Source organism: Prionailurus viverrinus, chromosome A2 (genome assembly GCF_022837055.1).
Source record: "Prionailurus viverrinus isolate Anna chromosome A2, UM_Priviv_1.0, whole genome shotgun sequence".
Lineage (NCBI taxonomy): Eukaryota > Metazoa > Chordata > Mammalia > Carnivora > Felidae > Prionailurus > Prionailurus viverrinus.
The window spans coordinates 4,041,565-4,185,743 of NC_062562.1; the positions used below are offsets into that span (position 1 = coordinate 4,041,565).

At 43.6% G+C, this 144,179-nt stretch overlaps 2 protein-coding genes across 8 annotated transcripts in view; both read left to right on the forward strand.

The window, feature by feature from the left end:
- Window positions 1-1,369: 1,369 nt before the first annotated feature.
- Window positions 1,370-87,840, forward strand: ADGRE1 (adhesion G protein-coupled receptor E1). Of its 7 annotated transcripts, XM_047850616.1 has the most exons (28): window positions 1,370-1,448; window positions 3,626-3,679; window positions 15,364-15,510; window positions 17,734-17,889; window positions 17,998-18,117; window positions 19,774-19,920; window positions 22,166-22,315; window positions 37,763-37,918; window positions 39,810-39,956; window positions 42,251-42,400; window positions 57,845-58,000; window positions 58,111-58,230; window positions 60,125-60,271; window positions 64,727-64,867; window positions 64,953-65,090; window positions 66,704-66,792; window positions 68,401-68,484; window positions 71,932-72,109; window positions 72,926-73,045; window positions 74,258-74,469; window positions 75,203-75,373; window positions 76,850-77,044; window positions 78,290-78,525; window positions 81,537-81,603; window positions 83,180-83,271; window positions 85,573-85,741; window positions 85,851-85,955; window positions 87,482-87,840. In XM_047850616.1, exons 1-28 carry the CDS (start codon window positions 1,418-1,420, stop codon window positions 87,485-87,487), a joined length of 3,684 nt encoding a protein of 1,227 aa, XP_047706572.1. In that variant the 5' UTR covers window positions 1,370-1,417; the 3' UTR covers window positions 87,488-87,840. The 7 variants fall into 7 exon arrangements, 6 of the variants coding, with proteins under 6 accessions (XP_047706572.1, XP_047706573.1, XP_047706575.1 ...); XM_047850617.1 differs by lacking the exon at window positions 58,111-58,230; XM_047850619.1 differs by lacking the exon at window positions 42,251-42,400.
- Window positions 87,841-100,346: 12,506 nt separating this feature from the next.
- LOC125161263 (adhesion G protein-coupled receptor E4-like) overlaps window positions 100,347-144,179 on the forward strand; it is a 44,291-nt gene continuing 458 nt past the window's right edge. The window contains exons 1-17 of the mRNA XM_047851002.1: window positions 100,347-100,384; window positions 104,143-104,235; window positions 107,588-107,638; window positions 110,035-110,154; window positions 114,815-114,964; window positions 117,869-117,909; window positions 118,523-118,658; window positions 119,259-119,366; window positions 122,362-122,546; window positions 123,135-123,302; window positions 125,653-125,847; window positions 135,093-135,328; window positions 137,265-137,331; window positions 138,383-138,474; window positions 139,646-139,826; window positions 141,742-141,837; window positions 143,950-144,179. The exon at window positions 143,950-144,179 is cut by the window's right edge and continues 458 nt beyond it. Coding sequence (XP_047706958.1) covers window positions 104,205-104,235; window positions 107,588-107,638; window positions 110,035-110,154; window positions 114,815-114,964; window positions 117,869-117,909; window positions 118,523-118,658; window positions 119,259-119,366; window positions 122,362-122,546; window positions 123,135-123,302; window positions 125,653-125,847; window positions 135,093-135,328; window positions 137,265-137,331; window positions 138,383-138,474; window positions 139,646-139,826; window positions 141,742-141,837; window positions 143,950-144,057 — 1,965 coding nt within the window. The 5' untranslated portion in view covers window positions 100,347-100,384; window positions 104,143-104,204 and the 3' untranslated portion in view covers window positions 144,058-144,179. The remainder of the gene's footprint in view (window positions 100,385-104,142; window positions 104,236-107,587; window positions 107,639-110,034; window positions 110,155-114,814; window positions 114,965-117,868; window positions 117,910-118,522; window positions 118,659-119,258; window positions 119,367-122,361; window positions 122,547-123,134; window positions 123,303-125,652; window positions 125,848-135,092; window positions 135,329-137,264; window positions 137,332-138,382; window positions 138,475-139,645; window positions 139,827-141,741; window positions 141,838-143,949) is intronic.

The window sequence follows — 144,179 nt, forward strand, 5'->3', positions numbered from 1 at the left end:
GTTGTTTTCCTCTTGCTTGGTGGCATTTGCTGTGTTTCTGTGCTGCTCCTAAGTGCAGCCTCGCTGGGCAGGGCCCCCTGATGCGCACACAGGGGGCCACTGATGTATCTTCTTCAGTGACCATAACTCCAAGGTAGGTATTTTGCTGTGCGTGGAGCAAAAGGGAGAATGCAGAAGCACGTGGGCGGCTTTTCTTCCCAGGAACTTGGGGTTGGCTTTTGTGCCTCATTTTTAGCCTGTGGTAGGTGCTTTGGGTGCCTACCCACACCCATGACCCTGAGCCCCTCAGGGCACACAAGGCTCACATTTGTCAGTCCACAGGGTTGCACTCGGGTTATGCCCATTCTGTGTTTGGAGGCCAGGCCCAAGGTGTTGTGGGTAGACACCAGCCTCAATCTGTGCCTGGCAGTAGCCAGTGGATAAATACCCCAGCTCCCTTGCCTCTCGGTTGGGGTAACTGAAGACTGCTCTGGGCTGCCTTTCAGAGGTCCTTGGGGAATCAAGCTCAGTTTCTCACTGTGCAACTTGCCAGAATGCACGGCCACTGGGGACCCTTTCCTGTCCCCATCTCCCAGCTCCCCTCCCCAGCTGGCGTTTCCTGGGGTCACCTCCCTGATAAACTACTTTCACTAGAATCCCAGTCTCAGCATCTGCTTCTGGGGACCCTGGCTGAGGCATTGTTAGCCCTCTGTGTGTGTGAGCTCGTGCACGCAGGTGTGTTAGGGCTGCGAATGGGGTGGGGGTGCTGCTGTGCTGGGGTAAAACGTAGGAGAGCTAGAGGCATATGGAGTTGTTCGAGAGCTAGGGCTTGGAGCCAGAGGATCCTGGATTCAAATCTTGACTCTAAGTAACCTTGGACAAGTCGCAATGCCTCTCCATGCCTCACTTTCCTTTTTAATTTTAATTTTTGTTGATGTTGTCAAATGGATGGGGCGTCAGAATCTCTGCTCGATGATGTGGATGTGAGGATGAAAGTGAATTTCGCTGGCGATGTGTCTAGAGTGGCACCTGGTCCACGATGCCCGTGATGGCTGTCTGCGTGGGGCCTGCTGGGAAGAGATCTTTGAGTCTGGGCTTCGCTTCCCTGTGGACAGGTGGTGGTGGCTCACTTATAGGTGCAGTGGAAGAAGGCTGAGAGGTAGGCGCTGGTGGGGAAGGAAAAGCAAGAGTTGGGGGGAAGGAGAGAGAACACGGCAACACACCAGCTAGTACAACTTCTCTTCACTGTGGCGGAAAGAAAATTAAGGGGGTTGCCACACTGTCCTCATCTAGCAGCAATTCAGCAAAAAGGGCTGTCTTGCTCTGGCAGCGTTGAGCAATTCTGGCTCCACCCCTCCTCTCTCCCCATAGCCTCTGTTACTGAAAACACAGAGAACGAAGGCAAGGTTCCCTTCTTTAATGACAGAAACACGGGACCATGTGGAGCTTCAGCTTGCTCCTCTTCTGGGGTGAGTGTGGGGCTGAATGGTGGTGGGAGGGCTGGGGGAAGGCTGCGTTGGAAATAGAACCAGGGGAAAGGGAAGGCCATGGGGCATCCATCAGAGACCCCAATTCTAGGCTGAACACTATCAGCACCTTCTTTGTAGGAAAAAAAATCACTCAGCGTAGGAAATTCCCTCTCTCCAGGTAGACTTTCTTTATAGTCATTCATTTGGCATGTATTTCTTGCGGTCGTGAGTCTGATATCATAGTAGGAAGGGCAGGCAGAAAAGAAGCTACTTACAGTAACAGCAACCACCCACCTAGCAGCGTTGTAAGCTCATCAAATGTCTTCACCAAACTCCTCCAATATTGGGTCCCCAATAGCCCCATTTTACAAAGGAGGAAACTGAGGTAAAAGAGGTTACATGACTTTCCCAGGACTACTTAGCCAATAAGTACTACACTTTATCCCTTATCACTATGCTATGCTGTCCCAAATAATAACTACACAAAAGCATTTCAGGCAGTGATAGTGCTATGCAAGAAGAGAGTGACTGGGGGTTATGTTGAAGGGGGAAGTCAGGGAAGGCCTCTCGGAGGGGGTGATTTTTGTGCTGAGCCCTGAGACATGAGGTGGAGCCTTCCTGTCTCTTATTTCCCTTTCTTCAGGCGTCAGTTTGTATTGGTCTTGTTTATTGTCTCTGTTGTGTTTGTTTGTTTGTTTTCCTGTCTTTCAAGTGTTGGTCACTGGTTCAAATCTATGAATGCGGGACAGTGTTTTGAACAACAGGTGTGGGCTTCCTCAGCTGGGGTCCAGTGCATCTATTTGCGGAAGAGAAAACTCAGGCCCAAAGAGACTAAACAACTTTTCTAAGGCCATGCAGTCAGTAACCAGTGAAGCCAGATTGTTAAGCCCATTTTAACTCCAGAGTTTGCATGCTGAAAAATGATGCTCTGTTGCCTCTAAAATAATTAACAAGCAAGAGAATTTCGGCTGGTGATAACGAATGGGAAAGTTGGGATTTGGGGGCTGTGGGACCTGTTGACTGACAGGCTTCATTAGAAGAAGCAGGTAACTTGTGGGCCCCAAATGCAGGAATGCCAAGTTGTTGCTTTGGCCTGTCGGCCCTTGTATTAGCTCTGGTGCCTGTTATTCGGCACTGAAGTTAATCAGCAAAAGTGGTGATGACGTCATTGGTGGTGGGGTTAGTGGTAGTAGGTTGAGAGAGTGATGGTCGTGGGGGTTGTAATATTGGAAAAGAGCTAAGTGCTGGGGGGCTGCACTGCCTTTTAGCTAATTTTTTTAAGTTTATTTATTTTTGAGAGAGAGAGAGCACAGGGGAGGGGCAGAGAGAGAGAGAGAGAGAATCCTAAGCAGGCTCTACACTGTCAGCACAGAGCCCGACACAGGGCTCAAACTCACAAACCTTGAGATCATGACCTGAGCTGAAATCGAGAGTCGGACGTTCAACTGACTGAGCTATCCAGGTGCCTCCAGGTAATTTTTAAAAAACTAACCACCTGACCACCCATGCCATTTTAATGCTACAGATATACTGTACATATATTTATGTATTATATGTATCATTTCTACATATGTCTTATGCCAAAAAGTAAGATTTTTTTCCCCATCTCTCCCCAAGAACCAAGTTTTGCCTACTTGGTGGGGGGTGGGGGGGGAAGAGATGTCATTTTTTTTGTTTGAGAATACATATCTTAGTGTATGTTTTTGAAAATCAGCTGGAACTTTCCTTGTCATTGATAAGAAAATTAAGGGGTGCCTGGGTGGCTCAGTCAGTTGAGCATCTGACTTTGGTTCAGGTCATGATCTCACGGTTTGTGAGTTCAAGCCCCACATCGGGCTCTGTGCTGACAGCTCAGAGCCTGGAGCCTGCCTCAGATTATGTGTCTTCCTCTCTCTCCGTCCCTCCCCCGCTTGTGCTCTGTCTCTCTCTGTCTCTCAAAAATAAATAAATGTAAAATTTTCTTAAAAAAGAAAAGAAAATTAAGACGATACAAACAAAATAAAAACCATAAAGTGCAAAAAAGCAGGAATTGCTTCTGTGAACGTTATATGAAATATTGTATGTTTGTCACGCAGGTGGATCTCTCATCTAGGCTCATCAAACCTGTAGTACTTTTTCAGGTTGAGCCTACATTGTTTCTTGATGGTTCATGGTATTCTTCTTTTCTTTGTTTATAGGGTGTTGTGGTTTATACAGCTCACGTATTCTCTCAACAAGATCCGCGACAATTGGTGAGTTGGTCAAAGAGAATCCATATGCTCAATGTGTGGGAGGGTGTTTTCTGGGGAAGAGACCCTTCTGTCGCAGGAGTTTGAGCTGCAGCTAACACTTGCTGGGAGCTACTTAGTGGCGGAGAAACAGGTAAATAATACCCAGGTCTCCTGGATCCTGCTCTAGGCTCTTACCTATGTGGCCTTGCATTCACTGTGTGACTTCAGATAACACACAAAACCTCTCTGATTGTCATGTTCCTCAGCTGTGAAATACAGATAGCAAGGGTTCCCGTCTACAGGGATATTGTGAAGCTTAAATCAAAAGTGAAGCTTAAATCACTTTTAAGCTTTAAATTAAGTGAAGCTTAGTTAACCACCTGGTACGTGTGACAAGAGCTTCATAAATGGTGGTGTGGTGGGAATGCATTTTTTAAATAATTTTTTTGAATGTTTATTTATTTTTGAGAGAGAAAGAGAGACAGAGCATGAGCGAGGGAGGGGCAGAGAGAGAGGGAGACACAGAATCTGGAGCAGGCTCCGGGCTCCAAGCTGTCAGCACAGAGCCTGATGTGGGGCTTGAACCCATGAACCGCGAGATCATGACCTGAACCGAAGTCAGACGCTCAACAGACTGAGCCACCCGGGCACCTTGAGAATGCATTTTTAAAATGTGTTAAGTCTCCCCTTCTTCCACCTAAGCTCCTGCTGGATGCAGAGGACAAATATCGCCAGGTCGTAGCGTCCTCAGTGTCTCAGTTTCCTGGCTCCGCCTTATTTGGGAGACTCAGTCTATGCTGTACAAATAGCTAATCTTGCAAATGTCCTACCCTTCTCTTGGTCCTCCCAACATGGCGGCTGGGCGTTGGTATAGGGGCAACTTGCAGGACCTTGTGGCTGTCAAGGGTGGACTCCGGACGGGGTGTTTTGTCTACTGGTAGAGCATGGCCCCATCTTGCTTGCCTAGTAGCCCTCTCAACAGCTTTGCATTCCCCAGGGGTCCGTGCAAGAGCTTCTGCCTTCTGTGTTCAGGCTACAGGACCCAAGATTTTCCTTAGAACAACCTACCACCTACTTCCCTCTGCAGCTTCTAATCTTTGGCTCTCATGCCTTGTTGGATGTGACAGCCGCAGAAAGCAAGCTTCTCTTCTAGACTGGGAAACTCCACCCAGCTCTTGTTGGGAGAAGTCAGCCCCTAGCCTCGATAGTCCTAAATCCACCCATTCCTATGTAGAATCTTCTGAGGTGAGGTGGCAAGAGGAGAAGGGCTCCTGGTGGGTCCTTCTCATCTCCTCTCTTTATGAGTTTCCCGTAGTTTTTTTCTCTTCCCTTGTGATAGGTATCTGCCTTACACCGCGGCTTAATGAAAGCGCTACCTTCAAGCCCTCCAAACCCGACTGCTGCCAAATATTTTTATTGAGTTATGATCGACATATAGCAATCTGTGCGAGCTTAAGGTGCACATGTGTTGACTTGATAACCACATATATTGAGAAGTGATTACCGCCATAGTATCCAGTAACATCTTTGCACCTCACATGATTACCATTCCTTTTTGTGTGAAGGTATTTAAGATGTACTCATAGCAGCTAACCAAGCATGGTTGGTATTGTTTTGTTTTTTTTGTTTTTTGGTTTTTTTTAGTTTATTTATTTTTGAGACAGAGAGAGACAGAGCATGAACAGGGGAGGGGCAGAGAGAGAGGGAGACACAGAATCGGAAGCAGGCTCCAGGCTCTGAGCCGTCAGCCCAGAGCCCGACGCAGGGCTCGAACCCACGGACCGTGAGATCATGCATGACCTGAGCTGAAGTCGGACGCTTAACCGACCAAGCCACCCAGGCACCCCGGTATTGTTTTGTTTTTAAATGCTCATTTATTTTTGGGAGAGCGTGGACACATGTGTGTGAGCAGGGGAGGGGCAGAGAGAGAGGATCCAAGGTGGGCTCTGTGCTGTCAGCAGAGAGATGGAGACGGGGCTCCGACTCAGACTCACGAACCGACATCTGAGCTGAAGCTGGACACTTGCTTAACTGACAGAATCACCCAGGTGCCCCTGTAATACAGTATTGTTACCTAGAGTCACCAGACTACATAGTAGATTCCCAAACTCATTCGTCTTATACGGTTTTCTTCCAAGACTATCGTCTTGTGGGGAACCCAAACATCCAGTTTGGTAATTAAAATGAACATTACAGTTTTGCTTTCATTGTGTGTCTGCTGCTAAGACACCTTAACTTTTTCCTGAACAAGATGAAATCCTGTGGCAGAATGTGTTGGGGGAGTGGGTTCACATCCGTGTAAGTGGAAATATATTTCCAAAAGGGTCACATTAATTAAAAAAAAATCATCATTGGGGCGCCTGGGTGGCTCAGTTGGTTGGGCATCCGACTTCGGCTCAGATCATGATCTCGCGGTCTATGAGTTCGAGCCCCGCGTTGGGCTCTGTGCTGACAGCTCAGAGCCTGGAGCCTGTTTCAGATTCTGTGTCTCCCTCTCTCTCTGCCCCTCCCCCATTCATGCTCTGTCTCTCTCTGTCTCAAAAATAAATAAAGGTAAAAAAAAAATTAAAAAAAATTATCATTATTATTGATTCCAGAAAGCCCTTGGCTAGTGAGGAAGTCATTGTATTAATCTCCACAGCTTGGGGACCTAGCCCAGGCCCGATACAGTGCAGGCAAGTTGGGTAGATAAATAAAAGAATGAATGTGTGCCCCGCATAGAGAATGTGAGAGATGTTATAGTCGAGGCATGTACAAGGAATTTGTAAGTGGGAATTCAAAAGGCTTAATATTTGAGAAAACTAGGCACTATTGGGATTAAAAATGCATAAACACAGGGATGTTAACTTTGCGATAGTTCGTCAGAGCACACACTTATGATATTTGTGCTTTTCTCCTATCATACTTGATAAAACATTATAAAAATGCATATACACTTTGGGGTGCCTGGGTGGCTCAGTTGGTTAAACGTCTGACTTTGGCTCAGGTCATGATCTCACGGTTTGGGAGTTCGAGCTCCACATCGGGCTCCGTGCTGGCAGCTCAGAGCCTGGAGCCTACTTCAGATTCTGTGTCTTCCTCTCTCTCTGCCCCTCACTCACTCACATTCTCTCTCTCTTTCTCTCTGTCTCAAAAATAAACATTAAAAAACTTCAAATGCATATACACTTTGACACAGCAATTCCTAATCCAGAAATTTATTCCAAAGAGATATTCATACAATGTACAGAGATACCTCACCATAGACTCTGGGATGTGCACTTACGCTATTCTGGTAACAACTTGGAATAAACAATGTTTACACAAGGGGACTAGTTGGATAAAATGTTGTGTTTGTTACAGTAACCCTAGCTACTGTAACAAACCCAAAACTGTCCGTGGCTTAATACAAAGAAATTTAATTTTTGTTTGTTTAAGAATCCAATATGGGGCACCTGGGTGGCTCAGTGGGTTAAGCCTCCGACTCTGGCTCAGGTCATGATCTCGTGGTTTGTGGGTTCAAGCCCCGCATCAGGCTCTGTGCTGACAGCTCAGAGCCTGGAGTCTGCTTTGGATTCTGTGTCTCCCTCTCTCTGCCCCTCCCCTACTCATGCTCTGTCTCTCTCTCCTTCAAAAATAAGTAAACATAAATTTTTTTTTTAAAAGAATCCAGTGCAAATATTTCTGGTCCATGGGTGGCTTTCCTCCAAGCTGTAATTCAGAGACCCAGACTCCTTCTGCCTTGTAGCTCAGCCACGCTGAGGTCTTAGAGTCTTTTGCAGACTGTGGAAGGAGTGAAAAGGAACAACGGAAATGCACACCCACTTTATAAAAACCCAGCTCTGGCAATGTTGCATACTATATTTGTTCACGGTCATATGACGATGCCTGGACACGAGGTGAGCTGGGAAATGTAGTTGGTGGTTGGGCCACTGTCACTGCAGTGACAGTTCCGTACCTTGGAAAGGAGAGTGTGGAGCATCTGGTTGATGTTTAGCCACCAAGCCACCTGTGGCACAGTTACAGCCCATGGACACAGTGCAAAATACACAGCTGTTCAAAAGCATGAGTCGGGTCTGTATGGACTGACTTGGAAAGCTGCCCCCAACATATTCTTCTCCCAATTTTTATTACAGAAACATTTAAAGCTTCAAAGGTAGGCAGGGGAGGTAGTGAAACAAACCCCCACATACCCACCACCCAGCTCCCATACGTGACAAATCTTGCTTCTCTTGGTTTGAAAGACCTACCCTAAGTGAAAAAGCAAGTAATAATACAACAGCATTGTCCCCATGAACCGTGAGATGATCAAGACCTGAGCCGAGGTTGGATGCTTAACTGACTGAGCCACCCAGGCGCCCCAAGGTTTTCCTTTGCAAGCAATTATTGCCTTCTTAGAAAAAAGATGTAAACAAAACAAAAATGTACCAAAATTAGGGTTGCCGTCTCTTTTGGCCAGTGTCTGTAGAAGCAGAGCCTGATGAGAGGATTCTTGTGTGAGTGATTTCTTGAGGGAGGGCTGTCTGGAGACACTTGCAGGGCAGCCAGGGAAGCAGGACAGAGCAGAGACAGAGCCACACGGAAGGTGTTTTGGGAGTGCCTCAGCCACAGCCTGCTCCCACAGGCAGCCCTGCAGGGTGAAGTGCACCCCAGAGGGTCACCTGCTCGGAGGCACAGGGGAGGCTTGCTGTCACACTCCAGCATCTGTCTGCCGGTCATTGCCTCCGAGCCAGTGAAACAGCTGGGGGATAGGTATGCCCACCCAGTAACGCAGATGGGGGGGGGTTCCAAGAGGGGCCACTGTCCTACCCCCTCCTGACCTGGCAAGATAGGAAGAAGTCACGCGCTGATGTAGGTGAATGCCCGGGAAGAGACTGGGTTTTCCCCTTCACGTACCTACTGCTGCTTTCGTAACTTGCCTCTGAATCACTGTCATTCACAGAAATACAGACACTGGCTGGCTCACGGCCACTTTCAAAGGGAGCCGATGGCCTCTCGTTCCTCTGCCTGCAGGCTGGGTGGCAGGGTACGCGTGTTGTAAGAGACTCCCCCAGACGGAAGGCAATTAGACCTTGGGCAAGCACCGCCAGGTCTCAGTTTTGTCATCTGATGAATGGGTGTGGCGACGACCCTCACCCAATGTAATGGGATGGTTGTGAGGGTTCAGCTCCATGCGCGATCGTTAAGAGGTGGGCTCTGGGGTCACGTTTCCTGGGATCGAGTCTTGGTTCCGGCACTCGGGTATCGCAGTAAATCCCCTGAGACTTCAGTTTCCATGAAAACGGGGCTGGAGGGGGGGGGCGGTGAATACGACTGGGTTTCGATGAGTGTTAATTGATACCTGGAACATAGCAGGTGCTCAACTATGTCAGCCCTCCCTCTTCTCAGGGAAACACGAATTATCTGGTTCTGACTGGCTGGGCCAAAGCTGGTACAGTGAGCAGAGGCACAGTCAGGGCAACGACCAGGATCCCTGGACACACTGTCAAACTTCTTTCATTCTATTTGTTCTGCTTATTTGCCTTCTGTGACCCAGGGGAGGCTACACAAATTCTCTTGGGCATCAGTGTGCACATCTGTAGAATGGAGTCCTAATGTTTACCTTCAAGTAGGATGACCAACTGTCCTGGCTTGCCTCAGACCAGGAGGGGGGTGCCTGGGACTCTGGGCTTTGAGTGCTAACACCAGGAAAGTTCCCCCACCTGGAAGGAGCAGAAAGTGCACGGGAGGGGCCTGGTGCTCGGGAGGCACCAAGGAAACGGAAGCTCTAGTTATATTTTTGGAAGTCTTTTTGCCGCTTGGAGTCTCATTTCACGCTCGGGTCGATTAAGTGATCGTCTGTGAAGTCGTTGTGTTCATGACTGAGGAGCACGTATCTGTCTCAGGTGGATTTTTGGAGGGGCCTCTTCTCTGGTCTCCTGGCTTCTTGGCTTTGCAGAGGCCAGCAGAGGACCCGAGTCAGCTCCTGCCCTCCTCTGCCCACAGCCCTCCAAGGCTCCCACCTCCATGGAATAAAAGCCCAAGTCCTCCCTGAGGCCCCCAAGTCACTATAGGACCTGCCTCGTTCCCACCCTGCCCTGCCCTCGTCCCTCACTCCCCCTCACTCACTCCCCTCCAGCCATACACACCTCCTTACTGTTCCTCCAATACCCCAGGCCCAGTCCTGCCCCAGGACCTTTGCATGAGCTGTGCCCTCTGTTTGGGATGTTCTTGCCCTACATAAACACATGGTTCCCTCCCTCCCTTCTCTATTTTCAGCTCATGTGTCATCTTCTCAGTGACTACCCTAGTTTTGACATCGTATCCCTTGCCCTCACCTCTCCAGATGATCAGCTCAGTGGCAGGTGAGGAATTTTGTGCGTCTTGTCCCACACAAGGGCTCAATACATAGTGCCTAGAATAGTGGCCTGACATACAGCAGGTGGTTTGCATTTGTCAGAGTTGTCCAGAGAAGCAGAAACAATACGATGGATGCAGACAAGTAAAGATCCATTATAAGGAATTGGTTCACGCGACTAGGGAGGCTGGCAAGTCCCACAACCTTCGGGGTGATGTGCACAAGTCCCGAGCCCGGAGAGCATTTGGGAAGCTGAGCAAAGGTGAGCACGGCTGACGGGACAAGGCAGGAGATGAGCTGGGGAGGCTGCCAGGTGCCCAGTCACTTGGGCTGTGGTTCTGGTTTAGGGTGGGTTTGAGTTGTGAGCAATTGAGCCAGAGGAAGAGGCTAATGGGAAGTTCAGATGAGAGACCGCAAGTGATAATGCGCCGGAAGTCTGCAAAGGACAATGCTGCCTCTACAGATGAAAGAGGAAGCTGTTAGTAAGAAAAGAGATACAATTGAGGGGCCGTGCAGGGAAGGGACGTAAACAAGGCACGTTGTAGGAAGTGAAGAGCCTGACTGAACCATCCCTCGAAGTTGGGGGGGCCCTTTATAAAGCGTTTCCCCACCCTACAGATCAACCGGTGTTGGCATTACCTTCCACTCCTCTCTTTCACATCCTGCATCCAACGCGCTGGCAAGTCCTGCTGACGTCACCTCTGAGCAAACCCCAAATCTCATGCTGCCTCTGCTCTCAGCCGGGTGGCACCCACCATCCTCGCTCACCTGGACGGGCGCGGTGACTCCTCCCTGGTCATCCTGCCTCTGCCCCTCTACCGTTCATCTTCCGACCAGAGGATCCTGTTAAAACCTCAGTCCTGCCGTGTGCTGTCTGTGCTCAGACTCCGCCATGGCTCCCGTCGCTCTCTGATAGAAAGCTGGGGCGTGACAGTCGTCTAGCCGATCTTAGCCGACCTGGCCATGTCCACGCCTCCCCTTTCCCCCTGTGCACTCTGCTCCGACCACATGACCTCCCTGTAATTCCACAAAATCACCAGCTGTGGTCCTGCCCCTGGGTCCTTCATGCATTTGTGGTTTCCTCTGCCCTAAGCACCTTCGTACGTATCTTACTCACCTCCCCCTGGCCTTTGTTCCAGTGTTACTTTCTCAGTGAGGTCTTCGTTGTTGAGCACCGACTGTGTGCCAGGCGCTGTTGTAGGCACTCAGCAGTGAATGAGACAGACATAAATCCCTGCCCTTCCAGGAGCTCAAAGTCCATCAGGGAAATGGATTTAAAAGAACCAATTACAAAGGTTTTTTTTACAGAATGGTCGTAGAAATTGCCTGAACGTTGATTCCATTTCCAGCCAGATCTACCTCTTCTTGGGTGGCAGCAGTGAAAATCACTCACTTCAGGTTTTGACAGGCCCAGGGATGCCAGTCACCAGCGGTGTGTCCTTGAACAAGTTACTTAACCTCACTGAGACTCAGTTTTCCACATCTGTATAATGGGAATTGTACTAGTTTCGTATGGCGGCTATAACAAATTACCACAAACTTTACCTTACAGATCTGGAGGTCAGAAGTCCAAAATTGGTCCCAGTTGGCTAACATCAAGGTGTGAGCAGGGATGAGTTCCATTCTGGGGGTTCTAGAGCAGACTGTGTCTTTTTGCCTTTTCCAGCTTCTAGAGGCCACTTGGATTCCTTGGCTTGGGTCCCTCTTCCTCCATCTTCAAAGCTGGCAGTGACTGGCCAAGTCTTTCTCATATTGTGTCACTTTGCCTCTCTTGGCTTCATCTTTCCGTTTTAAGGACCTTTGTGATTACATTGACCCCATCTGGATAATCCAGTTTCCTCTTCATCTCAGGATCAGCTAATTCCATTGGAATCCTTAGTTCTCTCTTGCCACATAGCATAGGTTCTGGGGATTAAGACGTGGTCATCTCTGAGGGCGCCTGTGTGACCAACTGTGTGAGTTGGTTGGATGTCCAACTTCAGCTTAGGTCATGATGTCACGGTTCATTAGTTTGAGCCCCACATCAGGCTCTCTGCTGTCAGTGTCGAGCCCACTTCAGATCCTCTGTCTCCCTCTCTCTATACCCTTCCTCTGCTCTCACTCTCTCTCTCAAAAATAGTAAATAAATGTTAAGGTCAGGCGTAGGGCAGGGTAAAGATATGAGTCAGAAGCTAAAAAATTTTAGCAGTCAAAGGCTTTATTTGGGAACTAAGGTCTTGGGCGAGGTTCTGTGACTCAGGGAGAGAGAGAGAGGAGTCAGGGAAGTCGCGCCCGGGTGTGGTGGGGTAGGGTTTTTAAGCTGCAGCAGTTCTGGGTTTAGGTCCCGGTGGGCCTTTTTCACACCAGGTTGTGCTGCCACTCGGTGACTGGTTGACCTTCAATTCATTCTGGCGCGCTGCTCGAGGCTTTCTGTTGGTAATTTTCCACTGACAAGATGGCCGTGCCCTCCACTGTGATTCCAGGGACATCCTGACAATAACCATTTAAAAAAAGGATGTGGTCAGGGCACATGCACCCCAATATTGATAGCAGCACTATCAATAATAGTCAAATTATGGAAAGAGCCCAAATGTCCATTGACAGATGAATGGATAAAGTAGGTGTGGTATATATACGCAATGGAGTATTACTCGGCAATCAAAAAGAATAAAATCTTGCCATTTGCAACTATATGGATGGAACTAGAGGGTATTATGCTAAGCAAAATTAGTCAGAGAAAGACAAATATCATAGGACTTCACTCATGAGGACTTAAAGATACAAAACAGATGAACATAAGGGAAGGGAAGCAAGAATAACATAAAAACAGGGAGGGGGCCAAAACATAAGAGACTTAAATATGGAGAACAAACAGAGGGTTGCTGGAGGGGTTGTGGGAGGGGATATGGGTTAAATAGGTAAAGGGCATTAAGGAATCTACTCCTGAAATCATTGTTGCACTAGATGCTAACTAACTTGGATGTACATTAAAAAAAATTAAATTAAATTAAATTTTAAAAAAGGGATGTGGTCATCTTTAGAGGGGCCATTATTCTGCTGACCACAGGAATGACACTATCGAATAAGTTTCTTCACAATCTCCTAGAAGCCTGCCTCCACCTCTGGCTTGTTGTTCTGGAGCTCACAGTGTGGTGGGGGACATGACTACTAGAAAACTAACCATACAAATAAGCAACTATAATTATGCCGTGTGTCATAAAGAAGCACGAGAAGCTATGTGGGAGCACAGAGCACAGTGGAGGCTTTTTTGGGGGAAATGACACTTAAGCAAGACATGAAGAATGAGTAGGAGCTGGCCAGGCAAAGCAGAGGCAAAGGGCATAGGATGTGTAAAGGCCCTGTGGTGGGAAGTCTAGAAATGGAGAGTAACACGAGATGTGGTTTAAAGATGTGGTTGGGTGTGGTCACTGGGGCTCTGTGGGTCCTGTTTAAGTGATTTGGATTTTAATTCTGAGTGCAACAGGGAGCACTGTAGGCAGAGGTGGGGGTAGACAATCAAATCTGCATTCAGAGGTGACTACTATGTGGAGAAGAGATTGCAGGGGACAACAGAGGACAAAGGGACGTAGAAGCCGGAGGAGGATCTGTACCGAGAACAGCTGTGGCGATGGAGAAAAGTGGGTACATATGAAATGCTATTTGGATAGAGAACCAACAGGGCTTGGGGACCCACTGAAAGTGAGGGTGAGGGCTAAACAGGTAAACTGAGATACAGAGAGGTGCAATCACTTGTCCCAGAGCTGGACTGGCTAGGATGTAGTTTTGACTGCTTCCATAGTAACCAAACAACAACTTAGACATTTATTTCTTAGAAGTTCATTCTTCTTGTAGATCTCTAACTTATAGATGGGACGGAGTGACCAGGCTGCCTGGTCTAGGAGATCATTCCACCTTGTTGCCTCTCCATTCCTTGGCGTGGTGGTTTCCCAAGCCATCATCCTCAGGGTTAAGGGCAGATCAGCCCACTCTGCCCATGTTCCTGCCCAAGAGGAAGGGGACAGCCTGCTTATTCTTTTTTTTTTTTATGTTTATTTTCGAGAGAGAGACAAAGAAGCAGAGCACAAGCAGGGGAGGGGCAGAGAGAGGGAGACACAGAATCTGAAGCAGGCTCCAGGCTCTGAGCTGTTAGCACAGAGCTTTAAGATCATGATCTGAGCTGAAGTTGGACCCTCAACCGACTGAGCCACCAAGGCGCCCTGACGTGTTTATTCTTCTCAAGAACATGGCCAAATGATGCACATATCACTTCCACGCACATGCCCATGGGCAGAACTGAGTCACATGAGCGGCAGGAGACCCTGGGAATGCAATCTTTAACAGGATGGTTGTGTTACTAAAAGCTCTGGGACGACAGCTGCCATTCTCCACTTGGAGGTTCACTGCTGGAGCTTTACCCAGGTCTTCTGTGCTCCAAAGCCTGAAATTTTGACTCTCAAACACTTCTGTCTAGAGCCCTGATGCTCCTGGTGCTGCTGGTCCAAGGACCAGCAGCATCAGCATCATTCAGGGGCTTGTGAAAAGTACAGACTCTCGGGCTCCTTCCTAGACCTGCAGAATCAGCATCTTCTTTTTCCAGTTCCAGGATGCAGGTGAGGCAGCTGCTCTTGGTCCAAGGACCACACCTGGAGTAGCCAAGTGTCAACATCGGTGCTTCTCACACTCTCACATGCACCCAGATGGCCCAGGGGTCTTGCTAAAATGCAGGTTCTGGTTCATCAGTTTTGGGGCAGGGGCCCGAGATGCTGCGTTTCCATCAAACTCCCAGGCAGTGTTGATGCTCCTGGCCCGGGAGCTGCACTTGGAACAGGAGGAGTCTAGGGTCTACAAGGTCCTTGACATGCTGAGCAGTTTCTCAGGACTGCTGTAACAGGTTACCACAAACCAGGGGGCTCAAAACAACAGAAATCTATTGTCTCACCATTCTGGGGGCCAGAAGTCTGAATCAAGGTGTCCATGGAGCCATGCTTTCTCTGAAGGCTGTAAGGGAGAGTTTGTTCTGTGCCTCTTTCCCAGCTTCTGGGATGGCTGGCAATCCTTGGTATTGCTTAGTTTGAAGGCAGATCACTCCAGTGTCTGCCTCTGTTGCCACGTCGTGTTTTCCCTGAGCCTGTCTGTGCCTCTCTTCTCCTCTTCTTGTAAGTACACCAATCCTATCAGATTACAGACCACCCAACTCCAAGAGGATCTCACGCTCTCTTGGGTCTTAATTACATTTTCAGAGACCCTATCTCCAAATCAGGTCACATTCTCAGGGACCAGGATTTAGGGCTTCAGCACATTTTTTGGGGTACATGTCAGCCCACAACAGTCCCCTTCACCCTTTCATGCTGGCTGTCCCTGATGACCGCCCCAGGGCTCTAACCCACACCCTTCCTTCTGTGCTGCCCAGGTGTGAATGAATGTGAAGATACCACCGTGTGCCCAGCTTATGCAACCTGCACCAACACTTTGGACAGCTACTACTGCACTTGCAAAGGAGGCTTTCTGTCGAGCAATGGACTGACGCGGTTCCGGGGCCCAGAAGTAACATGCAAAGGTGAGCACCCCTCCTTAAAACCCTCCGCCATTTTGCAGGATAGTCAGGTGGAAGCTGGCTGGGCAGTGGATGTAGGCACTTTTTCTGTGTCCCAAACGTTATTTCCCCCCTCTCTCCCGCCCTGCCCCTTTTTGTCTTTCTTTTTCTATGACGATGAGGATTCCTGCTCACTAAAAATCCCAACCGTTTGAAACGAGCATAAGGATGAAAATAAAAGTAAACATCGTGCCATTTGTCAATATCCAGAAATTACCACTGATTTCATTTTGGGAAAGCTTTTGCTTGTCTCTCCATGAAGGAAACAAGAACTTTTAACATTCGCTGAGCACCAGGCCCCCAATGAAGGGATTTATATGCATTTTTACATTAAATTGAGTGTAGGCATCCTGATGATCTCCACTGTACAGATGAGGACACTGAGGCTTGGAGTGCTGGAATGACCTGTTCACGGCTGTGTGGTTGGACTGGTCTCCAAACCCAGTCTTTACAACTCTCACAGCAGTTGCTGAACCAAGTCAACTCTTTGCCGCACTCTAGTCGTGCCGTGTTGGGGAAACGTATTTACCCTCTCTAGGCCTCAATGTTTCCATCTGCAGAACGAGCGTATAAGAGTACCTACCTCCAAGGATAGTTGGGAAAATTAAGTGCAATGAAGTACGTATGTGTTAGGCACATGTATGCTCCCAAGAGCTGCTACTTACATATGTAATGTAAATTGAAATAATCCCCAGAGTGAGTGACATTCTTTGTCTGTATTTCTTGTGTTTAATCCCAATTCTCCCCTTGACAGTCAAGATCTGATTGTACCTCTGCCTAAGACCAGGGATCATTGAACTTTTTAATGCAAAGGGTGAAATAGTAAATATTTTGGAGGTTGCAAGCTGTGTGATCTCTGTCATGACTACTCAATACTCCAGTTGTAGTGTGAAAGCAGCCAAAGATGATACACAAATGAATGAATGTGTTTGTTGCAATAAAACTTTATTTATACCAACACGTGGTGGGCTGGATTTGGCCCATGAGCTCCAGTTCACTGGGTGCTGAATAAGGTTATTCATTTCTATTGTTATGGTATCAGGGAGCCCTCAAATCCTTCTTTATCTTTGAATTACAGCTAATGGGTCACTTGGCAAGCTACAGTAGTCCTGATAGACTCCGGGTTTTCATTTTGGGTTGAAATCAATATTCCCCATCTAGAGAATAATGGATACTACAGCAAGGATTTCATCCCCTTTAGGCCTTTGTCTCCAGTTTGGTGCCTAAGACATTGTGAGTATTCAATAGATATTTGTTGAATGAAGGAGCATATTACCTTATTCTTTATGTCAACTCCAGTTTTCATCATCAGTTATCAGTTGTTTCTAATGTTTTACTACCTCAAAGAAAGGTGGAGTGGACATTCCTGTGATCTGATCTTGATGTCCAGGAGCAGCTCCAGATTTCTGTCTAGAAGTACAGTTTTCTGGGAGGAGCTGTAAGAGACGTGCCTTGAGGTTGTGTTTGCATGACAAGTACATAGCAAGTGTTTAGGCGACGTGACCAGGGCTGGAGGAGACTTGAGCTGGGCCTCCCCATGGCACCACGACAACTCAATTTTATGGGTCCCTCAACTCCTTTGCAAGTAATTCTTCATTATCTAGTCCTGGGGAGATACTTCACTACATCAAACTTAGACATCAAAACTGAATGTCTCAAAAACAATGACAGTCATTTATTTTGTTCATAAAAGTATCTGCCATTTGAGTTGAGTTCAGTGAGTATGGCTGGTCTCTGTTCCGTGCAGTCTCAGCTGAGTTGGCTTAAGTGGGGGCTAGAGGATCCACTTTAAAGGCAGCATACACACAGGGCTGGCATCTGCTGCTGGCCGTGGGCTGGCTGCTCCACCAGGGCTGTGGGCTGGAGGTCTTGGTTCTTCCCCAGGTCAGCTGCTTTTTCATGGCTGGTTGGGCTTCCTCACATATGGCAGCTAAGCGCCAAGAATGAGCATCTCAAGAGAACAGGGAGGGGGTGCATGGTATCTTTAAGAACTAGTACCACTCCCAGAGTCCCAGCAGGCTCAGATTCTAGAGAAGGGAACATAGGTACCACTGCTTGCTGGAAGGAGTACAAATTGATAAAATGAAGGGTATATAGCATGGAAGACATTGTTTCCACCATCTTTGAAAATACAATCGGCTACACAAGATGAAGCAAATTAGTGACTCCAACTCTTTCTGTGTCCAGATGTAGATGAATGTTCTCAAAGCCCCCAACCATGTGGTGCCAACTCAGTCTGCAAAAACCTGCAGGGGAGATACAAGTGCAGCTGCTTGCCTGGATTCTCTTCTCCCACTGGAAATGACTGGACCTCGGGAAAGCCAGGTCATTTCTCATGCACAGGTAATGTTCTCAGGCATGGGTCTTGGGTGGACAGCGACCACTAGTGGGCAGTGTCTCTCACCTGAGCCACAGTCTTTGGTCTGCTCACTCTCCTCCACTGCTCCTCAGACATCAATGAATGCCTCTCCAATGGGGTCTGCCCAGAGCATGCTGAGTGTATCAACTCCTTGGGAAGCTACAATTGCAGCTGCCAGGTTGGATTCATCTCTCACAACTCGATCTGTGAAGGTATAGAGGACCTGCTTTTCTTTATGTAGCTACTCAATTAATTAACAACCACCTCACTTGATGATCCTGTGAGATTAGAGACTATATTCTTCACTTTGAGGGTGAGAAAATTTAGGCTCAGACCATTGAAGTAACTTCCCCCAAAAGACACAGCTATTAAGTAGAAGAGCCAGGATTGGAACTCCAGTCAAGGGTCTACTCTGAGTGCAACAGTGGGTCAGACAATACTTGAGAGCAATGGCATTTGGGGGGGGGGGGTGCTGTGTCCCATGAGCAATAACTTTCAAGGGGGATGCTGGAAATGCCTGGAAACATTTTTGATTGTCACAACTGGTGGTGGTGACGGGCTCCTCTTGTCTAGTGAGGAGAAGCCACAGATGCTGCTAAACACCTTACAATGCACAGAACAGCTTCCCTACAACCAAAATAATGTGGCCCCGGATGTCTTTAGTTCTGAGACAGAGAAACTGTGTGATAGGGTGAGCTCAGACTCAAACTTCAGAACTATTTCCTATAATGTATTTCGTTCAAGACCTCAGGGTTACCCTCAACCCCTACCCCATGCCTTACATACTAAATCAGTCACCATAGCTTGGGGAATTTACCTGCTAAGTATGTCTTGAATCTCTCCATTCTTCCTCATGCTTGGTTCGGGCTTCATCATTAGTTTAGCAGCGTCCTCCCTGGGCTTGTCCTTCCTCCATTCTTGTCCCCTCGAATCCATCCTTCCAAACTGCAGCCAGAATTTCCTCACAAGAAGCAAGGGCTCCATCTCCCTGCATCTGGTTCAGAACTATTGTTCTCCATGCTCGTTTGTAGGGAAGGTGACTCCATCAAGCTAGGCATGGAGTGATCCAGCCCTTATCACATCCCCTGGGCTTGGAGTCGGAGATATTTGAGGTCCTGTCTGATTTTTCTGATACATTTGTAGCAGTAGCTATTGCTGAAAAACAGATCACCCTGAAAGTCAGTGGCTAGAGACAAGCACCATATACGTGGTTTGTGTTCTGTGCATTGGAAGTTTAGGTTGGGCTCTGCTGGCCACTTGCTTGCATCTGTACTGGGCTTGTTCATGTGTCTGTGGTCAGCTGTGAGCCAGCTTGCTCATCTTGGCTGGGCTGCCTCACGTGTTGGGGCTCCTGTGGGATGATCCATCTCTCTTCCACCTTGTCTCTCATTCTTCATTAGGTGAGTCTAGGGCTTGTTCATGTGGCAGAAGCAAGGGGCTAAAAGAATGAGCAGAAGCAAATAAGTCTCTAGAAATCTAAGACTTGGAACTGGCACGACATCATTTCTGCTGTGTTCTTTTGGCCAGTGAAAGTCATAGGCCAGATTCAAGCTGGATTCGAGGTGTGGGGAAACAAGCTCCCATCATAGAGGAGGAGTGGCAAAGTCACACTGCACCGCGCCATCTGCACCCCATGGTGTGGGTGCAGGGAGGAGTAAAGGAGCACAGCCATTCTATGTTCATCTGTCTTGGAGCTATTCACCACCCTCCACTTACATATTTTGGGTCAGAATTTATTCCCGTGGCCAAGCCTAAGTGTAAGGGAGATGAGGAGTAAGGGGAGAACATGCACAGTGAATCTCTGTTTGCAGTCTCCTATTCTCATTTCTTCATCTGCTTTGTCTTGGGTTCTCATCTCCACTGACCAGACGTGGATGAATGTGCCGACCCCGCAACTTGCCCGGAGCACGCAACTTGTCACAACAGTCCTGGAAGCTACTCTTGTGTCTGCAACCTAGGATTTGCATCCAGCAGTGGAAACAGGAGCTTGCAGGGCCCAGGAGACACATGTGAAGGTCGGTGGGAAGGGTTTGTTGGGGAACCAGGTCCAAGTCTGCATGCAAAGACAGCAGTGGTGGGTGAGGGGTCAGGATGAGTCTGGGCTGAGCTCAAGGACCTCATCTGCTAAGCTGATGCCAAAAATTGCTCATCCATGCACTCATGCACTCATTCAAGAAATACTTCCTGAGCACCTACTATATGCCAGGCACTCTTCTAGAGCTGGTGGATACAGCACCAAATAACATAGGCAAAACGATTTGCTCTCCTAGAACTCATCATCTAGGGTTAAGGGAGATAGGTAGCAAAATAAACGCATGGCCATATGTGTGCCAGGAGTATCTGAAAGAAATAAAGATAAATAAGGCAGGAAAGGTGCATAGGCAGCACTGGGAGTAGGGGGTCAACTTTTAATAGAGTGAGTGTAAGGAAAAGCCACACTGAAAAGTTGATACTTGAGAAAAGATGTGAAGGATATGAGGAAGTGAGATATTGGGTATCTGGGGAAGGGTGTTCCAGGAGGAGGGAACCGCAGATACAAAGGTCTGGAGGCAGGATCCCAGCCAAGGTGCTAAGCTCTTCCGGACATGTACTCATTGTCTGCCCAACAACCTGATGGTATTAGTGGTGTTTTATGCCCATTTCATAGATGAGGAACCTGAGCCTCCATCGTGGTAAAACAACTCTTCCACAGTCAAATAGCTAGGAAGTAGGGGAGTCAGGATCTGAACTGGCCATCATTGACTTGAGTCCACATTTCCAGACTCTGACTCAAGACCACCTGGGAAGCTGTCATCTAAGAAGTCCAGAACCAGACTGAACCTGATTTTAAAACCTGGTGTGCCTTTCACAGGCTGTGTGACTCTGCACAATTGTGATGCCTCAGTTTCCTCATCAGAAAAATGGAAGCAATGTTAGTGTGCACCTCACAGGGCTGCCGTGAGCATTCCTCGAGCAGGTGCATGTAAGGGATGTTCCTCACTGTCTGTCACAAAAATCTCAACATATTAGCAGTTAATTGTTTATTTTAGCTAACAAGTACTTACCTCATACTTGTTATTCTCCAGACTCTGCTCTGAGTGCTTCACAGATGACACCTTATTCAATGCTCAAACAACCCTAGGGGGAAGTAGTATTATTATCCCTGTCTGACAGATGAGGGCACTGAGACACACAGAGGTGAACTATCTTGCCCAGTGCATTGTCAGCTCAGGGCCACCAGAACAAAACACTGCAGAGAGGGTGGTTTCAACATTGAGATCTATTTTCCCTCCATTGTGGAGGCTGGAAGTCTGAGACCACAGCTGGGTTCTGGAGAGGGCTGTCCTCCTTGCTTCCAGATGACTGCCTTCATTCTGGGTCCCCAGGGACAGTGAGCTCTGGTGTCTCTTTCTTTGTTTTAAGGGTACCAGGCCCATTTATATATGTTTATTTATTTATTTTTGAGAGAGAGAGAGAGAGAGAGAGAGAGAGAGAGAATGAATCCCAAGTATGCTCCGCACTGCGTATACAGAGCTGGATGCAGGGCTCGAACTCACCAGCTGTGAGATCATGACCTGAACAGAAACCTAGAGTTGTATGCTCAATTGACTGAGCCACCTAGGTGCTCCAGGGCACTAATCCCATCTTAAGACCTCATCAACCTAATCATCTTGTGAATGCCTTTTGTCCAGATACCATCTCACCGAGTTTGGGGATGTAATGTATCAATCTGTGTCAGGTATTTCAGTCCACAGCACCCAGTAACACACAGTCTATAGGGACAGAGCCAAGCTTTGAGTCCAGGCTGTCCATGCTTTGCACCCCTCCACTTGGATGCCTCTCAGTCATTATTATTATTACTGATAACATAGTATTTCTTAAGGGGAGGAATTGAGATTTATCAAGGAACGGGGTCCAGGGAGTTCAAGGCTGAGGGAGCAAACAGTGAGCCTTCCTGGACCTACAGGTAATCAGTGAATCTGGATCAGGAATTACTAAGGGATTAGCAAGGAAAGATGAGGTAGGTGAGCTTAGGTGGGTCCAAACTCTCAGAGTCTCATGTGTTCTAAAGAGGAGTTTGGGTTTTATCCCGAAGTGTGGAGAGCCTCATCAAAAGATTTGTGTGGGTCACATCCTGGCTCTTTGCACTTCCTTTCAGCAGTGTTTAAGAGGATGCGAGCAGAGCTAGGGAGACCCGCTGGCTTCAGTCAGGATGGGGTTGTGCACTGCCATGGCCTCAGCATCCTTTATCCTTTTGACTCAGCCTAGTTTTCTGCTTAGATGTGGACGAATGTGCCAGGAACTCAACTCTTTGTGGCCTCAGCTCAGTGTGTACCAACACCCCGGGGGAATACCACTGCTCCTGCCTGCCTGGGTTCTTTTCACCTGTTGATTGGACCCCTGAGAAACCAGAGGATTTCAGATGTACAGGTAATGCTCCCAGCCATGCTGAGGACTTTTAATGGATGTCAACGTACCCTGAAGAGAGTGGCTTACAAACAACCCTTTCTGCTTGCTCATGATCCTGTGGGTTGACTGCATGGTTTTTGAAGGTGGGGGTGGGCACTAAGGTGGCACGAGGTCTAAAATGGCCTCACTTATATGGCTTGTAGTTGGTGCTTGGCTCTGGGTGGGAGCTCAGATAGGTCCTTCAGTTTTCCTCATGGGCCTGTCCACACCAAAATTTTGAATGGTTACTACTGCACTTGCAATCGAGGCTTTCTGGCCAACAATGGACCGATGCAGTTCAGGAACCCAGGAGTGACATGAAAAGTTGAGTACGCACCCCTCAAAACCCTCCACCATTTTGTAGGATAATTAGGTGGAAGCTGGCTGGGCAGTGGATGTAGGTACTTTTTTTTGTCCCAAACGCTATTTTCTCTCTCTCTCCTTCCCTGCCCTCTTTTCATTCTTTTTCCATAGTGACAATGATTCCTGTTCACTGAAAATCCTAACCATTTGGAGGTGACATTAAGATGAAAATAGAAGTGAAAATCAATATCCAGAGATAAACCACTGATTTCATTTTGGGAAATCTTTTGGTTGTCTCTCCATGAAGGAAACAAGAACTTTTAACATTCGCTGAGCACCAGGCCCCCAATGAAGGGAAATATGTGCATTTTCACATTAAATTGAGTGTAGGCATCCTGATGATCTCCACTGTACAGATGAGGACACTGAGGCTTGGAGTGCTGGAATGACCTGTTCACGGCTGTGTGGTTGGACTGGTCTCCAAACCCAGTCTTTCCAACTCTCACAGCAGTTTCTGAACCAAGTCAGGTCTTTGCCACACTCTAGTTGTGCCATGTTGGGGAAACGTATTTACCCTCTCTAGGCCTCAATGTTTCCATCTGCAGAATGAGCGTATAAGAGTACTGACCTCCAAGGATAGCTGGGAAAATTAAGTGCAATGAAGTACGTAGTGTGCTAGGCACATGTATGCTCCCAAGAGCTACTACTTACATATGTAACGTAAATTGAAATAATCCCCAGAATGAATGACATTCTGTGTCTCTATTTCTTGTGTTTAATTCCAATTCTCCCCTTAACAGTCAAGATCTGGTTGTGCCTCTGCCTAAGACCAGGGGTCATTGAACTTTTTAATGCAAAGGGCGAAATAGTAAATATTTTGGAGGTTGCAAGCTGTGTGATCTCTGTCATGACTACTCAATACTCCAGTTGTAGTGTGAAAGCAGCCAAAGATGATACACAAATGAATGAATGTGTTTGTTGCAATAAAACTTTATTTATACCAACACGTGGTGGGCTGGATTCGGCCCATGAGCTCTGGTTCACTGGGTTCTGAATAAGGTTATTCATTTCTATTGTTATGGTATCCAGGGAGCCACTAATTTGCTTCATCTTGTGTAGCAGATTGTATTTTCAAAGATGGTGGAAACAATGTCTTCCATGCTATATACCCTTCATTTTATGAATTTGTACTCCTTCCAGCAAGCAGTGGTACCTATGTTCCCTTCTCTAGAATCTGAGCCTGCTGGGACTCTGGGAGTGGTACTAGGTCATAAAGATACCATGCACCCCCTCCCTGTTCTCTTGAGATGCTCATTCTTGGCGCTTAGCTGCCATATGTGAGGAAGGCCAACCAGCCATGAAAAAGCAGCTGACCTGGGGAAGAACCAAGACCTCCAGCCCACAGCCCTGGTGGAGCAGCCAGCCCACGGCCAGCAGCAGATGCCAGCCCTGTGCGTATGCTGCCTTTAAAGTGGATCCTCTAGCCCCCACTTAAGCCAACTCAGCTGAGACTGCACGGAACAGAGACCAGCCATACTCACTGAACTCAACTCAAATGGCAGATACTTTTATGAACAAAATAAATGACTGTCATTGTTTTTGAGACATTCAGGTTTGATGTCTAAGTTTGATGTAGTGAAGTATCTCCCCAGGACTAGATAATGAAGAATTACTTGCAAAGGAGTTGAGGGACCCATAAAATTGAGTTGTCGTGGTGCCATGGGGAGGCCCAGCTCAAGTCTCCTCCAGCCCTGGTCACGTCGCCTAAACACTTGCTATGTACTTGTCATGTAAACACAACATCAAGGCACGTCTCTTACAGCTCCTCCCAGAAAACTGTATTTCTAGACAGAAATCTGGAGCTGCTCCTGGACATCAAGATCAGATCACAGGAATGTTCACCCCACCTTTTTTTGAGGTAGTAAAACATTAGAAACAACTGATAACTGATGATGAAAACTGGAGTTGACATAAAGAATAAGGTAATATGCTCCTTCATTCAACAAATATCTATTGAATACTCACAATGTCTTAGGCACCAAACTGGAGACAAAGGCATAAAGGGGATGAAATCCTTGCTGTAGTATCCATTATTCTCTAGATGGGGAATATTGATTTCAACCCAAAATGAAAACCCGGGGTCTATCAGGACTACTGTAGCTTGCCAAGTGACCCATTAGCTGTAATTCAAAGATAAAGAAGGATTTGAGGGCTCCCTGATACCATAACAATAGAAATGAATAACCTTATTCAGCACCCAGTGAACTGGAGCTCATGGGCCAAATCCAGCCCACCACGTGTTGGTATAAATAAAGTTTTATTGCAACAAACACATTCATTCATTTGTGTATCATCTTTGGCTGCTTTCACACTACAACTGGAGTATTGAGTAGTCATGACAGAGATCACACAGCTTGCAACCTCCAAAATATTTACTATTCGGAGTGTTTCTGCTTCCATACAAATTTTAGAATAGCTTGTTCTAGCTCTGTGAAGAATACTCATGCTATTTTGACAGGGACTGCATTGCATGTGTAGATTGCTTTGGATAGCATCAACATTTTAATAATATCTGTTCTTCCTATCCTTGGGCATGGAATGCTTTTCCATTTCTTTGTGTCTTCTTCATTTTCTTTCATATGCTGTCTATACTCTTCAACGTACAGATCTTTTAGCTATTTGGTTACGTTTATTCCTAGGTATCTTATGATTTTTGGTGCAATTGCAAATGGGATTGATTCATTGATTTCTCTTTCTGCTGCTTCATTATCAGTGTATTGAAATGCTAATGATTTCTGTATGCTGATCTCAACTTCTGTGAATTTGCTGAGTTCCTGTATCAGCTGTAGCAGTTTTTTGGTGGTGTCTTTTGGGTTTTCTACATAGAGTATCATGTCATGTGTGAAGAATGAAAGTTTGACCTCCTCCTTGCCAATTTGTATCCTTTTGATTTCTTTGTACTGTCTGATTACTGAGGCTAGGATTTCCAGTGCTATGTTTAACAACAATGGTGAGAGTGGACATCCCTGTCATATTCCTGACCTTAGGCAGAAAGCTCTCAGTTTTTCCCCATTGAAAATGAGGGAAATGAGCCGTGGGTCATTTGTATATACCCTTTAGGGTGTTGAGGTATGTTCCTTCTATCCTGACTTTCTGGAGGGTTTTTATCAGAAAAGGATGCTGTATTTTCTCAAATGCTTTGTCTGCATCTCTTGAGAGGATCCTGTGGCTCTTATCCTTTCTTTTATTAACGTGATGTATCAAGTTGAATGATTTTCAGATATTCAACCAGCCCTGCAGCCCAGGGTAAGTCCTACTTTATCGCAGTGTATAATTCTTTTAATGTATTGTTGGATTTGATCTGCCAGTATCTTGTTGAGAATGTTTACATCCATGTTCATCAGGGGAACTGGTCTGTAATTCTCTTTTTCAGTGGGTCTCTACCTGGTTTGGGAATCAAGGAAATGCTGGCCTCCTAGAATGAGTTTGGACGTTTTCTTCCATTTCTATTTTTTTGAATAGCTTCAAAAGAATAGATTTGACTCTTCTTTACATGTTTGATAGAATCCTCCTGGGAAGCCATCTGGCCCTGGAACCTTGTTTATTGGGGGATTTTTGACTACTGATTCAGTTTCTTTACTGACTATGGGTCTGTTCAAATTTTCTGTTTCCTCCTGTTTCAGTTTTGGTAGTTTATATGTTTCTAGGAATTTATCCATTTCTTCTAGGTTGCCCAATGTGTTGGCATACACTATCTCATAATATTCTCTTATTATGGTTTGTATTTCGGTGGTGTTGGTTGTGGTCTCTCTTCTTTCATTTGTGATTTTATTATTTGGGTCCTTTCCTTTTTCTTTTTGATGAGTCTGGCTAGGGGTTTATCAGTTTTGTTAACTGTTTCAAAAAACCAGCTCCTAGTTTCATTAATCTGTTCTACTGGCTTTTTCAATTTCAACATAATTGATTTCTGCTCTAATCTTCATTATTTTCCTTCTTCTGCTGGTTTTGGGCTTTATTTACTGTTCTTTTTCTAGCCCCCTTAGGTGTGAGATTAGGTTGTGTATTTGAGACCTTTCTTCCTTTTTTGGAAGGCCTGGATTGCTATATACTTCTGTCTTATGACAACCTTTACTGCATCCCGGACTTTTTAGACTGTTGTGTTTTCATTTGCACTGGCTTCCATATACTTTTTAATTTCTTTTTTAATTTCTTGGTTAACCCATTCATTCTTTAATAGGATGTTCTTTAACCTCCAAGTATTTGTAGTTTTTCCACATTTTTTCTTATGGTTGATTTCAGGTTTCATAGCATTGTGGTCTGAAACTACACATGGTATGATCTCGATCTTTTCATACTTGTAGATGGCTGACTTGTGGTCCATTCTGGAGAATGTACCATGTACACTTGAGAAGAATGTATATTCTACCTTTAGGATAAAATGTGCTAAATACGTCTGTTAAGTCCATCTGGTCCAGCGTGTCATTCAAAGCCATTGTTTCCTTGCTAATTTTCTGCTTAGATGATGTGTCCATTGCCATAAGTGGGGTGTTAAAGTCCCCAACTATTATGGTATTATTATCAATGAGTTTCTTTATATGTGTGATTAATTGATTTACGTGTCTGGCTGCTGTCAAGTTGGGGGCATAAATATTCACAATTGTTAGATCTTATTGGTAGATAGACCCCTTCATTGTGATATAATGCCCTTCTTCATCTCTTGTTACAGTCTTTATTTTAAAATCTAGTTTGTATGATGTAAGTATGGCTACTCCAGCTTTCTTTTGACATCTATCGGCTTGATAGATGGTTACCCATCCCCTCACTTTCTTTTTTTTTTTTTTTTTAATTTTTTTTTTCAACGTTTATTTATTTTTGGGACAGAGAGAGACAGAGCATGAACGGGGGAGGGGCAGAGAGAGAGGGAGACACAGAATCGGAAACAGGCTCCAGGCTCTGAGCCATCAGCCCAGAGCCCGACGCGGGGCTCGAACTCACGGACCGCGAGATCGTGACCTGGCTGAAGTCGGACGCTTAACCGACTGCGCCACCCAGGCGCCCCCATCCCCTCACTTTCAATCTGCACGTGCTCTTGGGTCTAAAATGAATCTCTTGTAGGCAGCATATAGGTGGATGTTGTTTTTCTTATCCATTCTGATACTGTCTTTTCATTGGAGCATTTAGACCATTACGTTCAGAGCGATTATTGAAAGATATGAATTTAGTGCCACTGTGTTGCCTACGGTTGGTGTTTCGGGTGATACTCTCTTTCTAGTCTTTGTTACTTTTGGTCTTTTTGTTTTGTTTTTCTCCCCTCAGAGAGTACCTCTTAAAATTTCTTGCAGGGCTGGCTCAGTGGTCACAAACGCTTTTAGTTTATGGTTGTCTGGGAAAGTCTTTATCTCTCCTTCTATTCTGAATGACAGCCTTGCTGGATAAAGAATTCTTAGCTGCATATTTTTCCCACATTGAATATATCCTGCCACTGCTTTCTGGCCTGCCAAATTGTTGTGAACAGATCTGCTGTGAACCTCATCTGTCTTCCCCTGTAGGTTAAGGACTTTTGTACTCTTGCTAGTTCCATGATTCTTTCCTTGTCTGTGTGTTTTGTGAATTTGACTGTGACATGACTTAGTGATGGTTGGGTTTTGTTGAATCTAATGGGAGTTCTCTGTGCTTCTTGGACTTCGATGGTTGTGTCCTTCCCCAAGTTAGGGAAGTTTTAAGCTATAATTTGCTCACATAAACCTTCTGCCCCTTTTCCTCTTTCTTCATCTTCTGGGACTCCTTGTTACAAATGTTATTCCTCTTTAGTAAGTTGCTGAGTTTTCTAAGTCTTGAATTGCAATCTTTTGCCTTTGTTTCCCTTTCTTTTTTTCTTTTATTATTTTTATTTTTAAAATTTGCATCCAAGTTAGTAGCATATAGTGCCACAATGATTTCAGGACTAGATTTCTTAATGCCTGTACATTGTGTCCATCCTCCCTCCTAAAACCCCTCCAGTAACCCACTGTTTGTTCTCCATATTTAAGAGTCTCTTACGTTTGGTCTCCCTCTCTGTTTTTATATTATTTTTGCTTCCCTTCCCTTATGTTCATCTGTTTTGTATCTTAAAGTCCTCATATGAATGAAGTCATATGATATTTGTGTTTTTCTGACTAATTTCGCTTAGCATAATACCCTCTAGTTCCATCCACATAGTTGCAAATGGCAAGATTTCATTCTTTTTGATTGTCGAGAAATACTCCATTGTGTGTGTGTATATGTGTGTGTGTGTGTGTGTGTGTGTGTGTATATATTATATATATATATATATATATATATATATATATATATATATATACCACATCTTCTTTATCCATTCATCCATTGATGGACACTTGGGCTCTTTCCACTCTTTGGCTATTATTCATAGTGCTGCTATCAACATTGGGGTGAATGTGCCCCTACGAAACAGCATACCTGTATCCCTTGGATAAATACCTAGGAGTGCGATTTCTGGGCCATAGGGTAGTTCTATTTTTAATTGTTTTCCAGAGTGGCTGCACCAGTTTGCATTCCCACCAGCAGTTTAAAAGAGATCCTCTCTCTCTGCATCCTTGCCAACACCTGTTGTTGCCAGAGTTGTTAATGTTAGCCATTCTGGCAGGTGTGAGGTGGTATCTCATTGTGGTTTTGTTTTGTATTTCCTTGATGATGAGTGATGTTGAGCATGTTTTCATGTGTCAGTTGGCCATCTGGATGTGTTCTCTGGAGAAGTGTCTATTCATGTGTTTTGCCCATTTCTTCACTGGATTATTTGTTTTTGGGGATGTTGAGTTTGATCAGTTCTCTATAGATTTTGGATACTAACCCTTTATCTGATATGTCATTTGCAAATATCTTCTCCCATTCCGTCGGTTGCCTTTTAGTTTTGCTGATTGTTTCCTTCACTGCACAGAAGTTTTTTTATTTTGATGAGGTCCCAATAGCTCATTTTTGCTTTTGTTTCCCTTGCCTCCAGAGTTGTGTTGAGTAAGAAATTGCTGTGGCCGAGGTCAAAGAGGTTTTTGCCTGCTTTCTCCTCGAGGTTTTTTCTCCTCAAGGATTTTGATGGCTTCTTGTCTTACATTTAGGTCTTTCATCCATTTTGAGTTTATTTTTGTGCATGGTGTAAAAAAGTGGTCCAGGTTCATTCTTCTGCATGTCGCTGTCCAGTTTTCCCAGCACCACTTACTGAAGAGATGTCTTTATTCCATTGGATATTCTTTCCTGCTTTGTCAAAGGTTAGTTAGCCATACGTTTGTGGGTCCATTTTTGGGTTCTCTATTCTGTTCCATTGATCTGAGTGTCTGTTTTTGTGCCAGTACCATACCGTGTTGATGATTAAAGCTTTGTGATACAGCTTGAAGTCCAGGATTGTGATGCCTCCTGCTTTGGTTTTCTTTTTCAGCATTGCTTTAGCTATTCGGGGTCCTTTCTGGTTCCATACAAATTTTAGGATTGTTTTTCCTAGCTCTGTGAAGAATGCTGGTGTTATTTTGATAGGGATTGCATCGAATACGTAGATTGCTTTGGGCAGTAATGATTTTTAACAATATTTGTTCTTCCAATCCAGGAGCATGGAATATTTTCCCTTTTTTTTCTGTCTTCTTTAATTTCTTTCATACATTTTCTATAGTTCAGTGTATATATTTTTCACCTCTTGGTTACATTTATTCCTAGATATTTTATGGGTTTGGGTGCAATCGTAAATGGAATCGATTCCTTGATTTCTCTTTGTGTTGCCTCATTGTTGGTAAATAGGAATGCCACCGATTTCTGTGCATCGGTTTTATGTCCTGCAACTTTGCTGAATTCATGGATCAGATCTAGGAGTTTTTTGGTGGAATTTTTGGGTTTTCCATATAGAGCATCATATCATATGCAAAGAGTGAAAGTTTCACCTCCTCCTGGCTGATTTGGATGCCTTTTATTTCTTCGTGTTGTCTGATTACTGAGGCTAAGACTTCCAATACTATGTTGAATAACAGTGGCGAGAGTGGACATCCCTGTGTTTTTCCTGACCTTAGGGGGTAAGCTCTCAGTTTTTCACCATTAAGGATACTAGCATTGGGTCTTTTGTATATGGCTTTTATGATCTGGAGGTATGGTCCTTCTATCCCTACTTTCTTGAGGGTTCTTATCAAGAAAGCATGCTGTATTTTGTCAAATGCTTTCTCTGCATCTATTGAGAGGATCATATGGCTCTTGTTCTTTCTTTTATCGATGTGATGAATCACATTGATTGTTTTGTGGATATTGAACGAGCCCTGCATCCCAGGTATGAATCCCACTTGGTCGTGGTGAATAATTTTTTTAATGTGTTGTTGGATCTGGTTGGCTAATATCTTGTTGAGGATTTTTGCATCCATGTTCACCAGGAAAATTAGTCAATAGTTCTCCTTTTTTGTGGGGTCTTTGTCTGGTTTTGGAATCAAGGTAATGCTGGCTTCAGAGAAAGAGTTTCGAAATTTTCCTTTAATTTCTATTTTTTGGAACAGCTTCAAGAGAATAGGTGTTAACTCTTCCTTAAATGTTTGGTAGAATTCCCCCGGAAAGCCTTCTGACCCTGGACTCTTGTTTTGGGGGGAGATTTTTGTATTACTAATTTGATTTCTTTGCTGGTTATGGGTCTGTTCAAATTTTCTATTTCTTCCTGTTTCAGTTTTGGTGATTTATATGTTTCTAGTAATTTGTCCATCTCTTCCAGCTTACCCATTTTTGGCATATAATTGCTCATAATATTCTCTTATTATTGCTTGCATTTCTGCTGCATTGGTTGTGATCTGTCTTTTTTCCTTCTTGATTTTATTTATTTGGGTCCTTTTTCTTTTTGATCAAAGTGGCTAGTGGTTTGTCAATTTTGTTAATTCTTTCAAAGAACCAGTTTCTGGTTTCATTGATCTGTTCTACCGTTTTTTATTTTTTTGTTTTGGCTCCAATAGCATTGTTTTCTGCTCTAACCTTTATTATTTCCCATTTACTACTGCGTTTTGGTGTTATTTGTTGTTGTTTTTCCAGCTCTTTAAGGTGTAAGTTTAGGTTGTATGCCTGAGACCCTTCTTCCCTCTTTAGAAAGGCCTGGATTGCTATATCCTTTCCTCCTATGACCGCCTTTGCTGCGTCCCAGAGGTTTGGGGCTGTGGTGTTATCATTTTCATTGGCTTCCATGAACTTTTAATTTCCTCTTTAACTTCTTGGTTAGCCCATTCGCTCTTTAGTAGGATGTTCTTTAGCCTCCAAATATTTGTTACCTTTCCAAATTTTCTTGTGTTTGATTTCAAGTTTCATAGCGTTGTGGTCTGAAAATATGCATGGTACCATGTCAATCATTTTGTACTTGTTGAGGGCTGATTTGTGTCCCAGTATGTGATCTGTTCTAGAGAACATTCCATGTGCACTGGAGAAGAATGTATATTCCGCTTCTTTAGGATGAATGTTCCGAATATATCTGTTACGTCCATCTGGTCCAGTGTGTCATTAAAAGTCATTGTTTCCTTGTTGATTTTCTGATTAGATGATCTGTCCATTGTTGTCAGTGGGGTGTTTAGTTCCCCTACTATTATGGTATTATTATCAATGAGTTTCTTTATGTTTCTTTATGTTTGAGTTTAATTGATTTATATATTTGGGTTTTTCACATTTGGAACATAAATGTTTACAATTGTTATGTATTCTTGGTGGGTAGAACCCTTAATTATGATGTAATGCCCTTCTTCATCTCTTGTTCAGCCTTTATTTTAAAATCTAAATTCTCTGATATATGTATAGCTACTCTGGCTTTCTTTTGGCGACCATTAGCATGATAGATGGCTCTCCATCCCTTACTTTCAATCTGACGGTGTCTTTAGGTCTAAAGTGTGTCTCTTGTAAATAGCATATCTATATGGATCTTGTTTTTTTATCCATTCTGTTACCCGTTGTCTTTTGATTGGAGCATTTAGTCCATTGACATTTAGACTGATTCCTGAAAGATATTAATTTATTGCTATTATGTTTCTTGTAGAGGTAGAGTGTTTGGTGGTGTTCTCTGGTCCTTTCTACTCATTGTTGCTTTTGGTTCTGTTTATTCATTCATTCATTCATTCATTCATTCATTGATATTATTTTTTCTACCTTTTCTCCCCTCAGAGAGTCGCCCTTCAAATTTTGTGCAGGGCTAGTTTAGTGATCATGAACTCCTTTAATTTTTGTTTGTCTGGGAAACTTTTTACCTCTCCTTCTATTTGAATGCCAGCCTTCCTGGATAAAGAATTCTTGCCTGCATATTTCTCTGATTCAGCACACTGAATATATCCTGCCACTGCCTTCTGGCCTGCCAAGTTTCTGTGGATAGGTCTACTGCAAACCTGATCTGTCTTCCCTTGTAGGTTAAGGACTTTTTGTCCCTTGCTCCTTTCATGATTCTTTCCTTGCCTGAGTGTTTTGTGAATTTGACTATGATATGCCTTGTTGATGGTTGGTTTTTGTTGAATCTAATTGGAGTCCTCTGTGCTTCCTGAATTTTGATGTCTGTGTCTTTCCCAGGTTAGGAAAGTTGTCTTCTATGATTTGTTCACAAACTCTTCTACCCAAGTTTCTCTCTCTTCACATTCTGGGACCCCTATGATTCTGATGTTGTTCCTTTTTAGTGAGTCACTGATTTCTCTAATTCTTAAATTGTACCCTTTTGCCTTAGTCTCTCTCTCTTTTTTTCTGCTTCATTGTTCTCCATAAGTTTCTCCTCTATATTGCTGGTTTGGTGCTCTGCTTCGTCCATCCTTGTTGCTGTGGCACGCATGGAGATTGCAGCTCAGTTATAGCATTTTTTAATTATTCCTGACTAGATTTACTTCTTTTATCTCCGCAGAAAGGAATTCTAATCTATTTTCGACTCCAGCTAGTATTATTATCGTGATTCTAAATTCTTGTTCTGACATCTTGCTTGTATCTGCGTTGGTTAAGTCCCTGGCTGTCATTTCTTCCTGCTCTTTCTGTTGGGGTGAATTCCTTCATTGTCATTTTGAAGATAGAAAAGAAATTAATGAGGTAAACAAAATTTAAAATTAAGAAAATTAAATTAAAACAAATTAAAAACAACACACACACATACATAAAAATCAAATAAATGATGCAAGATCTAGGTGTGTTTTGGTCTGGGTATTGAAAGGGCCTTGATAGATCAGAGAGAAAAAAGGGATAAAGAAAAAAAGGGAAACGTTTGAAAATTTGAGAAAATGAAAACAATGAAATAGAATGAAATGAAATGATGAAAGTAAAATAGAATTTGAAAAATTTATACAAAACTAACAAATAGAGTAGACAACATTAAAGAAAAATATTTTTAATAAAATTGAAAATAAAAAGAAATGTTTTCTCTTCCTATATTCAAGAAAAAGACAAAAAGAAAAGAAAATTGAATAGATGGACCAGCAAACAGACTGTAATACGATTGAAATTACATCGTTTTCCCCTAGAAGTCAAACTATGAAGCACTTTATAGTTTGTAAACTAAGCAGGTGGAGAGACTTGTGGTTCCTGAAGAGTGAGGTTGACCCAGTTGGGTGGGGCTTGGTGTAATGGATCTGTTCTCCACTAGGTGGCGCTGCTTAGCTTACTGGTGTGGATTGTTGTGGCGCTTGTAGGTGTGTATGCGCACGCACAGCAGGGGTGAAAATGGCATAACCCAGGTACCCAGTCTCTAGTATCAGAACTCTTTTCTCCCCAGTCAGCAATCATGCCTTTGTCTCTGGCTTCCATCTGCTCCTTGCTTTTACATTGTCTGTGACCAAGCCATCAGGCTGCAGGTGGCACCTCCCTCCTGAGTTTTACCTCAGATGCAGCTGTTTTTTCCTGACCCCTTACTTCTGATGGACTGTGGCCTAGTCCTGCTCAGACTTTCTGTGGGAGGTACTCATTGAGCAATGGCCTGGTGCTGGCCACAGCCAGGAACGTTCTCGGGACCATGCTGCTGCTGATGCCCAGAGACTGACTGGGTGCCAACCTGCCCCAGAAAATGTTCACGTGACCACATACCAGCAGCCATTCAGGGATTATGGAAAATCACAGCACACATCCAGCACCAGGCTTCACCCTTATAGACCTTGTTCTAGCACCAGGAATGTGGTTGTTCTCTGGGGTCTGCTGGGGTGGCCACACGGACTCTACCAAATATTCTCCCAGCAGGGGAACCCCCTCTCCTTGTGTGGCATGGGGACTTCACTCTGCTTCTGAGGATTTGCCCATCCCACCAGAGTACCGAGGTATTGAGCCGCAGAGTTTCACACTATGCCCCTGCTGTTTATAGAATCTCAATGGGATTTAAACCCTCTCCTTTCTCCTTTCTGCCTTTTTTGTTCAGTCCCTGTGGTTGTTTCCCCTTTTCCAGTTTCTCTCCAGTTATTTTGAGGGGGGGTGGTTCTGTTCCCATACTATCCACGCGTCTCTGTCCTCTCTCTGCAAGAAAAAACGGCACCCTACTCTCCAAGGCTTCTCTCTCCCCCAGTTCACCCCTCCGAGCCATGTACCTGTTAAGTTGTGTGGTCCAGGTTGTGCAGGTTGTTGTGTTAATCCTCAAGTAAGATTTCTAGGTGTGCAGGATGGTTTAGTGATGATCTGGCTGTATTTCATGGATGTGAGACACAAAAAATTCCATGGTGTCCCACCATCTTGGATCCTCCTCTGATTCCCTCTTTTTTGTGCTTCATGAGTTTCCATAATTTTATCTTCTGTATCCATGATTCACTGTTCTGCTTCATCCATCCTCACCATTATAGCATCCATTTGAAATTGCATCTCAGTTATAGCATTTTTCATTTTGAACTAACAAGATATAAGTTATTTCATCTGTGCAGAAAGGGATTCTCTGGTGTCTTCTATGCTTTCTTCAACCCTAGCTATTATTCTTATAATCGTGGTTTTAAATTCTAACTCAGATTTCTTGCTTATGTCTGTATTGATTAAATCCTTGCGTGTCCTTCCTTCTACCTTTTGGGGCGAATTCCTCCATCTTGTCATTTTGGAGGAAGAAACAAAGTAATAAAATAAAGAATAAAAATTTGAAAATTAAAAACAAAAGAAAAAATCAAATCAAGGAAGCTAGATTCTAAGTGTGTTTTGATCTGCTTGTTGAGAGAATCTTGATAGAAAAGGAAAAAAAGTTAAAATTTTGTTTAAATTTAAATAATAAAATAGAATAAAGTAGAATAGAATAGAATAAAAAAATTTGCTCTTTCTGTATTCAAGAAAGACAACGTAAAGAATGATAAAAGAAAATAACATATGGTAAAACGGAAGCAGAGACAAAAACAGATAAACAAGGAAACAAAATGAAACCCAAGTGAAGCTAGATCAGGTTTCCCTCAGAACTAAAACTTTGAAGCACACCATAGTGTGTAGAGTAAGTGGGTGGAAAGGATTTGTACTGGCCTTCTAGGGGATATGCCTGGAGGGCGCAGGTGGGTAATGGTTTGTGTAACAGTTCCATTTTTCACTTGGTGGCACTGCTTGGCTCACTGGACTGAATCAGTGTGAGTGTGCTAGAGGTGAAAATGGCTTCACCCTGCTCTCTTGTCTCTGGCGTGGGAATTTTGCACCATCACAGATGTGTGATCAAGCACAACTTCCTTTGTTGCAGGCCTCTGTCCACTCCCCACCTCTACCCTCTACATGCCCAGGCTGTCTGCCTGCCAGGTGACACCTCCCTCCTTATCTCCAATGGGTCTGTTTTTCAAAACCCCACAACTCAGAGACCCCAGGTTGGTCCTGTGCTGATTTTATGGGGGAGGGTCTTGCAGAGCAGTGGCCAGGTATCAACTTGTCCCAGAAAATGTGTGCATGATAGCGAAGTGACAGAGGCTCAGAGTTTATGGTAAATCACAACACACAACTGGCGCCAGGTTTTGCTGCAATCAGCTGTTATCTTTGGCCCAATATCAGGAAACATGGCAGCTCTCTGGGACCCGCTGGGACGTTTGCCCATGGGAGGCTGATTGCCACTATGATACCCACTCCAACCAGGGAAACTGCTTCTCCCCATGTGGCACACAGGTCCCTCAGACCATGATGCCTTCTCTCAGGGATGGACTTTGCTTCCTCCCTGGAGCACCACCAGGCACTGAGCACTGAAACATCAGTTTCTGCACTAGACTGTTTATAGAAAACTGGAAGTACTGCAACCCTCTGCCTTTTTCCCATCAATGGTTTTGAGGAACAGATTTCTTATCCAGTCCACTGTGAGTGGTTTCATTCTTTCTCACATTCTCTCCAGCTACTTTCAGGGGGAGTACTTTTCTTGCATGACTCTAATGTGCAAAACTCCCTTTTCTTTTTCTTTCTCTATCCTCTGTCTATAAAATCATCTCCCTACCCTCCGCACAACCTTGGCTTTTCTCACCCCCAAGGCAGCTCTCCACACCATATTCCTTTCAGGTTCTCTTGCTCAAATTGTGCAGATTTTCGTGTTAATCGTCAGATCAATTTCCTAGGTGTTCAAATGGTTTGATGCTGAACTAGCTGTGTTTCAGGGACAAGACAGGCTCAGGGTCCCCATACTACTGCACCATCTGAACTCCACTCTTGAGAGAGAGAATCCCAAGCAGACTCCACACCCAGAAAGCGCCCAAGGTGGGGCTTGATCTCACAAATGTGAGATCATGACCAGAGCTGAAGTTAAAAGTCGACACTTAACTGACTGAGCCAACAAGGCACCCCTAGAGATCCACATGAAAGAGAGCATACACACAATGCTGGCAAGCTGCTGTTGGCCATGGGCTGATTGCTGCACCAGGGATTCAGCCTGGAGGTGTTGGTTCTTCTCCATGTGAACTGCTTTTACATGGCTGGTTGGGCTTCCTCACATATGGCAGCTAAGTTCCAAGAATGTGCATCTCGAGAGACTACGGAAGGGGTGCGAAGTATCTTTATGACATAGTGCCACCACTCTCAGAGTCCCAGCATGCTCAGATTCACGAGAAGGGAATGTAGACAGCACTGCTTGCTGGAAGGAGCACAAGTTCACGTAAAATGCAGGTCATATGGCATGGAAGACGTTGTTTCCACCATCTTTGAAAATACAATCTGCTACACAAGATGAAGCAAATTAGTGACTCCAACTCTTTCTGTGTCCAGATGTAGATGAATGTTCTCAAAGCCCCCAACCATGTGGTGCCAACTCAGCCTGCAAAAACCTGCAGGGGAGATACAAGTGCAGCTGCTTGCCTGGATTCTCTTCTCCCACTGGAAATGACTGGACCCCGGGAAAGCCGGGTCATTTCTCATGCACAGGTAATGCTCTCAGGCATGGGTCTTGGGTGGACAGTGACCACTAGTGGACAGTGTCTCTCACCTGAGCCACACAGTCTTTGGTCTGCTCACTCTCCTCAACTGCTCCTCAGACATCGATGAATGCCTCTCCAATGAGGTCTGCCCAGAGCATTCTGAGTGTATCAACTCCTTGGGAAGCTACAATTACAGCTGCCAGGTTGGATTCATCTCTCACAACTCGATCTGTGAAAGTATAGAGGACCTGATTTTCTTTATGTAGCTACTCAATTAATTAACAACCACCTCACTTGATGATCCTGTGAGATTAGAGACTATATTCTTCATTTTGAGGGTGAGAAAATTTAGGCTCAGACCATTGAAGTGACTTCCTCCAAAAGACTCAACTATTAAGTAGAAGAGCCAGGATTGGAACTCCAGTCAAGGGTCTACTCTGAGTGCAGCAGTGGGTCAGACAATACTTGAGAGCAATACTTGGCATGGGGGGGGGGGTGGTGCTGTGTCCCATGAGCAATAACTTTCAAGGGGGATGCTGGAAATGCCTGGAAACATTTTTGATGGTCACAACTGGTGGTGGTGATGGGCTCCTCTTGTCTAGTAAGGAGAAGCCACAGATGCTGCTAAACACCTTACAATGCACAGAACAGCTTCCCTACAACCAAAAATAATCTGGCCCCGGATGTCTTTAGTTCTGAGACAGAGAAACTGCGTGATAGGGTGAGCTCAGACTCAAACTTCAGAACTATTTCCTATAATGTATTTGGTTCAAGACCTCAGGGTTACCCTCAACCCCTACCCCATGCCTTACATACTAAATCAGTCACCTTAGCTTGGGGAATTTACCTGCTAAATATGTCTTGAATCTCTCCGTTCTTCCTCATGCTTGGTTCGGGCTTCATCATTAGTTTAGCAGCGTCCTCCCTGGGCTTGTCCTTCCTCCATTCTTGTCCCCTCGAATCCATCCTTCCAAACTGCAGCCAGAATTTCCTCACAAAAAGCAAGGGCTCCATCTCCCTGCATCTGGTTCAGAACTATTGTTCTCCATGCTCGTTTGTAGGGAAGGTGACTCCATCAAGCAAGGCATGGAGTGATCCAGCCCTTATCACATCCCCTGGGCTTGGAGTTGGAGATATTTGAGGTCCTGTCTGATTTTTCTGATACATTTGTAGCAGTACCTATTGCTGAAAAACAGATCACCTGAAAGTCAGTGGCTAGAGACAAGCACCATATACGTGGTTTGTGTTCTGTACATTGGAAGTTTAGGTTGGGCTCTGCTGGCCACTTGCTTGCATCTGTACTGGGCTTGTTCATGTGTCTGTGGTCAGCTGTGAGCCAGCTTGCTCATCTTGGCTGGGCTGCCTCACGTGTCGGGGGCTCCTGTGGGATGATCCATCTCTCTTCCACCTTGTCTCTCATTCTTCATTAGGTGAGTCTAGGGCTTGTTCATGTGGCAGAAGCAAGGGGCTAAAAGAATGAGCAGAAGCAAATAAGTCTCTAGAAATCTAAGACTTGGAACTGGCACGACATCATTTCTGCTGTGTTCTTTTGGCCAGTGAAAGTCATAGGCCAGATTCAAGCTGGATTCGAGGTGTGGGGAAACAAGCTCCCATCATAGAGGAGGAGTGGCAAAGTCACACTGCACCGCGCCATCTGCACCCCATGGTGTGGGTGCAGGGAGGAGTAAAGGAGCACAGCCATTCTATGTTCATCTGTCTTGGAGCTATTCACCACCCTCCACTTACATATTTTGGGTCAGAATTTATTCTCGTGGCCAAGCCTAAGTGTAAGGGAGATGAGGAGTAAGGGGAGAACATGCACAGTGAATCTCTGTTTGCAGTCTCCTATTCTCATTTCTTCATCTGCTTTGTCTTGGGTTCTCATCTCCACTGACCAGACGTGGATGAATGTGCCGACCCCGCAACTTGCCCGGAGCACGCAACTTGTCACAACAGTCCTGGAAGCTACTCTTGTGTCTGCAACCTAGGATTTGCATCCAGCAGTGGAAACAGGAGCTTGCAGGGCCCAGGAGACACATGTGAAGGTCGGTGGGAAGGGTTTGTTGGGGAACCAGGTCCAAGTCTGCATGCAAAGACAGCAGTGGTGGGTGAGGGGTCAGGATGAGTCTGGGCTGAGCTCAAGGACCTCATCTGCTAAGCTGATGCCAAAAATTGCTCATCCATGCACTCATGCAAGAAATACTTCCTGAGCACCTACTATATGCCAGGCACTCTTCTAGAGCTGGTGGATACAGTACCAAATAACATAGGCAAAATGATTTGTTCTCCTACAACTCATCATCTAGGGTTAAGGGAGATAGGTAGCAAAATAAACGCATGGCCATATGTGTGCCAGGAGTATCTGAAAGAAATAAAGATAAATAAGGCAGGAAAGGTGCATAGGCAGCACTGGGAGTAGGGGGTCAACTTTTAATAGAGTGAGTGTAAGGAAAAGCCACACTGAAAAGTTGATACTTGAGAAAAGATGTGAAGGATATGAGGAAGTGAGATATTGGGTATCTGGGGAAGGGTGTTCCAGGGGGAGGGAACCGCAGATACAAAGGTCTGGAGGCAGGATCCCAGCCAAGGTGCTAAGCTCTTCCGGACATGTACTCATTGTCTGCCCAACAACCTGATGGTATTAGTGGTGTTTTATGCCCATTTCATAGATGAGGAACCTGAGTCTCCATCGTGGTAAAACAACTCTTCCACAGTCAAATAGCTAGGAAGTAGGGGAGTCAGGATCTGAACTGGCCATCATTGACTTGAGTCCACATTTCCAGACTCTGACTCAAGACCACCTGGGAAGCTGTCATCTAAGAAGTCCAGAACCAGACAACCTGATTTTAAAACCTGGTGTGCCTTTCACAGGCTGTGTGACTCTGCACAATTGTGATGCCTCAGTTTCCTCATCAGAAAAATGGAAGCAATGTTAGTGTGCAGCTGACAGGGCTGCCGTGAGCATTCCTCGAGCAGGTGCATGTAAGGGATGTTCCTCACTGTCTGTCACAAAAATCTCAACATATTAGCAGTTAATTGTTTATTTTAGCTAACAAGAACTTACCTCATACTTGTTATTCTCCAGACTCTGCTCTAAGTCCTTCACAGATGACACCTTATTCAATGCTCAAACAACCCTATGGGGGAAGTAGTATTATTATCCCTGTCTGACAGATGAGAGCACTGAGACACACAGAGGTGAACTATCTTGCCCAGTGCATTGTCAGCTCAGGGCCACCAGAACAAAACACTGCAGAGAGGGTGGTTTCAACATTGAGATCTATTTTCCCTCCGTTGTGGAGGCTGGAAGTCTGAGACCACAGCTGGGTTCTGGAGAGGGCTGTCCTCCTTGCTTCCAGATGACTGCCTTCATTCTGGGTCCCCAGGGACAGTGAGCTCTGGTGTCTCTTTCTTTGTTTTAAGGGTACCAGACCCATTTATATATGTTTATTTATTTATTTTTGAGAGAGAGAGAGATAGAGAGAGAGAGAGAGAGAGAGTCCATGCAGAAGATGGAGAGAGATAGGGAGAGAGAGAGAAAGAGAGTGGGAGAGAGAGAATCCCAAGGAGGCTCCGCACTGTGTATACAGAGCTGGATGCAGGGCTCGAACTCACCAGCTGTGAGATCATGACCCGAACAGAAACCTAGAGTTGTATGCTCAATTGACTGAGCCACCCAGATGCTCCAGGGCACTAATCCCATCTTAAGACCTCATCAACTTAATCATCTTGTGAACGCCTTTTGTCCAGATACGGTCTCACCATGTGGGGGAAGTAACGTATCAATCTGGGGGCACATATTTCAGTCCACAGCACCCAGTAACACACAGTCTATAGGGACAGAGCCAAGCTTTGAGTCCAGGCTGTCCATGCTTTGCACCCCTCCACTTGGATGCCTCTCAGTCATTATTATTATTACTGATAACATAGTATTTCTTAAGGGGAGGAATTGAGATTTATCAAGGAACGGGGTCCAGGGAGTTCAAGGCTGAGGGAGCAAACAGTGAGCCTTCCTGGACCTACAGGTAATCAGTGAATCTGGATCAGGAATTACTAAGGGATTAGCAAGGAAAGATGAGGTAGGTGAGCTTAGGTGGGTCCAAACTCTCAGAGTCTCATGTGTTCTAAAGAGGAGTTTGGGTTTTATCCCGAAGTGTGGAGAGCCTCATCAAAAGATTTGTGTGGGTCACATCCTGGCTCTTTGCACTTCCTTTCAGCAGTGTTTAAGAGGATGCGAGCAGAGCCAGGGAGACCTGCTGGCTTCAGTCAGGATGGGGTTGTGCACTGCCATGGCCTCAGCATCCTTTATCCTTTTGACTCAGCCTAGTTTTCTGCTTAGATGTGGACGAATGTGCCAGGAACTCAACTCTTTGTGGCCTCAGCTCAGTGTGTACCAATACCCCGGGGGAATACCACTGCTCCTGCCTGCCTGGGTTCTTTTCACCTGTTGATTGGACCCCTGAGAAACCAGAGGATTTCAGATGTACAGGTAATGCTCCCAGCCATGCTGAGGACTTTTAATGGATGTCAACGTACCCTGAAGAGAGTGGCTTACAAACAACCCTTTCTGCTTGCTCACGATCCTGTGGGTTGACTGCATGGTTTTTGAAGGTGGGGGTGGGCACTAAGGTGGCACGAGGTCTAAAATGGCCTCACTTATATGGCTTGTAGTTGGTGCTTGGCTCTGGGTGGGAGCTCAGATAGGTCCTTCAGTTTTCCTCATGGGCCTGTCCACACCAAAATTTTGAATGGTTACTACTGCACTTGCAATCGAGGCTTTCTGGCCAACAATGGACCGATGCAGTTCAGGAACCCAGGAGTGACATGAAAAGTTGAGTACGCACCCCTCAAAACCCTCCGCCATTTTGTAGGATAATCAGGTGGAAGCTGGCTGGGCAGTGGATGTAGGTACTTTTTTTGGTCCAAAACGCTATTTTCTCTCTCTCTCCTACCCTGCCCTCTTTTCATTCTTTTTCCATAGTGACAATGATTCCTGTTCACTGAAAATCCTAACCATTTGGAGGTGACATTAAGATGAAAATAGAAGTGAAAATCAATATCCAGAGATAAACCACTGATTTCATTTTGGGAAATCTTTTGCTTGTCTCTCCATGAAGGAAACAAGAACTTTTAACATTCGCTGAGCACCAGGCCCCAATGAAGGGATTTATGTGCATTTTCACATTAAATTGAGTGTAGGCATCCTGATCATCTCCACTGTACAGATGAGGACACTGAGGCTTGGAGTGCTGGAATGACCTGTTCACGGCTGTGTGGTTGGACTGGTCTCCAAACCCAGTCTTTCCAACTCTCACAGCAGTTTCTGAACCAAGTCAGGTCTTTGCCACACTCTAGTTGTGCCATGTTGGGGAAACGTATTTACCCTCTCTAGGCCTCAATGTTTCCATCTGCAGAATGAGCGTATAAGAGTACTGAGCTCCAAGGATAGCTGGGAAAATTAAGTGCAATGAAGTACGTAGTGTACTAGGCACATGTATGCTCCCAAGAGCTACTACTTACATATGTAATGTAAATTGAAATAATCCCCAGAATGAGTGACATTCTGTGTCTCTATTTCTTGTGTTTAATTCCAATTCTCCCCTTAACAGTCAAGATCTGGTTGTGCCTCTGCCTAAGACCAGGGATCATTGAACTTTTTAATGCAAAGGGCGAAATAGTAAATATTTTGGAGGTTGCAAGCTGTGTGATCTCTGTCATGACTACTCAATACTCCAGTTGTAGTGTGAAAGCAGCCAAAGATGATACACAAATGAATGAATGTGTTTGTTGCAATAAAACTTTATTTATACCAACACGTGGTGGGCTGGATTTGGCCCATGAGCTCTGGTTCACTGGGTTCTGAATAAGGTTATTCATTTCTATTGTTATGGTATCCAGGGAGCCACTAATTTGCTTCATCTTGTGTAGCAGATTGTATTTTCAAAGATGGTGGAAACAATGTCTTCCATGCTATATACCCTTCATTTTATGAATTTGTACTCCTTCCAGCAAGCAGTGGTACCTATGTTCCCTTCTCTAGAATCTGAGCCTGCTGGGACTCTGGGAGTGGTACTAGGTCATAAAGATACCATGCACCCCCTCCCTGTTCTCTTGAGATGCTCATTCTTGGCGCTTAGCTGCCATATGTGAGGAAGCCCAACCAGCCATGAAAAAGCAGCTGACCTGGGGAAGAACCAAGACCTCCAGCCCACAGCCCTGGTGGAGCAGCCAGCCCACGGCCAGCAGCAGATGCCAGCCTTGTGCGTATGCTGCCTTTAAAGTGGATCCTCTAGCCCCCACTTAAGCCAACTCAGCTGAGACTGCACGGAACAGAGGCCAGCCATACTCACTGAACTCAACTCAAATGGCAGATACTTTTATGAACAAAATAAATGACTGTCATTGTTTTTGAGACATTCAGTTTTGATGTCTAAGTTTGATGTAGTGAAGTATCTCCCCAGGACTAGATAATGAAGAATTACTTGCAAAAGAGTTGAGGGACCCATAAAATTGAGTTGTCGTGGTGCCATGGGGAGGCCCAGCTCAAGTCTCCTCCAGCCCTGGTCACGTCGCCTAAACACTTGCTATGTACTTGTCATGTAAACACAACATCAAGGCACGTCTCTTACAGCTCCTCCCAGAAAACTGTATTTCTAGACAGAAATCTGGAGCTGCTCCTGGACATCAAGATCAGATCACAGGAATGTTCACCCCACCTTTTTTTGAGGTAGTAAAACATTAGAAACAACTGATAACTGATGATGAAAACTGGAGTTGACATAAAGAATAAGGTAATATGCTCCTTCATTCAACAAATATCTATTGAATACTCACAATGTCTTAGGCACCAAACTGGAGACAAAGGCATAAAGGGGATGAAATGCTTTCTGTAGTATCCATTATTCTCTAGATGGGGAATATTGATTTCAACCCAAAATGAAAACCCGGGGTCTATCAGGACTACTGTAGCTTGCCAAGTGACCCATTAGCTGTAATTCAAAGATAAAGAAGGATTTGAGGGCTCCCTGATACCATAACAATAGAAATGAATAACCTTATTCAGCACCCAATGAACTAGAGCTCATGGGCCAAATCCAGCCCACCACGTGTTGGTATAAAGTTTTATTGCAACAAACACATTCATTCATTTGTGTATCATCTTTGGCTGCTTTCACACTACAACTGGAGTATTGAGTAGTCATGACAGAGATCACACAGCTTGCAACCTCCAAAATATTTACTATTTGGAGTCGTTTCTGCTTCCATACAAATTTTAGAATAGCTTGTTCTAGCTCTGTGAAGAATACTCATGCTATTTTGACAGGGATTGCATTGCATGTGTAGATTGCTTTGGATAGCATCAACATTTTAATAATATCTGTTCTTCCTATCCTTGGGCATGGAATGCTTTTCCATTTCTTTGTGTCTTCTTCATTTTCTTTCATATGCTGTCTATACTCTTCAACGTACAGATCTTTTAGCTATTTGGTTACGTTTATTCCAAAACCTCTTATGATTTTTGGTGCAATTGCAAATGGGATTGATTCATTGATTTCTCTTTCTGCTGCTTCATTATCAGTGTATTGAAATGCTAATGATTTCTGTATGCTGATCTCAACTTCTGTGAATTTGCTGAGTTCCTGTATCAGCTGTAGCAGTTTTTTGGTGGTGTCTTTTGGGTTTTCCACATAGAGTATCATGTCATGTGTGAAGAATGAAAGTTTGACCTCCTCCTTGCCAATTTGTATCCTTTTGATTTCTTTGTACTGTCTGATTGCTGAGGCTAGGATTTCCAGTGCTATGTTTAACAACAATGGTGAGAGTGGACATCCCTGTCATATTCCTGACCTTAGGCAGAAAGCTCTCAGTTTTTCCCCATTGAAAATGAGGGAAATGAGCCGTGGGTCATTTGTATATACCCTTTAGGGTGTTGAGGTATGTTCCTTCTATCCTGACTTTCTGGAGGGTTTTTATCAGAAAAGGATGCTGTATTTTCTCAAATGCTTTGTCTGCATCTCTTGAGAGGATCCTGTGGCTCTTATCCTTTCTTTTATTAACGTGATGTATCAAGTTGAATGATTTTCAGATATTCAACCAGCCCTGCAGCCCAGGGTAAGTCCTACTTTATCGCAGTGTATAATTCTTTTAATGTATTGTTGGATTTGATCTGCCAGTATCTTGTTGAGAATGTTTACATCCATGTTCATCAGGGGAACTGGTCTGTAATTCTCTTTTTCAGTGGGTCTCTACCTGGTTTGGGAATCAAGGAAATGCTGGCCTCCTAGAATGAGTTTGGACGTTTTCTTCCATTTCTATTTTTTTGAATAGCTTCAAAAGAATAGATTTGACTCTTCTTTACATGTTTGATAGAATCCTCCTGGGAAGCCATCTGGCCCTGGAACCTTGTTTATTGGGGGATTTTTGACTACTGATTCAGTTTCTTTACTGACTATGGGTCTGTTCAAATTTTCTGTTTCCTCCTGTTTCAGTTTTGGTAGTTTATATGTTTCTAGGAATTTATCCATTTCTTCTAGGTTGCCCAATGTGTTGGCATACACTATCTCATAATATTCTCTTATTATGGTTTGTATTTCGGTGGTGTTGGTTGTGGTCTCTCTTCTTTCATTTGTGATTTTATTATTTGGGTCCTTTCCTTTTTCTTTTTGATGAGTCTGGCTAGGGGTTTATCAGTTTTGTTAACTGTTTCAAAAAACCAGCTCCTAGTTTCATTAATCTGTTCTACTGGCTTTTTCAATTTCAACATAATTGATTTCTGCTCTAATCTTCATTATTTTCCTTCTTCTGCTGGTTTTGGGCTTTATTTACTGTTCTTTTTCTAGCCCCCTTAGGTGTGAGATTAGGTTGTGTATTTGAGACCTTTCTTCCTTTTTTGGAAGGCCTGGATTGCTATATACTTCTGTCTTATGACAACCTTTACTGCATCCCGGACTTTTTAGACTGTTGTGTTTTCATTTGCACTGGCTTCCATATACTTTTTAATTTCTTTTTTAATTTCTTGGTTAACCCATTCATTCTTTAATAGGATGTTCTTTAACCTCCAAGTATTTGTAGTTTTTCCACATTTTTTCTTATGGTTGATTTCAGGTTTCATAGCATTGTGGTCTGAAACTACACATGGTATGATCTCGATCTTTTCATACTTGTAGATGGCTGACTTGTGGTCCATTCTGGAGAATGTACCATGTACACTTGAGAAGAATGTATATTCTACCTTTAGGATAAAATGTGCTAAATACGTCTGTTAAGTCCATCTGGTCCAGCGTGTCATTCAAAGCCATTGTTTCCTTGCTAATTTTCTGCTTAGATGATGTGTCCATTGCCATAAGTGGGGTGTTAAAGTCCCCAACTATTATGGTATTATTATCAATGAGTTTCTTTATATGTGTGATTAATTGATTTACGTGTCTGGCTGCTGTCAAGTTGGGGGCATAAATATTCACAATTGTTAGATCTTATTGGTAGATAGACCCCTTCATTGTGATATAATGCCCTTCTTCATCTCTTGTTACAGTCTTTATTTTAAAATCTAGTTTGTATGATGTAAGTATGGCTACTCCAGCTTTCTTTTGACATCTATCGGCTTGATAGATGGTTACCCATCCCCTCACTTTCTTTTTTTTTTTTTTTTTTTAAATTTTTTTTTTCAACGTTTATTTATTTTTGGGACAGAGAGAGACAGAGCATGAACGGGGGAGGGGCAGAGAGAGAGGGAGACACAGAATCGGAAACAGGCTCCAGGCTCTGAGCCATCAGCCCAGAGCCCGACGCGGGGCTCGAACTCACGGACCGCGAGATCGTGACCTGGCTGAAGTCGGACGCTTAACCGACTGCGCCACCCAGGCGCCCCCATCCCCTCACTTTCAATCTGCACGTGCTCTTGGGTCTAAAATGAATCTCTTGTAGGCAGCATATAGGTGGATGTTGTTTTTCTTATCCATTCTGATACTGTCTTTTCATTGGAGCATTTAGACCATTACGTTCAGAGCGATTATTGAAAGATATGAATTTAGTGCCACTGTGTTGCCTACGGTTGGTGTTTCGGGTGATACTCTCTTTCTAGTCTTTGTTACTTTTGGTCTTTTTGTTTTGTTTTTCTCCCCTCAGAGAGTACCTCTTAAAATTTCTTGCAGGGCTGGCTCAGTGGTCACAAACGCTTTTAGTTTATGGTTGTCTGGGAAAGTCTTTATCTCTCCTTCTATTCTGAATGACAGCCTTGCTGGATAAAGAATTCTTAGCTGCATATTTTTCCCACATTGAATATATCCTGCCACTGCTTTCTGGCCTGCCAAATTGTTGTGAACAGATCTGCTGTGAACCTCATCTGTCTTCCCCTGTAGGTTAAGGACTTTTGTACTCTTGCTAGTTCCATGATTCTTTCCTTGTCTGTGTGTTTTGTGAATTTGACTGTGACATGACTTAGTGATGGTTGGGTTTTGTTGAATCTAATGGGAGTTCTCTGTGCTTCTTGGACTTCGATGGTTGTGTCCTTCCCCAAGTTAGGGAAGTTTTAAGCTATAATTTGCTCACATAAACCTTCTGCCCCTTTTCCTCTTTCTTCATCTTCTGGGACTCCTTGTTACAAATGTTATTCCTCTTTAGTAAGTTGCTGAGTTTTCTAAGTCTTGAATTGCAATCTTTTGCCTTTGTTTCCCTTTCTTTTTTTCTTTTATTATTTTTATTTTTAAAATTTGCATCCAAGTTAGTAGCATATAGTGCCACAATGATTTCAGGACTAGATTTCTTAATGCCTGTACATTGTGTCCATCCTCCCTCCTAAAACCCCTCCAGTAACCCACTGTTTGTTCTCCATATTTAAGAGTCTCTTACGTTTGGTCTCCCTCTCTGTTTTTATATTATTTTTGCTTCCCTTCCCTTATGTTCATCTGTTTTGTATCTTAAAGTCCTCATATGAATGAAGTCATATGATATTTGTGTTTTTCTGACTAATTTCGCTTAGCATAATACCCTCTAGTTCCATCCACATAGTTGCAAATGGCAAGATTTCATTCTTTTTGATTGTCGAGAAATACTCCATTGTGTGTGTGTATATGTGTGTGTGTGTGTGTGTGTGTGTATATTATATATATATATATATATATATATATATATATATATATATATATACCACATCTTCTTTATCCATTCATCCATTGATGGACACTTGGGCTCTTTCCACTCTTTGGCTATTATTCATAGTGCTGCTATCAACATTGGGGTGAATGTGCCCCTACGAAACAGCATACCTGTATCCCTTGGATAAATACCTAGGAGTGCGATTTCTGGGCCATAGGGTAGTTCTATTTTTAATTGTTTTCCAGAGTGGCTGCACCAGTTTGCATTCCCACCAGCAGTTTAAAAGAGATCCTCTCTCTCTGCATCCTTGCCAACACCTGTTGTTGCCAGAGTTGTTAATGTTAGCCATTCTGGCAGGTGTGAGGTGGTATCTCATTGTGGTTTTGTTTTGTATTTCCTTGATGATGAGTGATGTTGAGCATGTTTTCATGTGTCGGTTGGCCATCTGGATGTGTTCTCTGGAGAAGTGTCTATTCATGTGTTTTGCCCATTTCTTCACTGGATTATTTGTTTTTGGGGATGTTGAGTTTGATCAGTTCTCTATAGATTTTGGATACTAACCCTTTATCTGATATGTCATTTGCAAATATCTTCTCCCATTCCGTCGGTTGCCTTTTAGTTTTGCTGATTGTTTCCTTCACTGCACAGAAGTTTTTTTATTTTGATGAGGTCCCAATAGCTCATTTTTGCTTTTGTTTCCCTTGCCTCCAGAGTTGTGTTGAGTAAGAAATTGCTGTGGCCGAGGTCAAAGAGGTTTTTGCCTGCTTTCTCCTCGAGGTTTTTTCTCCTCAAGGATTTTGATGGCTTCTTGTCTTACATTTAGGTCTTTCATCCATTTTGAGTTTATTTTTGTGCATGGTGTAAAAAAGTGGTCCAGGTTCATTCTTCTGCATGTCGCTGTCCAGTTTTCCCAGCACCACTTACTGAAGAGATGTCTTTATTCCATTGGATATTCTTTCCTGCTTTGTCAAAGGTTAGTTAGCCATACGTTTGTGGGTCCATTTTTGGGTTCTCTATTCTGTTCCATTGATCTGAGTGTCTGTTTTTGTGCCAGTACCATACCGTGTTGATGATTAAAGCTTTGTGATACAGCTTGAAGTCCGGGATTGTGATGCCTCCTGCTTTGGTTTTCTTTTTCAGCATTGCTTTAGCTATTCGGGGTCCTTTCTGGTTCCATACAAATTTTAGGATTGTTTTTCCTAGCTCTGTGAAGAATGCTGGTGTTATTTTGATAGGGATTGCATGGAATACGTAGATTGCTTTGGGCAGTAATGATTTTTAACAATATTTGTTCTTCCAATCCAGGAGCATGGAATATTTTCCCTTTTTTTTTCTGTCTTCTTTAATTTCTTTCATACATTTTCTATAGTTCAGTGTATATATTTTTCACCTCTTGGTTACATTTATTCCTAGATATTTTATGGGTTTGGGTGCAATCGTAAATGGAATCGATTCCTTGATTTCTCTTTGTGTTGCCTCATTGTTGGTAAATAGGAATGCCACCGATTTCTGTGCATCGGTTTTATGTCCTGCAACTTTGCTGAATTCATGGATCAGATCTAGGAGTTTTTTGGTGGAATTTTTGGGTTTTCCATATAGAGCATCATATCATATGCAAAGAGTGAAAGTTTCACCTCCTCCTGGCTGATTTGGATGCCTTTTATTTCTTCGTGTTGTCTGATTACTGAGGCTAAGACTTCCAATACTATGTTGAATAACAGTGGCGAGAGTGGACATCCCTGTGTTTTTCCTGACCTTAGGGGGTAAGCTCTCAGTTTTTCACCATTAAGGATACTAGCATTGGGTCTTTTGTATATGGCTTTTATGATCTGGAGGTATGGTCCTTCTATCCCTACTTTCTTGAGGGTTCTTTCAAGAAAGCATGCTGTATTTTGTCAAATGCTTTCTCTGCATCTATTGAGAGGATCATATGGCTCTTGTTCTTTCTTTTATCGATGTGATGAATCACATTGATTGTTTTGTGGATATTGAACGAGCCCTGCATCCCAGGTATGAATCCCACTTGGTCGTGGTGAATAATTTTTTTAATGTGTTGTTGGATCTGGTTGGCTAATATCTTGTTGAGGATTTTTGCATCCATGTTCACCAGGAAAATTAGTCAATAGTTCTCCTTTTTTGTGGGGTCTTTGTCTGGTTTTGGAATCAAGGTAATGCTGGCTTCAGAGAAAGAGTTTCGAAATTTTCCTTTAATTTCTATTTTTTGGAACAGCTTCAAGAGAATAGGTGTTAACTCTTCCTTAAATGTTTGGTAGAATTCCCCCGGAAAGCCTTCTGACCCTGGACTCTTGTTTTGGGGGGAGATTTTTGTATTACTAATTTGATTTCTTTGCTGGTTATGGGTCTGTTCAAATTTTCTATTTCTTCCTGTTTCAGTTTTGGTGATTTATATGTTTCTAGTAATTTGTCCATCTCTTCCAGCTTACCCATTTTTGGCATATAATTGCTCATAATATTCTCTTATTATTGCTTGCATTTCTGCTGCATTGGTTGTGATCTGTCTTTTTTCCTTCTTGATTTTATTTATTTGGGTCCTTTTTCTTTTTGATCAAAGTGGCTAGTGGTTTGTCAATTTTGTTAATTCTTTCAAAGAACCAGTTTCTGGTTTCATTGATCTGTTCTACCGTTTTTTATTTTTTTGTTTTGGCTCCAATAGCATTGTTTTCTGCTCTAACCTTTATTATTTCCCATTTACTACTGCGTTTTGGTGTTATTTGTTGTTGTTTTTCCAGCTCTTTAAGGTGTAGGTTTAGGTTGTATGCCTGAGACCCTTCTTCCCTCTTTAGAAAGGCCTGGATTGCTATATCCTTTCCTCCTATGACCGCCTTTGCTGCGTCCCAGAGGTTTGGGGCTGTGGTGTTATCATTTTCATTGGCTTCCATGAACTTTTAATTTCCTCTTTAACTTCTTGGTTAGCCCATTCGCTCTTTAGTAGGATGTTCTTTAGCCTCCAAATATTTGTTACCTTTCCAAATTTTCTTGTGTTTGATTTCAAGTTTCATAGCGTTGTGGTCTGAAAATATGCATGGTACCATGTCAATCATTTTGTACTTGTTGAGGGCTGATTTGTGTCCCAGTATGTGATCTGTTCTAGAGAACATTCCATGTGCACTGGAGAAGAATGTATATTCCGCTTCTTTAGGATGAATGTTCCGAATATATCTGTTACGTCCATCTGGTCCAGTGTGTCATTCAAAGTCATTGTTTCCTTGTTGATTTTCTGATTAGACGATCTGTCCATTGTTGTCAGTGGGGTGTTTAGTTCCCCTACTATTATGGTATTATTATCAATGAGTTTCTTTATGTTTCTTTATGTTTGAGTTTAATTGATTTATATATTTGGGTTTTTCACATTTGGAACATAAATGTTTACAATTGTTATGTATTCTTGGTGGGTAGAACCCTTAATTATGATGTAATGCCCTTCTTCATCTCTTGTTCAGCCTTTATTTTAAAATCTAAATTCTCTGATATATGTATAGCTACTCTGGCTTTCTTTTGGCGACCATTAGCATGATAGATGGCTCTCCATCCCTTACTTTCAATCTGACGGTGTCTTTAGGTCTAAAGTGTGTCTCTTGTAAATAGCATATCTATATGGATCTTGTTTTTTTATCCATTCTGTTACCCGTTGTCTTTTGATTGGAGCATTTAGTCCATTGACATTTAGACTGATTCCTGAAAGATATTAATTTATTGCTATTATGTTTCTTGTAGAGGTAGAGTGTTTGGTGGTGTTCTCTGGTCCTTTCTACTCATTGTTGCTTTTGGTTCTGTTTATTCATTCATTCATTCATTCATTCATTCATTCATTGATATTATTTTTTCTACCTTTTCTCCCCTCAGAGAGTCGCCCTTCAAATTTTGTGCAGGGCTAGTTTAGTGATCATGAACTCCTTTAATTTTTGTTTGTCTGGGAAACTTTTTACCTCTCCTTCTATTTGAATGCCAGCCTTCCTGGATAAAGAATTCTTGCCTGCATATTTCTCTGATTCAGCACACTGAATATATCCTGCCACTGCCTTCTGGCCTGCCAAGTTTCTGTGGATAGGTCTACTGCAAACCTGAACTGTCTTCCCTTGTAGGTTAAGGACTTTTTGTCCCTTGCTCCTTTCATGATTCTTTCCTTGCCTGAGTGTTTTGTGAATTTGACTATGATATGCCTTGTTGATGGTTGGTTTTTGTTGAATCTAATTGGAGTCCTCTGTGCTTCCTGAATTTTGATGTCTGTGTCTTTCCCAGGTTAGGAAAGTTGTCTTCTATGATTTGTTCACAAACTCTTCTACCCAAGTTTCTCTCTCTTCATCTTCTGGGACCCCTATGATTCTGATGTTGTTCCTTTTTAGTGAGTCACTGATTTCTCTAATTCTTAAATTGTACCCTTTTGCCTTAGTCTCTCTCTCTTTTTTCCTGCTTCATTGTTCTCCATAAGTTTCTCCTCTATATTGCTGGTTTACTGCTCTGCTTCATCCATCCTTGCTGCCGTGGCACGCATTGGAGATTGCAGCTCAGTTATAGCATTTTTTAATTATTCCTGACTAGATTTACTTCTTTTATCTCCACAGAAAGGAATTCTAATCTATTTTCGACTCCAGCTAGTATTATTATCGTGATTCTAAATTCTTGTTCTGACATCTTGCTTGTATCTGCGTTGGTTAAGTCCCTGGCTGTCATTTCTTCCTGCTCTTTCTGTTGGGGTGAATTCCTTCATTGTCATTTTGAAGATAGAAAGAAATTAATGAGGTAAACCAAACTTAAAATTAAAAAAATTAACTTAAAACAAATTAAAAACAACACACACGCATACATAAAAATCAAATAAATGTTGTAAGATCTAGGTGTCTTTTGGTCTGGGTATTGAAAGGGGCTTGATAGATCAGAGAGAAAAAAGGGAAAAAGAAAGGGAAACGTTTGAAAATTTGAGAAAATTAAAAGAATGAAATATAATAAAATGAAATGATGAAAGTAAAATAGAATTTGAAAAATTTATGCAAAACTAACAAATAGAGTAGACAAAATTAAAGAAAAATATTTTTAATAAAATTGAAAATAAAAAGAAATGTTTTCTCTTCCTATATTCAAGAAAAGGACAAAAAGAAAAGGAAATTGAATAGATGGACCAGCAAACAGACTGTAATACGATTGAAATTACATCGTTTTCCCCTAGAAGTCAAACTATCAAGCGCTTTATAGTTTGTAAACTAAGCAGGTGGAGAGACTTGTGGTTCCTAAAGAGTGAGGTTCACCCAGTTGGGTGGGGATTGGTGTAATGGCCTGTTCTCCACTAGGTGGCGCTGCTTAGCTCCCGTTGTGGATTGTTGTGGCGCTTGTAGGTGTGTATGCGCATGCACAGCAGGGGTGAAAATGGCATCACCCAGGTACCCAGTCTCTAGTATCAGAACTCTTTTCTCCCCAGTCAGCAATCGTGCACTCTTCCTTTGTCTCTGGCTTCCATCTGCCCCTTGCTTTTACACTGTCTGTGACCAAGCCATCAGGCTGCAGGTGGCACCTCGCTCCTGAGTTTTACCTCAGATGCAGCTGTTTTTTCCTGACCCCTTACTTCTGATGGACTGTGGCCTTGTCCTGCTCAGACTTTGTGTGGGAGGAACTCATTGAGCACTGGCCGGGTGCCGGCCACACCCAGGAACGTTCTCGGGACCATGCTGCTGCTGATGCCCAGAGACTCTGACTGGGTGCCAACCTGCCCCAGAAAATGATCACGTGATTGTGTACCAGCAGCTGTTCAGGGATTATGGAAAATCACAGCACACATCTGGCACCAGGCTTTACTCTTAACGACCTTGTTCTAGCACCAGGAATGTGGTTGTTCTCTGGGGTCTACTGGGGTGCCCACACGGACTCTACCAAATATTCTCCCAGCAGGGGAACCCCCTCTCCTTGTGTGGCATGGGGACTTCACTCTGCTCCTGAGGATTTGCCCATCCCACCAGAGTACCGAGGTATTGAGCCACAGAGTTTCACACCATGCCCCTGTTGTTTATAGAGTCTCAATGAGATTTAAACCCTGTCCTTTCTCCTTTCTGCCTTTTTTGTTCAGTCCCTGCGGCTGTTTCCCCTTTCCCAGTCTCTCTCCAGTTATTTCTTTTGGGGGGGGGGGTTGTTTTCCCATGCTATCCACGCATCTCTGTCCTCTCTTTGCAAGCAAAAATGGAGCCCTACCCTCCAAGGCTTCTCTCTCCCCCAGTTTACCCCTCCGAGCCATGTACCTGTTGAGTTGTGTGGTCCAGGTTGTGCAGATTGTTGTGTTAATCCTCAAGTAAGATTTCTAGGTGTGCAGGATGGTTTGGTGATGATCTGGCTGTATTTCCTGGATGTGAGACACAAAAAAACTTCCATGCTGTTCTACCATCTTGGATCCTCCTCTGTTTCCCTCTTTTTTTGTGCTTCATGAGTTTCCATAATTTTATCTTCTGTATCCATGATTCGCTGTTCTGCTTCATCCATCCTCACCATCATAGCATCCATTTGAAATTGCATCTCAGTTATAGCACTTTTCATTTTGAACTGACTAGATATTAGTTATTTTATCTCTGCAGAAAGGGATTCTCTGGTGTCTTCTATGCTTTCTTCTACCCTAGCTAAATCGTGATTTTAAATTCTAACTCAGATTTCTTACTTATGTCTGTGTTGATTAAATCCCTGCGTGTCCTTTCTTCTATCTTTTGGGGTGAATTCCTCCATCTTGTCATTTTGGAGGAAGAAACAAAGTAATAAAATAAAGAATAAAAATTTGAAAATTAAAAACAAAAGAAAAAATCAAATCAAGGAAGCTAGATTCTAAGTGTGTTTTGATCTGCTTGTTGAGAGAATCTTGATAGAAAAGGAAAAAAAAAAGTTAAAATTTTGTTTAAATTTAAATAATAAAATAGAATAAAGTAGAATAGAATAGAATAAAAAAATTTGCTCTTTCTGTATTCAAGAAAGACAACATAAAGAATGATAAAAGAAAATAACATTACGTAAAACAGAAGCAGACACCAAAACAGATAAACAAGGAAACAAAATGAAACCCAAGTGAAGCTAGATCAGGTTTCCCTCAGAACTGAAACTTTGAAGCACACCGTACTGTGTAGAGTAAGTGGGTGGAAAGGATTTGTACTGGCCTTCTAGGGGATATGCCTGGAGGGCGCAGATGGGTAATGGTTCGTGTAACAGTTCCATTTTTCACTTGGTACACTGCCTGGCTCACTGGACTGAATCAGTGTGAGTGTGCTAGAGGTGAAAATGGCTTCACCCTGCTCTCTTGTCTCTGACGTGGGAATTTTGCACCATCACAGATGTGTGATCAAGCACAACTTCCTTTGTCTCAGGCCTCTGTCCACTCCCCACCTCTACCCTGTACATGCCCAGGCTGTCTGCCTGCCAGGTGACACCTCCCTCCTTATCTCCAATGGGTCTGTTTTTCAAAACCCCACAACTCAGAGACCCCAGGTCTGGGAGCTGTGCTGATTTTATGGGGGAGGGTCTTGCAGAGCAATGGCCAGGTATCAACTTGTCCCAGAAAATGTGTGCATGATAGCGAAGTGACAGAGGCTCAGAGTTTATGGTAAATCACAACACACAACTGGTGCCAGGTTTTGCTGCAATCAGCTGTTATCTTTGGCCCAATATCAGGAAACATGGCAGCTCTCTGGGACCCGCTGAGACGTTTGCCCATGGGAGGCTGATTGCCACTATGATACCCACTCCAACCAGGGAAACTGCTTCTCCCCATATGGCACACGTCCCTCAGATCATGATGCCTTCTCTCAGGGATGGACTTTGCTTCCTCCCTGGAGCACCACCAGGCACTGAGCACTGAAACATCAGTTTCTGCACTAGACTGTTTATAGAAAACTGGAAGTACTGCAACCCTCTGCCTTTTTCCCATCAATGGTTTTGAGGAACAGATTTCTTATCCAGTCCACTGTGAGTGGTTTCATTCTTTCTCACATTCTCTCCAGCTACTTTCAGGGGGAGTACTTTTCTTGCATTACTCTAATGTGCGAAACTCCCTTTTCTTTTTCTTTCTCTATCCTCTGTCTATAAAATCATCTCCCTACCCTCCGCACAACCTTGGCTTTTATCACCCCCTAAGGCAGCACTCCACACCATATTCCTTTCAGGTTCTCTTACTCAAATTGTGCAGATTTTCGTGTTAATCGTCAGATCAATTTCCTAGGTGTTCAAATGGTTTGATGCTGAGCTAGCTGTGTTTCAGGGACAAGACAGGCTCAGGGTCCCCATACTACTGCACCATCTGAACTCCACTCTTGAGAGAGAGAATCCCAAGCAGACTCCACACCCAGAAAGCACCCAAGGTGGGGCTTGGCTCTCACAAATGTGAGATCATGACCAGAGCTGAAGTTAAATGCAGTCACTTAACTGACTGAGCCAACAAGGCACCCCTAGAGATCCACATGAAAGAGAGCCTACACACAATGCTGGCAAGCTGCTGTTGGCCATGGGCTGATTGCTGCACCAGGGATTCAGCCTGGAGGTGTTGGTTCTTCTCCATGTGAACTGCTTTTTCATGGCTGCTTGGGCTTCCTCACATATGGCAGCTAAGCCCCAAGAATGAGCATCTCAAGAGAACAGGGAGGGGGTGCATGGTATCTTTATGACCTAGTACCACTCCCAGAGTCCCAGCAGGCTCAGGTTCTAGAGAAGGGAACATAGGTACCACTGTTTGCTGGAAGGAGTACAAATTCATAAAATGAAGGGTATATAGCATGGAAGACGTTGTTTCCACCATCTTTGAAAATACAATCTGCTACACAAGATGAAGCAAATTAGTGACTCCAACTCTTTCTGTGTCCAGATGTAGATGAATGTTCTCAAAGCCCCCAACCATGTGGTGCCAACTCAGTCTGCAAAAACCTGCAGGGCAGATACAAGTGCAGCTGCTTGCCTGGATTCTCTTCTCCCACTGGAAATGACTGGACCCCGGGAAAGCCGGGTCATTTCTCATGCACAGGTAATGCTCTCAGGCATGGGTCTTGGGTGGACAGTGACCACTAGTGGACGGTGTCTCTCACCTGAGCCACACAGTCTTTGGTCTGCTCACTCTCCTCAACTGCTCCTCAGACATCGATGAATGCCTCTCCAATGAGGTCTGCCCAGAGCATTCTGAGTGTATCAACTCCTTGGGAAGCTACAATTGCAGCTGCCAGGTTGGATTCATCTCTCACAACTCGATCTGTGAAGGTATAGAGGACCTGCTTTTCTTTATGTAGCTACTCAATTAATTAACAACCACCTCACTTGATGATCCTGTGAGATTAGAGACTATATTCTTCATTTTGAGGCTGAGAAGATTTAGGCTCAGACCATTGAAGTGACTTCCCCCAAAAGACATAGCTATTAAGTAGAAGAGCCAGGATTGGAACTCCAGTCAAGGGTCTACTCTGAGTGCAGCAGTGGGTCAGACAATACTTGAGAGCAATGGCATTGGGGGGGGGGGTGCTGTGTCCCATGAGCAATAACTTTCAAGGGGGGTGCTGGCAATGCCTGGAAACATTTTTGATGGTCACAACTGGTGGTGGTGACGGGCTTCTCTTGTCTAGTGAGGAGAAGCCACAGATGCTGCTAAACACCTTACAATGCACAGAACAGCTTCCCTACAACCAAAAATAATCTGGCCCCGGATGTCTTTAGTTCTGAGACAGAGAAACTGTGTGATAGGGTGAGCTCAGACTCAAACTTCAGAACTATTTCCTATAATGTATTTGGTTCAAGACCTCAGGGTTACCCTCAACCCCTACCCCATGCCTTACATACTAAATCAGTCACCATAGCTTGGGGAATTTACCTGCTAAATATGTCTTGAATCTCTCCATTCTTCCTCATGCTTGGTTCGGGCTTCATCATTAGTTTAGCAGCGTCCTCCCTGGGCTTGTCCTTCCTCCATTCTTGTCCCCTCGAATCCATCCTTCCAAACTGCAGCCAGAATTTCCTCACAAGAAGCGAGGGCTCCATCTCCCTGCATCTGGTTCAGAACTATTGTTCTCCATGCTCGTTTGTAGGGAAGGTGACTCCATCAAGCAAGGCATGGAGTGATCCAGCCCTTATCACATCCCCTGGGCTTGGAGTCGGAGATATTTGAGGTCCTCTCTGATTTTTCTGATACATTTGTAGCAGTAGCTATTGCTGAAAAACAGATTACCCTGAAAGTCAGTGGCTAGAGACAAGCACCATATACGTGGTTTGTGTTCTGTGCATTGGAAATTTAGGTTGGGGGGAACCTGGGTGGCTCAGGCGGTTAAGTGTCCGACTTCGGCTCAGGTCATGATCTCACAGTCCGTGAGTTCAAGCCCCGGGATGGGCTCTGTGCTGACAGCTCAGAGCCTGGAGCCCATTTCAAATTCTGTGTCTCCCTCTCTCTCTGCCCGTCCCCTGTTCATACTCTGTCTCTCTCTGTCTCAAAAATAAATATACGTTAAAAAAAATTTAAAAAAAAAGGAAATATAAGTTGGGCTCTGCTGGCCACTTGCTTGCGTCTGTACTGGGCTTGTTCGTGTGTCTGTGGTCAGCTGTGAGTCAGCTTGCTCATCTGGTCTGGGCTGCCTCACGTGTCGGGGGCTCCTGTGGGATGATCCATCTCTCTTCCACCTTGTCTCTCCTTCTTCATTAGGTGAGTCTAGGGCTTGTTCATGTGGCAGAAGCAAGGGGCTAAAAGAATGAGCAGAAGCAAATAAGTCTCTAGAAATCTAAGACTTGGAACTGGCATGACATCATTTCTGCTGTGTTCTTTTGACCAGTGAAAGTCATAGGCCAGATTCAAGCTGGATTCGAGGTGTGGGGAAACAAGCTCCCATCATAGAGGAGGAGTGGCAAAGTCACACTGCACTGCACCATCTGCATCCCATGGTGTGGGTGCAGGGAGGAGTAAAGGAGCACAGCCATTCTATGTTCATCTGTCTTGGAGCTATTCACCACCCTCCACTTACATATTTTGGGTCAGAATTTATTCTCGTGGCCAAGCCTAAGTGTAAGGGAGATGAGGAGTAAGGGGAGAACATGCACAGTGAATCTCTGTTTGCAGTCTCCTATTCTCATTTCTTCATCTGCTTTGTCTTGGGTTCTCATCTCCACTGACCAGACGTGGATGAATGTGCCGACCCTGCAACTTGCCCGGAGCACGCAACTTGTCACAACAGTCCTGGAAGCTACTCTTGTGTCTGCAACCTAGGATTTGAATCCAGCAGTGGAAACAGGAGCTTGCAGGGCCCAGGAGACACATGTGAAGGTTGGTGGGAAGGGTTTGTTGGGGAACCAGGTCCAAGTCTGCATGCAAAGACAACAGTAGTGGGTGAGGGGTCAGGATGAGTCTGGGCTGAGCTCAAGGACCTCATCTGCTAAGCTGATGCCAAAAATTGCTCATCCATGCACTCATGCACTCATTCAACAAATACTTCCTGAGCACCTACTATACGCCAGGCACTCTTCTAGAGCTGGTGGATACAGCACCAAATAACATAGGCAAAACGATTTGTTCTCCTAGAACTCATCATCTAGGGTTAAGGGAGATAGATAGGAAAATAAACGCATGGCCATATGTGTGCCAGGAGTATCTGAAAGAAATAAAGATAAATAAGGCAGGAAAGGTGCATAGGCAGCACTGGGAGTAGGGGGTCAACTTTTAATAGAGTGAGTGTAAGGAAAAGCCACACTGAAAAGTTGATACTTGAGAAAAGATGTGAAGGATATGAGGAAGTGAGATATTGGGTATCTGGGGAAGGGTGTTCCAGGAGGAGGGAACCGCAGATACAAAGGTCTGGAGGCAGGATCCCAGCCAAGGTGCTAAGCTCTTCCGGACATGTACTCATTGTCTGCCCAACAACCTGATGGTATTAGTGGTGTTTTATGCCCATTTCATAGATGAGGAACCTGAGCCTCCATCGTGGTAAAACAACTCTTCCACAGTCAAATAGCTAGGAAGTAGGGGAGTCAGGATCTGAACTGGCCATCATTGACTTGAGTCCACATTTCCAGACTCTGACTCAAGACCACCTGGGAAGCTGTCATCTAAGAAGTCCAGAACCAGACTGAACCTCATTTTAAATCCTGGTGTGCCTTTCACAGGCTGTGTGACTCTGCACAATTGTGATGCCTCAGTTTCCTCATCAGAAAAATGAAAGCAATGTTAGTGTGCAGCTCACAGGGCTGCCGTGAGCATTTCTCGAGCAGGTGCATGTAAGGGATGTTCCTCAGTGTCTGTCACAAAAATCTCAACATATTAGCAGTTGTTTATTTTAGCTAACAAGTACTTACCTCATACTTGTTATTCTCCAGACTCTGCTCTGAGTGCTTCACAGATGACACCTTATTCAATGCTCAAACAACCCTAGGGGGAAGTACTATTATTATCCCTGTCTGACAGATGAGGGCACTGAGACACACAGAGGTGAACTATCTTGCCCAATGCATTGTCAGCTCAGGACCACCAGAACAAAACACTGCAGACAGGGTGGTCAACATTGAGATCTATTTTCCCTCCATTGTGGAGGCTGGAGGTCTGAGACCACAGCTGGGTTCTGGAGAGGGCTGTCCTCCTTGCTTCCAGATGACTGCCTTCATTCTGGGTCCCCAGGGACAGTGAGCTCTGGTGTCTCTTTCTTTGTTTTAAGGGTACCAGGCCCATTTATATATGTTTATTTATTTTTGAGAGAGAGAGATCGAGAGTGCATGCAGAAGACGTAGAGAGATAGGGAGAGAGAGAGGAAGAGAGTGGGAGAGAGAGAATCCCAAGCAGGCTCCGCACTGACTATACAGAGCCGGATGCAGGGCTCGAACTCACCAGCTGTGAGATCATGACCTGAACAGAAATAAAGAGTTGTATGTTCAATTGACTGAGCCACCCAGATGCTCCAGGCCACGAATCCCATCTTAGACCTCATCAACTTAATCATCTTGTGAACGCCTTTTGTCCAGATACGGTCTCACCATGTGGGGGATGTAACGTATCAATCTGGGGGCACATATTTCAGTCCACAGCACCCAGTAACACACAGTCTATAGGGACAGAGCCAAGCTTTGAGTCCAGGCTGTCCATGCTTTGCACCCCTCCACTTGGATGCCTCTCAGTCATTATTATTGTTACTGATAACATAGTATTTCTTAGAGGGAGGAATTGAGATTTATCAAGGAATGGGGTCCAGGGAGTTCAAGGCTGAGGGAGCAAACAGTGAGCCTTCCTGGACCTACAGGTAATCAGTGAATCTGGGTCAGGAATTACTAAGGGGTTAGCAAGGAAAGTTGAGGTAGGTGAGCTTAGGTGGGTCCAAACTCTCGGAGTCTCATGTGTTCTAAAGAGGAGTTTTGGTTTTATCCCGAAGTGTGGAGAGTCTCATCAAATGATTTGTGTGGGTCACATCCTGGCTCTTTGCACTTCCTTTCAGCAGTGGTTAAGAGGGTGCAAACAGAGCTAGGGAGACCCGCTGGCTTCAGTCAGGATGGGGTTGTGCACTGCCATGGCCTCAGCATCCTTTATCCTTTTGACTCAGCCTAGTTTTCTGCTTAGATGTGGACGAATGTGCCAGGAACTCAACTCTTTGTGGCCTCAGCTCAGTGTGTACCAACACCCCGGGGGAATACCACTGCTCCTGCCTGCCTGGGTTCTTTTCACCTTTCTGCTTGTTCATGACTCTGTGGGTTGACTGCATGGTTTGGGGGGGGGGTGCAATAGGATGGCTGGGAGGTCCAAAATGGCCGCACTTACATGGCTGGTAGTTGGTGCTGGTCTCTGGGTGGGAGCTCAGCTGGGCCCCTCGGTTTCCCTCATGGGCCCTTCCTCATGGTTGCTTGGGCTTCCTGGGAACATGGCAGCTGGTTTGCAGGAAGGGAAGCTGCAAGCAGAAGAAAGCAGAAACTGTGGGTTCTTGTAAGGCGTGGGCTTGGAAGTGCCAGAATGTTCCTTCTGTTCTATTCTCCTGGTCACAGTCATGGGGCCAGCCGACAGGCAAAGGAAGGGGAAATCGACTCCCCAAATCGTTGGGCAAGCAACAAGTACACGCAGGAAATGAAAGAATTGGTGGGGGTCATCTTCGGAGGATCTAACATACTGCAGAGCACATTTTATATTCTTCAACCCCCTGGGGAAACGCACGCTTCTCGTCATTACACATGTTGTATTTCTTTTCACCTTGATGTTCACCAGCTACTGACATTCTTCTAGGCAGAACAACAGTGAGGCAAATTTGAAAGGGACCTTAGAGGTAGATCAATACAGCACTGTGGGTTCTTAGGAATCTCTTCAGAGCCCCTATTTCAGTCAGATTATCATCTCTCTTATTTGTCTTACCTCCTAAATAGGTTTCACTTTGTAGGAAGTGAAAGCTTTCTTCAGCCAAAAAGTTTTGAAAATCATATGCCTAGTCCAGTTCCATTTGCAAAATATAAATTCCATTTATGCTGTTTTTAAGAAGCATTCATTCATTCCTTTAAAGTTTATTTATTTTAGAGAAAGAGGGAGACAGAGAGAGAGAGAGAGAGAGAGAGAGAGAAAGCATGAGTGGGGGAAGGGCAGAGAGGGAGAGAGAGAATCCCAAGCAGGCTCTGCACTGTCAGCGTAGAGCCCCATGTGGGGCTCTAACTCAGAAACTGTGAGATCATGACCTGACCTGAAATCAAGAGTTGGATGCTTATCCAACTGAGCCACCCAGACGCCCCACTGTTTGTGTCGTTTCTGACAAGAGTTCACCTACCTGATGCTTAAGTGTGTCTACAAGTGGAAGCCCGCTCCTTGGTCAGAGACGTTTCTGTGATACCAGGAGGAGAATCACTTCCCCATACCTCCCAACCATGGGTCATTTTCCTGTCCTTCGAGACCTCCAAGTTAGTCTGCATTCATCCCACAAGGACCTCCCATTCCAGCGCTCCATGGTAACACCCAGTGCAACAACCATGTACCTGTGCAAGCCACTAGTGGATGCTGCCTGTTTACCCCTCCTGTTTCGTGAACTGACATAGGAATATGAGAAGTTTTGACTTTACCTCCCTCCTGACTATTTTTTTCCCCAGGACATTCTATTCCATAGATCCTCAGAAATCCCCAGAAGGAGAGGTAATCCCATGTTGCCACAGTAAGCTGGCCAGGGTTCCTCAATGTTGCCACTATTGACATTCTGGGCCAGATGGCTCTTTGTGGTGGAGGGCTGTCCTATGCACTAGATCATAGTAGTACATCCCCCTCCCCCAGCCCAGTCATGACAACCAAAGATGTCTCCAGACATTGTCCAATGTCCCCTGGAGGGGGTCGGGGTGCAAACTGCCCTCAGTTGAGAACCACTAGCTAAATATAATAGCAATTTCTGACTTTCATAACCATCCAATATAGATGCACCTGGCCAGTGGGCAGATTTTCTCCACGTGGTGATATAGGGATCCATTTCCTTACATCCGTTGGTCCTTATATGCCTTGTGGCTTTGGAATCCCTGGTTCAGCCAGTGGTGGGGAAAGAGGGAGAAGGCACACCCACTTTGTAACCATCTCAGCTCAGAAGTGGCAAATGTACTTGCTCACATTCCATAAGTGAAAACTAGTCCCATGGCCCCAACCTAGATGCAGAAGGTTCTGGGAAATGTTGTCCTTGGTTGGGTCACCATTTTTTTTTTTTTTTTGGTGACAACTCTATGCTTTGTAAGCATAACTTTTGCAGGATTTCTAGCCAGCTCTGCCTCATGCCCATTCTCAACCCTATAGATATTGATGAGTGCCTTTACATCAGCCTTTCCAACGCGACATGCACCAACACCCCTGGGAGCTACTTCTGCACCTGCTCTCCTGGCTTTGCACCAAGCAACGGACAGCTGAACTTCACAGGCCAAGACGTGGAATGCAGAGGTGAGAAGAGGGGTTGCTGGCTCTCCCCTGAAAGAAGTATGTCCTCGTTCTTCTGGGTTGTTTGACACTCTTGAGTCCTTTGCAGATATCGATGAGTGCTCCCAGGACCCATCACCATGTGGCCCCAGTTCTGTCTGCACCAATGCCCCGGGCTCCTACAGCTGTAGCTGCATTGAGGGCTTTCGCCCCCATCCAGAAGGCTCCTTCAACTTCAACTGCAAAAGTAATTGTCCCTTGTGCCTCTCAGCAGTGGAATCTGCATCCTGGTTTGGTTGTAAACCCCTCCATCCACCCAACCTCTGGATCTTCCTTTTACTTTTGCTTCATCCTCAATCCTCTCTTTCTCATTTATTCATTCACTCACAGATTGATTCACTCATTCGATAAATTATTTGGGGGGGGGCATCTATTAATTAGTCAAACAGGCCCCTGCACTAGGTCCTGAGAATTCAATCCTGAATGCGATGATGTATGTAGAGCACACACACATAATCACGTAATAACCACAATCAGCGTGGCAATTGAACAATCATAGTGTACTTTGGAATGAGTAATGAGATATTTAATATGCTGTGGGCAAGTGATATTTAAGCTGAAGCTTGAAGCAAGAGTAGGAATTATCCAGATGATGAGTGGAGATCTGAGTGGTCCAGGTTGTGGCATGTGCAAAGGCCCTGAAGCATTAGGTATACCTAAGGAGGTAGGCAGAGTTCATGTCCTGCAGGAACTGGTGAGCCATGTGAAGAATTTTGAAGGTTTGGGGGGTTTTCTGTTTGTTTTCTTTCTTTTCTTTCTTTTTTTTTCTTTTTCTTTTTTTGCTGAGAACAATGGGAAACTGAACAGCTTGATTTTTTTATTGAAAAAATATGTTTTAATGTTTATTTTTTTTTAATTTTTTTAACGTTTATTTATTTTTGAGACAGAGAGAGACAGAGCATGAATGGGGGAGGGACAGAGAGAGAGGGAGACACAGAATGGGAAGCAGGCTCCAGGCTCTGAGCCATCAGCCCAGAGCCCGATGCAGGGCTCGAACTCACGGACCGCGAGATCGTGACCTGAGCTGAAGTCAGACGCTTAACCGACTGAGCCACCCAGGCGCCCCTGTTTATTTTTGACAGAGAGAGAGCACTCACATGAATGGGGGAGGGGCAGAGAGAGAGGGAGACACAGAATATGAAGCAGGCTCCAGGCTCTGAGCTGTCAGCACAGAGACCGACGCGGGGCTCGAATTCACAGACCGTGAGTTCATGACCCGAGCCGAAGTTGGACACTCAACCAACTGAGCCACCCAGGCGCCCCAACAGCTTAATTTTTTTAATTGTAGATTACTTGATACATTAAAGATAGAGGTAGTTTATATGGAGGCAGTGAAGTATAATATGTATAATATTATACAATAATAGTGTGTCAACATGAGAGCTAGGATCTCATCAATTTCGTGTGTTTCATGCATGTTCCTTCCCTATTTCATCTTCCCCACTCCTCCCCAGAGAGGACTACTTGGAACTTTGTATTCATAATTCCCCTACTTTAAAAAAAAATGACCTCCGTGTACATATCCCTAAACAATACTTTGTTTAGTTTTGTTTGCTTTGGAGCTCTATAAAGGTGGCATCATGCTCTGTGTCGTCTTTTCCGACTTGCTCTTTTCACTCAGTATCCTGCTTCTCAGAGTCCGTGGTGTTTCTGCCTGTAGCTGTGGTTTGCTCATTTCCATTGTCATGTAATATGGTGATGAATAGATTTTAGGCAGGGGGATAATGAAATCAGACTTGTCTTTTAATCACAGCTTGCTGTGGTTGAGCTTTGACTTGGTAGCTTTCATTTCCTTCCTAGGGATTCCCTTCAAGTGCAAAGAAGATGTGATACCCAACAATGAGTGGGTCCAGCAATGCCAAGTGGGAGAGGCAGTGATGGCTGAATATGTAAGTACTTTTGAAGCTTCCTAGCTCTTGAGGTTCCTAGAAGAGCTTCTAGCCTAGAAGTCACTCAAGTAGGATGTTGTTTTGCAGCTTTCACAAAGGCCAAAATAACAGTGGCCTAAATCGTATAGCAGTTTATTTCTCTGTCTGTAACAATCTGGGTGTCAGCTGTGGAGAGTTGATATGATGGTTCTGCAAATGCTCTGCCATCAGCAACACCAGCCCTCCCACTTTGTGGTCCAAGATGGCTGCTCCAGCCCCTGCCATCACGTCTGCATTCCAGCTGGTGGGCAGGGGGGAAGGTGAGGTGAAAGGCATAGTTCTTCTCTTTAAGGGTATAACCCAGTATCACTTCTGCTTACACCTACCTTCAAGGAAAGCTGAGAAGGGAGGGCATTTGTCTATCTAAAACTTGGGAATTCTTTTCCAAATAGAAGAAGGGATGTTGGAGTCTCGTTACCAGTGAAGGCGCTGGTGCTGTGTCTGTGTGATATGGGAGGGGAGATGCACAACCCCTGGGCCAGGCGTAAAGGAATTTGGATATCCTGATTCTCTAACGAAGTTGTTCCAGTGGTCAAAGCCTCCATGAACATCTTCAGGAATTGACGTGACAATTTTCAATATGAGCTTATAAATTAGCTTTCAAATTTCCCTGCACTTTTTAACATTTTTTTAAATGTTTATTTATTTTTGAGCGAGAGAGAGAGAGAGGGAGAGAGAGAGAACACGAGCAGGGGAGGGGCAGAAAGAGAGGGAGCCACAGAATCCGAAGCAGGCTCCAGGCTCCGAGCTGTCAGCACAGAGCCCGACGCGGGGCTCAAACCCAGAAACCGCAAGATCATGACCTGAGCCAAAGTCGACACTTAACCTACTGAGCCACTCAGGTGCCCCAAAATTCCCATGCACTTTGGACCAATGTTATTTTTTGGAAGAATTTAGGTGATTTAGAAATTTAGGTGAAATACACCTAAAAATTGGCCATTCTACCCACTTTTAAGTGTACAAGTCAGTGGCATTCAGTATATTCACAATGGTGTGCAACCACCAGTACCGTCTCTCAGACATTTTTATCCCCTCAAAAGAAACCTGTCCCCAGCAACATTGCTCTCCAGCTCCCCCTGTGCCCAGGTCTTGGTAAAAAGTAATTTGCTCTCTGTGTCCATCAGTTTCTGCATCCTGGATATTTCCTATAAATGTAATCACAGAATACGTGGGGTTTTGTGTGCGGCTTCCCTCACTGAGTGCGATGTTTTCAAGGTTTGTCCACATTGTAGCAGATGCCAATGCTTCGCTCCTTTTTGTGGCTGAATAATACTCCTTTGGGACCACTGGGGTTTACTCACACATTTCCCCCATCTTTGACCCCACGAAGTAGTTTTGCTGTTTCTTTCCATTTGCTCCTTTTATTCACAGAAGAAAAAGGTACTGTGGTCCCAGTTCTGCTGAAAAGGCGAGTTTCTATTTTCCTGAGAATTCTAAACCTGCTTCCAGCAGCTCTTAAACTTGGGAGTTTAAGACCACCCATATGGTGGGCTAGATGGCCAATTTGTACTTTACACACTGAAGGATGGATTGATCAGTGCTCACACATGTTCTTCTTCTGGGGCACAGGGTTCCTTCTGCACACTAATGAATGCCACCTTCAGTGTTCTGGACAATGCCTGTGAAAACAAAACCACCGTGGTTTCTCTGAAGGTAACAGCAAAGTCTTCATAATTGTGTTTTGAGCTTCAAACATCTTGGTGGGGGGACACTTTGGGCACAGAAAGTCCTCTTTAAATGGATTAACATTTAATTTATTACAGGATTAATAAATTCTGTATTTTTACAGAATTTGAAACCTGTTTCAAAATTTACCACACAGTAAATTTCAAAATTTACCATACAGTAAAATTCCCTTCTCTGTCTAGTGAGTTTTTTTATTTTTATTTTACTTGTGGGGGGAGGGGCAGAGGGAGAGGGAGAGAATCTCCGGCAGGCTCCACACTTAGCGCAGAGCCTGATGCAGGGCTTAATCCCACAACCCTGAGTTGGACACTCAACCAACTGAGCCACCCAGAGACACCCAGTTTTATGAGTCTTATCAGCTGAGTGGATTTGGGTAGCTACCACCACAATCAGAATATAGAACCATTCCTTTTCCTCCTGAAACATTCCCTTGGGGTTCCCCCGAACATTGTTAGATGTTCTCTCCACCACCGGCTCCTGTATATCCCTGTCTCTTCTCTATCATTGGAGTTTTGTCTTTTCAAGAATGTTATATAAATGGAATCACACAGCATGTGGCTTCTCTCACTCAGCATAAAGCCTTTGAGATTCATGAAGGTTGTGATCAGTAGTCTCAATTCTTGTTTTTTTCTGCTATAAACATTCACGTACAGTTTGTGTGTGTGTGTGTGTGTGTGTCCCTGATTTTTTGTTTCTCTGGGGTAAATACTTAGAGGTGGGATTACTCAGTCCTTACAATGATAGACTTTAAAAGATTTTCTTAAGATTTTAGTTTTTCTTAAGATTTTATGTTGCTTATGGCTTATGATTAAGATTTTATGTTGCTTATGGCTTTTTCTTAAGATTTTATGTTGCTTATGGCTTATGACTTATGGCCGTTGTTTTATTTAAAAATTCAGTTGCTTTTGTACAAAAACAAGAATGATACTTTCCTTTGCAATTTGATTGATTTAAAATTAATTTATTGGGTATAATATAGTTGTCCATTAAGTGTGCATTCATTCATAAGGTTTTCAGACTGAATTTCCATAAGCAACAAACCTTCTGGCAAACTAGGTTAAATTCTCTCATTTTATACTGTGTTTATGAATATTCTTATCCCCCCCCACCAAATTTTGAATACCTAATGAGGAATATTTACAGAGCTAAGAAGCAAAGTCATTATGCCCTCGAGGGATTTATAAATCCAATCAACCAAATGTATAAATATAATAATTCATATTTTTAAATTTTTTTAAACATTTATTTATTTTTGAGACAGAGAGAGACAGAGCATGCACGGGGGAGGGGCAGAGAGAGAGGGAGACACAGAACCGGAAGCAGGCTCCAGGCTCTGAGCCATCAGCCCAGAGCCTGACGCGGGGCTCGAACCCACGGACCACGAGATCGTGACCTGAGCTGAAGTCGGACGCTTAACCGACTGCGCCACCCAGGCGCCCCAATAATTCATATTTTTAAACGTTCAAAACCATTTATCAACAGCCACATTCTCTGAAATTGTTCATATGAAACAGATATTCATCTCACATCTAAATGCTTTAGGCAGCAAACTCTCGTGGTTAATCAGTTAGTTTCTCTAACATAAGGAACTGCTCCAAACCCCTTCAACACCCCCTTCTCAGAGTATGACAAACATGGAAAAACTTTGTAAATAAAGCACAGAAGTGATAATCCTGTGGAGTTTTAGTTTGCCTACTAATTTTTTGCTTTCCCAAGGAAATGAAATCACCTTCCCAGCCAACAATAGATTTCACATTTTGAAGGGAGGGTTTAAAAAAATTTTTTTTTACATTTATTTATTTATTTATTTTTGAGAGACAGAGACAGAGCATGAGCAGGGGAGGGGCAGAGAGAGAGGGAGACACAGAATTTGAAGCAGGCTCCAGGCTCTGAGCTGTCAGCACAGAGCACGACGCAGGGCTCGAACCCACGAACCATGAGATCATGACCTGAGCCGAAGTTGGACACTTAAGCTTAACTGACTGAGCCACCCGGGCCCCCCTCGAACGGAGTTTTAAGATCTCCTCAGCCGTAGAATTGAAGACCACATTTTCCCAGGATGATTCTACCTGACACTTTTCTGTATGTCGGTGGGGACGGACCCCAAACTCACCTGGCATATGGTTACGTCCTGTTTCTCCAGAACAAACATCTCAAGTTATACCGTCATCCATGTTTAACTGAAATTCTTTTCATGTTTTTATTGTCCAATTTGGATAAATAGAAATTGTTATTCCTACTCAGATTTCAGTTAATTTCCTTCCCCATATGACCGGAGTCTATTACTTTCTTCCTTGTATATATTAGGTTGTGAATCCTTTTCATATTTTTTTGTTGTTGGGGTCAAAGTCATTGCATAAGCCAGTTTATTGACAATAATCAATAAAAGGAATTGTATTGACATTAATGTCAATATTATTATTGCTATTTCTTTAACTCTATTCCTCTGACATAATCAATGTTAACATTTGGATGTATAACCATATCCTTTCACTTTGTGAATGTATGTCTGACACACACACACACACACACTGAAGCCATTTAGTGAGCACTTACTAGAGGGATTCCGCCTCTGCTGCTAGATAACAAAAGGTTCAAATCTTGCTTCTCCCACCTCCTATACATGTTCTGTTTCCCCACACAAAAAATGGAAATCATAGTTTCTACTTCATAGATTTCTTTCTAAAATGAAGTTAACATACATAAGATACTTAATACTTGGCTCACAAGAAAGTATTATTTTTATCTCTGTGTGCCAGAAATATTACTATCATAAATACAAAAATGTTAATGAAAGTACTTGTTTTTTAAGAGAAATGAGGTAATATCTGTGTTATCCTGTAATTTGCTTAACTTAACAACAGCTCACTGACCTTTTTGCTTGTTAGTGTGTGTGTGTGTGTGTGTGTGTGTGTGTGTGATCACTGTTTTATTAACAGCTGTGTACTATTCTGTGATTTGATTTAGTCATTTATTTAGCCAATCTGTCGGACATTCAGACTTTCCAACTTCATGTCAGAAACCATACTGAAATAAACATCACTGGACAAGATCCTTGCACAGTTTTTAAGCATTTCTGGAAGGATTAATTCCAGGAAGGCAAACCTCTGGGTCAGAGCTAGGTGTAAGCGGGGCTATTCCAGGTGCTGACTTAAAGGCTACACCAATTTGAGAGGGAAAGGAGGAGAAGGGGAGAGAGAGAGAGAGAGAGAGAGGCAGAGGGAGGGAGGGAGAGAGAGAGGGAGCTGAGAAGAGGGGAGAGAGAGAAGGAGAGGGGGAGAGGGGGGGGAGAGAGGGAGGGGGGAGAGCGAGAGGGAGAGGGAGAGAAGGAGGGAGAGGGAGAGAAGAGCTGCTGTCTCAGGGGCAGGGGAAGAGGGAGAGAGTGCACATGCACAGACACACCTTTCCTTGCAGAGTGCGGCTGAGAGCCTTACCTCTGTGCTCGAACAAACATCCACATGGTCCAACTTCTCCCAAGAGGAGACCTCTGCCCTGGCCACTGTCATACTGGAGAGTGTGAAAAGCAGCACCCTGGCAGCTTTCCTGGAACCCTCAGCCAATGTCACTCAGACTGTTCAGACGGAACATTTGGGTAAGGTGGCAAGGTTACATCTGGGTGCTGCTTTTGAGGGGGGCCGTGGGCAATGCTATGCCCCATGGCTTTCCCGTACACTACTTCCTCCAACTGTTTCAAACCTCAGAGCTCACAGAAAAGCAAGTCCCAGGATAGTAACAGCATTTCCCATTTACTGAGTGCCTGGCCTTGAGCTAAGGGTGTGTGTCATTGATTCATTCAACAACTGTCTGAGCCCCACAGTAAACAAAGATCTAGTAAATGAAACAGAGATAGTAACACTGATTACCTGGCTTACATTTTAAAGGGCTACCTCCAGTTCCATTGCCTATTTTGTTGTCCTGGGGACCCCTGCAATTAGTGCCATGTCACAGGTGAGAGACCTGAGGCTCAGAGAGGTTAAGTCATTGGTTGTGTTTGCACAGCTGGTGAGTGGCAGAAGCCAATGCAGCCTCTGAGCCCTTGTCCACTCTGCTGGGTTAGTCCAACCCCTTCCTACTTCCTCTGGCTTTGGAAAACTCGTCTACATTTAGAGCAGCCAGAGGGTCCGGACTCTGTTGCCTTCCATCACTGTTGGCCTCAACCCCAGCTTTCCCTGAGGCACCCCCTAAGGTGTGAGCGCTCACCCCTGCAGCCCCACCTGGGTTTCTCTCATTTGTTTGCGGCTATCATCCTCCCATCACTCACTCACCACGGGGCTCGAGGTCTTTCCCATGATGAACTGGCCTTTTTTACTCTTTGCAACTAGGTAGGTGTAACTTTGTGGGGCAGGAAACCGAATTTAGGACCCACTTTCTGGGGGACCTCGGGCAAAGTCTCCCTATCTCCTTTTAGAAATTGAAAGCAAGATCATCCAGGGAGAATGTGCTGAAGAGAACATGATCCTTCACTTCAAAGCCAAAGGGAATGAGATGAAAATTCAGTGCTCTACAATCAAGGAATCTGAATCCATAGGTACAGAGCTGCTCCTGAGAACTGGGGAGGGGGGCTGCGGTGTATCCGATTGGCAAACATTTACCAGTCAACTCTTGGGTTCCAAGACCAGTGAGGTAAGGCCCCTGCCCTCAGGGAGCCAGATATTAAATACATAAACACTCCCAATAATGGACTACCAAGACCTTGGCTGGCTGGTCTGGCAGCCACCAGCCATGTTTTGTGATTGAGCACGTGAAATGTGGCCAGGCTGTACTTTACGACCTGGTAAAGTACACACCGGAATCCAAAGGCTTGATACAAAAAAATGGTGGAGAAAATCTCATGCATACTTCTTATATGGATTCTAGGCTGAAATGATGATATTTTGCATGTGTTACAAAATTAATTATTAAAGTTTATTTTACCTGTTTTTGACTTTTGTAAAATCTGGCTACCTGAAAATTTTAAATTACCTGTGTGGTTCATGTTATAATTCTAGCAGACAGCGCTGATCTGTATCAGGGATCGGCAGGCTTGTCCTATAGAGGGCGGATTAGTAAGTATTTCAGGCATGGAGGGCAAAAGAGTCTCAAAATAGAAAGACGTTCATACACGATATGTAAATGAATGGACGTAGCTGTGCTACAGTAAGTTTCATTTACACGAAACAGGCAGTGACCAGATTGGCCTATGGGCTGCTGTTTCCCACTCTCTGGTGTGCAGGGCTCAGGGAGCAGGCCTGGGACATCCCTGAAGGCCACCAACATGGAGAGGGGAAGCCTACCGAACAGATGAACGAGACTGACCATCAGTGTGGGAGGGGACTTGTATCCCACTGCTCAGTTTGATTATCCCTTAAAGACATAAATTCATATTTGTTTTTAAAAATTTTAATGTTTATTCATTTTTGAGAGGAGGGGGGAGAGAGAATGAGCAGAGGAGGGGCAGAGAGAGAGAGGAAGACACAGAATCTGAGCTGTCGGCACAGAGCCTGACATGGGACTCGAACCCACGCACAGTGAGACCATGACCTGAGCCAAAGTTGGATGCTTAACCGGCTGAGCCACCCAGGTGCCCCTGTATTAATTTTAAATGTAGCCAAATGTTGCCATGCTCAGAGCAGGCCCCTGCTCTGAGGTCCCGAGGTGCGTGGGGTATTAGAGTCTGAATATGTGTGTTCTTTTTGGGTCATTGATAATCACTACTGAGCAAATTATTCCTTTTTCTTTTTCTTTTTCTGTTTGCATTTAGGGAATATCACAGGGACCATCGGGGTAGCTTTTGTCTCCTTTTCGGGGATGGAGTTGTTTTTAGATGAGAGTTTCTTCCAAGACCCTCAGAACCCCTTGGCCAATTCCCAGAGGAGGCTAAGGATGAATTCTCACGTTGTGCAGGGCATCATGACTGGGGAGAAGCAAGATGGGTTCTCTAACCCAGTCATTTACACGCTGGAGAACATCGAGGTTTGTGAAGTGGTCCCTGTCGAACCCCCATCTACCTACTGAGAACACTTCACCCCACAGTGAGCTTAACTTTCCCTTCTGATAGAGACCCACGAAGGCATCAACCTTCTAGCAAGTCAAGCCCGTCCCCCAAATCTACCTCCAGAGGAGTGGGCTCTCGTGTATATATATTATATGTATATAGTATATATAAGCAGTATATAGTATATTTAATATATATAGCATATATTTAAAAAAATTTTAACGTTTATTTATTTTTGAGACAAAGAGCATGAACAAGGGAGGGGCAGAGAGAGAGGGAGACACAGAATCTGAAGCAGGCTCCAGGCTCCGAGCTGTCAGCACAGAGCCTGACGCAGGGCTCGAACTCACAGACCATAAGATCATGACCTGAGCCTCAATTCCACCAACTGAGCCACCCAGGAGCCCCTATATAGCGTATATTATATACAGTACCTATAGTCACCCACTCATCACTGGGCAAGATTGGGCTCAGATTGAGGAATGTTGATGCAGGAACATTTACAGGGACTTTATTACATTGGCCATGACCAAGTCAGTTGTAGAGGCATCTCTGGTATCCAAGACCTTTCTCTCCATCCTCACACATTGAAATATTACATCACCCTCCATTCCCTCCCAGACATACCCGCATCTTCTTGCGGGTCATCTTGAGATGACTCTTCAAGTTGGTCATACTGAACCCGTTTGACCAGAGCCTTTACGTTTTCAGCCAAGGCAGACGTTTGAGAGTCCTATCTGTGTTTCCTGGAACACAGATATGGAGGGTGGCAGGTGGATACCCTCTGGCTGTAAGATCCATGAAGTTTCTGAGATGTATACTACGTGCAGCTGTCATCACATGATGAACCTGGCCGTCATCATGGCTTCTGGGGAGCTCACGGTCAGTACCGATTCTCTGTGTTCTAGCTCTCCAAATCCAAGGGGAAAATATTGAACAAACACCCGTTGCGTGTCTCCCATGGCCTTGGGTATTGTGGGACGGCGTCATGGGGGACAGGCAGGGTGTGCAATGCCTCTGCCCTTGGAGAATTCACAGTTTGGCTGGGAAGCTGTGACATTCACATATGAAAGGAGAAATGACCCTGAACAGGTTAATAATGACAGATCCCATTTACAGAGCCTATCCTGTGTTGGACCCTTTACTTTCAGTTAAATGTTTTCAGGCCATTTTACAGGATGGAGGCTGAGGTTCCTTAGCCCACTTACTCAGAAATCTAAGTGGCTGGGGATGAGACCTGAACCCAGGACAGTCTCCTTCCACAAAACCAAGTAAATGGTGTGAGAAGTTGTGCTATAGGAATCCAGAAGTGTGTCCGTGAGAGCTGGTCACGGTGGGGATGGGTGAAGTGAGCCTTGGTGAGTGGGCAGACGCAGTGGAGGGGGAGGACATAGAGGGCATTTGTATGCTCCCTGCATAGCTGTGAGCACTTGAAGTATTTTCATTTAGTATCGCTTAGCGTATTCATCGGTATCCTCTCTTAACAGATGAGGGAGCTGAGGCACAGAGTAGCTACATGTCTTTCCCAAGCTGGTACAACTAGCAGTTTCCAAAAGTACAGTCCATTCTCTTAACCACCACAAAACAAAGTAACAAAGTAACAAAGTCATAAGGACTAGCTCTGGAGATGGGTGCTTTGGCACATGTTTAACACAGAAGGAACGCAGCATTTTTAAATCAGTCATGCGTAATGGCACAGGGGAAGGATCCGGCTTGCCCTGTCTACTTGCAGAAATTGGGGCATCTCAGAACACCTGTATGGCAGGCCTGGTTCAGTGCAGGAAACAGTAATCGCTCTAGCTATTTCAAATACGGAACAGGATGCCCACAAAATCACAGGGAGGGTTGGAGGCGTTGAAGTCAGGGGTTGCCACTTGGGGTTTAGCTTCAAGATCAGCCCTCTGCAGCTGTAATCCAGAGGTCAGAAATTGCTGCTGTTGGATCACCCCACCTCCACACAATCGAAGAAGGGACAGCTAGAACGTGGAGTCCAGCCATAGCTTGCTCCTGTCTAGAAGGCTGGTGTCTGCCTCCATTCTGCCTTCCAAAATTTTCATGCATACATCTCATTGGAAAACCTAAAGAACATCCAGGACCCTACCCCCAGGACATTATGGGAAATGTAGTTTATAGACATCCTGCCCTAATGTGACAGGGGGTGGGGCACAGGACAGGAGTGGGAATGGGTGTTGATGGATGCCAAAGGGTGACGATGGACAATATCTCGGTCACTCTGAGTGTCAGAAGGAGAAAAGGTCCCCGAGCCCTTTCTGCCCTGGTCAGGAGTCTGGATAATTCTTTTTTTCTGCCTGGAGGGATGTCGACCCTTCTGTGAATGATGTATCTGCTTCCTGACAGACGGAGTTACCCTTGTACATCATTAGCCACGTGGGTTTGATCATCTCCCTGGTGTGTCTCGTCTTGGCCATCGCCACCTTCCTGCTGTGTCGTGCCATTCACAACCACAACACCTACCTCCACCTGCACCTCTGCGTGTGCCTCTTCTTGGCCAAGACTCTCTTCCTCACCGGCGTAGACAAGACTGACAACCAGGTCTCACATCTCTCAGGCTGTGTCCTCGCCCAGCCCCACCATCTCCATATCTGCCCCTGCTCATCCTACCCAATAATCTCTATGCTAGGTCCCACCTCAGGACCTTTGCACGTGCTATACCCTCTTTTGATAATGCTTGTTCCCCAATTCTTTACCTGGTTTACTCATTCTTGTGATAGGTGTCAGTTTAAAATCATTTCCCTGGTCATGTTATATATTGTGGTGGTCTTTCCTATTATTCTTTAAACTGGTTATTACCTTGGATGATTCTTACTCCTAGGGGACACTCAGCAATATCTAGAGACATTATCGGTGGTTATCCCTGGGAGAGGGTGTTACTGACATCCAGTGGAGACTAGGGATGCTTCCAAACACCCTACAGTCCACAGAACAGCCCCCATGAAAGAAAATAATCTGGCAACAGTGTTACAAATGTCAACAATACCGCAGCTGAGAAACTCTATCCCTTATCAGTCTATTTTTCTCTCTTTCCCAGCTTTTATTTGAAACCATATTATTTGTTGATTTACTTTCTGTATATTCCTCCCCCCCCCCCAAACACACACACAGTAGACTGTGAACCCCATGAGAGCAAGACCTTTGGCCAATTTACTCCTTATAGCTATACCAGAAACATAGTAGGTTCTTAGGGTTTTTCCAGAAGGAGCACTATTGACATTTTGGCTGGGGTGATCATTCTTTGTGCAGTTTACTGTCACATGTTTAGCGTCCCAGACCCCTTGAGAACTCAATGCTAGTACCACACGTCCCTCCCATCATTTGACCAGGAGCGAGCAAACTTTTTCTGTTTTAAAGAAGCAGGCATAAATATTTTTCGCTTTGCAGATCCTAGGGTCTCTGTCACAGCCACTCAACTTTGCTGTTTTAGCATGAAAACTGCCATAGAAAATACAGAAATGGATATGGCTTTGTGCCAGTGAAACATTATTTACAAAACGGGCAGCCAGCCTGATGGCTACCGTGTGCTGACCCCTGCACTCAATATCTTCAAACATCCTCTGAAGTAGGGCGATCAGCCAGCTCTCTGTTCTCAAAACTCTCCCGGTTTTAACACTGAAAAGTCCCATGTCCTGGGAGACACCAGTCCCGGGCAAACCCTACCAGAGGGATGAATGAGTGGGCTGTACTTGGGAATTCCAATCAAAGTAGCACCCCCGCCCTGTCATCTGGACCTGCTCCTTGGAGGGGGCGGGGGTCCTGAGTGGGTGTGCCTCTCTTCTCCAGACGGGCTGTGCCATCACTGCAGGCTTTCTGCACTACCTTTTCCTCGCCTGCTTCTTCTGGATGCTGGTGGAGGCTGTGATGCTCTTTCTTATGGTCAGGAACCTGAAGGTGATGAATTACTTCAGCTCTCGCAACATCAAGATGTGGTACCTCTGTGCCTTTGGCTACGGGCTCCCAGGGCTGGTGGTGGCTGTCTCAGCCGGTGTGCAACCACAGGGTTACGGGATGCGTAATCGGTAAGTCATATCCTTCTCTCTCCCTGAAGACCCTGCTGTCATGGTTCACGATGATGATTACACGAACCACAAGAAAAGCAGTAACATTAGTGGTAGTTGTGTCTACCATTTATTGGGCTCTTTATGCTTTGTGGGTCTCAGGGCTGCCGTGTCCAGTAGCACAACTTGCACACTGCACAACTCCAGGAGCCACTGTTTGCACTATAGAACAGGTGAACGGTGGTGGTGTAAACAATGAAACTCGGTTGTACAGTTTAAAAATCATGGATTCTGGAGCCAACCTGCTTGGGTTTGAATCCTGGTTCCACCACCTTCCAGCTGGGCTACCCTGGGCAAGTTACTTAACCTCCGTAGGCTTCCATTTCCTCATCCATAAAATAGAAGCTAACAGCAGTGCCTACATCATAGTGTTGTGAGGGTTAAATGAGTTATTATCTGCAAAACATTTAGAACGGTGTTTGTCACAGGGCTGCGTGCGAGATGATTTGGGGTAGTATGCTGGTAAGTATAATTTAAAAAATATTTTTGTATTTATCTTATGGGGCATCATGGGAAAAAAATGCCAGCATACCAGCCATGCTCATGATATAGACATGAGTCCATTTGTAAGTTTTAAAAAAAATGAACCAACTTTTAAAATCAGGTGAATGACATGATAAGCGGTATGTGGCTAGGGCAGAGACTAAGTCATTGCGTCATATGACAGACCCTTGAGATAGCGGTGCTGTTCTAATTTACAGTTGAGGAAAGTGAAGCTTTCTTGCCATTACACTGATAAAGGGCAGCGTGAGGACATAAATCTAGGTCTTTGCAATCCCAGGGCCCGCGCTCATCACCCTGTGTTATAGGCATTGCTGAATTGTGGTTAGGGGACTAAATATTCAGCTTTCCTCCCTGCCTATCACTGATGGTTTATAGGTGAGGCCATGAGATAAGGGGTGAGGGAAAGGAATTCATAGTAAGTGAGCACTCATCAAATCTAAATCCTGTAAGCTTTACAAACATGTATTATCTCTGGTACTTCTCAACAGAAATCCTATGTGCGAGGACTAAGAGTCTCCATTGCATACAGTGTAAATAATGTCCCCCAGATTTGTGCAGTGTGCAACCTGTGCTGCTGCACATGGTGGTACATAAAGTAACAGCTTAATAAATGGTAGCTTCCGAGGAAATAGAGGCTCAGTGCAGTTGCCCAGGGTCACACAGCTAGTAAATGTCCAAGCTGAGTTCGGATCTGACTGCCTTGTCAGGGGATGGTGGTGACAGTGCAAGGCCACCATGACGAAGTGCCTGATGTTGATGTGGGTAATATAAGCCCTGACACAGACCAGAGAAGGATGATAGTATATGGGAGTGGGAAGGTTCATGGAAGGCTTCCTGGAGGATGTGGAATTTGAATGAGCCTTAAGCTCTATTGAAATGTACGTAGGCAAAGAGGAAAGGTCGTGGCAACATAGGTGAGGGCAAGGGAGGGCTTAAGGTGTGTTTGGAGAGCAGATGGATAGGACTGAAAGATGGGGGGGAGAGGGGGAGGGGCATGGAATTTGGAGAATACCTTCTAGCTGGTGGGAACCACAGAACGTTTTGGAAGACAGGAGTAGTATTGAGAAGGATTTGAGATGACCTTAGGAAGAAGCACTGGGGAGTGGGGCAAGAGAAGGAGCCAACATGGGGTGCATTCTGAGCAGGTGCAGCTGTGGGTAACAGGCTCCATCCCAGTGGGTATCCCTGGGAAACTGTGTAGGGCATGTGCCTCCAAAATCCCACCCAGGGGGCATATTTATACATCTCTGTCGCAGCAGCCATTGGTCGAGGGCTGCTCCCAGGAGAACTAATTCTCCAGGGTTTTCAGTCTGATGCCTCCAGGAGGAGTTGCAGAAGCTTATAAGGGAATTGGCTGTTATTTATTGAAGCTGTTGTTCCTGAAACAGCAGAGACAGCTTCTTCTGTGCAATCTCCACCTTTTTTATTGCTACGACTTGGAGACTCACGTTCCAGGGAGAGAACATCTGGTTGGCCAACCTTGATTATTTTCCTTCTCTTGTGGGGGCGAGGCACACTTCCGCTGAAGGAATATTGGGGTGCGGTTCCTGAACGCGGGTGGAATGGTTGTCAGATGGTAAAAACAGCAAAAATCTACCAGAGGCCTGAAGGAAAGAGGCAATGCCTTCTCTCCCTCCTAGTCCTTCCTCCCTTCATTTAAGAAATAATTATGGAATGCCTCATCCATGCCAGGCTTTGCACTGAGTGCTGGGTATTTGGAGACAAACAAAAGCTCGAGGTCCAGATTCTCATACAGCTCATAGTCTGGAAAGGCGGAGAAAGACAATTTTCAAGGAAACAAACACCACCATGATTTATGACACCGAGAGATGCTATAAAAAAAGAAAAGCAGGGGCGCCTGGGTGGCGCAGTCGGTTAAGCGTCCGACTTCAGCCAGGTCACGATCTCGCGGTCCGTGAGTTCGAGCCCCGCGTCGGGCTCTGGGCTGATGGCTCAGAGCCTGGAGCCTGTTTCCGGTTCTGTGTCTCCCTCTCTCTCTGCCCCTCCCCCGTTCATGCTCTGTCTCTCTCTGTCCCAAAAATAAATAAACGTTGAAAAAAAAATTAAAAAAAAAAAAAAAAAGAAAGAAAAGCATTATGCTCTGCTAGAAAAAGACGAGGGGTAGGGAGGGTCCCTAGGGGCTTTTCAGAGGAGGTGACATTAGAGCTGAGATTTGAACGACCAGGTGTGCCAGTAAAGAGGTCTCAACAGAAGGGAAGAGGTTGCAAAGGTGACGGGCTGAGGGCGAGCTCTACTCCGGACACTGTGCGAACACTTCAGGAACGTTTGCACAGGAAAAAGGTCTGACAGCAGACGTGGGCCAAAGAAAACTGAACTGTCACCCGCCCCATCATGAGAGCATCTCAGGGTCGGCTGCCTATAATATCCTCCATTAGTGGATTGGTTGGGGCCTGAGTAACTGTAGGGTCAAGAACTAAACAGTCACCGATTCCTGTTTCTCTTGGTAGCTGTTGGCTGAACACAGAGAGAGGGTTCGTCTGGAGCTTCCTGGGACCAGTCTGTGCCATCATCCTGGTAAGCAAATTGCTTGGTGCAGGGTGTTCGGGAGCAGAAACAAGGAAACCCGAGGAACCAAGAAGTGCCAGTGAATGTTGCCTATAGCTGAGGTCAAACATTCTCCCTTCTGATCCCTGGTTCTTGAGATTTCCAAATTAGAGTGCAATTTCTTTGACTTGTGATTTTTTTTTTCTTTCCTCTGCCAACATGCAAATCCCCTGGAGGGGAACACAATCTTATCTGTCTGTTGTGTTTCAGTAAGAATGGGTCTATTGATGTCTTCTGGGGATAGATGTTGAATGAGAGAAAAGGAAGGAAGGAAATGGAGAGAAATTGGTTGGGGGGGGGGATGGTGAGAAGAAAACAGTGGGATGGAAGAAAGGGAAGCCTAGAGATTTTTTTTCAGCTTTTTTCAGCTTTATTGAGATATAACTGACAAATAAAAATTGTGTATCACAAACATAGTATCCACAGTATCACAACTGGGTGGCTTAGAACAACAGAATTTGGCATCCTCCAGGAAGACTTCCATGAACGTTCCCACTCCAGTTTTGGAGGCTGGAAGTGTAAAATCAATGGGTTGGCAGGGCTATGTCCCCTCTGGAAGCCCAGGAGAAGGATATGTTCCAGTCTTATTTTCTCTATTTTTTATTTTGTGTGACACAGGGAGCAGGGGGAGAGGCAAAGGGCAGGGGGTGGAGAGAGACAGGGAGAGAGAATCCCAAGCAGGCTCCACACTCAACATAGAGCCTAATGTGGGGCTCAATCCCACGACCCCGGGATCACGACCTCAGCCTAAATCAAGAGTCAATAGCTCAACCAACTGAGCCACCCAGGTGCCCCTCCATTCCAGTCTTCTAACCAAGAGACTGGTAGACTCAGGAGTCCCTTGGCTTATCGATGTTTGGCTTTCTCTGTGCATGTCTGCCTCTGTGTCCAAATCTGCCTGTTTTATAAGGTTATGTGGGATTAGGGTCTGCTCTAATGATTTATTTTAATTTGATCACCTCTGGTAAAGACCCTATCTCCAAATAAGATCACATTCTGAGCTCCTGGGGATTAGGTCTTCAACAGTTCAACCCAAACAAGGCACTGATCTTGATTCTAACTTCCCATTTGCCTCCATATGGGATGGAAACCAGGGGAGAGCACCCAAATGAGAACAAGTAAAGGCTCCCTATTGCTATAGTAAGGGAGTTGGCCACCATCACTTGCAGCGAGTAGACACTCAGAAGCAGGGAGAGGAGCGGGGAGGCTTTTTCGGGGGAAAAAAGAAGGCTTCCGGTGTGCCTGGTTGGAGGCTGGAGGCCTTGGGACTCTATAGGCAGGCTAACTCAAAGCAGGACATCCTATGCGAATGCTTAGGGGGAGCATATTGGCTTTTTCCTTTGGGTCCTATGTTGGAAATGAGGGCAGAAGTTAGGGAGGCTGTGAGCCCACAATCAACAGCTGGCTGTTTAGGGTTGATTGCTGTAGGGCTTATTACTTGGCTTCCTGGAGTGATAGCCGCACACTATGGGTTTTTGACGGGTGGTCTGGCCATTGCCCATTTGTACACACCCAACATCTCAGTCCTTTCTGCTTGACTCTGTAGATCAATTCCATCCTCCTGACTTGCACGTTGTGTATCCTGAGGCAGAAGCTTTCCAGTGTCAATGCTGAAGTCTCCACGCTCAAAGACACCAGGTTCAGTCCTTCCTTCCCCTCCTCTCTCTCGGTCTCCTTCATTCTTCCCACAAACATTCCCTGAGTACCTCTTGTGTGCTTAGTCCTGTGCCCAGGACAGAACAGCACAGTGTCTAGATCTGGGGTCTCAGACACCGGGTCTGCCACTTACAAGCTGTGTGACCTTAGGCAAGTTACACAACCTCTCTGAAACTGTTTCCTCATCTGTATACTGGGGATATTAACATTGCCCACTTAATGTGGCTTATGAACCATTAATACAGTTACTAGGAAGGGTGAGTATTTCATATATTGTAACCATTAATACATTTTCTAATTCATTTACTGCACATAACTATATGTGTATATTTACAAAAATAGAAGCATACTATCTACTCAATTTTTAGGGCCATTTTTTCTCTTAATGTCATGAATATTTTTTCTATTTAGAAATTCTTTGACAACATCTTTCTCATTTTTTGTAAAGCATTTCAATATAATAATGCAGCACAACTTATTTAAATCATGCCTTATTCATGGACATTCAAGTTGTTACTGTTTTTTTTTTTGAGGGGGGAAGGGGAGGGCTATTATAAATGGTGTGGTCTCAAATACCCTTGTAGATAGATCTTTTTCCACATCTGTGGTTATTTGATCATAACAGTAGGCATGAAATTGCCTGAGTTAAAGGGCAGGTTGGATTGTCATACTTTTAGTATATATTGCAAGTTGTTTTCTAGAAAATTTGTTTCCATTTGCAGGAGTGCTTGCTTACCTACAGCTTAGCCAACACTGGGGTTTATCATTTTTGTTGTGATGTTTTGCTGATATAATAGTGAAATATACTATCCTATTATTTTAGTTCTGTCTATATTACAGATGTGGGACATTTTCATAATCTTATAGACTATTTGTGTTTGTAACTTCATCACTCAACTAATCTTCACCAAAGTCAGACATCGTCTAGGTTTTATTGTCAGGAACCATATGATGTCCTTTGCTTGTTTTCCTATCAGTGTCCAGTCCCTCATCCATCTTAAAATTTGAATATTTAAATATTTTTAAATTTTAAATTTTAAATATTTAAAAGTTGATACAGAAAGTTGAAAACAAAGTTAATACATGCAATGGTAAGAAAAATTAATCAGTACAAAAAAGAATACATGGGAAATAATTCTCTCTTCCCAGATCTCTCCCACGCTAAGCAGCCATTATCACTTGAATTGAGCTTCCTTCTAGAATATTCTATACTTACACATCCACATTCTGATTACATAAATGATAGGATATTATACATATCATTCTGAACTTCTTTTTCCCCTACATAATAGGTAGCTGATTTCATCTCAATACTTGTGGTTAAAAACTAACAAAAATGGTTCTTTGCCAGACACTGCTGTAAGCATCCTTAGAGACTTATCATCTCATTTAATCTGTAGAACAATTAATACCACCCTGTAGGTATTGTATTATTATCTCTATACCACCTTGAAGAAACTGAGGCACAAATCCACAGGTGTTCAGAGCCTGTACCCTTACCCCCTATAGTATATGGTCACTCTCATCTCATTTAAAAAAATGATTTTATAATTTGCTTTTAGTCTCTATAGATTTGCCTAGTCTGGATATTTCCTACAAGTGGAAGCATATACTCTGTGTTCTTCTACGTCTGACTTCTTTCACTGAGCATAATGTCTTCAAGTTTCGTCCACATTGTAGCAGGTTATCAGCCGTCATTCCTTCTTATGGCTAATACTGTACTGTATGGACGGACCATGTTTTGCTTTATCCATTCATCAACAGATGAACCTTTGGGTTGCTTTAGTTGGGGGAAGAGTGGGGTGGGGAACGAATGCTTCATAGGTGTAGGTTTCTTTTCGGGGCGATAAAACTGTCTTAGAACTGGGCGGTGATGATGTTTGTACAGCATTGTGAATGTGCCGAATCCCACTGAATCGCACACTTTAAATGGTTAAAATAGTGCATTTTATGTTATGTGAGTTTTTCTCCAAGAAAAATGTCATCGTATTTCATACTTATGGCGTCACCATTCCCCAGCTCTTGGACCTGCAGGTCCTCCAAGCATTCAATCGCTCTAAACAATATTGTATTATATATACATCTGCACATCTTTGTGCATTGTGTATCTGTAGGCCAGCTGCCTTTTAAATACCAATAGGATTCGATTTCCCTGCCTCTGGGCTTGCAGACTCTACCCCATGTTTCTTCCCCCCCAGGTGGCTGGTGATATGGTGGCAGCCTGGTCCATGAGGACAACAGCCACTTCCAGGAACCTTATCCTCTGTAAATCTCTCCCCCCAGGTTACTGACATTCAAGGCGTTTGCCCAGCTCTTCATCCTGGGGTGCTCCTGGGTGTTGGGCATTTTCCAGATTGGATCCATGGCCAGTATCATGGCCTACCTGTTCACCATCATCAACAGCCTGCAGGGGACCTTTATCTTCATCATTCACTGTCTGCTCAACCGCCAGGTACAGCACTGCCCTTCCTGAGCCCGTCCTTCTGGGGAACACACCTGTGTCAGCCACGTGCCTGCATCTAGGAATAACTCATCTCCTTGTGACCTGTCTCTTCCTCCAGGTGCGGGAAGAATACAGGAAGTGCATTACCAGGAAGACGAAACGTAGCCCTGAGTCCCAGACCTCAGGGATGTTACTGTCCTCTGTCCCCTCCACCTCTAAATCGGTGAGAGACAGTGTGCTTTATGCAGCTTCCGTTCGAATGGAATCGCCACTTCTTAGCAATACCGTTACTGTGCACGGAGAACCTGCTGTGAGCTGTGTGTCCACGTATATCTGCACATTCGATAAAGTGTGGGGTTCAAGAGTTGGGGTCCAGGAGCCAGGCAGCCTGGGCTCAAATCCCAGCTTTGCCCCATGGTAGCTGTGTGAACTGAAGAAGATAAAATGACTTATATAGATAAAAGATGAGAATACATTAAGGATTTTATTCTACTCATTAATCAGTGAGGAAGTGAGGCAGATGTTAAACTGGCTCAAAAGAAAATTCACAGAACATACATACATATGATGTAATGTATATTATCTATTATGTAATAGTATCATATATATCTCATATATTGTATACATTATAGATAGTATACATTATATATATATTTATGTAATACATATATGTATATATTGTATTATATATATATATAAGATTTACATAAAACAGACATAGGTCTGTTCCTTGCATTCTTTTTTGAGCCAGTTATAACATCTTGTTGACAATTTTATATATAATCACATATATAAATAGAATTATACATATAATTAGTTATATATTATATAACTATACAGTTATATACAATATATAAAATTTCATATTATATAGTATGAAAGTGAATTATTTAAATGTATGGATTACATGACTTACACTACACATTTAATTTCAGAAACATTGCAATGAATGTGCAAATGGAAGCAAGACTGATTTTTACACATAATTCCACATGATTTTGCATTGCTATCATTGATTTAAAATCTAGAGTTGTAAAATTGCACTTTACACAATAGCTCCCCTATCCCCCATTACAATTTTTTATTTTTTTCACTGATTTATTCCAAGAACAAGTAACTAAGATTCAGTGGCTTAATTAAATAGGAAAAAAACTTTTTTTTTTTTTTTTTTTGCAAGAATAGAAGCCCAGAGTTAGGTGTTGCTGATATTGGTTATGTTGCTCAGGAGTGTTGGAAAGGATCTAGGGTTTCTCTACTTTTGCATTCCACTATGAGCTTGTTGACTTTTCATCAAAGGATTTTCATGGTTGTAAGATGGTTGCCATAGCTCCGGACATCACGACCATGTTGAAGGCAAGAAGAGGGGTAGGGAGAAGCCACAAACTCTCCTTCCACAGGAAGTAAAACCTTTCCCAGAAACCCCTGATTGGGCTTCCCTTCTACTAATTGGTCAGAACTGTATCACCTGACCATACATACTTACAAAGAAATTTGACAAAGCAAGTATTTGGCTTTCTTGCTTCTCGAGTGGAAGCTATTAATGGTGAAGAGGTTGAGAATAGCTTTAGAGTTTGCCATCAGTGCCTGCCACACCAGAGACTGCCCTGTTAAAGTTTTAATGTTTATCTTTCTAGTGTTTGTTTCCATATTTCTCTCTCTGTATTTATAAGACCCAAGTATTTCTAAAACCCTTAGACTCACATTGTACTCGTCCTGCTGCTGATTCTAATTCTGATTTCTCTCTCACAGGGCTAAAGATCTTTCTTACTGCCAGTATGCTATGAAGCAACATTTGAGGAAAGCAGATACCTACGGGAGCCTTCTCTGAAATCTCTTCCAGGCTTAATGTGCAGATGTGGGATCCTGCCAGCCCCAGAACTCTCTGGGAAGCAAGAATTTCTGTTTCAGATTATCAGTTCTGCTCTTTGAGTTCCCAGAGTTTTGTGGAAGCAACAGATCCCAGTGCAATGGCATGACCAAGATTATCGGGCTACCATTTTGGTTTCTCCTAAATTCGTTGTTGTATGGCTCCAAGTGTACTTCTCCCGCACCCATCATGTGTCTGACACAGAGCAGCCCTCAATAAATTATTTGTCATATGACTGACCGACTTAGCCTTTGACAAAGATTCCTGCTGCTCTTAAAGAAACAGTCAGTGTCACGGTAATGGTGGCCCCAGGGTATGAATAAAACACTTAGACCTATAGACTACTTTTGTACAAACACTTCCAAGAGCCCTATTGGTGAGTAGGAGCTCTGGATGGGGCAGGACCTCAGTGTTTCATGGAGGGTTGCAGTGCTTGATGGCAACACCCTTTGGAAAGTGTTTTGGTTTCCTGGAACCTTTCAGGGAACCAACATCTCTCTTCCTTCCAGGAACTTTCTTGGAACTCGTCTAGGATTCACACTGCTCACAAAGTTATCACCATCCCACCTTGCCCTCCATCCTCCGTAAAGTCCTGATTGCCAGAGGGAGAAGAGGAAGATAAAAGTTTTAATAATTTTTTTTTGGAGACAGAGAGAGACAGAGCATGAATGGGGGAGGGTCAGAGAGAGGGAGACACAGAATCTGAAACAGGCTCCAGGCTCTGAGCTGTCAGCACAGAGCCCGACACGGGGCTCGAACTCACGGACCGCAAGATCATGACCTGAGCCGAAGTCAGACGCTCAACCGACTGAGCCACCCAGGCGCCCCAGGAGATGAAAGTTTTAAATGTAGGTGTCCTCTGTGCTCGCTTTGGCTGCACATATACTAAAATTGGACCCATGAAATGTAGAGTCCCCCCTTCCATGACCACTCTAATACCTCCCGACTCAAAGTGTGGTCTGTGGACCAGATACATCAGCATCACCTTGTTAGAAAAGTAGGATCTCAGGACCCACCTCATATTGGCTGAACCAGAACTTGCATTTTAATGAACGCCCCAGGGGATTTGTGTGGTACACACGAATGAATGAATGTTCTAGAATATTCTGGAATATTCTTCAGTTTGCCATAATGATAGCAGAGCTTGTCCTTAGAACCAGAAAGGGAAGTATCTTCTTGGCTTTTGGACTTTGCATCTGCCATTCCTTCTTCCTAGGACACCTTTCCTCAAAATCTGGCTAATTTCTACCTTTTCTTGAGCCTCGGTCATCACCTCCATGAAGGAGCATTCTATGAATCTTCTGAAGTAGGATTAGATGTGCCTCTCTGTGTGTCCTGAGGGCTTCATGCTTCCTAGCCCTGTATTAAACTTTCTCTTTCTCTCCAGCATCTCCAGCTTAAAGTGAGCTCTATAATTACAGGGAATTATTCTAGTAGATTCTCCTTAAGTATGTTGAATGAATGAGCAAATGAATGATTACTCTCTATTTTGAGGGTAAGGAAACTGAGGTTCAGAGAGGTTAAATAACTTTCTCAACATCACACAGCCTCAGGTGGCTGAGCTAGGCTGTGAGCTCTTGACCACAGAGCTCCTCTTCCAGACTCCTTGTTCCTCTCCTTCTCTTCCTTTGACCCCAGAAATTTTTAGTTTGAGGATACAGAGGAAAGGCTAGATATCTACTTTGAGTCAAGTTACCACCTAAGATTCAGTTAACTTAGTAATGATCATGTGTTGGGCAATTTGATAACATTAAACTTGGAGTCTCAGTCTTTTTTTTAAATGTTTATTTTGGGACGCCTGGGTGGCTCAGTCGGTTGAGCATCCGACTTTGGCTCAGGTCATGATCTTGCAGTCCGTGAGTTCCAGCCATGTGTCGGGCTCTGTGCTGACAGCGCAGAGCCTGGAACCTGCTTCGAATTCTGGGTCTCCCTCTCTCTCTCTCCCACTCATGCTCTGTCTCTCTCTCTCTCTCTGTCAAAAATAAACAAACATTAAAAAATTTTAATGTTTGTTTTTATTTTTTTTTTAATTTTTTAACGTTTATTTTATTTTTGAGACAGAGACAGAGTGCTACTGGGGGTGGGGCAGAGAGAGAGGGAGACACAGAATCCGAAGCAGGCTCCAGGCTCCAAGCCATCAGCACAGAGCCCGACGCAGGGCTCGAACTCATGAACCGTGAGCTCATGACCTGAGCCAAAGTCAGATGTTCAACCGACTGAGCCACCCAGGTGCCCGGAGGCTCAGTCTTTATTATTTATGGCAGTCACAGTTTGAGAAGGAAGCTGACACATGAGTTCATCTAAGGTAGCTTGGCTTGTCCATAGTGTTCAATACAGAGGCGACAGTTCTAAGGGGTATTGAAGCAAGAGACGGCAGGACTCCTACCCATCACCACTTGCGGTAGGTTGATCGCACCCATGGCCTCAAGAGGTGGCCTGTATCTCTTCACACCCCTTCCCCGTTACTTTGTAACCTCTTTCTGCTCTCACTCTGGCTTGGCCTTAACACCTGCTTCGGTCAAGAGAATGATCAAAGATAGAGGGTTTTGAAATTGGGTGTGCATTCCTTCTTGCTCTCGACATGATTAGTTTTCCTTGTTCTTGCGTCCCTGCCTCCGCCCTGAGAACATACCCCACTCACCTGCTGGAGGGGTGTGAGAGACATGGAGGAGAGCTACATCATCCCGTTATGCCAGCTGGGGCTGTCCTCCGTCAGCCAGCTGGCTGGCTTGTAGCCACGTGAGTGAGCCCAGCTAAGATTAGCAGAGCTGTTCAGCCAACCCATAGACTCAGGAGTAGCAAGCATCATTGCTTTAAGGCATGGAGTTTCACAAGTGGTTTGCTCTGAAGTGTTATTTGTAGAAATCACACTTCAAATACAGTAACCAATGGATCATCAACATTTTGTATTTAACTGCAACAATTTGGAACCTACAAGAAGAAGGATTTGGGTCTTCATTTCCTCTTCGCTATCAGGACCTATATATTTGTGATGCTTAAAGTTCTTTCTGATACAAGACTTGCACAAAGCTTTGTCATTACGACCATGTTACATGTGGCTCTAAAATACAGTCACCTTAAGGAACCCTATATTTCTAAAGTAAAAGCTGTGGCTTTCACGGGAAGAATTTTTCTTCCGTATCAAGCTACATTTGGTACAATCCTTTGCCCCCTGCAACTTCATGTACCTCCACTGGAGGGACAAAAGGGACTCAAAACCTGCACAGTCCTCAGATCCCATAAATATAAAATCCAATCATTCAAGAAATATTTGTTGACCATCTACAGTGTGCTCCCCCAAGAACATTAAAGTAGGTGAAAAACGATTGAAAAACTGAAAAGTTAAGGGTATTAGAGCTGAAAACAGTTTCAACATTTTAATTTTGCCCAAACCAGAATTTATTAAAATTTTACTTTCTTAGTTTTAAGGGAAGTAAACTCAATAATATTTCCAAAAATCAAGGTACACTAAAGGGGGGGGGGGGTAGGTGGCTCAGTCGGTTGAGTCTCTGACTTCGGCCCAGGTTATGCTCTCACGGTTCGTGGGTTCGAGCCCCGTATCAGCACAGAGCCTGCTTCAGATTATCTGTCTCTCTCTCTCTCTGCCCCTCCCCCACTCACATTTTTTCTCTCTCTCTCTCAAAAATAAAATAAAACATTTGAAGAAAAATTTTAAATAAGTAAATAGAAAGTACATTAAGGAAGTGTATGTAAGGGCACATATTTTTCTCTTTGGCCTCTGGTTCCATTATGACCAGGCACATTACTGGGTATTCTGGATGCTCATCATGGGTTTTCTTGTACTGACTCTTGTTTTCAAATGTTGCGTTGTAGTATTTCTCTTGATTCCTGAAGGGATTCCCTTCTTTAAAACTGCGCTGAGATGAGTGCTGTCTTCTCCTCACGTTTGTGCTGCCCCTGACTGTGACCGGGCCATGTGGGGGCCAGATTTATAGCTAGTTTCTCAAGAAATGGGATATCTTTGGCACGTTTTGCTTAAAAACACTTGATTATTAATAATACTCTGTTAGTCACACCTGCCTGCATGTAAAGGGAAGGCCATAATGTGACCATGACAGCTGTCTCATGCCTACCCCAGGGTGACCTAGAATAGGTATGCCTATGCTATTGTGAAATATTTATTCATTATTTATTTTGCACTTGTCACATTGTTAACATCTTTTCAGCTCATCGAGTCTTTAAAAAAATTTTTTTTTCAACGTTTATTTATTTTTGGGACAGAGAGAGACAGAGCATGAACGGGGGAGGGTCAGAGAGAGAGGGAGACACAGAATCGGAAACAGGCTCCAGGCTCTGAGCCATCAGCCCAGAGCCCGACGCAGGGCTTGAACTCACGGACCGCGAGATCGTGACCTGGCTGAAGTCGGACGCTTAACCGACTGCGCCACCCAGGCGCCCCTCATCAAGCCTTTTTAAAAGCCTTTTGTTTTGTGTTGATGGTTGTATGGTTATCTGTGGTATACATGTGTCATCATGTATTTGATCTGAGCTCTGTCATCTCCAAGTTTTCAGTATAAACAATGCTGTAAGGAAGGTCTTTGAGCTAAATTTAAAATGGTCTACTATTTAAGTGCTTTTAAGGGTTACTAGGAGGTTGTGCGTGGAAAGAAGCTTGTATGTCTTCCTTAATGTCTGGTTGAAAAAAAACACAAAACATAACTGTCCCAAAGCCATCAAAACTTTCCCAAACCATCAAAAAAGCCATTAGAAACACAGTAATTTGAAGTTTACTTAGGGTGTACCCATAGAGAAGCTTTCCGTCATCACTTCTGAGTCATCTGGTCACCTCCCTGCCTTAACCTTTCCATTCTATTGTGCTAAGGCTATCAACTTTGGTCTGTTATAATCAGATGTTCACGTGTTTTGTCTCTGACTATCCTATGAGTCCCTTGTCTGATTTATCTCTGTATGCCTATGACCCAGCAGAAGATTGGGCTCACAGATCAAATCTACAATGTTTGTTGAGTGAATGCACCAAGGGAGTGTTGCGTCTGCTCCACAGTAACAGGACAGTGTTCTGATATTCTGGCCTCTGAAGGACAAGTTCTCTGGGTTTTCCAAATCATTTCCTGCTCTTGCCCAACAACTAAAACAGGACCCTTCTATGCTTCCAGTAACAATTCTATGCTAATTCCATTACAAGCACTATTTCTAAAATGACAATAGGTGACTTAGGGAAGGTTTCCTAAAAGCAGAGCCTGAGACAAGGATTTTGGTGTCCATGATTTATTGAGGGAGTGCTCTGAGAAGAGAGAAAGGGAGGGAAGCAGGATGTGGTAGGAGAGGGACCTGGGTTCAGCCCAATCCCACATTGAGCTCTGATGCCTGTATTGCACCTCAGGGTTGGCCCCCCTTTGAGGCAAGTTGCCCAGCCTTTCATGCCCCTGTGTCTGTCAGTCACTGGCTGTGTGCTGCTCTCCTGGTGGGGGGAAGGTGCGTTATAGCTCCTGTTTGGCTCAGGCCAATGTGGAGAAAGGACAGCTGGCCTAAAAAAGGAGATTAAGGACAGACATCAACAATATCGACTACTTCCCCCCAACCCCATGACCATCAAATATAAAAAAGAAAGTTGGATTAATCACTTCGATACTTGCTCAAAGCTCATTTTAATGAGATTTTGAACTGCATTTCAAAAGGTTTGTTTCAAATGATGCTGCAGCTCCTTAGACTTTCTGGTAAAACCTTCCACTTACTAAAAGATCTTAGGGATTGCTTATTTTACCATTGTCATTTGGCTTTATTGAGCCTAGAATTTAATCGTGTCTACATTTCCAAATATGCCAAAACATATCAAGTGCTTTCATCTTTAAAAAAAAAATAAGAAAAGCTTTAGAAGGAGACATTTCTACTGCTTATCCGGGGAGGGGGGGACGCTTTCTCTCTGAAATCCTGTAACGTACAGCATGAGAGACTTTCCTCCCTGAATATTACCTCACTTTATAATCAGTACCCAGTCTAGGTTATGTCTCATTTCCATGACCTTATTTCATAAGTAATTTCCAACTGTGATAAAACTGTCTGTGCGGTTTGAAATTCTCAAGCAGCATCTGCCTGTACTATAAACATGGGCTGGCTCGGTTTACATATCTAGCTTTTTGACCACAGATCGTCTTTCTTCCTCTTCCCCATTTCTCAGAAAATTCCTCCTCAGGAGTTTTTGGGTGCTGCTAAAGTGACTTCTGGTCTCTGCTCAGGATGTTTTTCTCCCATCTTTCTCTACTTTGACCTCCTCGTCCAAGTTCCTCATAGACTTTACCCAAGTATCTGTTCTGCCTGTCACAGCGATCCACCCCCGTGCCAAGTGCAGTCCACAGAATGCTGAGATTCATCCTGACCTGTGCTGTAGGAAGCATATATTCTCTCCCTGGCTTGGGGCTGTCATTGTCTCCTGGGCCCCAGAGCTGTTCTACTTGGGCACAGAGTCACTTCTGACCCATAAACATGGCACCATCTAGCTGCCTCATTCTATCTCTTCACTTAAAGGACCTCCAAGTACCCACATAGGTCTGCTGGACACACAGTACTCTCCACCTTTGTGTCTTCTCTCTTTTTGCCTCCTAGAGGATTCTTCTCAAAACCCCCATGCATATCCATTCGCACAGGTAGGTGCTGTGGAGGTATTATTATGGTATATCCCAATTGTTTGCCAAAAACATCTAAATTCTACGTCTCATCCAGCCCAAACACCCAAGAAGTCATAGATAAGAAAACTCAGGAGTCTTGGAGATGTTAAAGAATTTGTGCAATGTTGTTTATTCATCTTACAAATATTTATTAAGTCTCCACTCTCTAGAGACTGGGGCTATGATACTAAGCAAGACGTACATTGCCTTTCCTTTCATGGAATTTACATCCTGATGGCAGGGAGAGATTCAACAAATGAGAAAGTGAAATATTTGAAATCTTTATTTTTTCTCTTGTCACACTGCAGACATCTTTTCTTTTTTTTAATTTTTTTTTTTCAACGTTTTTTTTTTTATTTTATTTTGGGGACAGAGAGAGACAGAGCATGAACGGGGGAGGGGCAGAGAGAGAGGGAGACACAGAATCGGAAACAGGCTCCAGGCTCCGAGCCATCAGCCCAGAGCCCGACGCGGGGCTCGAACTCACGGACCGCGAGATCGTGACCTGGCTGAAGTCGGACGCTTAACCGACTGCGCCACCCAGGCGCCCCGCAGACATCTTTTCAATGCATCAAATATTTTAGTTTTTATTTTTCTGAGTGGGCTGGATGTCTTCTGTTGATCCCTCCAAATGCATCCAGTAGTCTGCCTAGAATGCTGACACCTTTGGAGAATGATGATAAACTTCCTTGGCTACTGGCTTCCTGTTGGTTTTAGCCAATGGGAAACACCAACAGATATCAGGAAAAGGGAGGAGAGTGAGGTCAGAGTATTTGTTCTCTTAGCTCTTTTCCTGCAGGTCACCATGGGCTGTCTGTCCCTTGAATGAAGAACAGAGCTCCATGAGCTGGTACACTAAGTCTCATCAATCACAATTTCTTACTCCATGTCCATGCTTAAATTTTCTCAAAAGCTTTACATGTGTAATTCTGAAGCCTCCGAAGCCTATCCTGTGATTTTATTTGCACATAAAATAATTCAGTTATGAAACTTATTTGTGATTTATGTGATTTTATTTGCACATAAATTTCAGTTATGAAATTTAGGGAATTAATATTCATCGTTGTTTGCACATCCTGCTTTCCCCACACACTGTGATCACCACATGATCACCATAAAGATAAGACAAAAGGCCAGTGTTGTCTGGATTTTATGGAAAATGAGGCCCAACAAATCCATGGGTAGGAATATGATTTTGCCAGAATCCAAACACGTTCAACCAGGTTCCCTGTTTAAACTTGAATGGGACCAGTAATTTCTTCCTTTCTTCATTTTTTATTGAGATTAAAATCACATAATATAAAATTCACATTTCAACTGTTTTTTTAAAGCGTATAGTTCAAGGGCTTTTACGACAGTCAAAATGTGTCACTGCCACCCTGCAGGGCCACGTTAAACCATCTCTGGTGGCAAGCACATTTGGCACGACAGGTTTGTTTGAAACAAAAGTAACAGTACTTTTGACACAGGGTTTAGGGGCACTGACTCCCATGCAGTCGAAAATCTGTGTATATCTTCTGACTCCTCAAAATCATGACTATTAACAGCCTATTATTGACTGGAAGCCTTCCTGATAACATAAATAATCGATTACCACATATTCTGTATGTTATATACATTATAGACCACATTCCTACCATAAAGTAAGCTAGAGAAAAGAAAACATTAAGAAAATCATCAGGAAAATACATTTACAGTATTGTACTGTATTTATATCTAGAAAAAAAATCTGCGTGTAAATGGACCCACGCAGTTCAAAGCTATGTTGTTTCCAAGGTCAACTGCATATTCCAAGGGCAAGGTTCGGTTGCTTTCCAGGGAACCAGGTGCTGACCAGGACTGTTTCAGCGTTAAGTCCAGGCTGCTGTTCTGATGCGGCACAAACACTGGGCTCTGCTTGGTTCTTGCGTCCTGTTCCTGCAGGGTGGAGGGCCTCACCTGTTTTGTATTTCCAGTCAACGCTCCTATGGACTACTGCCATTTCAAAGTATGGGAAGTTTGCAGAGAAACAACTGTTTTAAAATGACAGGCACAGGGGCGCCTGGGTGGCTTGGTCCGTTGGGCGTCCGACTTCGGCTCAGGTCATGATCTCATGGTCCGTGAGTTCAAGCCCCGCGTCAGGCTCTGTGCTGACAGCTCAGAGCCTGGAGCCTGCTTCAGATTCTGTGTCTCCCTCTCTCTGACCCTCCCCCATTCATGCTCTGTCTCTCTGTCTCAAAAATAAACAAACGTTAAAAAAATTAAAAATAAAATTAAAATGACAGGCACAAAGGGGTGCCTGGCTAGCTCAGTCAGAAGAACATGTGACTCTTAATCTCAGGGTCATGAGTTCAAGCCCCACCTGGGGCATGGAGCCTACTTAAAAAAAAAAAAAATTAAACAGCACTGGTTGGTATATATAAGTGATGAATTACTGAATTCTACTCCTAAAACCAATATTGCACTGTATGTTAGCTAATTAAACTTTAAATTGAAAAAAAAACAACAGGGTGCCTGGGTGGCTCAGCCAGTTAAGGGTCCAACTCTTGATTTCTGCTCAGGTCATGATATCACGGGTTAGTGGGTTTGAGCCCCACATCAGGCTCTGTGCTGACAGTGTGGAGCCTGCTGAGGTTCTCTCTCTCTCCCTCTCTCTCTGCCCCTCCCCTGCTTGCTCTCTCTCTCTCCTCAAAAATAAACTTTAAAAAACTGCTTAAATTAAAAAAAAATAAACAAAGACTTTAAAAAACTAGCAGTGGTTAAACGGCAGCAAAAGGGGAAGTGGCATTAATGTTTTGTGCTTCAGGTCTACATGTTGGCAAAGGATGATGTTTCCTTCTTCTCTTGAAATGTGGCTTCCCCTTGCAAGACAGTTAATAAGAAACACTTGGCTTCTGGTTACAATGAGTAGAGCCATTGTATTTGCTAGATCACCAGCTCATTATGAGAGGATATGGGGGCCCCTGGGTGGCTCAGTTGGTTAAGCATCCGACTTCTGCTCAGGTCATAGTCTCATGGTCCATGAGTTCAAGCCCCCCCACCCTCCCCTGCATCAGGCTCTGTACTGACATCTCAGAGCCTGGAGCCTGCTCCAGATTCTGTGTCTCCCTCACTCTGCTCCTCCCTTGCCTTGCTCGCACTGTTAATTTCTATCAAAAATAAACATTAAAAATTTTTTTAAAAGAAAGGATATAACTCAGGAGCATCTGGACGGAAGAGACGCACAGGGTGAGGTGTGGGGAAGGGATACAGTGCTTCCCCACCCTCTGCAGGTGCACCACCAAGCTCCCCAAATCCCCATGTGTTCACCAACTTGGAAGCTCCCTGTACCCCATCCTTTTGGGTTTTTATAAGGGCTTCATTACACAAGCATGCTCGATCAAATTGTTGCGGGCTGGTGGTTGAATGCAATCTCCAGCCCCTCTCTCCTCCCAATAGGTTGGGGGATGGGACTGAAAATTCCAACCCTCTATTTTGGTGGGTTCCCCCTGGCAACCAGCCCCCATCCTTAGGTGCTTTTCAAAAGTCACCTCATTAGCTTAAACCCAGTTGTCGTGACAAGGTTCTTGCATGAATAACAAGACACCCATTTCAGTGTCTACGAATATAACAAAAGATGTTCCCATTGCTTTTACTGCTCAGGAAATTCCAAGGGTTTTAGGAGCTCTGTGCCAGAAACAGGAGGAAGCCCAAATATATATTTCTTATCACAAATCACAATGTCACAGCAGAGCTAAAGGAAACCAACAAAGGATTGGGGGGAGAAGTTGCTAACAATAGGAGGGAAGTCTTCTCAGTCCTTGGCTTAAATGGGCAAGGGGATGGAGAATCTGGAAAATGCCTCACCCTGTGACAGAAGAATCTAATCATTGCCCTAATGAGCAATCTCTGCAGGAGAGGAGGAGCTTGGAAAATAAAGATTCCTATCTCTCTCTCTTCCAGCCTTATTCTCTCCTTCCACTGCTACCATTGGTCAAACTGGGTTGGAGACAGAGCACAAGAGAAGCCTGGTAATTCAGTCCCTGCAGGACAACCTCTCAGGGCACAGAGCAGGGTGAAGAAGGATGGAGAACAGATTCTTTCACAATCACCCAGAATGAATTGTTATGAGCTTGTTAAAGTTTGAGAAGCAGCCATACCCTGCCAAACTGTTCCCTAGACCGGGTATTTCCTTCTTTGGATTGGATTGTGGAACAGACTGGGATTCTGTTGTGGTGACAACCTACTGTTCCATCAAGGAAATCTGAGATATCCTAAATAGGGATTAAAGAAGTTCATCGATGGATTCTTGTGTCTGATGGCTTCTGCTTTTGTTGTTTCCCAGCTTGTTCATCACCTCATGGGCCGCTCTACCGTTTGTCTGTATCCCTCTCTGGGGCTTCACATTCAAACTCTCCAAGAGAGAAGCTGAATGTATTGGCCAGTCAGCATCCAATATGGAGAAATACTCTAAGGTAGATTTCTCTGCTTGGGCTACCTCATAGGTTGTTGGTGCTGAATGGTCCCATCAATTGTGGTTAGAAGGTGAAGTCACACAGTACCATGCCTGACAACGTGTGTAAAAACTTCTTTCAGTCCACTTTGTGAAGTGTATCAGTTAGCCTTGGCTGTGTAACAAACCACCCCCAAATTTCATTTGCTTCAAATAACAACCATATTGTTTTGTTCATGATTTTGTAGGTTGGTTAGACATTTCTTCTGGTCTAGTCTAGCCTGACTGGTCTCTGATGAGCTCTTTCATGCATTTGTGGTCAGTTGATGGGTCAGCTGGTTGCTGGATGATCTAGCATAGCCCTACTCCTACTTCTGTCACTGGCACGTTGACAACCAGAGTGGTGGATTGCTAACTAATGAGCCTTCACTCTCTTCCTCATGGCCTCTCATCCTCTAGTAGACTAGCTTGGGCTCCTTCACATGAAGATTTTGGGAATCAAGTGCAGCAACAGAGGGCAAGCCCCACTAGGCAAGAACTTTTCAAATCTCTGTTTCCATCCTGTTGGCTGTTGTTCCAGTGGCTAAAGCCAGCCACATGGTCAAGTCTAGAGTCAGCATAGGAGGACCATGCACAAAGATGGAGTATTCTTGCATATGTTTGTGCAAATAGTCTGTCATATGCAGAATCAGGCTGCAAGCACTTAAAATGCTCAGAATTTCAGGGACTTCTCTTGGGGTCAGGCATTTCAGGTTAACGTTCAGATACTTTTCATGTTAGCTCAGCTGACAGTGATAAACCTAAGCTCTCTTTCATTTGTCATTCAAAAGAAACATTCTCAGCATCACATGGTGCAAATATTTTGAGTCTTGCATGGAGGGACTAACTGCCTGTGGACCATATCTAAGTGATTATTTGAATATTTTACTGCATTGACTCTAATTAATTTACAAAATAAATGTCAGGGATAATAAGGTAGATACTTGATAAATGCAACAAAATCAAGATAAGGAGTAAATCACTAGATAAGGATTTACTCCTTGTGTGTATTTGGACTTGTTAAACTAGGGTTTTTGTTTTTGTTTTTTGCTGTACCTGTGCTGGCTCTTAGAAAGATTCTTCTAATATGAACTAGAAGAAAATTTCAGGACACCATGTTAGTGGGACCAATCAAGACTTTCATCAGCCTAGTAGATGAGTATAATCGGGTAGAGTGACCCTATCTCAAAGTCCAAGAATATGGGTATGTCATTTTCCCAAGATGGTAAACTGAGAATTGACACCATAATAAGGAACTGGATGGTACATAAATACACTGGCACAGTGGGATACACTCTCCCACAGCCTGGCCTTCTCTCTCTTGCTAAGAAGTTCACCAAATTAAAGAAGCCTCTCCAAAGTTGGATCCATTTTCTTGGTGTGAATGGAAGTTGATGCCACTCTCCATTACCTGATTTTCCACACGGAACACCATCATCATTTCCAAACTCATTTTCTGAGACACTTCAATATGATCCACCCTAACGTAACGCACCATTTAAATTACCCAGATGAAAAGAGAACTAAGGGACCCTGCATTATGCAAGCTGCCCAGTCAACACCCCCAGCCTTCTCATCCACCCACGAGACTCCTTGAGAAATTGGAGTTCCAGATAAGAAGCGATGTACTTCCTTCTTCATTAGCTCTGATAAGCTGCCAGGGTAAGAAGCAAGAACTTTTCATCTTGTGGGTAAGAACAGATTAGTGTCTTTCCATAGAATATAGAAAATGTTTCACAGGTGATGTTGGGTCTAGGAAAATGTCTGGTACTGGAGAAATGTTCAAGGGGACCTCGTTCTATATCCTGTTGCTTTGTTTATTGAAAGCTGCTATTGTAGGGATCGTTTTCTAGCTTCTGGTCATGCAACATGTGGTAATGCAGAACATACTGAAATGCCTTGGTGCTCTCGACAGATGATGAATTATATATTAAGGGGCTTCAGGTGAATTAAAATCCAGGCATACCTTATTTTACTGCACTTTGCTTAATTGCACTTTGCAAATACAGCATTTTTTTTTTTTACAACTTGTAGGTTTGTATCAAGAAATCTATTGGCACTATTTGTTGGACAGCATTTGCTCACTTCGTGTCTCTGTATCACACTTTGGTAATTCCAGCAGTGTTTAAAATTTTTCATTATTATTATGTTTGTTTGGTGATTTGTGATCACTAATATGACCCTTGAAAGCTCAGATGGTGGCTAGCATTTTTCAGCAATAAAGCGATGTTTCTGTAACGGATGTACATTTTATATGGATATAATGCTATTGCATTATGTAATAGGTTACAGTATAATGTACACATATTTTTATATGCACTGGGAAACCAAAACATTTATTTGACTCACTATATTGAGGGGGTCTGGAACCCACTCTGCAATATCTCTGAGGTATGTCTGTAATAAAGTTTCAAGAAATGAGCCTGAAGCAGACGTAGCATATAACCAATTTGTTACTGAAAATGAAGAAAACAAGACCTAGAAAGACGAATATGTTTACTGAGGTCACATAGTGAATTAACAAGCTTTGTCACTCCCCACGCCTCACCTCCACGATAAACACATCAGCACAATTAAATGCAAGGCTCACTGTCAAAGGATTGTCTATTTCGTTCATGGCCAAAGTGACTCACTGTACAGGTCAGTGTTTTTCCAGCTGTTTGTGACCCACTGGAGGGGGACAGAGTCATGAAACCAACTTAGTGGGTATTATAACCAGCATTTTAAAAGGAATGCAAGGGACTATAATTATAAAATATCAAATGTAGCATGTTAATTTGTGAAACTTGGTTCAGTTTGCCCTCTCTCTCTCTCTCTCTCTAATGAAAATGTATTTCTTATAGTGGGTCATGGTCAAAAATCTCACCGAGTTAGCATTCTAGGTACGTAAAAAAAAAAAAAAAGCCAGCCACAGAAAGACAAATACTGTATGATCTCCATTATATGTCAGAGTTACAATACTCAAATCCATAGAAGCAGAGGGTAGAACAGTGGTTGCCAGGGGTTAGGGGATGGGGGGAAATGAGAAGTGATGGTCAATGGGTACAAAATTTCAGTTACACAAGATGATAAGTTCTGGAGATACACTATGCAACATGGCGCCCATAGCTAACAACACTGTATTATATACTTACAATATGCTGAGGGGATAGATCTTATGTTAAGTGTTTGTATCACACATGTATGTGTGCATATACATAAACACACACAAATAACCGCAAAGGGGCAGGAGGAAACTCTGGGAGGTGATGGATATCTTTATGGCCTTGATGGTGGTAATGGTTTCATGGATATATACTTAAGCCCAAACTCATTGAGTTGCACACATTAAACATGTACAGCTGTTCACATGCCAATCATACCTCAGTAAAGTGATCTTAAAAAAACCAAAAGAGGGGCCCCTGCATGGCTCAGTTGTTTGAGCATCTGACTTCAGCGCAGGTCATAATCTCATGGTTTATGAGTTCGAGCTCCACATTGCACTTACTGCTGTGAACGCAGAGCCTGCTTTGAATCCTCTCTTCCCCCTCTCGCTCTGTCCCTCCCTGGCTCATGCTCTCTTTCTCTCTCTCAAAAATAAATAAACATTTAAAAGAAGACCCAAAAGACCAAATCAGCATTGCTAAAGGTTTCAGTGGTTCTGAAAAACATGATCACCTCTTTCACATAAAATGCTCACGTTAGTTAAACCAGTTTCAAAAGAGGCCTCAGAAAAGAATTATCCTCATCTAGACATGATTTTTTTTTTTTAGTTTTTTAAAAAGTAAGCTCTATGCCCAACATGGGGCTTGAACTCATAACCCTGACATCAAGAGTCACATGCTCTACTAACTGAACCTGCTAGGTGCCTGTAGACATAATTTCTTCACACAAAGAGTTTCCACAGTATATTTTGGAAGTAGGTTTTTGGAAGGGAAGAGAGCCATGAATCAAATAAAGGAAATGGATGTTGAGAGAAGGGAAAGCATCCAGGAGATTACAAGTATAAGTCCTCCAAGATTCCCAGGTACAGAATTTGGCTTGCAATTATATGATTTGTCCATTGCAGATATTAAAAGCTGGTGGCCCACTGGTTCTGCAATTAGGGAAAAAGTAGAATTGAATGTCTTTAGATAGAGCCCAGAATCTTCAGTTCTCCACACTCCTCCTTGCTTCCCCAAAATGGCCTTGCTTATTTATATTACATGTTTTGCACCTAGGAAACGCTGAGGCTTAGTATCTCATTGCACTTTATATGTGGGTTTTGGACTCAGCCTGACTTTTCCAAGTCTTAGCTTTGCATTGTGCTAGCAGTGCCACCTGGAGCAGGTGACAGACTCTCTTCAAGCCTCAATTTCATCACTGGAAGAGTGGGAAGATATTATATGATCTACATCACAAGGTGGTTGTGAGCTTTCAATGAAACAATAGTGTCAAAACACTTAGTAAGGGACTTAGCCCACCACAGAAGTTCCATAAATGTTTTTGGGACATGAGAATAAAAGGCTAACAGAAGTATGTGCTGCAAAATTTGACTTGCATGCTAGATGCCAGCACATAATGTGTGACTAGCCTGTTCAGGCCATCGGGACTAAGAGTTTTTTCTGAAAGGGGCCTTCTGAGGCCACTACTTTGTTCCTGGGGGAGGTTCACAGGACCCTGTGAATTCTCAACGCCTCTTGATAATGGATCAATCCTTAACACACAAAGTCGTGGTTATAATTGGTGTCAGGAAAGAGACATGGGAGACCTCCATCACTACCATTGTCATCACCACCACCATCATCACCATAACCACTACCACAGCCCAGCAATTGCACTACGAGGTATTTACCCAAAGGACACCAAGTACAGATTTTAAGGGGAACATGCACCCTGATGTTTATGGCAGCACCGTCAACAATAGCCCAATGATGGAAAGAGCCCAAGGCCCATTGACTGATGAATGGATAAAGAAGATATAGTGTAAATATATACATCAAAAAGAATGAAAGCTTGCCATTTGCAGCAACACACACGGAGCTAGAATGTATTATGCTAAGTGAAATAAGTCAATCAGAGAAAGACAAATACCATAGGATTTCAGTTATATGTGGAATTTAAGAAACAAAACAGATGAACATACGGGAAGGGGAGGTGGGGAAGGGGAGAGAGGGAAACAAACCATAATTGACTCTTAGCAATAGAGAACAAACTGAGGGTTGATGGAAGGAGGTAGGTGGGGGATGGGCTAGATAGGTGATGGGGATTAAGGAGGGCACTTGTTGGGATGAGCACTGGGTGTTGTATGTAAGTGATGAATCGCTGAGTTCTACTCCTGAAACCAATATTGCAGTGTATGTTAACTAATTAAAATTTCAAAAAAGAAAAAAAAAGGCAGAAATCAAAATGTTTTGAGAAGCATTGGCCACCTGGCCCCTGAAGTCTGTGACCATCCGAAATTGACTTTCATGGGGTTTATATATTCCAGGAACCCTTGGCACGTCCTGTTTGAGAGTGCTTCTCAGTTGTTGCTTCTGATATCTCAGTGCTATGGGAAGCAGGTGTCTGCCCCTGCTCTCAGGTGAGTGCAACAAAGAATTCTCTCTTCTCCCCATGACCCTGATATCCCAGTTTGGGTTGCTCCCCCAAATTTGGCACTTTGTGCAGAAATGACTGTGTGAGCCAGTCCTATTAGAAACTCTCACACTGAGTCTCTTAGTTGCTCTCCCCAAGCATAACTAAGAAAGACTTGGATGTAAGTAGTTCACTTGGGAAGGGATCCCAGGAGGCACACAGGAGGGAGTGGAGGATGCCAGATGGGACAGAGACAAGAGCAGATGAAGGATGTGTTAACAGTGAGTTACCCTGTGGGTAACTGCCATTCAACACTGCTGGGGAGCCCCCAAGAGGGAATACCTAACGTGCCTTAGCAGGGCAAAGAGACTGGGCTATACACCCTTGGTCCTCATCTCTCACAGCTAGATAGCCACTGCAGCATAACTTCTGAACATTTCGGGCTTGTCCCCCACAGCCTGCAGAAAATGCTCTCCTACTGAAAGACAGAGTAAGTTATCTGTATGGATAGGAGCCTTTTCAGGGGAAGACTATAGGGGGACACTTCAAGGGTCTGCTATAGTGATCAACCACCAAGAGGGTCCAGGGTTGGACCACTGTAGTTTAGTACAATGACCTGGGCCTATACCTACCCTTCTGCTCTGGGATTTTGAATCTGCAAGGTATGGGTTAAACCAGGCTTGTTAGATGATCTTATTAGCAAGCATGTGATGTCCAGTATATGTCAGGAGTGGGCAAACTTTTTCTATCAAGGGCCAGATAATTACTGTTCTCAGCTTTGTGGGCCATGTGGTCTCCCTCTGAACTCCTCAACTCTGCACTGCCATACAAGAGTACCCCCAAGCCTTCCTCCAACTGATGGGCATGGCTGTGTTCCAATAAAACTTGATTTATATTGACCATGTAAGAACTGTAAAAACCATTCCTAGCTCACAGGCCATGCAAAAACAAGCAGTGGTCTGAATTTGACCTGTGGGCCATAGTCTGCTGACCCCTGCCCCATAGGGACCAAGTAATATTTCTTTTTTGTGAAGAAAGCATTCACAAGGATATGGCTGGTATTTGGGCTTTTTTTTTTTTTTTTTTTTTTTTTTACAGAAATGACCATGTCATATGATTCAGCCTGTTATCATGAATCCTTAAAGGTCATGTTTTTGTCAGTACCCATAATATGAAGCATAGTAAATATTACAGAGGAGGCAGAAAAAGCCTTATCTTATCCAAGGGATCTGTCTCATTCTGTGATCATCCAAACGGGCCACGGGCAGATTTCTTACTCTTCCCCCTTCCATGTGGTACAAATTCAAATTACTTCCATCTTACTTGTCATACTTAAACCACCTGGGGGCTGGTGTTAGCTGTGAAAGCCAACGCCTCCAGATTTTAGCAAAGGATCCCAACACAGCCTGCTTGTGAGGAAAGAGAAAAAAATCCAAGAAAAAACATTTTTCAAGTGCCTGGTTATTTGCCACCTATATGTACCTTGAGGGAGTGATATTAGGAAACATGTGGAAAGCTTTCTGCATTTCTAAATTCATCCCCAACTTAAAAAAAAATTTTTTTAACGTTTATTTATTTTTGAGAGAGAGAAAGAGACAGAGCATGAGTAAGGGAGGGCCAGAGAGAGAGGGAGACACAGTCTGAAGCAGGCTCCAGGCTCTGAGCTGTCAGCACAGAGCCCGATGCAGGGCTCGAACCCACAAGCCACGAGATCATGACCTGAGCCTGAAGTCGGTTGCTTAACTGACTGAGCCACCCCAACTTTCATATAAAGCTTCATCTAAAAATGTGGGAGATATTTTTAAGTCATCCTCAAAATGGACCATGCCCCAAACATGCTCATCCATTCCAAATTTCCCACAGTCTTGGACTTTGAGGCTTCTTATGGTCTGTGCTATTCAGATCCCCTCTTACTCCAGAGAAAGCACTGGTTACTAGGAGTTAGACCTGGGCTATGTACTGCCATAGCCACCAGGCACGTGTTGGTCTTGAGCACTAGAGAACAGGCCAGCCTGAGTGGAGATTGGCCCCACATGCGAAATGCATCCTTGGTCTCAAAGACTATCTTACACGCAGGAAAGAATGCAAAACACTTTATGAATAATTTGTCACACCTGGATTGCGGGTTGAAATGATCACATCTTGACTCTATTGGGTCAAACACAATAATAAAATTAATTTCACCTGTTTTTCTCAGCCTTTAAAAACGCAGCTACTAGCAAATTTAAAAGGACCCACGGGGCTCACATTATATCTCCCTCGGACAGTGTGGGGCGAGAGGTCTAGACAGGTCTAGGTGCACTGTTGCATGTGGAAAGAAGTTTGGCAGTTGGCCTTTCGGTGCTATGCTTGGAGAAAAGCTTTATGAGCCGCTGACTTTTCAGAAATCGGGACGCACAGCTAATGATATTGTGATTTATAATGAGATATACGTCTTTGGGCTTTGTCCCCATTTGGGAATTTCCCTGAGGAGCGTGATGAAAAACGTGTCTTCTGTTATGGTAATAAGGTGATTTGGGTAACTCACGGCAGGGCGGGGCTAGGGCTGGGGGCGGGGCGGGGGCGGGGGAGGGGCGGGGCCGGGGAGGGTTGGGCGGGGCCGGGGCCGGGGAGCCAATCACGTAATCAGCAGGCTAGCCCCTTTCAGCCCCACCCCCTGATTTTCGGGGAGGGGCGAAGAGCTGGAGGGCGGGTAGCCAGCCGAGGGTCAAGGGTCTAATCAATCTTGCCTGTGTGAGGAAGTCTCCCTAAGACCCGAGAGGCTGCTGGGGCTGGTGAAGCTGGTCTGCGGAGAGTGGCCTCCCGGAGAGGGCAAGGAGGCTCTGCGTCCTTCCCCTGTATCTTGCCCCATCCCTCCTCCATCCAGTGTTCCTGCGTGATACCTTTTCCTAACAGGTCAGCAATCTAGTAACTGCAATGTTTCTCTGAGCTGCTCCAGCGCATTAATGCAGCAGGAGAGGGAGGTGACAACTTAGGCTTTCTATGGCTTCTGAAGGGGGGGGGCGGACAGGCTTGTGGGAGCAAGCCCTTAACCTGTGGGATCTGATGCTGTCTCTGGGTAGATGGTGCAGAAGTTGAGCTGAATTGTAGGACACCTAGCTGGTGTCAGAGCACTGATTGCTGGTGTGGGAAACACCCCCCACCCCCCACACAAACTTTCGCACATTGAAACTGGGTGTAGACCCTCTTACAGCTGCAATCAGATGGCCCTGGCCCGCTTCACTAGTATATGATGCCCTCCCTGACCCTCACCTTTGTAATCTGCCTGGAAGAATCTGCAATGAAGTCAGCAGGGTATGCCCGGCCCTATCCCCATTGGGCTTCAGCCAAGCTGAACTGTCCCCCTCTCTCTGTTCCAGGGCTCACTGTCCTGCTGGCTCTGTCAGGATCACATGTCAAAAATTCTGAAGGTGAGCTTACTCATTGCCAAATTCCAGGGAACGGAAATTAGGGTCTGCGACCTGCCTCAAGGAGGGGGAAGGAGCCCTTTTCAAGGGAGACCACATAAATCCCTGCCGCCTTCTTCCTATTGCCTGCAGCTCCCAAGGACTGCCCCCCCCCTTTGCATCATCATTGCCATTTATGTAACTCTTGCTTTGCACCAGGCTCAATGCTAAGCAAATTGCACACTGATCCCATGCAATCCTGACATTCCTACAGAGAAGGTCCTGACCGTATCCTCACTTGACCAGTGGCCCTCTGGAGAAGTAGCTGGCTCAAGGTCGCACAGCTGGTGGATGGTGGACTGTGCCTTTTCTTTCCCAGAGCCTGTGTCCAAGTCATGGCAGGAGATACTTTTGCTTTTCCCCATGTCCTGGGTTGCGTCCCTCCAGAAGCACACCCTGAGAAAAGGACCTGAGAACAAGTCATTTATCTAAGAGGTTGATGAGTTTGGGGGGTGATAGTTCATGGGGTCTGGAGCCTACGACCAAGAAAGAATTCTTGAAGACATCTTTGTTGCAAAAAGGTGATTTTATTGAAGCATGGGGACAGGACCCCGGGGCAGGAAGAGCTGCCCCGGGACCATGAGGAGAAACTGGTTATATACGATGGGGTTGTAGGAGGTCTAATCCAGGGGAAGTTTCTAGTGAGAGTTTCATATTTCCTAAGAAGACTCCCAGGATACTGGAGGCCTAGCTATTGTCAGGCTAGGGTTGTTTTTCCCTCTAGCAAAGCATTAGCATTAAGACAGTAAGGAGTTCCTGTAGAAACATTTTACTCTGCCCGCCTCCTCAAGTATTTGTCAATGGGCTGCAGATTATAAGGAAATTGAGTTGTATCTTCCATTTCCTTCTGCCTTTGTTTCCCACATCACTATGGAGGGGTGATGGAGACTTAGGTCCTGCAGGACTATGGTCTCTATTAGTTAACCCTGTGTTTTTCCCCTTCCCTTTGTTCTTGGGCAGCCAGGAGAGCCAGAGGAATATCACACATATATTGCACCTGGTGGGGAGGCGGTGGTTGCGGCCTGTCAGCTTGCCATATGTTCCCTCATCAGGTGATTCTAGGAAGTACCAGGTGGGAGTGGGAAATTACCTGGGAAGGCGAGGAGCCATAAGGGTCCATTGTCAAGCAGGTTACATGTAACAATGGGAGCTGGGATGTACTAAGGAGTGTGCACCCCAGTGTTATTACCCTTGATGAGCAAGGAAGCTGTTATCTTCTTAAACTTGTGGTAAAATATACATAACATAAAATTCACCATCATGATCATTTTAAAGTGTGCAGCTCAGTGACATCAAACACATTTACACTGTTGTGTAACCATCCCCACCAACCACCTCGAGAACATTTTTCCTCTTCTGAAACTCTTCCCCATTGAACAATTCCCCTTTTGCCTTCCCACCAGCCCCAGGATCCACCATGTGCTTTCTGTCTTTAGGAATTCGACTCCTCAAGGGACCTCTGTATGTAGCATCAAACAGTAGTCATCCTTTGATGACTGCTTTATTTACCCACCGTAATGTCTTCAGAGCTCACTCAAGTTGTTGTAGCAGGTGTTGGAATTTCCTTCTTTCTTAAAGCTGAATAACATTCCATTGTATGGATGGGCCACATGGTGTTTATTCATCTGTCAGTGGACTCGTGGGGTGTTTCCACCTTTTGGCTACTGTGAATAATGCAGCTATGAACACAAGCGTGCAAATATCTTTTCAAACCCCTTCTTTCAGTTCTTTGGGATATATACCTAAAAACAGAATTGCTGTATCATATGGTAATTCTATAAATTTTTTAATTATTATTTTTGAGAGAGAGAGAGAGAGCATGAGCAGGGGAGGGGCAGAGAGGGAGAGAGAGAGAGAGAGAGAGAGAGAGAGAGAGAGAGAATCCCAAGCAGGCTCTGTGCCATCAGCATGAAGCCTGATGTGGGGCTTGAACTCACGAACTGTGAGATCATGACCTGAGCCAAAATTGGATGCTCAACAGACTAAGCCACCCAGGCACCCCCCCCACCTTTTTTTTAAACACTCTGACTCATGTCAGTCATTGATTGAGGGATCTGCTCCATTGCTAACCTGCCTTGTGAGCACAGAGGACTCTGGTGGCCAGAGAAAGCCCTCAGGTAGAGAAACTTAGGTGCTGACAGTGGGAAGTTCTGTTGAGCATAAGTGGTGCTGGTGGCTGAGGCTGGATGTGTGTGGGGCAGACACTGCAAGCATCTGTGTTCAGCAGCAGTAGGAGGGGTGGGCAGTGGAAGCTAATAGCGCTATTCTGCTGACCACAGCATCTGAGACATCGTAAGGGCTTAAGGAATATTTCTTGAATGAATGAGTACATGAATGGAATGATCCTGTGTTCTCTGCAGGTCTCTGTCCCAAGTGCCCTGAAAATGCCAGCTGCTTCAACAGTACCCACTGTGCTTGTAAAGATGGATTTCAGTCCGTGTCTGGGAGGAAGTACATTGAGCCCCATGAGAAGTGTGAAGGTAATGATGGAATCCACATCATCCTGGAATCCCTGGACGAGGCAGGGGCATGTGTTCTATGGGTGTGCCAGTGACGTAAAGATGAAGTCGTGCTACAGGATGGAAATGTCAGGGCTGTCTCAGTGCCCCTAGAGAAGTCCCTACCCTTTGTGTCCCCCTCACTCTCTCTGAGGCTGGCTTCATGTTTTTCTTTAGAGGAAGGTAGAGTTCCCAGGACCGTTGACGTTTCAAGCACTGGTTTTTGTTTGTTTGTCTGAGAATCCACAGGGGTGGGGACTGTGTCTGTTTTGTTCATTGCTGTATGCTGAGGACAGAGAATAATGTCACATAACAGAGACCCAATAAAAATGTGTAGTCCAAGAGAACAAATGAATAACTTACCATCTTGACAATATCTTCCACGATCTGGCCCCAGCTTAGTATTTCAGTTTCCCTTTTCACTACTCCCTTCTGCTCCAGCCTAAATAAGCCTTTCTCATTTCCACAAATTCTAAAGGTCTATTTGAGTACACCAAAGACAAAAACCACTCCTGAATATCTGACCGGTAGAGATGGATAACGGCTTGGTGGAGTTGTGTAAATTCAGAAGGCAAAGCGAACCATGGTAGACTACTTAGGATTTACTCTATTTTATTGTGGCAAAATATATGCAATGTAAAATATACCATTTTAACCATTTTGGGGTGTATCTTTCAGAAGCATTAAATACATGCATATTGTTGCGCAACCATCCCCACTGTCCATCCCTAGAACCTGTTCATCTTCCCAAACCGAGATTCCGTTCCCATGAAACACAGACTCCCCACCCCCTCCCCCACCCCTGGCTCCCACCATCTACTCTCTGTCTCTGTGGATGGGACGCCTCTAGGGACCTCCTGTGAGTGAAATCAGACAATACTGGATTTATTTATTTAAATTAATTTTTTTAATTGTAAAATATACACAACAAAATTTATCATGGTAACTTTTTTTACTTGTGAAACATTTTTTGTTTTTGTTTTGGTATGTTTTTTTCTTTACTTCAAATTTGTATGTAAATTCCAGTTAGTTGGCATATAGTATAATATCAGTTTCAGGTGTAGGATTTAGTGATTGATCACTTACATACAAAACCCAGGGCTCATCCCAACAAGTGCCCTCCTTAATCCCTATCACCCATTTAGCCCATCCCCCAACCCCCCTCCCTCCACCAACACTCAATTTATTCTCTGTCATTAAGAGTGTGTTTTATGGTTTGCCTCTCCTTTTTTCCCCTATGTTCACCTGTTTTGTTTCTTAAATTATACATATGACTGAAATCATACGGTATTTGTCTTTCTCTGACTTATTTCACTTAGCATAATTATATATATGCATATATATATATCATATAGATAGACAGATATGATATAGATATAGATATCACATCTTCTTTATCCCTCCATCAGCTGAGGACATTTGGGCTCTTTCCCTAGCTTGGCTATTATAGATAATGCTGTTACAAATATCAGGATGCGTGGGCCCCTTTGAATCAGCACTTTTGTTTCCTTTGGGTAAATAGTAGTGTAATTGCTGGTTCATAGGGTAATTCTACTTTTAACTTTTTGAGGAACCTCCACAGTGTTTTCCAGAGTGGCTGCACCAGTTTGAGTTCCCACCAACAGTGTAAGAGTGTTCCCCTTTCCGCATCCTTGCCAACATCTGTTGTTTCCTTTGTTGTTAATTTTAGCCATTCTGACAGGTGAGAGTCACTATAACTATTCTTAAGTGTACAGTTCACTGAAATTAAGTATATTCACAATGTTGTGCAATGATCCCTACCCTCCATCTCCAGGACTTTTTTCATCTTGCAAAACTGAAACTCTGTCCCCACTGAACATTAACTTCCCGTTCTCCTTCCCCAGGCTCCCATGATCATACTTTCTGTCTCCATTAATTTGACTCCACTAGGGACCTCCTATAAGTGGAATCATAAAACATTGGATGTATCTATTTTTAAAGCTTTTTAAAACAGCTCAGGGAATTCTGTATTACCCTTTGCCCAATTCCCCTAAGGTTAGCTAACAATATGACCATTCTACAATGATAAAAACCAGGGAATTAATACTGGTCTAATCGTGTTAAATAAACCACAGACTTTTTTTTTTTTACCAGTTTCACCAATTTTTCTCTCATTGTCCTTTTTTCCTGCTTCAAGAACCATTTCAGGATCCTATTTAGTTGCCATGCTCCTGAGACAGCAATCTGTGACAGATATTTGGCCTTTTCTCATCTTCCATGACTTTGACACGTTTGGTAGGACACCAGAGATGCCCTTTTGCACTTTGCTTTTTTTTCTCGATTAACAGTATATCCTAGAAATTACTCCAATTCATGTAGAGATATTCCCCACTCTTTTACGTAGCTGTGTGGGTAAACCATAGTTTATTCAACGCTCTTCTGTGTGTGAGGGCATTTTAGTTGAACACTTAGGCTCTTTCCAATATTTGTGGGAGATGTGTCTTCAGGGTAGAGTCCTGGAGGTGAGGTGGCTTAGTTAAGAGGTAAGTCCATATGTATCTTGATTATCTACCCCAAATTTAATTCCAGGAGAGTTGTACCAATTGACATTCCCATCACCATTGCATGAAAGCACCTGTCTCCCCACCATCTTGCCGACAGAACATGTTTTCAGAATGCATTGCCAGTATGCTAGGTGAGAAATGGTATCTCAGTAGATTTTTCATGTCATCTCTAATTATGAAACAATTTTTAAAGTCATCTCTATGCTCAATGTAGGGCTTGAACTCACAGCCCTGAGATCAAGAGCCAGCCAGGTGCCCCTAATTATGAACAACCTTGAACATTTTATGTTAGAGGATCATTTTTGTATCTTCTTTCTGAATTTCTGTTCACGTCTTTCCCCTATATTTTTTACTGAGTGTTTCTTTTTCTCCCAATTTTTTATTTCTTTATAGGTTAGAGATCTGGGTCCCTTGTCAGTAGTATACATGGAGAATATTTTCTCTGTGTTTGTCAATTGTCTTTAGACTTTGTTTATGTATTTTATTTAGCCATGCAACGAATTTAAAAAAATTATATAGGCAAGTTTACTAAGGCACTTAAGTCTTCATTAAAGTGTTTTTCCCTACACTGAGATCAAAGAATTCACCTCTGTTTAATTCTAGTACTTGTATGGCTCCATTTTTACATTTGAATCTCTGATCCACGTAGAGTTTATTCTTAAGAATTGTATGAGACCCAGGTCTCATTTTATCTTATTTTTTAATAAGACCCAGAACCAGGATGAAGGGGAACCCTGTTTAAAGAAGGGAAATGTACAAAGGTAAAATGTGCACTTGTTAGACTGTTTGAGACTATCTGGTGCTGTGGCAGAAGACAGAAAAAAATCCAATGGGATATGTGAAATGCATAAGATGTGTTAAAATAGGTATAAGTAGTGGGGTGCCTGGGTGGGTCAGTTGGTTGAACATCTGACTTTGGCTCAGGTCATGATCTCATGGTTCGTGGGTTTGAACCCCACGTCAGGCTCTCTGTTGTCAGTGCTGAGTGAGCTTTGAATCCTCTGTCTCCGTCTCTCTGCCCCTTCCCCGCTCATACTCTCTCTCTCAAAAATAAATAAAAACACTTAAAAAAATAGCTGTAAGTAGTTAGTGGGTAGAACATGTGTGTGTTAAACATAGAATGGAATGGAGAGAACAACAGTATTCATGAAATAATAAATATACTCAAAGAACGTAGGTGCTAAATGTTCATAGCACATAAAAGGCATTTGATGCCCAAGATGTACAATATAAACAAAATATACACAAGCACTTAATATTTATGAGGTCTTAACTCAGTTACTCATTAGTGATAACCATTCTGGTCCATGTACCTTCTACCCAACACACACACCCCTAGACCAATAAAACCCATAATAGACTAATAGGCAAGTTGCAGCTTTTGGCTAAGTGTGCTTGTCCTGAGTCCTTCCCACAGAGGGAGCAAATGTGAGTCATTGATTGGCTCAGGGCACCTTCCATCTATGAGTCCCTTTGCTTGAGTCACAACTCTGGTCCGTCAGATAGATGTGGCAGATAGACGCAGGATGTGTGAATATTGCACGTGCCAGGACTTAGGTAGCAAAAGGTGAGCCTTATGCTTCACTTGTACCATTTCTTAAAGGCATGTGCACCTGCCCTATCTCTTTCCCCTTGCTCCTTGCTGTGTGTTTTAAGTTGATATAGCAAACTGTGTGATCCAAGCATTGAAAGAACCACTCATCCTTCCTTCAGTGTTTTGACATACCACCATCATCAAAGCTCCATATGCACTAGTGTCTGTTGCTGGACTTTTGTCCATTCCACTAGCCTACTTCTTGGTTCATGCACCAGCACTTGTTTTATTGAGGCTTTAAAGTGTATTTTAGCATCTAGTAGGGCAAATCCTCACTGCAGAGTTTTTCTGGCTATTCTTGCATGATTGTATCCACTGCCTTACTCCTTAAAGTCCGGCTAGATGTTTTTCACTAGTTAATTTATAAATCAACTTGAGAAGAACTATCACCTCTATGATACTGAGTCATCTTATCCAAGAACAGGTGTTGTTTATAAACGATGCTGGGTAGTTGAGACTCCATGTACAAGGGAGGATGGTATAGTTTGAGAACAAAAAAGTGATGTTTCCTCTTGATTTGCAGATATCGATGAGTGTGAGACTGGTCTGGCAAAGTGCAAGAAGAAATCCTACTGCAGAAATGAAATTGGAAGTTACTACTGCAGCTGTATCCCAAATTCTGTCTTCAACTTTGTGGCTGGCTTATTTAAGTTAGATTATAAAGAGTGTTATGGTAAGGATTTCCAAATACTCTTTCCACTGTGAAAAAGGAGGGGTGAGGGAAGACTTTGAAAGCTCCATTCATTTCAGGCCAGGGTAAGAGAACAGATATGTCCTGGCCCTCATCCTGCATCCCCCCTGTTGTCCCTGGTAATCTTTTCTCAGAAGGCACCACCCAAGCCCCCAACACCAATCGTCATCCCTGTGTAGCTGCCTTGTAAGAGTAAGTCTCCTGTCTGGGTCTCTTTCCTGGGCTTCCAAAATGACATCTCTGATTTTCTGCTGGACTTCCCTACTTGTTTCTCCTCTGCTTTACTTTATTTTTTTAAATTTTTTAATGTTTATTGTTTTTGAGAGCAAGAGAGACACAGAGCAAGCAGGGAAGGGGTATAGAGAGAGGGAGACACAGAATCTGAAACAGGCTCCAGGCTCAGAGGTGTCAGCACAGAGCCCAACGCGGGGCTCGAACTCCTGAACCGCGAGATCATGATCTGAGTCAAAGTCAGATGCTCAACTGATTGAGCCACGCAGACGCCCCTCTCCTCTGCTTACTTTAAATTCAATTTCTATATTTATCTGTCTACATACTAAACCCTGCAAGTTCACATGGACACCTCCAATTCCCATCCATCAGGGCTTGCTCTAGCCTTCCCTCTGTCCTTTGTTGTAACTTTCTCTGACACAAGAACCTGGCTCTCGCTCACCAGAATATGCTCATTCTTGTTTTGAGTTCAATACATTGGACTTCGGACTCTACCACTTAACCAGATGACTTTTGCGTAATGCCCTAACTTCTATATGCCTCACCTGTAAATGAGAATAACAATAACACCTACTGTATGAGTGATGTGTTGCTACATAGTAAATTACCCCAGTGGTCATGGCTTAAAAGAACACCTATTTTTCTACAGTGTATGTAGGCCAGGAATCTGGACATAACTCCCTTGGGTCCTCTGTTCCAAGGTTTCTCACAGCTACGAAGTGTTAGGCAGGGATGCAGTCTCATCTGAAGGCTCATTTGGGGGCGAATCTGCTTCCAAGCTCACTCACGTGGCTGCTGGCAGGATTCAGTTTTTTAAAGGCTACTGGGTTAAAGGCCTCAGTCCCTTTCTGGTGGCTGGTGAGAAGCTGTCAGCCTCTCTGGCTTGCTTTGCTATAGCAAGCACATAAGAATAGCTGGAAAGAGAGTGCAAATGAAAGAGAAGTTGAAGTCTTTTATGACCCAGTCTCAGCAGTGACATCCTATCACTTTTGCTGAGTTCTATTCATTAGCAGGGGTCTGATCAGGGGAGGAGGGATCCAAATGGCAGAGATCACTGAGAGTCCCTTCAGAGACCTGCTTATCTCATGTAGTGGGTGGAACAGAATTTCTCAAATTTATGCCTATCTGGAACCTAGAGACATGATCTTATTTGGAAAGAAAGTCTCTACATATCTAATAAAATCAAAATGAGGTCATACCAGATGAGGGTGGGCCCTTAATCCAATATGACTGCTATCCTTATAAGAAGAGGGAAATTTGGGGGTGCCTGGGCGGCTCAGTCAGTTAAGCACCTGACTCTTCATTTTGACTCCTGTCATGATTTTGTGGTTCATGAGAGCAAGCCCTGCACTGGGCTCCATGCTGACAGCACAAAGACTGCTTGGGATTCTCTCTCTCCTCCTCCCTCTGTCCCTCCCCCACTCACACATTTTCTCTCTCTCTCAAAAACAGATAAACTTTTTAAAAAAAAGAAAGAGGGAAATTGGATGTAGAGACACATACACTCAGACATGCAAAGACAGACACAGAGGCTGGGGTTCTGCTGCCACGAGCCAAGGAACAGAGAAGATTGCAAACACCAGAAGCTAGAAGCAAAGAAGGACCCTCCTTAGAACCTTCAGAGAGAGTGTGGCCCTGCCAATAACCCTTGATTTTGGACTTTTAGCCTCCAGAACCATGAAAAAGCACGTTTCTGTTGTTTTATTTTTTTTTTATTTTTTTTTCAACGTTTATTTATTTTTTTAAGACAGAGAGAGACAGCATGAACCGGGGAGGGGCAGAGAGAGAAGGAGACACAGAATCGGAAGCAAGCTCCAGGCTCTGAGCCATCAGCCCAGAGCCTGACGCGGGGCTCGAACTCACGGACTGCGAGATGGTGACCTGGCTGAAGTCGGACACTTAACCGACTGCGCCACCCAGGCGCCCCGACATTTCTGTTGTTTTAAGCCACCCAGTTTGTCGTACTTTATCACAGCAGCCTTAGGAAACTAACACACCTCGCCTACCCATTTTGATTATTAAGGTGTGTAAAATACTCAGTGTAGTGCTAGGTACCTAGGAAGGCTCAATAAATATTAAGTCACATGACCCTGTTCTGGAACCTTCTGTGTTTCTTTACACGAAATAGTGTGTATTAAGGCACTTTATATACCATGTTGTGTATACAACTGCCGGTACTATTATTGCTTCTATAATATTAACCCAGTTAATACCCATTCCTTCAGGAAGGAAGCGTTCTCTGCACCCCACATGTGCTGGAGCTTCTCTGTGCACTCCCAAGATATCTCATCCTATTAAGAACATGCTGGTACCTTGCGATGACTTACTCATTTTTTTTCATCATTAACCTAGTGACTTTCCCACCAGACTTCAAACTCCTTTGTCTCCTTATCAACTTCTACCCATAAGGTTCAATACTGTTCTTGGCTTTTAGTAGCTGTGCAAAAAATACTATTGACTGAATTACTGAACTGGAGGCCCCACCCTAATTCTCTTTTAAATTCTACTGTAGAAGATACTTGGGACTTCTTAGAGGGGACTTGGGCAAGGATGGGAAGCATCAGAGAAAGACCCAACTTGAGAGTGTTTGGAAGAGAGATGTGAGCTAGGCATGTTATCTCCCACATCCCACTCAATGGCTACTTTTCTTTTCAGAGGCCACTGGTGAGGAGATACAGATCTCAAGGGACATTCAGGTGAGTGAGGTGAAGCCTAGGTCTGGGAGACATCTGGCCAATCTTTCCATGTTATTCTCTCATTTAAATAACTACCATGGTTCCCTCTGCCATTTAGGACACACCAGCTGTCACATAGGAACGATTTTGTCCTCTCTCCCAGGGTACATCAGAAAACGTCTGGGGACATTTCTGATTGTCACAACTAGGGTGCTACTGGCATTGAGTGGGTAGAGACCAGGCATGCTGTTATGCTCCATTATCTGGTCCCAAATGTTAATAGAAATTGAGAAACCATGGGAAAGGCTTTTAGTGCCTCAACTGTTGTTCAAAGACCAGCACCAGACATCTCGAGTTTCATTCCACCCCTATCATCACTTCCATCCCTGTCTTCCTCTGTAAAGTACTCTTCATGAGTTTCAGACACCTCACCCTTTAGGCCCTCGTGCTCCCATAAATACAATGGAGTGAATGATTCTCCCTTCACAGGGCTGTGCATGATAAATGAGAAGAAAAGCTCCAGGTTGAAAGCACAGAGCTTTGCCTTCTAGGCTCACCCAACTACACTCAAGTAAATTCCTGCTTTCTTAAGTTCTAGTACAAGTCTACCTAATTAGCTTTATTTCTTTGCAAGGAAATTCTGATGAACAATGGAAGCAAAAATCACATTGCAAAAGTGGCGACCCAAGTACTTCAAGACATGGAACTGATCGTATGGACTGAGACTTTAGCTTTTCCAGGAAAGTATGAGAATTCTACGCTTGGTATAGGTAAGAAACAGAGCATTTTCCTTATGACCAAAAAAATTTTATGAGCGTGATCTTTTGTCAGACTTTGTGTTTATGTGTTTATGTGATGTGGAGAATTCATTCAAGGGATTTTTCCCAAATGCAGACCTGCTCCAAAGTGACTTTTCTGGGAAAACTTTTAAATGTTTAGCTTCTCTTGCTTAAAAAAAGTAAGTCCCCCCCCCATTACCAGGTACTCCAGTATAAGATGATTTAAAATTTTTGATCTTTAAATATTTTTTTTCAATATATGAAATTTATTGTCAAATTGGTTTCCATACAACACCCTGATCTTTAAATATTGTATGTAAAGTCTGAGCTTGCTCACCCTAGTTCCAGCTTCAAGAAGCATGGCCATCTCCTCTCTTCCCCTGGGTGGCTGTGGCCAGTGCGTGCTGCTTAGGTCATTTTGACCATCTCATCCCTATCAGCCAGAGATGTGGAAGGGAGTGCCATCTGGTCTACCTTGCATACAGAAAAGGAAATCACCAGTAGGGTGCCTTTCAAAGAAGGGAGTTAGTTCTTCAACAAATTTCATATGTGTGAGAAGTGAACAAAGCAGGACTCTCTTAATGTTTCCAGTTTATGAAACCAAGAGGTGCAATGACACAAGTGAGAAGACTCTTCTGGAGGCTGGAAATAACACTATGGATATCAACTGTACTGATGCTTTCAAAGGAACCATAGGAGGTACTGTGTTCAAGTTGGATTCTCCTGACCTCCAAATTCTGGCACTGTTGTCTCATTTCCAGGTGGCTAGGGCAGGAGGTGGGGACTTAAAGTTTTTGAGGCAGGGGGGACTCTACATAGTGATCACTAACCAGGCAATTTGAGGGACACACTTGGGTGTGTACTTTATGACACACTGAGGTTCATACAGGTGTCCTTATGCTTCCTTAAAAGGGACAGGCTGATGTATGCTTGGTTTCCATATGATGGTCTGAAAAGACAGCACTTGCGGGTGGCAGATGATTGTTGCCTTGAACACTCTTTCCCTTGAGAAGTACTTTATAATCACCCTATTTTAAATCGTCCCCCAGTCTTCCTCTGTACTACGAGTTGGCAAACTTTTTCTGTGAAAGGACCAGGTAGTAAATTTTTTTCTCAAGTTTTTGTTTAAATTCCAGTTAGTTAACATATAGTGTAATATTAATTTCAGATGTAGAATTCAGTGACTCATCACCTACATGCCCAGTGCTTATCACAAGTTCCCTTCTTAATCCCCATCACCCATTTAACCCATCCCCCTGCCCACCTTCCTCCATCAGCCCTCAGTTTGTTTTTCATAGTTAAGAGTCTGTTTAATGGTTTGCCCCTATTTTTTCTTTTTTCCCCTGTATTCATCTATTTTGTTTCTTAAATTCCACATATGAGCAAAATCATATGGTATTTTTCTTATTCTGGCTGACTTATTTCTCTTAGCATAATACACTGTAGCTCCATTCATGTCTTTCCAAATGTCAAGATTCCATTCTTCATTCTTATAACTAATATTCCATTATATATATATATATATATATATATATATATATATATATATATACACACACACACACACATACATACACATACATACATACACACCACATCTTCTTTATCCATTCATCAGTCAGTGGACATTTGGGCTCTTTTTGTGATTTAACTATTATGTACCCCTTCAAATCAGTATTTTTGTATCCTGTGGGTAAATACCTAATAGTGCAATTGCTGGATTATAGGGTAATTCTACTTGGAACTTTTGGAGGAACCTCCATACTGTTTTCCAGAGTGGCTGCACCAATTTGCATTCCCACCAGCAGTGCAAAAGAGATCCTCTTTCTCCACATCCTCACCAACATCTGTTGTTGCCTGAGTTGTTCATTTTAGCCATTCTGACAGGTGTGAGGTGGTATCTCATTGTGGTTTTGATGTGTATTTCCCTGATGGTGAGTGATGTGGAGCATCTTTTCATGTGTTTGTTGCTCATCTGTATATCTTCTTTGGAAAAATGTCTGTTCGTGTTTTCTGCCCATTTTTTAACTGAATTTTATTTTCTGGGTGTTAAGTTTGATAAGTTCTTTATAGATTTTGGATACTAACCCTTTATCTGATATGTCATTTGCAAATATCTTCTCCCACTCTGTAGGTTGCCTTTTAGTTTTGTTGATTGTTTCCTTCACTGTGCAGAGATTTTTTATTTTGTGAAATCCCAATAGTTTATTTTTGCTTTTGTTTCCCTGGCCTTGCTTAGGCAAGGTGATCTTTGTTATAACTACTCAAGCCTGACGTTGTAGTGGGAGAGCAGCGATAGATGATATGTAAATAAAAGGGCATGATAGTGTGCTAATAAAACTTTATGTACAACAACCAGTAGTAGGCTGGATTTGATTCTCAGGTCATAGTTTGTCACCCCTCCTTTATTCCATCATCTTATTTAAATTTCTGCACAGAATCCACACTATGTAATATTTTCTTAATTAGTTTGTTGCTCATCTCCTGCTATAATATCAGCTCTCTGATGGCAGGAACTCAGCCTCTTTTCTTCATTGTTGTATCATAATGCCTAAAACACTATCTGGCACACACTAGATGCTCAATAAATATTTGAACGAATGAATAAATTAATGAATGCATGAAAAAATATTTCAAAGAGAAAGACCTGGTTCTCTGGAGAGAGTGAAATACCAGCTGCATTTTCTTCAGAAAACCCCCAGCTTTCACAGTGATTAATCTTCACTCCTTATTATGAGCTGTCTGATGGAGAAGGGAGAGGGAAAAGATCTTAAATGAGTTGATTTTTTAAATTGAGTAAATAATAATATAGGTGGTAAGTGGATTTGACTAAAACTGGGATGGTGGCGGATGAATAATTGCAGTTTAAGAAATGTTACATCATGTGGGGTACCTGGGTGGCTCAGTTAAGCGTCCAGCTCTTGATTTCAGCTCAGGTCAAGATCTCATGGTTCATGGGATCAAGCTCTGCATCAGGCTCTGTGATGGCAGCATGGAGCCTGCTTGGCATTCTCTGTCTCCTCTCTGCCCCTCCCCAACTCATGCTCACATGCACTCTTTCTCAACATAAATAAATAAACCTTAAAAAAAGAAATACTACATCATGCTACAGAGCATCATATGTGCATTTACCTTCTGTGAATTAAATTCTTTTTGCATGAAAAAAGGAGGGGAAGAGGATGGGAGGGAGAGAAAGAGAGAGAAACAGAAAGAGGGAAGAATGAGAGAGAATGAATTAAATACAACGCATCATCCTGCATATCTTCCCATACTTTTCTAAATTGGATATCCCAGAGTGAGCTTGAGATGGACAATGGGAAGGTGTGTTTTCCTCATCCTACCTGAGTGCCACCTGCCTTTCTGAGGACAAACATCTGGCCTCATGGCTCTGATTTTGATATCTAAGTGCTCGTGTATATTTTTACAATACATCACTGGATATGTTGCATGTATATCTCTTGTGTGTGGTGCATTATAATATGTATTAATTATGTATGCATGTGTATTAATATGTACTACATATACAAAGTGCTATACCCGAAACCACACATAATGTATTGATAACATAAGAGCTTTCCAAGGGCAATTTTGACTGTATGTAACGTTTGCCTTATGACTCTCACGCAAGATACTAGTGTGCCAATTTCCCATAATATGGATGCTTTCTAAAGCGATTTCTCTTCTGTTTTCTCAGATAGAAGTGCAGTTGCACTTATCACTTATCAATCTCTTGGGGATATTCTGAATGGATCTTTTTTTAATGATGGAAGAGGGACACAGGAAGTGAAACTGAACTCTCGTGTCACAAGTGGCACCATTGGTATGAAGGAAAAAGTATATCTCTCTGAACCTGTGTTCCTGACCTTCCAAAATATACAGGTGAGCAAACTCCAGGGCTGGATCTCTGTGCATTACCTCAAAGAGGTATGTTATTAGGGTTCTGGCAAGAAACTGAATCCAACTCTACTTATTCAGAGTTAAGAGAACCAACAAGAAATGTTAAGGCACCCAGAGATTGCCACCAAGGGAAGTTATTATCATATTTAAGCCTAAAAAGGCAATGGAAGGGTGAGCATTATTGAGCCCAAGGAAAGCTGGAGGGTTGCCCTGCTGGAGATGGAGGCATCCTGGAACAGAAGAAGCATCTAGCAAAACACCTGACCTCCTCCTCCTTTCATCTAAGGACTTCTCACTGGTACCTCTCACTGGTTGTCCCAATGACAAAGAACGTGGGTAAAGCAGTTCATAAGGGTCAGTCCCTGGGGCTCTGAGATGACCAGAGAATGGCAGAATAAATGAAGAATAAGCCCCACAGTAAATGTGGTCATATGAAAGTCTTCCCCACGAGTGTTCTCCACGATAGGATTTTCTGATTCCAGTTTCCAAAGCAATGCATCCATGACTAACCTATAAAATTGAGATAATCAAACCAGAAAGAGCTCTACTCTCATGCTATTCTCTTTCCAGCCTGGTGGTGCAAGAGCAAAATATTTCTGTGTCTCCTGGGATGCATCAGAGGAGGGGGGCGCCTGGTCAATGGAGGGCTGCTCTCATGTGGGCAGCAACAATTCACACACCCGATGCAAATGCTTCCACCTTTCCAGCTTTGCTGTTCTCATGGCTCTTGTTCCCAAGGTACCAAGATTCGTGGCCCCCTCCTGGAGTCTGTGTCCTACAAAGGGTGAGGTCGTCCTCTCCATGTCTTAGAAAGAGACTCTAAGATAAGGAATCAAGTGGCAGTGGCTCCCTTGAGAGGTAATTCCAGGAAGCACCAGTAAAGGGACGGGGGAAGTGGAATGAGAAAAGAAAAAAAATCAAGCTAATGTGGACAGCATTATCAAGCCAGTCACCACCATGGGCATCTGGAACTTAATTCCTTCTGGAGTATTCTGGGAATCAGTGTAGGAGACACACCTGAGTCATCCTAACTGAACAGCGGGAGAGCAGGGGTATTTATACACCACCTCCTCTCAGGCATTGGTTGAAAGCTGCACCCAGGGGTTGTTAATTTTGGCATTTCCATGGGCATGAGCAGAGTAAGCTCAAGCTATCAGATAAATCCTTCAAACATTGGACAGTTGGGTTGTCAGCCCCTGTCAAACATTGGACAGTTGGGTGGAATCTAAGGTGATCTGGAATCAAACATCCATTATTCTGCAAGCAGTGGTTACAGCTGGTGAGATGGGAAGGAAAGCCACTGACTATCACTAACGAAAAAGCATAGCTCCTTCAACTTCCCAGGTCCCAACTACAGCTACGATAAGCCACGTTTAAAGAAATTTGCCTAATTTCTTCCCCTATTTCTTTTTAGCTCTCATTTATTGAACAGTTACTGTATGACAAAACATTTTTTAGCTCTCATTTATTGAACAGTTACTGTATGACTGCATGATAAAATGAGGTCATGCATTATATTGCACATTTAAGTGCATGACCTCATTTTATTCGCTGAAAAAATTCGTGTATGACTGCTTACTATATACTAGATGCTGTTCTGGGCATTGAGGATACAGCAAAGAACAAAACAGATAAATCCCAACCTTCACAGAGATGGCTTTGGAGAGCCCTGTTGTCCAATAGCCACATGTGATCAGCAGCCACATGTGACTATTGGGCACTTGAAACGTGGCTAATGTCACTGAAGAACCAAATTTTTTTTTAATGTTTATTTTTGAGAATAAGAAACAGTGTGAGCAGGGGAGGGGCAGAGAGAGAGAGAGGGAGACCCAGAATCTGAAGTAGGCTCCAGTCTCTGAGCTGTCAGCACAGAGCCTGACATGGGGCTTGAACCCACAAACTGTGAGATCATGACCTGAGCTGAAGTGAGCTTAACTGACTGAACCACCCAGGTGCCCCCCAAATTTTTAATTAAAAAATTATTTTAGAGAGTGTGTGAGCAAGGGAGAGGGGCAGAGAGAGAGAGAGAGAGAGAGAGAATCTTAAGCAGACTCTGTGCTGAGCATGGGTCAGGGCTTGATCCCATGACCCTGGGGTCATGACCTGAGCCAAAATCAAGAGTTGGATATTCAACTGACTGAGCCACCCAGGTGCCCCTCCCTAAATTTTAAATTTTATTTAATTTTAATGTATTTAAATTAAGCAGTGTGAAATGTTTTTCCATTAAACACAACTTCATTGGCAGGACTTCATTTCACTTCTATCATCAAAAATAATAGGATCTGGGGGTGTCTGGGTGCCTAAGTTAAGCGTCTGACTTCCCTTCAGGTCATGATCTCACGGTTCGTGGGTTCGAGCCCCACGTCAGGCTTTGTGCTGACAGCTCGGAGTCTGGAGCCTGTTTTGATTCTGTGTCTCCCTCTCTCTCTGCATGAAATACACACTGGATTTTGAAGACTTAATGTGGAAAAAAAGTACCAGAAATATCATTTATAATTTATTTACATTGATTGTAATTTAAACTGATTACACTTTTGCTATATTGATCATATTATATATAGTACATTGGACTGATAATATTTTGAACACACACTATTAAATTAATTTGAGCTGATTCTTTGCACATTAAACATTTTTTTAATGTTTATTCATTTTTTGAGGGGGGTAGAGGGGCAGAGAGAGAAGGAGACACAGAATCCAAAGCAGTCTCTAGGCTCTGATCTGTCAACACAGAACCCAATGCAGGTCTCAAACTACACAAACTGTGAGATCATGACCTGAGCTGAAGTCAACCTTCAACTGACTGAATCACCCAGGTGCCCTCTTTTCACATTTTAAAATATATGGCTACTAAAAAATTTTAAATTCCACATGTGGCTCACATATTTCTGTTGAACAGCACAAGGCTAGTGGTTTTGGGTTTTCAATAACCTTGTGTGGTAAATGCACCCATTTTGAAGATGGGAATATCAACTCTTAGATTAAGTCAGTTGTTGGAGAGACTGAACTGGGACACCCATATAACTCTCCATCAGGCACATAAGCACAGAGATGGAAACTATAACAGATTCTTCACTTTGGCTCATAGGTGGATCCTGTGCTGACTATGATCACCTATGTGGGGCTGAGCCTCTCTCTGCTGTGCCTCCTCCTGGCAGCCCTCACCTTCCTCCTGTGCCGACCCATCCAGAACACCAGCACCTTCCTCCACCTGCAGCTTTCCATTTGTCTCTTCCTGGCCCATCTGCTCTTCCTAACAGGGATTGACCAAACTAAGCCTGAGGTAGGTGCTATTTTGTCTGTTGTCATAGTCAAATCTAGCCATTTTGTCTTGAGGAAGGATGGGGAGAGAGACAAGAGTCAGCAGTGATAGTATTGGGGAAAAAAAAAAACTTTCCATTTCAATTCTCCTCATCTGTAACTCTGAATAAGACTGGTACTTTCTGAGAAGCCATTTAGCAAGCTGATAGAGAGCCAGACTGATAGCATTAACCAAGGTAACAGTAGCTGCTGTAACAAAGAAACTCCAAAATGTTTGTGGCTTAGCACAAGAGTGGTTAATTTCCCACTTATGTATCCACAGAGGGTGAGAAAACTGGTTTGAAGGGTGTCTATCCTCCAACCTCAGGCTGATGGAGCCTTCTTTATCTACCATACACAACTTTCAAGGTCATCCAAGAGTCCCTTCCATTTTAGCCAAATGGAAAGAGAAAAGAACAAGGCAGAGTCCCGTGAGGGAAGTTTATATGGGCCATCTTGGAAAATGGTGCACATCACTTCCCTTCACATCCTATTGGCTAGAAATCAGTGATGTGGTCACACCCAACTACAAAGTGTGTTGGGAAATGTAGTCTCTGGCTGGGAAGTCCCATCCCAGTGACATGTCTATAGTCTGGAATCAGGAGTGGAGTGAGTCTTGAATTTTGGGTGGACATTGGCTTTGCCACTGTTAGCTTTTGTCTTCATCATGATTACATTCATCATCATATTCAGGAAGAATTGGAGCTAAATGTTTTCCAAAGCTCCTTTTAACCCTAAAAGACTATGATCTCACAGCTAGACGGTTATGGAAGCACTATTTCCCCCCTTCCTGGGGAGGCAGTATATTATTACAGTTAAGAGTAAGTATAGCCTTGGTGGAGGAGCCAAGATGGCAGAACAGCATGGAAGCTTTTTGTGTGTCTCGCGTCCACGAAATACAGCCAGACCAACACTAAACCATCCTGCACACCTAGAACACTGATCTGAAGATTAACACAACAATCTGCACAATATGAACCACAGAATTCAGCAGGATGCAGCACGGAGAGGTGAACTGGGGGAGAGAGAAGCCACAGAGGACAGGCAGTCACTTTTGCGTGTGGAGAGAGGATGGAGGTGGGGGGAGAATATGGGGAAAACGCCCCTCCCCAAAAGCAGCTGGAGAGAAGGTGGAAAGTTGGGAACAGCCTCAGGGACTGAACTAAAAAGAGAGAAAGAATAAAGGAGAGGATTTAAATTCCATTAAGATTGTAAACAGGGGGAGCGCAGAGTCTGAAACTCTGCAGCTCAATACCCGGCGGTGCTCTGGTGGGAAGGGCGAATCCCCAGGAGCAGAGTGGGGCCCAGGAGGCTCTCAGGCCACACAGGGAGAAGTGGCTTCATTGCTGGAAGGACATTTGATAGAGGCTGTGAGGCCACCTGGGCCCAGCAGACCCCGGAGAACGGCCACATTCACTGGTGCTAGAACAAGGTCATTAAGGGTGAAGGCTGGTGCCAGATGTGTGTTGTGATTTTCCATAATCCCTGAGGCGCTGCTGCTACACTGTCTTGTAAACTTTCTCTGGGGTGGGCTGGCACCTGGCCGCAGTCTCTGGGCATCAGCAGCAGCATGGTCCCACAAGCGTTCCTGGATGTGGCCAGCACCCGGCCATTGCTTGGTGAGGGGTGGAGGGGGTCAAAGCCGCAGTCCCTCAGAAGTGGGAGGCCATGGAAGACAGCTGCATCTGAGACAAAACTTGGGAGGGAGGTGCTGCCTGGGGCTTGGTCATGGACAATGTAAAAGTGGGGAGTGGACAGAATCCTAGACAAAGGATGGGTGTGCGATTGCTGACTGGGGATAACAGAGTTCCGATACTAGAGACTGGGTAGCTGGGTGACGCCATTTTCACCGCTCCTGCGCATGCACATACACACCTACAAGCCCCACAACAATCCACCCCAGTAAGCTAAGCAGTGCCAACTAGTGGAGAACAGAGCCATTACACTAAGCCCCGCCCAACTTGGCCAACCTCACTCTTCAAGAACACAAGTCTCACCTCCTGCTTAGCTGATAGACTATATAAAGTGCTTCATAGTTTGACTTTTAGGGGAAAATGAAGTAATTTCAGTCATATTTCAGTCTGTTAGTACAACTATTCAATTTTCTTCCTTTCTTTTCTCCTTTTTGTTTCTTTTTCTTGAATACAGAAAGAAAAAGTTCATTTGTATTTTCCATTTTTATTAAAAATATTTTTCTTTAATTTTTTTCTACTATATTTTTTACTTTTGTGTAATTTTTTCAAATTCTATTTTACTTCCATCATTTCATTTTAGTCTACTTCACTGTATTCATTTTTTCAAATTTTCAAATGATTTCCTTTTTCCCCCTCCTTTTTTCACTAATATATCAAGCCACTTTCAACACCCAGACCAAATACACCTAGGATCTAGCATCATTTATTCGATTTTGTGTGTGTGTGTTTGCTTTTAATTTTTTAATTTTAATATTTTCTTTTTCATTTTAATTTTTTCTACCTCATTAATTCCTTTTCTCCCTTCAAAATGATGAAACAAAGGAATTGACCCCAAAAGAAAGAGCAGGAAGAAATGACAGCCAGGGACTTAACCAACACAGATACAAGCAAGATGCCTGAACCAGAATTTAGAATCACGATAATAAGAATACTAGCTGGAGTCGAAAATAGATTAGAGTCCCTTTCTGCAGAGATAAAAGAAGTAAAAGTTAGGATGAAATAAAAAGTGCTATAACTGAGCTGTAATCTTGTACAGATGCTGCGGCGGCAAGGATGGATGAGGCAGAACAGAGAATCAGCGTTATAGAGGACAAACTTATAGAGAATGATAAAGCAGAAAAAAAGAGGGATACTGAGGCAAAAGAGCACGATTTAAGAATCAGAGATCAGTGACTCATTTAAAAGGAACAACATCAAAATCATAGGGGTCCCAGAAATGGAAGAGAGAGAAATAGGGGTAGAAGGGTTATGTGAGCAAATCATAGCGGAAAACTTTCCTAACCTGGGGAAAGACACATCAAAATCCAGGAAGCACAGAGAGCTTCCATTAGATTCAACAAAAACCGACCATCAATAAGGCATATCATAGTCAAATTCACAAAATAGACAAGGAGAAAATCATGAAAGCAGCAAGGGAAAAAAAAATCCTTAACCTACAAGGGAAGACAGATCAGGTTTGTAGCAGACCTATCCACAGAAACTTGGCAGGCCAGAAAGGAGTGGGAAGATATGTTCAATGTGCTGACTCAGAAAAATATGTAGCCAAGAATTCTTTATCCAGCAAGGCTATCACTCAAAATAGAAGGAGAGACAAAAAGTTTCCCAGATGGACAAAAATTAAAGGAGTTTGTGAGCACTAAACCAGCCCTGCAAGAAATTTGAAGGGGGACTCTCTGAGGGGAGAAAAGATGAAAATACATACATACATACATACATACATACATACCAAAAGCAACAAATATTAGAAAGGACCAGAGAACACCACCAGAAACTCCAACTCTACAAGCATCGTAATGACAATAAACTCATACCTTTCAGTACTCACTCTAAATGTCAATGGACTAAATGCTTCAATCAAAAGACTTAGAGTAACAGAATGGATAAGAAAACAAGATCCATCTATATGCTGTTTACAAGAGACCCACTTTAGACATAAAGACACCTTCAGATTGAAAGTAAGGGGATGGAGAACCATCTATCATGCTAATGGTCAACAAAAGAAAGCCCGAGTAGCCATACTTATATCAGACAATCTAGACTTTAAAATAAAGACTGTATCAAGAGATGAAGAAGGTCCTTATGTCACAATTAAGGGGTCTATCCACCAAGAAGACATAACAATTATAAATATTTATGCACCAAATGTGGAACACCCGAATATATAAATCAATCACAAACATAAAGTAACTCATTGACAATAATACCATAATAGTAGGAGACTTCAACACCCCACTCACAGCAATGGACACATCATCTAATCAAAAAATCAACAAGGATGGGGAGCCTGGGTGGCTCAGTTGGTTAAGCGTCCAACTTCAGCTCAGGTCATGATCTCGCGGTCCGTGAGTTTGAGCCCCGCATCAGGCTCTGGGCTGATGGCTCAGAGCCTGGAGCCTGCTTCCCATTCTGTGTCTCCCTCTCTCTCTGCCCCTCCCCCATTCATGCTCTGTCTCTCTCTGTCTCAAAATAAATAAATAAATAAATAAACAAACAAACAAATGTTAAAAAAAATCAACAAGGAAACAATGGCTTTGAATGACACACTGGACCAGATGGACTTAACAGATATATTCAGAACATTTCATCCTAAAGAAGCAGAGTATACATTTTTCTCCAGTGCACATGGAATGTTCTCCAGAATAGACCACATACTGGGACACAAATCAGCCCTCAGCAAGTGCAAAAAGATCGAGATCATACCATGCATATTTTCAGACCACAATGCTATGAAACTTGAAATCAGCCACAGGAAAAAATTTGGAAAGGTAACAAATACTTGGAGACTAAAGAACATCCTACTAAGGAATGAATGGCTAACCAAGTAGTTGAAGAGGAAATTAAAAAGTATATAGAAGCCAATGAAAATGGTAACACCACAGCCAAACCTCTGAGACGCAGCAAAGACAGTCATAAGAGGGAAGTACATAGCAATCCAGGCCTTCCTAAAGAAGGAAAAAAGGTCTCAGATGCACCTTACACCTTAAGGAGCTGGAAAAAGAACAGCAAATAAAGCCCAAAACCAGCAGAAGACAAGAAATAATAAAGATGAGAGCAGAAATTAATGCTATCAAAACCAAAAAAAAGTAGAACAGGTCAATGAAACCAGAAGCTGGTTCTTTGAAAGAATTAAGAAAATTGATAAGCCACTGGCCAGTTTGAACAAAAAAAAAAAAAAAAGAAAAAGGAAAGGACCCAAATAAATAAAATCAAGAATGAAAGAGGAGAGATCATAACCAACACAACAGAAATAAAAACTATAATAAGAGAATATTATGTGCAATTATATGCCAATAAAATGGGCATTCTGAAAGAAATGGAAAAATTCCTAGAAACATATACACTACCAAAACTGAAACAGGAAGAAATAGAAAATTTGAACAGACCCATAACCAGTAAGGAAATCGATTTAGTAATAAAAAATCTGGCAAAAAAACAAGATTCCAGGGCCAGATGGCTTTCCAGGGGAATTCTACCAAACATTTAAGGAAGAGTTAACACCTATTCTCTTGAAGCTGTTCCAAAAAATAGAAATGGAAGGAGAACTCCCAAACTCTTTCTATGAGGCCAGCATTACCTTGATTCCAAAACCAGACAGAGACCCCACTAAAAAGGAGAACCATAGACCAATTTCCCTGATGAACATGGTTGCAAAAATCCTCAACAAGATATTAGCCAACTGGATCCAACAACACATTAAAAAAAACTATTCACCACGGCCAAGTGGGATTTATACCTGTGATGCAGGGCTGGTTCAATATCTGCAAAATAATTAACGTGATTCATCACATCAATAAAAGAAAGGACAAGGGGCGCCTGGGTGGCGCAGTCGGTTAAGCGTCCGACTTCAGCCAGGTCACGATCTCGCGGTCCGTGAGTTCAAGCCCCACGTCAGGCTCTGGGCTGATGGCTCGGAGCCTGGAGCCTGTTTCCGATTCTGTGTCTCCCTCTCTCTCTGCCCCTCCCCCGTTCATGCTCTGTCTCTCTCTGTCCCAAAAATAAATAAACATTGAAAAAAAAATTTTTTTAAATAAAAGAAAGGACAAGAGCCATATGATCCTCTCAATAGGTGCAGAGAAAGCATTTGACAAAATACAGCATCCTTTCTTGATAAAAACCCTCAAGATAGTAGGGATAGAAGGATCATACCTTGAGATCACAAAAGCCATATACGAAAGAACAACTGATAATATCATCCTCAATGGGGGAAAAACTGAGAGCTTTCCCCTTAAGGTCAGGAACAAGACAGGGATGTCATTCTAACCAGTGTTATTCAAAATAGTATTGGAAGTCTTAGCCTGTGCAATCAGACAACACAAAGAAATAAAAGGCATCCAAATCGGCCAGGAGGAGGTCAAACTTTCACTCTTCACAGATGACATGATACTGTATATGGAAAACCCAAAAGATTCCACCAAAAAACTGCTAGAACTGATTCATGAATTCAGCAAAGTTGCAGGATATCAAGTCAATGCACAGAAATCGGTTGCATTCCCATTCACCAACAATGAAGCAACAGAAAAATCAAGGAATCAATCCCATTTACAGTTGCACCAAGAACCATAAAATACCTAGGAATAAATCTAAGCAAAGAGGTGAAAAACCTATATGCTGAAAACTATAGAAAGCTTATGAAAGAAATTGAAGAAGACACAAAAAAATGGAAAAATATTCCATGCTTCTGGATAGGAAGAAAAAATATTGTTAAAATGTCGATACTACCCAAAGCAATCTACATATTCAATGCAATCCTTACCAAAATAACACCAGCATTTTTCACAGAGCTAGAACAAATAATTCCAAAATTTGTATGGAACCAGAAAAGACCCCGAATAGCCAAAGCAATCTTGAAAAAGAAAACCAAAGCAGGAGGCATCACAATCCCAGACTTCAGGCTGTACTACAAAACTATAATCATGAAGGCAGTATGGTACTGGCACAAGAACAGACACTTAGACCAATGGAACAGAATAGAGAACCCAGAAATAGACCCACAAATGCATGGCCAACTAATCTTAGACAAAGCAAGAAAGAATATCCAATGGAATAAAAACAGTCTTTTCAGCCTGTGGTACTGGGAAAACTGGACAGCAACATGCAGAAGAATGAACCTGGACCACTTTCTTACACCATACACAAAAATAAACTCAAAATGGATGAAAGACCTAAGACAGGAAGCCATCAAAATCCTCGAGGAGAAAGCAGGCAAAAACATCTTTGATCTTGGCCACAGCAACTTCTTACTCAACACGTCTCTGGAGGCAAGGGAAACAAAAGCAAAAATGAACTACTGGGACCTCATCAAAATAAAAACCTTCTGCACAGTGAAGGAAACAATCAGCAAAACTAAAAGGCAACCGACAGAATGGGAGAAGATATTTGCAAATGACATATCAGATAAAGGTTTAGTATCCAAAATCTATAAAGAACTTATCAAACTCAACACCCAAAACACAAATAATCCAGTGAAGAAATGGGCAAAAGACGTGAATAGACACTTCTCCAAAGAAGACATCCAGATGGCCAACCGACACATGAAAAAATGCTCAACTCACTCATCATCAGAGAAATACAAATCAAAACCACAATGAGATACCACCTTACACCTGTCAGAATGGCTAAAATGAACAACTCAGGCAACAACAGATTTTGGCGAGGATGCGGAGAGAGAGGAGTTCTTTGGCACTGATGGTGGGAATGCAAACTGGTGCAGCCACTCTGGAAAACAGTATGGAGATTCCTCAAAAAATTAAAACTAGAACTACCCTATGGCCCAGAAATTGCACTACTAGGTATTTATCCAAGGGATACAGGTGTGCTGTTTCAAAGGGGCACATGCACCCGAATGTTTATAGCAGCACTATCAACAATAGCCAAAGAATGGAAAGAGGCCAAATGTCCCTCGATGGATGAAGGGATAAAGTAGATGTGGTATATACACACAATGGAGTATTACTTGGCAATCAAAAAGAATAAAATCTTGCCATTTGCAACTATGTGGATGGAACTGGAGGGTGTTATGCTAAGCAAAATCAGTCAGAGAAAGACAAATATATGACTTCACTCATATGAGGACTTTAAGAGACAAAACAACATAAGGGAAGGGAAACAAAAATAATATAAAAATAGGGAGGGGGACAAAACAGAAGAGACTCTTAAATATGGAGAACAAACAGAGGGTTACTGGAGGGGTTGTGGGAGGGGGGATGGGCTAAATGGGTAAGAGGCACAGATTCAAGGAATCTACCCTTGAAATCATTGTTGCACTATATGCTAACTAACTTGGATGTAAATTTTTTTAAAAAGAGTAAGTATAGTCTTGGGGTGCCTGGGTGGCTCAGTCAGTTAAAGCATCCGACTCCAGCTCAGGTCACGATCTCACAGTTCATGAGTTCAAGCCCCGCACTGGGCTCTGTGCTGACATGTCAGAGCCTGGAACCTGCTTCAGATTCTGTGTCGTCTTCTCTCTCTGCCCCTCCCTGCTCTCACTCTGCCTCTCTGTCTCAAAAATAAATAAGCAATAGGAAAAATTAAAAAAAATTAAGTATTGTCTTTAAAGATGGTTTGCGTTTCAAATCCCTTTTTATTTTTTAGTTGTATGATCTTGGGTGAGATTTCAATCTCTTTGGGCTTTAGTTTCCTCATTAGAAAATGGGCAGAGATTGGCAAATGACAGTGCTGAGGCTGAGTCAGGCCTACCTTCTGTTTTTGTAAAAAAAAAAAAAATCTGTTTCGTAAAATAGTCTTTTTTTTGTTGGAACCATAACTACCAACATCTGAGGGCTTGAGAAGAGAGATGTCCCAATTCAGATAGAGCAAATTCTCTCTTCCTCCATAAAAATTTAATTTAGGCTCTCCATTGATTGGATGATGCCCACCCTCATTGGTTAGGGTGATCTTCTTTGTTCAGTTTACTGATTCAAATGGTAATATATACCTGAAACACTCTCAGAGACACACCCAGGAATAATGTTTTACCAGTTATCTTGGCATTTTCCTTAGCTCAGTTGAGTTAACACAAAAAAATTAAGCATCTCACCTACCCAAAAGATAAGGGCCATGGAATATTCATCTACCAACTCTGATCCATCATGGATCTGAGGACTGTTTGTGTGGTATTTATTCCTCAGCACTTCTGGCCTGCCCCATCCATGGGGTAAGCATGGGCCAGTGAGAGCTCCCCACAATGTGTTGCCCGTAGGCAAAATGTCATAGGTGTTAGGATTGAAAATGCAGGGGGCATCTGGGTGGCTCAGTCGGTTAAGCCTCCGACTTTGGCTCAGGTCACAATCTCGCAGTTCATGGGTTTGAGCCCATGTCGGGCTCTGTGCTGACAGCTCAGAGCCTGAAGCCTGTTTCAGGTTCTGTGTCTCCCTCTCTCTGCCCCTCTCCCACTCATGCTCTGTCTGTCTTTCTCTCTCTTGAAAGCAAATAAACATTAAATAAAAAGAAAATGCAGGTCAACATCCAGGAAATGTCAACTGCTGAGGATTGGATCAGGTGGAGACAACACTCCTAACTCTTGTCTCCCCTGCAGGTGCTGTGTTCCATCATCGCTGGTGTGCTGCACTACCTCTACCTGGCCTCCTTCACCTGGATGCTCCTTGAAGGGCTACAGCTTTTCCTAACCGTCAGAAACCTCAAGGTGGCCAATTACACCAGTGCAGGCAAATTCAAGAAGAGGTTCATGTGCCCTTTTGGCTATGGGGTTCCAGCTCTGATTGTGGCTGTGTCTGCAATAGTAGGACCCCAAAATTATGGAACATATGATCGGTAAGAATGATGTGTGCCTTTAGGGTAGAAGTTGTGTCCATGGCTGATGCGAGATCTGAAATCAAAAAACATTTCAGCACATTTGCTGTTGTGAGTTATACATCAAACCAGTCCTTTTTTTTTTTTGAGCCAGAATTCTATTTTCTCTTCAAAATTCCTAGAGGAATGGTTCTCAGCATCTTTGGGGTTGGATCCTCTTAAGAACTTTGGTAAAACCTAGAGCCTATTTCCCCAAATAGGGAAATGTACCTTTCAGACAAATGTACTTACACATAAAATTTTGAATTCAGTTTAGGAAATTAGGGAGAAAAAAAAGCACATTTGGGAAACTCAGGAACATAAAAGCCCACCTGTGGCCTCTATGTTCTGTATGATTCTGAAAGAGTAGGTTGAATACGTTGAGGTTAATCCCCCAAATGTAAAGAGTAACAACAATAGAAATAAATCTAGAGGTCCTGTTCTGTATCAGAGATAACACAGTATTTTCTTATTCTCCCCATGACCCTGTGGAATCAGCACTGTTCGTTACTTCATACACAGGACACCTGGTACTTAGTCCATCTAAGAAACTTTCTCAAGGTCACAGCTAAAAAGAGAGTAAGTTCAGAATTCCCAAGGCAGCATTTTTAGCCTGACTAAAGAAGTTTAGAAAGCTCCATAAAGTTAGTTGAAGAAGCTGGTATATTGGCAATGGGGCTTAGGTTAGGAAGTAGGTATACATGTACTAAGGTATCATGTACAAAGGTGTCCCTCTTGAAAAAAAGAAGCCCCATCTCCAGCTTGAACCATACATCCTGCCAGAATGATTCTGGAGATACAGTGGCAGGGTAGATCAGGGGTTGGTAAACTTTATAAAAGGCCAAATTGTGCCTGTTTTTGTCTCTATGGGCCGTATGGTCTTTGTGGCAATTACCCAGTGTTGTCCTTGTAGTGAGAGAGAAGCCAAGTCATAGACCATATGTTAATGGATGAGTGTGGCTGTGTTTCAATAAAACTTTATCTATAAAAACATGGGGTGAACTGGATTTGCCCTGTGGGCTATTGTTTACAACCCTTAGAATAGAACTTAAGTGTGGGAGCTTTTCTGCCCACTCAGTGTTGGCAATTGCTTGTTAAATTGACCAGTTTTATGCTGTGAGGTCTCTGTTTAGAATAAATTATGCTAACTTTGCCAACATAAGCCATGACATAATAAAAGGTATTTGGGCAGCTGAGTATTTGGTATATGGAACATATTTAATTTGTGTTGGTAGTTTTTCTTGCTGTAGCTGTTACTATTTTTACTCTCTTATAGCAATCATTATTAGGGTACTGTTTATTGAGCCTTACCTCTTTGCCAGGAACTGTACTCAAATTTGTATACACATTATCTCATTTTAATCTTTCCTACAAGATCTATATTAGGAAAACTGCAAAATCCTGATGAAAGAAATAAAAGAAGTTTCAAATAAATGGAGAGATAGTCCATGTTCATGGATAGGAAAACTCAATATTGTCAAGAAGTCAGTCTGTCAGTTCTTTCCAACTTGATCTGTAGATTGAATGCATTCTCAACCACATTCTCAGACAATTATTTTGTAGATATTGATAAAATTATTCTAATGTTCGTACAGAGAAGAAAAAGACCCTAAATAGCTAACACAATATTGAAGGAGAACAAAGTCATAGGAGTGACCCTACCTGACTTCAAGACTTTGCATATAACCACAGTAATTATTTAATCTTTTAATACTTCTGTTTGCCCCCACTCTACACTTGGGGAAACTGAGGCTTAGAGCACACAGCTTATGTCAGATGAGGACCCATGTCTGATTCCACCTAAAGTCCAGGCTCTGAATTAAATGATTCCTGGCACTGGTTGGATCTTGCTATAGGAGTCTGAATTCAAGACCTTTGCCTTCTGAGAAATAGCTAATTCACACCTTTCTCTCAACAGCTGCTGGCTCAAGCATGACAAAGCGTTCATCTGGAGTTTTATGGGACCAGTGGCAGTCATTATCTTGGTGGGTGACTAGTGATAGTTATTGATGTGCCTGCCCTGGGTTTGCCAAGCATAGTGTGTTTCTTTCTGTTAAAGCAGAAGTGAGGTGAAGATAAGGAAAATATAGTCTAATGTGATTTACCCCTCTTCCTGAAAACACAGTCTTCATATCTCTTTCCCAGGCTCCCTCCTGGTTCACTTGTTACTCTGATGTAATATAACCCTCTGCTGGAGATTCTTCTAAAAATCCCACATTTGTTCATTCAAAAACTATTTAGTGGGGCATCTGTGTGGTTCAGTCGGTTAAACATCCAACTTTGCTCAGGTCATGATCTCGTAGTTTGTGAGTTTGAGCCCCGCATCGGGCTCTGTGCTGACAGCTCAGAGCCTGGAACCTGATTCAGATTCTGTTTCTCCCTCTCTCTATGGCCTTCCCCCACTCACACTCTCTTTCCCTCTCTTTAAAAAAATAAGTAAACATTTTTTAAAAATTTTAACAAATATTCAGCAAATATCTACTCTTCATAGAGTGATATGTTTTCCTGTTTGTCAGCAACTTCCTGATCACATCATTGTCCTGCTATAGCTATCAAGAGTACTCTTTTGGGGCGCCTGGGTGGCGCAGTCGGTTAAGCGTCTGACTTCAGCCAGGTCACCATCTCGCGGTCCGTGAGTTCGAGCCCTGTGTCAGGCTCTGGGCTGATGGCTCGGAGCCTGGAGCCTGTTTCCGATTCTGTGTCTCCCTCTCTCTCTGCCCCTCCCCCGTTCATGCTCTGTCTCTCTCTGTCCCAAAAATAAATAAAAACGTTGAAAAAATTAAAAAAAAAAAAGAGTACTCTTTCACTTTCTAGGTGTCTTGGTTTGAATGATAAACTATATAGTCACCCTAATCAAGCACCAAGTGCCACAAGTTCATATATACACAATGTGCTGTATAAAAGACCAGACCATAGCATAGCATCCAACGAGGCCTGTATCTTTTGGGGAAAGATTCTTAGGTCCAACTCAAACTATGTTGCATGACCTGGACTCCAGAGAAAATTCCAAGTCAACTTTTAGTTCTGTGTCCACAGATAAACTTGGTGCTCTACTTTCAAATCCTGTGGATTTTGAGAAGTAAACTTTCCTCCCTCAACAAAGAAGTTTCTACCATTCAGGATACCAGGTAAGAAGGCCCTAGAATCCGTGGTATCCACAGATTTTTTCCTACAGGACTACTTTTCTTTCTGACTGGGAATGAATAACCCATATAAAAAGCTAATATAAAATATCCTGGTACTTGGTAAAGGGTAAGGGGGGTACAATTTCTAGAAGTAAAAACTATAATTTTCAGGTAGCTTAATGTACTCCTTGATCTCTTTCCTCAACAAATATTCATTGGGTGCTCCTGTGTGTAGCATACTGTTCATATGAAATTCATGCCAAGAGTATCAATATTATCTCTCCCCAACCTCGTGAGTCCACCCACTTCTGGGGGCTCCATTATCCTTGGGTGTAGACACTCAGTTCTTACTGGCACTGATCTAAGTAATTGGAAATAATAAGAACAACTAATATTAACTAGGAACTTGATAGATGATGGGAATTTACCAATATTGTTTCACTGAATGCCTATAACTCCAATCTATGAGGTGGGCATGACTACTAACCCCCATTGATATGAGGAGCAGGTACTCATGTTACCCAAAAGTGGGCAAGAGTCAGGTGCGTTGGTGAGTCAGATGAACAAAACTTAAGGAGCATCTTTCCAACTTCAGACCCTGGCTTTGATCTCCTCTGCTTATCATACAAACCGACATCTCCTAGCCTTGGTGTTTTCTGCCCTAGAGGGTCAGAGTGTCCCCCTTCTTAGTGTTTCCTCATCCTTCTACACATGTGTGGATGAGTGTAGGCTCACACACCATGTGCGCACACACACACACACACACACACACACACACACACACACGTCAGCTGTCCCAGACAGTTGCCATCAACAACCCTTCTATTTGACAAAACACAATTTTCTTGAAGAAGCCCAACAGCATGCTATGATCTGAAGTCATGATATCATCATCAGTACACATTTTCAGTACAACTTTCTAGAAGGCACTTTCCACACATCTTCCAATAGGTTCAGATAAATCATTTCCAAGAATAGGAGAAAGGATTATTCTCAGAAGCAGTGATTGAAAGCATGGGTTCTGCCTCATCTTCGAGTTGTATGACTTTGCATGAGTCACTTAAGCACATGAGGTGATGCGAAGTTTAAATCAGGTAATGCGTGCAAAGCATTTAGCACAGTGCCCAACATATAATGATCAGTGATAGTTATTATTACTCCTGTTCCTTCCCAGAGTCATGACATTTAAAGCCATTGCTCAGCTATTTATACTGGGCTGTTCTTGGGGCCTTGGCTATTTTATGGTTGAAGAGTTCGGGAAGATGATCGGATCAATCATTGCCTACACATTCACCATCATCAATGTCCTGCAGGGGGTTTTGCTCTTTGTGGTACACTGTCTCCTTAATCACCAGGTAAGGCTAATTGTTTTATTTATCACCAGCTGAGTCCCACCATCTTATTGAATGGCTATTCACATTCTCACCCTTTTCTGATCTTTTATATTTGTATCTTGTGGTTGCCCTGATTCTGGGGAAAAGGTTTAGGGGCTGCTTGGGTATGCTGTGTGTTCTGGGTGCATCTGACTAAATTTCACATTCCAATCTCTATCTTAAGAGTGTGCTTTTGTCAGCTGGAGATGACAGAACAAAATATCATAGATCATGTGTCTTGGACAACAGAAATATCTCTTATAATTCTGGAGGCTGGAAATCTGAGGTCAGGGTGACTGTGCAGTTGGGTTCTGGTGAGAATGCTATTTTTTTTTCCAGAAGTCCACCTTCTTGCTGTGTCCTTCCATAGGAGAGACAAGGAGAGAGAGCTTTTGTGTTTCTTTTTAACAGGACACTAATCCTATTGGATCAGGGCTCTACCATTTATTCTTAGTCACTCCTATAAAGGTCATATCTTCAAATACAATCATCCTGGAAGGTTAAGCCTTTAACATATGAATTTTGAGGAGACACAACTTAGTCCATAGCAGAGAATTTATCAGTCAGGATAAGGGAGATTATGCTGCAGTAACAAATAGCCACCACCCCCTAATTTCAGTGGGTGACAACAATAAAGTTTATTTCTTGCTCATGCTACATAACTGTGTCTTGATCTACATTGTCTTCACTCTGGGATACAGGCTGAAGGGGCAGCCCTTATTTAGAATATTGGTATTTTTGTGGCAAAGGGAAAAGAGATCCTGGCCAACTGTACCTGAATTAGTTCTCTTTCATTGGCTGGAGCTAGTCATGTGGCCATACCTGAGTTCACCAGAAAGAGGACACATAATCCTCTTACAGTGTAGTGCACTTTAGGGAGGGGCACTGGAAAATTTGGCATAATATGCCAAAAACAGAGAGACTTCAGCTCTAGTGTTAGGTTTTACACTGAGTAGGCTGCTGTGTGGGCAGCTTTCTTACCCTCTCTGAGCCTCAATCTTCTCATCTGTGTATATGGCAATACGTGCCTCACAGGGTTGAGAATTAAATGAGATAATGCAATATGAATCTCCTCGTGCAGTTCTTGTGAGGGTCATTATTATAATTTTACTCCTCATAGAATATTGGAAACAATTTTCCTGACTTCCCCACCCTCCCTTTGCTATTTAGTGGAACTACCATCAATTAAGATGCTTGTGGCAAAAAGACCATCGTAACACTTTACTAATTTCTCTTTCGTCTTCTAGTGCCTTCTCAATGCTTGGTACTCCTCACACCCAAAAATGAAGTACAACTTAAGTGTCTTGGTAAAATAATGTCGAGTATTAAGTATTTAAATATCTTTTTCAGACATGTTAAGCAGGTTACATGAAGGGAATCCATGTAATCACAGGGGGTGTTTGTATGTAATGGTTAGTTTGGGGTCCTGAGTAAGAATCATGAGGTGTTGAATTCTGTCTGTATGACCTTGGGCAAGTCCATGTACTTCCACAAGCTTCAGATTCTTTACCTTCAATTGCTGATAAGGGAAGAGCCTTTCTCCTTTGGTTTATGGAAGATGACATTGCATATGGTGCAAAGTGTATTGAACATAGCTTCATCCTTATAATCACCACCAGCAGCATCACCATCATCACCTTCACCATCCTCCTCCTCCTTGTTCTCAGCATCATCATCACCACCACCTCTCTGTAGAGACTTTGTAGTGCCCAACATCTAGTAAATGCCTTTTCTACAATGAGAAAGTTGAATTTCAGAATGAATTAACAAGAGGACTATACAGAAAAGTAATGAAAAGGCAGTCATAGGGCTTGGCATCTATATCTTTGGCCTCCTATTTGGGGTCCTTTCTCTCTAACCAAGTTCTGGACATGACACAAACCTCTATATTCCTCAGGTGCGAATGGAATACAAGAAGTGGTTTAGTGGGATCTGGAAAGCGATTGAGACTGAAAGCTTTGACGTATCTCGCTCTACGATCCAAACCAAAATGGTAAGATCAGCTTCTCTGCAGTGATGTGTACTTGCTAAACCCAACGTCTCCTACAACCAAGAGCTTCCTGGTTCTTGATCTAAAAGAAAAGAGAAATTTCATTAGCTTCCTGCATTATGCTGCTGGTTTCTGGTTTTTGAGACCAAAACCAGTGGAGTTCTGCTTGCTTGCTTGCTTGCTTGCTTGCTTTCTCTCTCTCTTTTTCTCTCTCTCCCTTTCTCCCTCCTTCCCTCCCTCCCTTCCTTCTCCCCTCCTTCCCTTTCTTTCTTCCTGCATCCCTCCTTCCCTCCTTCATCCTTCCTTCCCTATCCTCAATCCCTCCTTTATCATCCCTCCTTCCCTCCCTCCTTCTTCCCTCCTTCATTCATTTCTTTATTCCTTCCTTCCAGCCCTGTCTTTCTCTCTCTCTCTCTCTTTCTTTCATCCTCTCTCTCTTTCTCTCCCTCTCCCCAGTCTTTCCACAAATATCCAAATGATAATTTAACAACATTCATTTAACAAATATTTATTGATTATCCAGTACCTGCTAGATACTGTATTAGGTGTTGGGGAAACAGCAGTGGACACATTGACAAAAATCCTTGCGCTCACAGGACTGATGTTGGAGTGGGGTGGGGGTGGGGGGCTGACAATAAACCCCCAAGTGTAGATTATACAGTATATCACAAAGTGATGTGTGCTATAGAAAAATACAGAGCAGTGAAGAGAAATCAGGATGCATGGGGTGAGGGGAGTTTGGTTTTCAGTAAGGTGGTCCCGGTGACAGCCCTTCACAGTCTCTGTCACTACATTCTATTTTAATTCTCTGTATGATGTGCCTCTCTGCATAATATTTGTCTTAGTCTTAAAAACATTGAAGTATTTGCTTTTGGTCAGCCTCTGCTCCCCTGTAAGTTTCACTGTTGTGGTCACTATTGTTTTCCTTCTACCTAGAGCAATGCCTGGCCCACAAAAGACGTTGAGTGTCTAAATTCCTTGCTTACAGATGAGCAAACAGACTGGGAGAGTCCACATGATTTGCTCAAAGCTACTCAGCTGGGTAGAGGGTTCCAACTTGGGTCTGTTTTTCTCTGAAAGTTGACAGCTTTCCTTAGTTGTCACCAGAGTTGTCACCCCAGATTGTCAACAATATTGGGACCAGCTTGATAGGACATGCACTCTCATGTTAAGGACAATTCTGCTTAGTGGCTGCTGATTATGTCCTATCAGTGTATGCCACAGGTTCACCTCTTGGCTAGAATCAGCAGCGGCCAAAGGATATGTCAACCTGAACTGTGTAAAAGAACTTTCCCAATGCTTGTAGTCCCCCAAAACATGTCACATAGTAGAATCCATAGTGTGGATTCTGGGGTTTGCCAGGTTTGAGTTCGTATTTTGACCCTTTCAGATTTTAGGTGGTAGATGATGGGCAAATAATTTAACTTCTCTGAGCCTCAATTCATTCATCGTTGAAATGCCCAATTGATTGAGGAACGAAACAATGTACATGAAAGCACTTTGCTCTACTCTGAACCATGTCAACGCTGCTTTTTATTAATACCAAATTATCAAAAGTCAGCTACATAGAAGGCCCCAAACAGTAATCTTGTCCCCTTATCTTTGGACAACACTTTTCTCTGTAAAAAGTGCATATCCATCCTTACAGTCATTACTGATCCTCTGTAGCATTTAAGTGATTCGTCACTGTTTGAATGGAGCCAACATGCCTGGGTTCAAGTGACGACTCCACCAGTTGCAGGCTGCATCAGCTTACGCTAGCCACTTAATGTCTCTGTGCCTCAGTTTCTTCATCTGTAAATGAGGATGATAATAGTATCTATCTCATCATGAGAAGTAAGTGAGGTCATATGTGCTAAGAGCTCAGGACGCTGCCTGGTCCACAGTAAACACCCTGTAAATGTTTGTGAAAAGATAAAACAAATAAAAAGACCATTGCAGATGGTGTTTGGGGACGGGAGAGGCTGTAAGCCATATATTAGGACCTCTTTACTGAGCTTTGGACCTTAAAGAAATTCTTGCTTGTTCTATCTAGGCACTGCTGGAAGTCCTAGGTAATTTCTGAGGTGTTAATTTCTCTTCAGCTTTTTCTACACATTATTTCCCCCCAAATAGGAGGAACCAACAACATCATCAGAATTCTATCGCAGAAGAGACGCTGCGTCTGTTCAACCACAGCCTCAGACTCTGATCTCTGCTCTTTGGCTAAAACCAGCAAACTGAGCTGCTGTGGACAGCGCCCCCTGTGGTGACACATGGATGGGACAAATGCCACCATCTGTCTTTCTCCTGAAAGCAGTCTGTGACTCTTTTCCCTATTTTGGCTTCTGTCTCCGTAGAAAGAA

Excerpts from the sequence above, each read along its gene's own strand:
- ADGRE1 (XM_047850616.1), top strand. The coding sequence starts at position 1,418 with ATGTGGAGCTTCAGCTTGCTCCTCTTCTGGG. Across the intron at positions 18,118-19,773 it reads TCACAACTCGATCTGTGAAG|ACGTGGATGAATGTGCCGAC; the intron begins GTATAGAGGACC and ends TCCACTGACCAG. Across the intron at positions 72,110-72,925 it reads TGTTCAGACGGAACATTTGG|AAATTGAAAGCAAGATCATC; the intron begins GTAAGGTGGCAA and ends ATCTCCTTTTAG.